Below are 125,773 nucleotides of genomic sequence, written 5' to 3' on the forward strand. Positions count from 1 at the left end.
CTCAGGGTTTTGAGTACAGCCTATTTAAAAATAGAATAAGGGTGCTTGGGTGGCTCAGAGGGTTCAGCCTCTGCCTTCGGCTCAGGTCATGATGAAGCTTGGAGGGGAGCCTGCTTCCTCCTCTCTCCCCCTGCCTGCCTCTCTGCCTACTGTGATCTCTGTGGAAAAAAAAAAAAAATTAAAAATAAAATAAATCCTGGACAGCAACTATGTTGCTTACAAGGATTAACCCCAACATATCCATCACGGAGTACAAGGCTTTGAAACTGAAAACAGTTAACAGCCAGGAAAAAGGGGAACCAAAGTTAACATGTAAAAACAACTGAGTATGACTTCCCTATGAATTACCAACTGAGCCAAGCAGTTAAATGGCTCCCACCACACACCCACTTAACCAACTGAGCCCCGGGGGTAACCCAGCCCATGAAAATTTCTAATGAAATTGATTTGAGAAGGTACAGCTAACCTGAAAAATTTGAACTGTGGGGACTCCAGGATGAAAAAAACCATGGTGACATTCCCCCAGAAATACCGAAATACATTTAAAAATCTTATTTAATAGGGCACCTGGGTGGCTCAGTGGGTTAAGCCTCTGCCTTTGGCTCAGGTCATGACCTCAGGGTCCTGGGATTAAGCCCCACATCGAGCTCTCTGCTCAGAAGGGAGCCTGCTTCCCTTCCTCTCTCTGCCTACTTGTGATCTCTGTCAAATAAATAGATAAAATCTTTAAAAAAAAAAAACTTACTTAATACAACCACACTTCTCATTTATCAGAAAAACATGCCTAACAAAACACACTGGCCAGACTTATGAACTCATTTTAAAAATAAAGGTGTAATGGGTTAGGGCACCTGGGTGGCTCAGTCGTTAAGCATCTGCCTTCAGATCAGGCCAGGATCCCAGGGTTCTGGGATTGAGCCCTACATCATGCTCCCTGCTTGGCAGGAAGCCCACTTCTCCCTCTCCCATTCACTGTTTTTGTTACCCCCCCTCTATCAGTCAAATAAAATCTTTTTAAAAATTAAAAAAATAAAGGTGTAACAGGCACTTGGGTGGCTCAGCTGGTTGTCTCTTGGTTTTGGCTAAGGTCATGATCTCATGGGTCATGGTATCCAGTCCCATGTCAGGTTCTGCACTCAGTGAGAGTCTGCTTGAAGGATTCTCTTCCTCTGTCCCTCCCCCAAAATAAATTTAAAAGTAAATAAATAAATAAAGGTGTAAGTTTTACCATTAAGTACAGTTCCCCAATTTCTCTAGGAAAAGGTGAATCATGATTTCGTAGTAATAAAAGCAAATGATTTTTAAGTTCTATAGTCCCCTTCCTTCACCAGATTTATGCCCTATTTAACAAAGTAGTTTTCTAGTATTTTAGTACTTTGTGCTACTGAAGACTTCAAAGGGATAATGAGCAAAGGGCATACCAAGAACTTGTAATAAGGCACTTTATTAAAATAAAAGTGCTTACATCCCTTTAATGTATTAATCTATTTCCTGAATAACATATGGAATATTGAACAAATACTGTACACCATTCTGTTCCTTACAGTAGTAGGAAAACAGTATTATCGTAATAAGTTCGTCTACTCCTCCCAACTTCCTTTTACACTTCTGCTTACCATAGTATTGCCTAGAGCAGTTAATTGTTCTTTAAAAAAAAAAAAAAAAAAATTCTACCTAGTGTTCTCTAATAGCAATTGCAAAATGCTACAAAAAACTATGGAACAAATCCAAATAAGAATTCCAGGTAACTTAAATTAACACCAGTGTTGAGAAAACCATTTTTATTGTCATCACCACCCAGCCTATTTGTGCTGGATTATGTACCAAATGGCCAGATCTTCTAAAGAACATCTACATAACATTTCTTTCATGTTTCAAGAGATGAAAATAACTGTACAAGGTTAAGTACAAAAGTACACAAGACAGCGGACACGAAATATCCATGTATGAGATTTTATCCCACCTGCAGCTTTTACGTATTTGAAAAGTAGAATTCATGAACTAAAAAATATTGTCCTTCTATAGTCCTGTCAAGTTTAATGGAAGTGTGTTTAACCTGATTACAACACTAACACCAGTATCACTGATCTGATATTTACAAAAAATCGTATTTTTCAATAAATTAAAGTCAATGCAACACCCATGCAAGCTAGAATGCTAGCTGTTTGGTGAACAAGGACCTGACATCAGAACCAGAAGTCCATAAGTCCCAAACATTAAGTCTGATCTTTTTCAAACTGCATCCATTCCTCGCATTGATGATGTGAAACCCAATCCCATTCCTCTTTGTGTGTGGGTTTGTGATCTTGCCATTTCATACTGAGCATCTAGATTTCTAAATACTTCTTCCTGTTGCTTCAAAGTCTTGTAACTTTCTTCATCAACTGAGCTACATCCAGCTTCATCTTCACTCTAAATACCAGATAAAAGATATATTATTAAAATAAATAGAAATGAGAATAAGGTGTTCTCAATTGACAGTGCCAATAAATCACATTTTTAGAATAGGTATTTACCTTCCATTTATTCATTTAGTACCTAAGGAATGCAAGGCAGTTTTCTTTCTAGGTATGGGGATAATATCCAGGATATAACAAAAATCAACTTCATTTTAGTAGGTATGAGAAAAAAAATGTAGAACATACCACCATTTAATATCTAAGTAAGGTCTAGGAGAAAAGCAGAAAATGGGGATGGTATGCTTGCTATTTTTAAAAAGGCAAGTGAGAAAGGACTAAAAAGTTGACATCTGAGCAGAAACCAAAGGAAGGAATGATGCGGGAAGCTAAGGAAAGAATTAGAACAAGGAAAGCTAGCAGTAAATGCAAAGATTGTCTGGTATCATCCCAAAAAAGCCAATTCAGTGAAGCTTAGTTGTTTTTTGTTTTAGATTTTTTTTTTAAAGATTTTTTATTTATTTATTTGACAGAGAGAGAGATCACAAGTAGACAGAGAGGCAGGCAGAGAGAGAGGAGGAAGCAGGCTCCCTGTGGAGCAGAGAGCCCGATGCGGGGCTCGATCCCAAGACCCTGAGATCATGACCTGAGCCGAAGGCTGCGGCTTAATCCACTGAGCCACCCAGGTGCCCCTGTTTTAGATTTTATTTATTTATTTGACAGATATTACAAGTAGGCAGAGAGGCGGGGGTGGGGTGGGGGTGGGGAAGCAATCTCCCCGCTCAGCAGAGCCCACCTTATGGCACCCCAGTGAAGCTTAGTTTAAGCCAAATAGCCCTTCAATTAAAAACCAATTCCCTTAAAGTAATCATAACCAATACCTGAGCGTTTGTCAACTTTTTTCCAGGTTGTTACATGAAATCTGAGATCTGTATATTTCCACTTTATTCAAACAACAAAACAGAAAACACCAAGAAAAACAAAAAAACAAACAATGCCACCAGAAAACAAAACCAAAGAAAAAACAAACCCCCTACATCTTTAAAAAAGCTTTCTGGGGTGCCTGGGTGGCTCAGTGGGTTAAAGCCTCTCTCTGCCTTCGGCTCAGGTCACAATCTCAGGGTCCTGGGATTGAGCCCTGCATCGGGCTCTCTGCTCGGCGGGTAGCCTGCTTCCCCCTCTCTCTGCCTACTTGTGATCTCTGTCAAATAAGTAAGTAAATCTTAAAAATAAAACAGCTTTCTGGAAACTTAAAGGTCTGATTCCAAGTACAGTCAGTTTTTAAAAAGGATTTTAGGGGTGCCTGGGTGGCTCAGTGGGTTAGGCCTCTGCCTTCAGCTCGGGTCATGATCCCAGGGTCCTGGGATCGAGTCGCACGTCGGGCTCTCTGCTCAGTGGGGAGCCTGCTTCCTCCTTTCTCTCTCTCTGCCTACTTGGGATCTCTCTCTGTCAAATAAATTAAATCCTTAAAAAAAAAAAAAATTTTATCTGTAAGAGAAAGAGCACATACGTACAAGCACAGGGAGTGGCAGGCAGAGGGAGAAGCAGGTTCCTTGCTGAGCAAGGAGCCTGATGTGGGACTCCATCCCAGGACCCTGAGATCATGACCTGAGCGGAGGGCAGACACTTAACCAACTGAGCCACCCAAGTGTCCCTACAGTTCACTTTTTTTTTTTTTAAAGATTTTTTATTTATTTATTTGACAGAGAGATCACAAGTAGGCACAGAGGCAGACAGAGAGAGAGGAAAGGAAGCAGGCTCTCTGCTGGGCAGAGAGCCCGATGTGGGGCCCGATCCCAGGACCCTGGGATCATGACCCGAGCCGAAGGCAGAGGCTTTAACCCAGAGCCACCCAGGTGCCCCCTACAGTTCACTTTAAATGAGTATTTTCTAAAAGCAAATTCATTAATTCCCATTTACAATTTCATTTTTATTTACTAGAAAAAGGTTCATTTAAGGTATAAATAGGTTATAATCAACAACCATGTTAATTTAAATAGTCTGTATTGTCAACTAACAATGACAACGTAATTCTGTGAAATGAATCTGAAGTATGAAACAAAAAAACACTAGAAAGTACCCAGAGTTCACACATTACTGAAATTAACTTTTAGGGTAAGGACCAATGTTAATCTGAAAATGTTAATAGGAATTTTAATTCAAAGTGTATAACTCACCTTAATACCCATTAATTTCCTGAATTTGACATTTTGGTCCTTGTTTCCAAAATTCAATTTTTCCCATATTTCAGCAGACTGGGATTTGTCCTATAAAGAAAAACAGTGAACTTTTACAATTCATAAAATTTAGCTTTCTAAGTAATAAGGTTTAAAAGAAATGATAACATTTATAGTATTGAAACAGTGCAGTTATAATTATTTTGTTTATTTTAAAATTTCTATTACAAAATAATGAAGTGAAGAAATAGTACTTCATAATACACCCTTTATGAAAAAGCCTAAGCCAAGAAGCATCTTCCTCCATTACAAATGTATAGGAATACTGTATTTCTTTGAATCACTACTGGTTTTTTTTTTTTTTTTAAAGATTTTATTTATTTGACAGAGAGAGATCACAAGTAGGCAGAGAGGCAGGCAGAGAGAGTGAGAGGGAAGCAGGCTCCCGGCCGAGCAGAGAGCCCGATGTGGGACTCGATCCCAGGACCCTGAGATCATGACCTGAGCCGAAGGCAGCGGCCTAAACCACTGAGCCACCCAGGCGCCCTCTACTGGTTTTCTTGATCAACCTTTTTCCAACATTAAACTGTGGTAAATGAAACTATTACAATCAAGTTTGGAGAAGAAAAATAAACACAAACCCATCTTTTCCAATCCAAATTTATTTTTCTAAGCAACTGCTAATTAGGAATAAATGACAAAAGAGGAGAAGAATTAAAGAACTTACCCCTTCTTTCTTGCCTTGCCAAAGCATTTTCCTTTTTTTCTCTTGTTCAGCAAATTTCATTGGATTCACAGCTGCTGGGTTATAATAGCTAGGTACAGCTATTCCGGTCTCTGCCAAAGCCTTTGCCTGCAGGGCAGCCATCTGAGCTGCCATAGCTATCTGAGGAGTTACTTGCGTTCCTGATGCCAACAAGGCAGCAACATTGAGAACAGAACCTCCAGTGGCTGCAGCTGCTAAAGACATAAGCACAGATTTTAAGACTAAACAAAACCAACCTCCTGATTTACAATAGTGCATTTATAGGTAAGAACTAATCCAACAAAAAGGCAGAATACGTTTACCAAAGTAAGGAAATGCAGATTATTTTACTAAGCAATTAAAATTTCAGCAAAATTTACTGAATTTATTTCTAATAGACATTTCTGGATATGATCCCTTCTATATACTAATACTTTATGTATCTTAAAATAGTAAGAATTCCACAAATAAAAAAATTTGTGATTTCAATGAAAATGAATTATGGTACTTGTAGCTAAACTTGTAACAATAAATACAATTTGTATGGCTCTTTAAGCTTACAAAATGGTTACTTAGACGTTCTTCTGAAATTTGTAACAAACGTTTAAGATATTAAACAAGTATTATGCACATTTAGCGGACAGAAGCCCAAGTCCTATAGAAGTTAAATACCATACCTGGTATTCCCTTTTTTTTTTTTTTAAAGATTTTATTTATTTATTTGATAGAGAGATCACAAGTAGGCAGAGAGGCAGGCAAGCAGAGAGGGAAAAGCAGACTCCCCGCTGAGCAGAGAGCCCAATGCCGGGCTCGATCCCAGGACCTTGAGATCATGACCTGAGCCGAAGGCAGAGGCTCAACCCACTGAGTCACTCAGGCGCCCCGTATTCCCATTATTTTAAGTGATTCAGCCAGGAACTAAGTCAATTTTTTGTGAAACAAAGACCATTCAGATTATATGTTTTTCTGTCAGCCCAGAATATAAGCTTAAAAAGTTCTTTAATTCCTAATACAATGGGAATCCAGTTATGGAAGTTTTTCTTCAAGTATTAAAAGCAAAACGGCAGGGGTGCCTGGGTGGCTAACTCAGTTGAGCTTCCAACTCTTAATTTTGGCTTATGTCATGATCTCAGAATTGTGAGATTGAGCCCTGCACTGGGCTCCGAGGTGGATGTGAAATGTCTCTCTTCCTCTCCCTCCGCCTCACCCTCCACCCCCTTCATCTAAAATAAATAAAATGTATGAATACTTATTAAAGGCAATTTGTACAATTTTTCTTTTTTTTAAGATTTTATTTATTTGACAGAGATCACAAGTAGGCAGAGAGGAAGGCAGAGAAAAAGAGAGAGGGAAGCAGGCTCCCTGCTGAGCAGAGCCCAACTTGGGACTAGATCCCAGGACCCTGGGATCATGACCTAAGCTGAAGGCAGAGGCTTAAACTCACTGAGCCATCCAGGTGCCCCAATTTGTACAATTTCTTAAAAAAATTTTTTTAATTTTATTTTTAAGTAATCTACACCCAACACTGGGCTCCAACCCAGAACACTGAGATTCAGAGTCACATGCTCTACCAACTGAGCCAGCCAGGTACCCCAATTTGTACGATTTTAAATTATTTCTAGTACTACCAACTTACTAGGAATGTGAACAAACAAAAAACACCTTCCAGATTACATTCCATGTAATTCAGTAAGTCTCTCTGATCACCTTCAATCATCCACAGGCAATGTTTGTATTATGTCTAATAACCTGATTTCTTACCCAAGATCTGTTGTCATCTTCAATAAACTGCATTTTTCTAAAAACCATGAGTAAAAAAATATGCTGTGATGGCTACAGTGTTATATGAACAAGAACAGTGACTGTTTACTTGTCAAAATCAGGTGCATCAACCAAGTAAATACGTATGCATGAAGAATTTATGAGGAATCAAAGTTAACATTAAAAATGTTCACATTTCAGTAATAACAGTTTTACAGTACACTGATGGGTAGTAAGGATCATAGGTGATTTTCTTCCTATTATTTTTCTGAACTTTCCAGATTTTCTACCCAAAAAATGCCACACTTCTATAGTAAAGAAAATGAATTACCTGCAGCTATTTCTTGTTGTTTTTGTTTTTCAACCATTTCCTTTTCTCTCTGTTCTTGTAATTTCTTTGCTCTTTCCAACCTGTCAAAGATAATTTCAGTAAGTTTATAATAACGCTCAATATAAAACCAGTATTTATCTTTGTATTTCTCCACATGTATAGAAACAAAACACTTAACAGAATTTTAAATTAAGTTTAACACAAATTGGTATCTGTATGTGGGGGGGAAAAAGCATTCAATCTTAGGATAGTCACAGTTAAAGAATATTTCAATACTGGTTTTAAACATTTTTAAATTCATGGAATTGCCAAAAAACTGGAATAGCTTTTACACACACTTCCCATAGAGACTAGTTTTAAAAAATAAAAATTATTCAACCTTTATCATTGCTGGTTTTAACAGTATGGATAAAATTACATCTTGCAAATGACATACTGAGAACTGAGTAAATCTTAAGGTATGTTAAATAGTAGTAAACAATGTTTACCAAACTACCTACATGCTTCTTGGTAGGGAGGCTGATACAGGATAAGGCCAATTAAAACATGCCAATTATGACTTTTCTACTTAAACACACTTTATCATATAACCTTAAATCAGTATTAAAAATAGCCAAAAATAAAAAAGGGGCCAATAAATCCTATTGGGGAACTAACTTTTAGCAGCTTAAGAAATGTATTATTAGCAATGGAACTAGAAACCTGAAACACAAATTCATCCTCTGACAAAACAAAACAGAGACTGTAGTTCACTCACACTAAATTTACTAATACATATACTAAATGTGTTGTCAAGTCAGTATCTACTTCTTATACAACAAATCTTAAGTAATAGCATCTTCATGAGTTCCTGAAAGAGAAACCTTTTTCAAGACTCCTTGATTTCCCAATCATTAAGTCAAAAGTCACCCTTTCTCCTTTAATGTGGTATAAAGGGGCAAAGATTAAGGAAAAGGTTTTTTGTTTTGGTGTACTATGGGTAGGAAAACTGCACTGGCTTTAACAACTGCTGTATTTACATAAAATGAACGTAACAATGTAATTTTATTCCCTCTTACTGAGCACACATTCAAGACAGACACAGTACAGACTTGATTTTGTCCTTGGGAATAAAAGTTCCTGATTAGGGGTAACATTAAAATGTTGGTACACAGATATTAAAACTGTTTTCAAAGTAGTTTAAAAATAGTCCATATTTAAAAACAAAAAAGGAACAACAAAAGTCCTATATACTGTAGTATCTTATTAACAAAAGATCTCCCTCTGAATTTCATAGTAGTCAAGGACCAATCTGATACTTAAAAGAGTTATTTCAGGGGTGCCTGGGTGGCTCAGTGGGTTAAAGCCTCTGCCTTTGGCTCAGGTCATGATACCAGGGTCCCAGGATCGAGTCCCGCATCAGACTCTCTGCTCCGCGGGGAGCCTACCTCCCCCTCTCTCTGCCTGCCTCTCTGCCTACTTGTGATCTATCACACAAATAAATAAAATCTTAAAAAAAAATAGGTTTAAAAAGAGTTATTTCATGTAAACTTGTCATCTGAAAATTACTAAGATTATTTTTTTAAGCTGAAGTTTTAGATGCTACTAACAGCTTCAACTTTAATAAACGCCAAAAATTAAAGCACAACCAACTTATAGTAAGAATAAACTTTAGGGCTTAAAAAAATACTGGTCAGACTTAACAGATCATTCTTTGTAAGTTACTTCTGATATTATAATAAATTACTCCTTAATTCTGTGGATTTTAGTTTCAGAAAGAAAGTATGAGTCACTACTATTGATGCATATTTAAAATGGCCATTGCAGGTTGGAATTAACACCATTCACTACAGTGAATGGAATGAAGAAGGGGCGAGCTCACACCTTTGCTGCTGCTGCTGTTCAGCTGGAGTTTCTGCCAGGCTGGGTTCACAGGGCAGCAGCCCATCAGGTTACATTGTGATAACTGTATTTTTGTAATGAAAAAAAAATACAAACTCAATTTCATAAGGAAAAAAACCCCAAAATCAAGAGTATAGTTTTCAGAATATGGGAAAACCTGCAAACAAGCACTTGGATTCTATTTTACTTCTTGCCACTCTATATGAGGCAGTTCTTTGAACGGTTTTGCACATATCGGCCAGACAGCCCCGCTGTGTGTAGTCCCACAATTACCAGAACATCTTTGGAATGCTTACAGAATTAAAACATGAAACGGTCTCCCTATGCTATCAGCAGTAAGATTTTCAAGATCAAACAAATCACCATGTAATGTTTATTATTTGCCTTATTACGTTTAAAATAAGAAACCCATTGACAGAACTGTTTCAGACTGTTTTCTTGAGGAAGAAAAACAAAAGGACAATGCAGTTTCAGAGGCAAAATTTAAGAGTTCTTGAATCAGATTCAGATTCAGATTTCTAAAAATGTTTTTATTGCAAACCAAAAATATTTAGGAGCCTGAATTTGAGAAAAATGAATCAGTTAATCATGAAAGAAAACAGAGAACTGTTGCAGACATTATAATCTTTCCAGTTGCACAAATAGGTAAATGTTTAAAATGAGAATTAACCAATTACTTAGTTCTAGATCAAAACTGGCACAATATGGATCATGGCTATATTTAATTATCGAACTTAAACTCGGAAAGCATTCACTTTGTCCACACAATTGAGTATCAACTTCAAGATGAAAAGGAAAAATTCATCAAAGAGAAAATATGCCCACCTCCTAGCTAAAGCTTCTTGTGCATCCATTGCTGTGTTTCTTCCTCTGAAGGGAGGCGGACTAGGAGTTCGGCTTAAACTTCTGCTAAATCTTCTAGGTTTTTCAATTCTCTTCTTCCTATCTCTGTAATAAATCGTATTGCAAAGCGGTGATAATTAGTTCATTTTATCAAAATCCATTGTATTTGCAGAGGTTCAACAAAAATGCAAACAGCAGACAAACTATTTAGAATCCTTTCCATCTCTGTCCTACAGCTTCCACAAGGTATGGAAGTTCCCTGAATACGCTGCTAGTCTTCTGTAAGTTCATTTAACGTTGCCTGCTACAGACATACTATTGAGGATGTTTTCCAATCCTTTGCTATTACACCCAACACTGCAAAGACTAGATTTGCACATCAGTCATTTTATATTCACGTAAGTGAGTATGCAGGATAAATCCCTAGTAATGAGATCCATAGTTTAAATGTTCCTAGTATTTTAATCTACAATGAATTTGTAAATGTTAAGGAAAAAAAAAATCCCAAGCACAAAAATCAGTAAAACAAAATAATTAGGAATGGAAGATAAAAAAAATAGGCACTGAGCAAAATAAAATAAGAGTAGCAGTGGTCAAAACTAGAAATGCCATAATACAAAAGACTAGAAATACCGCAAATAATGGCTTGTCTGCCCACATGGAGAATAAAATACTAATGATAATGATGAAATTATTATTTACCTAAACTCACTAAAACTTGTAACTGGTAAAAAAATTAGTAAACTACTAAAAACTGAACTATTGATTAAAAACTGATCACCAGCAACCCACAGGTCCTGTCTGTGTGCTTTAATAAAACCACCACTGGGCGCCTGGGTGACTCAGTGGGTTAAGCCTCTGCCTTCGGCTCAAGTCATTATCTCAGGGTCCTGGGATCGAAGTCATTATCTCAGGATCCTGGGATCGAGTCCCGCATCGGGCTCTCTGCTCAGCAGGGAGCCTACTTCCTCCTCTCTCTCTCTGCCTACTTGTGACCTCTCTCTGTCAAATAAATAAAATCTTAAAAAAATAATAAAATAAAATAAAAAATTAAACAAACAAAAACGACCACTTCGCTGGGCACTTGGGGGGCTCAGGTCATGATCCCAGGGACCTGGGATAGAGCCGCTTGCTGCTCAGCAATGAGTCTGCTTCTCCCTCTGCTACTGTCCCACTCTAATCTCCTGCACGCTCACTGCTCTCGCTCAAATAATGAAAATCTAGGGGCGCCTGGGTGGTTCAGTGGGTTGGGCCTCTGCCTTAGGCTCGGGTCATGATCTCACGGTCTCAGGATCGAGTCCCACATTGGGCTCTCTGCTCCGCAGGGAGCCTGCTTCCTCCTCTCTCTCTGCCTGCCTCTCTGCCTACTTGTGATTTCTCTGTCAAATAAATAAAAATCTTAAAAATAAAATAATGAAAATATAAAACACCCACCATTTGCATCCCAACCCCCCCAAAACCCTTGATAAACAAGAGATAAGCCAAGTAACTATAATAAACACAGTCTACTTTTATCTGTATTTCAGTCTCTATAGACTAACTTAACAATTAACAAAAAACCTTTCCCCTTATTCAGTAACGGTATCTGTGCATATGTATTATTAGTAATTGTCTGATGTAAAGTACAGACTAAATATATTCCCTGATTATTTAAAAATTTTTTCTTGTGCTCTTCATTGTACTTTCTGTCTCAACAAATTAAGGCCTCCTCTCAATCAAGATAGGTCTGAATTAAGCTCATCTTTTTAAATACCTGAGATAGCATATACAGTATGGTGGGTCAAACACATATACTGACTTTGCATTCAGACATACTTGGGACTTGGTCCTGACAGTACCATTTAACAACTATGATTCGGGGCTTCCTAGGCAAGTTACTCAAGCTCTCTAAGCCCGATGGTCTTAACTCACAAAACAGTTGTTTTGAGAATTAGATGAGGTAGCACATGAAAGAGCTGATATTAATACACAGCACATGGCAGGGATGCAACAAATGTAAGCTACTCTGATTATACAATTAACACAATTCAACATCCAAAACAACTGAAGTAATTTTAATAGGACTATTTCTACCTGCACTTCACAGAAGATCTGATTAAATGAGTATCTGTAAGAATGCTATGCCAAGTGTTTAAATTGTTCTTTATTAGTCAGAATGTTGTTAAAATATTTTGTAACTCAAATAAAATTCTGCCCCACAATTTTTATATTCTCAGATTGAGGGAAGATAAACAGACCCCGTGAGGGAGCTATCTGATTTTATTCAAGATGATGACTACTTACCGACTTCTACTCCTTGTTCTACTTCTGCTTCTACTCCTATGCCTGTGTCTTGATCTTGAGCGGGAACGAGATCGAATCCGGCGTTTTCTTTCCCTGCTTCTGGATCGTGACTTCTTCCTCTCCCTGCTTCTGGATCTTGACTTCTTCCGCTCCCTACTCCTTGATCGAGACTTCTTCCGCTCTCTGCTCCTACTACGATGACGCCTGAAATTAAAACACATAAATGTGTAGCTATTTAGAGCTGTGTCTTCTCAAATTACAGACATTATGAATTAATTATCTGCAGTGTGTGCTGTCAAGCCAGGCAATAAACTACTCTGTATTGTGTAGAGAAAGGCTAATTGTGGCATCTACTGGAAGAAACTGTAACAACAAATGAGCCTTTATTCTTGTTTGATGATGCCTCAGAGGGCATACAATAAAGCTACATGTTAAAAATACAATGCATCCTAACCCAACTTAAGATCCTGTTTAATAGTTTAAAGTCAATCATTGCCTTTAGTGAAGTACTTGCGCAACTTAAAGATGACAAGTGAATCTACTATCAAAAAATTCAGACCTAATTTGATATATACCACATATATATATTTCCACAGAAAACTCCAAACATACATTAAATACTGGCTTCTTTTAACAAAAGTCCCACAATTTTTCTGCCATGATCCAGTTTTAAATACAAAAGAAAGTCTAAATTAGTTTAGCAGCAAATAAATCCTACATTGACAATGTAAAAGTAATATTACATTGGCTTAAACATAGGTCAGCTATATAAATTTTTTCACTGCAAGTGACAGATAAATCATGAAATTAAAAAATACTGGCTAGCTGAATGTGAATCATACACAATCATCTTTTAATCCCCAAGTCTTTAACACTTTTCTTTACCTTTATCAGAAAACAATGCCCCAAAGACTTCAGCTACTAGCAGACATTAGACAGCAAAGGAATAGATCCTAGCAAAAAACACCGATTTTCTAATTAAGATTGTTTGGGTATTGCTGGGTTCATGAGAAGCTTTACATAATATAGCTCTTTACATGGCACTAACTTATAAATACCAAAACGACTTACCTTTCACGAGACCTAGATCTTGAGTGACTTCTGCCTCTTGACGACTTTCTTTCTTTGCGTTTATGTCTGTCCTCACCGTTTTCAGATGAATTTAGTCGCTCTCTTCCTTTATCAGAAGAATGTTCTTTGTCATTATGTTCCTCAGACTTGTGTTTCTTAGATGATTTATCTTTGGATTCATGTCTTCTTGCCTGTTTTAAGAAGAAGTTGGTTCTTTCAGGAAAATAGTGCAACAAAGAGAGTTAGTATGGGTATCAGTAGACAAAAATGTTGTGATGCAACATTAGTAACCTTAGGAGTGTGTGGCAAATAAAAAAATGATCTAGTTTCACATCACCCAAATGTTGCAGATGAATATTACTAATCTTATTGTCTTTATATATCCCCCAAATTGCAGTTTCCTCCCCAAAATAACATTATTAAAACAATGATTTTCAATGTTGAAATAATACTGAAAAACCATTATTATCAGAAAAAAGAGGAATCCCTGGTGTTTCTTTTATCTAAAGGAATAAGGAAGTACACATATATCAAGACTTTCAAAATTTTCCAACAAACCTTTTAGAGAAACAGACCATGTATACACGTATACATCAATTTCTGTAACCAGAATACATATTATTTTAGGTTTAAAAACTTAATAGTGAAGATCAGGACACAAAGAAATGCACAGAAAATGCATTTCAGTTAGGTAGCTCAATAAGTTTAATCTTACTAATTATTAGTATTTTCTGCAATTTTAAGTTACTTTACGCAGAGATGAAGTGTCCTTTTTATAGCTATACTGCCACATTCTCTCTAAAAGACGGCTCTTGATTTTTCTCCCAATGTCTAAACTGTGAAGAAATCACTTTTCATCTTGCAATATCCCAACGGGCTTGAAGTTCTATTACATTTCATGAACCTAGGGTAGAAAATGGCAACCGTATCTGTTTTAATTTTTATGAAATCAAACTAAGCATAACATAATTAATCCCAATACATACTTCCCCCATACTCTGAGAGATAAAAACCAAGACTTTTGCTTTCACAACATACACATTCAGAGACTGAGCTAAAATTAATTGCATGATCAAGTCTCCATCCTACTCTCACATGCCAAATTGCCAAATTAGGAAGTGATAAACATTAGATCTCCTCACATTAAGTTGTCAAATCTATCTTTCAGCTAAAGCTTAAAAACCTGGACATCTCAGAAACACAATTTTAAAGCTGGAAGGAAACTCAGATCCTCTAAACTTCCCTTAAGTATGACTAAATGAAGATCTAAAGTCACAAAACTACATGGTAGCAGCTGAATCCAGACCCCATGTTGCTCTTATGCCCAGGCCACGCTTTTCTATAACAGGACACTTAACTCAGGTTCCCAAAACATAGCATTTTTTCTTTACACTCAAGATTAACTTTGCTTAAAACCAAAAACCTGGCCAAACATTTTGGAACATGCATGATATATCTGAAAAGAATCATAGTATGTTATTAATATTTTGCAGAAAAATAGAGAGACCTGGAGACACAGCTAAATTTTAATTTCATTGCCAGTTCTCTGTATTATAAGCTTATAAAAGTATTTCCTTGATTTTGCCATATAATGGCAAACTGGAAAAGCTTTAAGTGGTTCAACTTCCAAAGGTTTTAGAGTTTATTTCAAACCAGTTTTCCAAACATAACATTACTATTATTAAAAAAAAAAAAAAAGACATTAAAACCCTTAACTGATTTAAGATATACTTAAGGGAAATAGGAGTTTGAATGACTAATAGTTACCTTATCATGAAGTAGGCTTATTATTTTGCTATCTGAGTCTGCAGCGTCTTCAGTTCAGTCTCTTCGCGCATTAGCACGCTGAGTATGATTTATTATAGAAATGTTATCATGTGAGCTAAACAAAATAGTCATTTTCACAAAAACTCTCCTAAATTAAAAATTTAACAGAGCTTCCATTAGGGGAAGAGGTGAAGTCCCTGCCCACGTTTTTTTTTCGGAGTCCCTTGCCCAGCCCCCACAAGACTCTTCTCCTCCCTTTTTGGCTCCTACTTCTGTTCTTCCTTGTTGGCTCATTCCTTGTCTTCTCAGGTGGGCGAGCAAGTTAACTCCTGCTTCTCTTTCATACAGCTGCTGTCTTTCTTTTTCCTCAAGTTTTGCTGTCACTGCCACCTTTCCAGCTGTCCCTCAGACACTTTATTTCAAAATTCGGTACTATTCTCAGGGAAACTGAGCTGGTTTGCTAATGCAAAGAGGACTCGTTATCTTCCATAAAGAAAAAGCCCACAGTTATCTAGGATATCGGTACGTAAAGATGACTGCTATATGAAAATCCTGAGCAGCTGTCAGGTATAAGGAGACTCGGGACCTCAGATTAATGGAAGCTCTGTGTGACAGGCCTAAAAAAACCAATTATAATCTTCATATGAAATTTTTATTGTGAATATTTTCACAACATAATAAAATTAATAGTTTTTGAATGAACTTTTCATATAAACAACTATCTTCTTGAAAAATGATGATCCATATCATGCTTATTTTATACCCAATTAACCTTTTAAATTTCAAGTTTTGGTACTTACCTTGATAGTATCATATATTCACACAAACATTTCTACCAGATACTTTACAAGAATTTTAAAGTGCCTATTCACTACAAAGTGTTAATTACCTCTTTGCTTCTGCTCCGGCTCCTGTGTTTTCTTCCTTCATTATCTGTAAATACATACAAAAATTCACCATAAACTAGACACAGAAACAATTCAAATACAAATTCCAATACTCAAAAGGACGATTCCCAATCCACTTTCCTAAATTAAAATTCTACTTACTATCTTCTAAAGACTATTTTTTATGGAAGGGTGAGATTATTCTACTTAACACCACTGTATATATTTGAAATGAATCAAGCAATCTGAATAAACAAAAATATAACTGAGAGCAAGCAAAACAAAAAACCCCCCAATATCCTTCATGACAAATCAAAAACATATATATTGTCTTAATTCACAAACCACTGTGACTAGCCCATTTTGCTTTACAGTGCATAGAAAATTTATAAAGCAGCTTAGTAGAAACAAACAAGAATGCAAGAGAATACAGTATGAACTCTATCTGGCATAAGTAGTCAAAAGGATGCTACAGTTTTAAAATTTCTATTCAAAGCTGATGTTATACAGTACAGTTATAAATATACACATAAAATTACATTTTAACTACTTACAGATGACTATCTGTGGGCATAAAGCATAAATAAATGGAGCCCAGATCTTAAAACTCTTAATTCATTAGTATTCTACTTCTCACTTAACCTCTTCATGAAGTAGCAATACTAATTTTAAAAACATACAGCAAAACATCGTACTTTCTATACCACATCAGTCTAATTCTTTTTCAAGTAAATGAGTAAGAAACACCTCAGAATGCCAAAACCTCTCAGTTCAGAAATAGTCTAACATTAAATTAAATGAAAAACGTTAAAAATTTTCCATAACTTACATCAAAAAGCACATTAAATAAGCTCAGAAAAATATACCACTGCCCAGACACACCTTTCGAAATATTTTACCAATGCTGAAAGGCTGAAATTTAAACATCTCAGGGTTAAAAAATAATTACTGTGACAAAAATTTAAACATATATATATTTTTTGCCTTTGGACAAGTCATGAAATGTCTGCATGAGGACATTTAGGTTTCTCATAACTGAAAAATTGTCCAGAAAATTACCACTGTACTTTCCTTATTGATTTCTCAACTGAAAAGAACACCTATTAATTATATAAAAAACTAAATCTATGGCTTATATACACATTTACATGGATAGAGGTAATTATAGTTTTCCAACAATTCATACCTGACTTTCGTTTTCTTTCTCTTGACCTTGATCGTGATCTTGAATAATGATGTTTTGAGGCTCTAGGAGAAATAGATACATCTGACTGCTCTTTTTTCTTATCTCTATCTGGGGATGTCTTTTCTGGGGCTAGTCCATCTCGTTCTGTATCACTAGCCTAAAAGTTTAAAGAGAAATGATTATTAAGTTCTTAATTACATTTAAAATGTTTCTAATTTCTTAAAAGGAGGAGGGAGGAGAATCATTCTTGAGTTTTACAAAATTAAAAAAAAAATCAATAAACAAGAATGGCCAATTTCTAAGTAGCTAAGTATTATTTGTACCTGATAAACAAGCCTGAATAAACTGAAATGACTAACTCAATAACAGACATATGTAATTAGGCTGATGTCTTTAACGTTTAAAAATTATTTAAAAAAAAATCATTTTCATAACTTTCAAAACAATGGGGAAATGAGAAGAATAAGGGCTCCAAGTATTTCCAATAAAACAAGCAGAGAAAATACAGTCCATTTTAGATTTGTGAAGTCATTTGCCTGACTTTACCAATACTTCTACCTTATATTAGCATACATTAAAAAGGCATTTAAAATGAAATAGAAAAATTTAAACAGACTTAAGTGTGTAAAATCTAAGAACAGCAGAGAATACTTCTAGATTATAAAAGAGTAAACAAAATTAACTTACCTATCCGAGAACCCACTCTTAATTTCATTAACCCTCTTTAATGAAAAGAGCCCCTTGGCACAGTGCTGCTGCAAAATATGGTCTGCCTCTCCTCACATATGCTCTGTGCTATGGAAACATTAAGTCGTTTCTGCTTCAAAGCATTTTATAAATTTTCACAATGGAAATTTTGTACAAGTTAAAAAAATAATCAAGTATTACACTTTCCCAAGAGTCCCGATTTACTCAAAAGGACATTCCTTCATCTAAATATCGGTTCCCTGTTTTCCAACTTACTTGCTCATAACTGAATACTGAACAAAGCAATCCATCAACAAATGAGGAAATGAATTCTTGTTACTAGTTTTCAATTAAAAAAGAAGTATTTCTGTGGCTCTGTGGAACCGTATGGTCCAAATTACAAATAACAAGAGTATCACACAAAGACACTGATTTAAATGAGTCATAGAAAAAAGCTTTGTGAAGCTAAAACCTGAATGTTCCCAAGTCAGATTTTGATTAAAAGGTAGAGGAACAGTTTCAGCAGTATGTAGAAGGTGGATTACTTGACCTTTGCCCTAAGAAAGGTTTTCACATTTTGGAAGGATTATTAAGCAAGGAATAGGACAGAGACTATATGTGGTCCACAATGCCTAAAATATTTATTACCATGCTGTTTACAAAAGAAACTGGACTGGATAAGTACGGATTTTCAGCAGGAAGAATAATCACATGACGACAAACTCCTTCCCTTAAGAAAATCAATCTAGAAAACAAATGCCAAGGAAACTAAATGGGGAGTAATTTAACAAATGAAGTGTGAGAGACTGCACTATTTCAACAACTATTTACTGAGAGTCACAAATGTGCCAAACTCAACGCCAGACTCAAAGAATAAAATGATAAACACTTAGCTAGGATGAAAGAAATAAATGTGTTAACCTCTAACAATGTAAAAAACAAAACAAAACAAAAACCACAACCAAACCAAACCAAGCACAAAGAAAGCAACTAATTGCTGGAGAGACTCTCATGTGACCACAAATGCTTTCTCCAGTTTTCCATGTACGGGTGACTTCTGGAATCATAACGCTTTTGTAAGGAAAGCTTTCATCACAGAATCGAGTTCAACTTTCTGATCTTACAAAGGAGATCCAGCAACATTACCTGCCTCTCCTAAAATGATACTCTAGCTCTTTGCTGTCTGCTATTAAATAACTGATGCTGTATCCACAGGTAAGGATACTTAAGATTTCCCAATACTGGTCATTTTCTTTTAATTCTCGTTCTCATCATTATCATTACAAACTATTTCTTGTCTCTGATGCTGTGAAGTGCCGGTAGGGCTTACATTTGGTAAAATAAAATTGCAAAAACTCAAGCACTGTTCCCTTCTCTTAATGCATGCGACTTGTCTACCAAAACCAACATTCCTGAACCATTGGAACGTCTCCTTCACTTTTACAGAGATCATGACGAGAACGGAAAAGGCAGCATCTAGACCAGGCAGTACAAGCTTTCAGTCAATGGTTTATTTACATGCTTAACATGGGAGAAGCCTGGCACCAGGGAAGTCAAATGTCCTTTGCTTAGAAAGGTACCCTGTAATACAAGATAATAACTTACACCAAAGAGCCACTTTCACCTGTAAAATACACTATAGAAACAAACAAAACAATGATTCTATCACTAAACAGACTACAAATGATAGGTGGCCACTTCTCCCACACAAAACTTTTATTTCCACGAGGTTATTTTATAGTGGACTAATGAAAAGTATCCAAAAAATGAACTGAATAAAAATTCTCTGAAAATTTCTAAGCTTTATTTCAATTTATCAGGGTGTACATACTAAATCTTAAATGCTAACTGCAAAACTGTCCTCTACTCCAGCACCTGCTTTTTTAGAAGGCTACCACTGTTATCTTAACATTTAATCTCGTTTAAAACACTAATAATGCTCAAGACTGTACACAAATCTTTCTCCAGTGCGAAGAAGGTACACTGAATTTAATACTAGGCCACTTCTCCAGGGAACTGTGTTTCTTTATTGAAGGAGGCACTGCAGCACCAAATGTTTGAACAGACTTCATTTTTTTAATATATTTGAGCCCAAGTAAAACACCACTATTCTTTAAAGTACCTTTAAAGGCCCAAAACACTATTTAAACAAAGGAAAACACAACATCAATTAATTGCACAAACACCAAACAGCCTTCCAACTGTTTGAAACCTTATAAAAAATAGGTTCTTAATTCAATTAGGTATTGGGGGAGGGGAGTGCAGAAACCATCCTAATTTCAGATACCCCAATTTTTAGCAAGGGCAAACTAGGAATCTTCCGGTATGTTTATAGTCCTACTTATTTTTGAAGATGAGTACACAGAACTTTCTAGTTAGTCGAAAAGAACACAAGATGCTTGCATTTTTCTTTGAACAGGGTTAAGAAAATCGAAGTAATCACAATAATGTGATCCACCAGAATTGAGCATCCCATACCCGAAACAGGCTTTTTAAAAGAACTAGTGTTCTTATTTAAAATTAAATGGGTCAATGAAGGGTTTTTAATTTTAAGAAACAACGCCAATGATAAGGCTTTATTATAATCCTTCTCAAGGACCTCAAAATGATTACATCACCAGCCGCTTCGGAAACGAACGACAATCGGAATTCGTAGTTCAAAGCCTTCCCGGAATTAAGTCGATTTTTTTTTTTACTCCCTTTGAGCAACAGCTTCCTCAGCTCCGTACTAAGGAATAAACTAAGGTTTTCACAGACAAACACTAATTAAAATTATGCAACTAGAATTTTACTGAGCGTAAGCAAAAAATCACCCCCCAAAACGTTACAAGACGATTCTCTTCTCCCATTCTACTCCTTACAGACAACGCCTTTCTGACCCCATACTTTTCAAAAACCCCCCCATCCCTTTTCTCTCTTCCCCAGCCCTTCCCCAACGCGAACAGAAATTCCCAAGCCCTAATGAAACTCAATAAAAACGACTAACAAGAATGAGTTAGCTAAACTGGAAGCCGGTCTACGAGTGGAACGCAATACAGGGCTAGGAAAGGGATGAGGAAAGTTCTGGAAAAAAAAAAAAAAAAGACACTCCCTGCGGCTCCCCACCCCCACCAACATCGCCTCATTTCCCCCTCCCTACAGCAGGCAGCCATGATGGCGGGCGCAGAAGAAGGCCGCGGCGCCATTTTGTCCACACACGCGCGCACAAGAGCTCTGAGAGCCGTTCACCCGCTCTTTGGAGAGTAGCAGAAAAATATCCCAGGTTTTATACCCAGCGTCGGCACCTACCGCCATAGTCCAGAGTCCTGGCCGCTAGGGCGGCGCCTCCACTTGCCGCTCTCAACTGTACCGGCCGCCCCGACGCTTCGCCACAGACTAAATCGCTCGCGCGAGAGACCCGGATGGCACAAAGGGGATGAGGCCCGGCGCGTCGCACAGCTTGCTGGGAAAAAAAAAAAAGGGTGGTGATAAGAGTCTCTATAGCAACGCGATTCGAGAAAGTGATTGGTTGTTCTTCTGAAGGGGGCGTGTAAGGCCAGGGAGGGGGCGGAGCCAAGAATATACCCTAGAATGCGCAGCCGGGAAATCGGAATGGGTGGAATTTAACGTGGAGCGACTTCCTAATTCGATTTTAAAGCAATTTTGGCCTCCTCCGGCTGCCGTAAAAGGGGTTGGGCTTGGTGTTCTCCCGCCAATTTAAGCCCATGGGCTAGAACCTGAAGCGATTAGGGACAGTTTTGGGTGGCGGGAAGAGGGGCGATAAATTTGAGTGTTCGTCTTTAGTTTCTTCAGTTGCAGGTGAGGAGGTGGAAATGCGCTGCTGTAGAGACCTGGGGGTGGGTTCAGTTCGTAGTAACAGCGGCCTCAGCTCAGTTCGGGTGTTTTCTCATCAGGAAGCTGGCGGGAGAGAGTTTTTTTTTTTTTCCTTAAATTTATTTGGCAGAGAGAGATCAGATGTAGGCAGAGAGGCTGGCAGAGAGAGGAGGAAGCAGGCTCCCTGCTGAGCAGAGAGCCCGATGCGGGACTTGATCCCAGGACCCTGAGATAATGACCTGAGCCGAAGGCAGAGGCTTAACCCACTGAGCCACCCAGGTGCCGCGGGAGAGAGAGTTTGAAGTCGGTTCTTGCTGGTCGGTTGTCCGGCTGGGAGCGTTTGTGCATGGGGGCCTGACTGACACTTTCATTTCACCTAATTCGCTAATCAGTTCTCCACCCAGCCTCTCGACTGATCAAAAATCGTTTATCAAATCAGGTCGCTCGTCTCCTCAGTGTCTTTCCCTTGTAGTACTGAGCATAAAAACCCAATCTTGAAGTTGAGGATTCGTTTAGCTTTTGAACTGTTCGATTTTTGCTGTGGCCCAGCAGCCGCCCCAAACTCCTTCCAGCCTCCGAGCCTTTGCACTGGCCTGCATCTCTTTTCTCTCCCAGCTTTGCAGAGTTGGCTTCTTGCCTTTGGTATCTCAGCTCCCATATCCTCTCTTTCCTTTACTCAACAGGTTCTTATGAGACCCCTTGCCCCCCACCTGAGCATCGTTTAGTTCAGAACTTTAGCACTGTTCATAATTGTGCACTTACTTATTTTTGTAGGAGGGTAGCACAACAGTTAATAGGTGTGAATTTTAATCTTGTCTAACTATATCATTTACTCAGTTTAGGTGACTTGGCCATTTATTTAATCCCTGGCTCGTGTCTCTGCTGTAAAATAGGTTGTTGTGCAGATTAAATGTGTAAAGCATTCAAAACTACTGTGGGTACTCAATATACATGTTAACTGTTTTGCTTGTCCTTCTTAGACGAATATAAACTTTGTAATGATGACAGGGCTTTTCTGCCTTCTGGGCTGTATTCCTGCTCTAGAGCACTCCCTGATACAAAGTAGGCATCAATAAACACTTGTTGAATGAGTGACTTGACAGCTCTGGAAGGTTGATAATATTTCTCTATTTTTTTCATATGTGGGGCACAGAGACCCATCAAAGTATTCACCCTAGCCTGTCCCTCCTGTCTTAATCTCCTTCCACCTCCCACCCCAACACACGAGCCACTAGAACTATTGTTTGTTCTAACAAGCTTTGTTTTGTACCTTTGCTCACACTCTTGGTAACAGCTCCTTTCCTATATTTAAAAACCTCCTATGAACATAGCCTAAATGTTACCTGTTTTCACCAATGAAAATGATAAATTACCTAGCGCTTAATATGAACCAAGCACTGTTGCGTTAGTATTTAAAACTCATTACCTTTGCAGGTACAACTATTCCTATTACAGGTAACTGAGGAACAGAAGAAGGATTATGTTGCTTTCTCGAAGACAACTGGTTATAAATGAAAAAGCATGTTCGCTGTGCTGTATGTTCCATAAAATTTAAAACCTACTTTTGCTAGCACTTACCAAAACAGTTGTAATTATTTGGTTGCTATTCTCCACCAGTGACTGATGAGGGATTATTTTTCATCTTAGTATTCTATTCCAACTCACAGCACACAAAATGAGTTACGTAAGTCTTGGCTGATGAGATGTTCAAGTGACTCTCCTAGGGTTACAGGTATAATCTTTGATTCAGTCAGAAACCTAATCCAATTTTTCCCCTTTCCCCTTACCATTTTCATTTACTGTTATAATACTGGAAACATTAATGGACTTTTTTAAAAGTTCATTTGGAACCTTAACCATCCTCAGATATCTTCTCAGTCTGACTTTAGAGCTTCTGCTCTTTATTGCTATACCACTAAAAGGTTTATTTCAAATGAAAATTTGTTAGAAGTTTAAGTTATAAGTTTAAGCTAGGCACACAAAATACTAGAAGCTCTAGAATACATTGGTGAGATCAGATCTGTCTGTTCCTAGATGGATATGTTTATATGTATTTTTTTAAGATTTTATTTATTTATTTGACGGAGATTACAAGTAGTAAGAGAGGCAGGCAGAGAGAAAGAGGGGGAAGCAGGCTCCCTGCTGAGCAGAGAGCCTGATGCGGGGCTTGATCCCAGGACCCTGAGATCACGACCTGAGCCGAAGGCAGAGGCTTTAACCCACTGAACCACCCAGGCACCCCTAGATGGATATATTGTTCTCTGGTGATAATCATAGCTCTAGTTCCATCTATCTTACTGGTCTGAAGTATCTAGTGACTACAGAAATAACACAGAAAAGTCTTCATTGATTGGTGTGTGTGTGTGTGTGTGTATTTACTTATTTGTTCTCTAATTTTACAAGTTGTCACAGGGAAAGCAAGAGTTCCTGACTCAGGAAGATAATCTCAGAAACATGTGGAATGATATTGAACTGTTGACAAGTGATGATACTGGAAGCGGGTACCTAAGTGTTGGTTCAGGAAAAGAACACGGAACTGCTTTATATCAAGTTGATTTGCTAGCAAAGATCTCCTCTGAAAAGGTACTGATTATGATGCTGACTGTTTTCGTTTATAATACTTTTGCTGAGTGCTTAGTAAGCCCAGTAGTCACATGGTAAATGTTCTGTAAATGGATATAGCATTTCTCAGGGAATCAAGGTTCAGTCTCAGATTACTGGAAATTTCCATCTGAATTCTCCCTTTATTGTCTTAGATCACTATTTCCAAAACTGAACACTTCATAGCTCTTCTTGACATTGGGACAAATAGAATGTAAATAAAGAGAAACAAAGAATACCTACCACCAGCTCGGGAAATAAAACATTACCAATAGATTTGAAGCCCCTGGGGTCCCTTCCCAATCCTATGCTCCCCCATACTCCATCCTGAGTTAAGCATTCTGCTGAGGTTGACATTTATCCTTTCCATGCATTTCTTTACACATAATAATTTTCTTCTTTTTTTTAAAAGATTTTATTTATTTATTTGACAGACAGAGATCACAAGTGGGCAGAGAGGCAGGCAGAGAAAGAGGAGGATTCAGGTTCCCTCCTGAGCAGAGAACCTGATGCGGGGCTTGATCCCAGTACCCTGGGATCATGACCTGAGCCAAAGGCAGAGGCTTTAACCCACTGGGCCACTCAGACACCCCTAATTTTCTTCTTTTAACAATAATTCTACTATTCTTAGTCCAGGCTTGAAACCTTATTTTTGGCATCCTATAGAAGATATTACACTTAGTTTTTTATCTTATGTTTTCTTTTTCAGTAATTTGCATCTGATAAAAGATTTTTGTAAACAAAGGGGTTTTTTTGTAAAGAAAGTACATCTGACTTGTATTCACAGTATTATAGCCCACGATCCCTTCACTTCTCTTAGTAAGTCAATATAATATTTAATCTTCTAAGAAAAAAAGATTTAAATGAAAAGAAGAAAAACCTATTGAAGACAAGATTATATCTTCTCGGGCTTGAAAGGAAGGGCCTCTTTTGGGGACCTTATTCATAAAGGACCTCAAATGTAGGCTTTTTAGCTTTTGTTTCAAGTGAGGTTCTATATGTATTCAGAGAAACTGGCTGATAGGATTTTAAAAAAATAGACGATGCTTTACACAGCTTGCATACTATTGTTGAACTATACTGCCTTTAGTAGACTGTGAATCACAGAATTTGTAAATGTTCATTATGAGTAAAACAAATACATTATTTTCTTTGGTATTAAATTGTTATTTGTTAAAAGCAAAAATTTTAACTTAAAGTATACTAGAAGTTCTGTAATAAGAAAGTGGCTATTTTTAGTATTATCAGGAGCCTCCAAATATGGAGTAGCCCATGCCTCCCTTGAGCCCTGAGGACTCTTGTTGAAAAATAATAATGTGTGTACTGAGTTTCAAATACAGCTAGGAACTAAAATTCTATCTGTTATTGGCTTGAAGTATCACTCGTCACTCATAGCAAATGCTATGTTCAAAACCATATACTAAGCTCTTAGAATATAAGGTAACCTATTATCCCATATTTTTAAGATCTTTAAAGTAAAGCAGACAGGACACCAGCAATAAAAACTACTTAGTTATGCAAGCCAGTATATGCTAAATATCAAATGAATGGTACAGACAGTGACTGCAATAGGAACTCAGGAGAAGGAAGGGTGCCTGGGTGGCTCAGTGGCTTAAGCCTCTGCCTTCAGCTTGCATCATGATCTCGGGGTCCTGGGATCGATCCCCACATCGGGCTTTTGGCTCAGTGGGGAGCCTGCTTCCCCCTCTCTATCTATGCCTGCCTCTCTGCCTACTTGTGATCTCTGTCTGTCAAATAAATAAATAAAATCTTAAAAGGAATTCAGGAGGAGAGTTTGTTGTGGGTGGGGACAATTTAAGGAGCATTTCATAAAAAAATTAGCACCTAACTTGGTCCTTAAGAAAAAGGGAAAATGGAAAAGTTATCAAAGTTATCAAAATTTGTGAAGTGCAGCAAAAGCAGTGCTTCCTGGAAAATTTATAACATTGAATGTATGAGTTAGAAAAGAAGAAAGATGTAAAATCAATAATGTAAGTTTTTTGCTTAGGAAACCAGAAAAGTAAGGGCAAATGAAATCCACAGTAAATAGAAAAAAGAGTAAGAGAACAGAAAGGAATGAAATTGAAAACAGGAAATTAGTAGAGAAAAATCAATGAAACCAAGAGTTTCTTTGAAAAGATCAATAACATCTGTAAATCTCTAGCCAGGCTAAGTAAGAAAAAAAGAGAGAGAACACAAATTAGTAATATCAGAAATGAAAGAGGGGACATCACTACAGACTCTATGGACATTAAAAGGATGGATAATCAAGAAATACTAAGAACAGGGACACCTGGGTGGCTCAGTTAGTTGGGCGGCTGCCTTCGGCTCAGGTCGTGATCTCAGCATCCTGGGATCGAGTCCCACATCAGGCTCCTTGCTCGGCAGGGAGCCTGCTTCTCCCTCTGCCTCTGCCTGCCACTCTGTCTGCCTGTGCTCACTCTTTCTGACAAATAAATAAATAAAATCTTAAGAAAAAAAAGAAAAAAGAAATACTAAGAACAGCTCTATGCCCACAAATTTGGTAACCTAATGAAATGGACCACGTCCTTGAAAGACATAATCTTCCAAAGCTCACACGAGAAGAAATAGGCAATCTGAATAGGCCTCTATCTATCAAAGAAATTGATTGTATCAGTAATTAATAACCTTCCAAAACAGAAAGAACCAGTCTCAGATGGGTTCACTGGTGAATTCTACCAAACATTTAGGGAAGAAATTATACCAATTTTCTACAATCTCTTTCAGAAGATAGAAGCAGAGGGAATACTTCCTAACTCATTCTATAAGCCCAGCATTATCGTCATACCCAAACTTTATAAGAAAACTACAGGCCAAGATTTTTCATGAACAGAAATGCAAAAATCCTCAACAAAATAATTATTAAATTGAATCCAATATATAAAAAGAGTTTATGTTACAGCCAAGTAGGATTTATCCCAGGTATGCAAGATTGCTTAAACATTTGAAAATCAGTTAATGTTGGGGCGCCTGGGTGGCTCAGCGGGTTAAAGCCTCTGCCTTCAGCTCAGGTCATGATCCCAGGGTCCTGGGATCGAGCCCCGCATCGGGCTCTTTGCTTAGCGGGGAGCCTGCTTCCTCCTCTCTCTCTCTCTCTGCCTGCCTCTCTGCCTACTTGTAATCTTTATCTGTCAAATAAATAAATCTTAAAAAAAAAAAAAAAGAAAAGAAAATCAGTTAATGTTTAGGTGAGGAATGTATTAACTAACCTTATTGTGATAATCATTTCACAATATATATGTATATTAAATTACCACATTTTACACCTTAAACTTACACAATATTATTTGCAAATTATATCTCAATAAAGCTGGAAAAAGATCAATGTATTTCTTTATATCAAGAGATTAAAGAAAATCACATAATCCTATCAATAGATGCAAGAAAAGCATTTGAGGGGCACCTGGGTGGCTCAGTGGGTTAAAGCCTCTGCCTTCGGCTCAGGTCATGATCCCAGGGTCCTGGGATCGAGTCCCTCATTGGGCTCTCTGCTCTGCCTGCTTCCTCCTCTCTCTCTGCTTGCCTCTCTGCCTAGTTGTGATTTCTCTCTGTCAAATAAATAAAATATTAAAAAAAAAAAAAAGAAAAGCATTTGAAAAAATCTAACAATCGTGATAAAAACTCTCAGTAAACTAGGAATAGAAGGAAGCTTACTCCATTTGATAAAGAAAAACCTATAGCTAACATTATACTTACTGGAAAGAAACTAGAAACTTTCCCAATAAAATCAGAACAAGGCAAAGATATACCTCTTACTACTTCTTTTCAACATCATGCTGGAAGTCCCAGCTAATTCAATAAGACAAGAAAAGGAAATCGATGCATACAGATTGAGAAGAAAGAAAGAAAACTTTGTTTGCACACGACTTGATTGTCTATGTAGAAAATCTGAATTAGTTGACAAAAACCACCTGAAACTGAAATACTTAGAGCAGTGTTGCAGGATATAAGGTTAATATGCAAAAGCCAGCTGCTTTCCTGTATGCCAGCAACAAACAAACGGAATTTGAAATTAAAAACATAATCCAAACTAATCTTTGTGACCTTGAATCAGGCAAGGCCTTTTTTTTTTTTTTTTAAGATTTTATTTATTTGACAGACAAGTAGACAGAGAGGCAGGCAGAGAAAGAGGGGGAAGCAGGCTCCCTACTAAGCAGAGAGAGTGATGCGGGGGCTCGATCCCAGGACCGTGGGACCTGAGCCAAAGGCAGAGGCTTAACCCACTGAGCCACCTGGTCACCCCCAGGCAAAGCCTTCTTACATGTGATGCCAAAAGCACAAGTGACAAGAGAAAAAAAATAGGTAAATTAGACTTCCTCAGAATTAAAAGCTCTGTTTCCAAGGGTGCAGTCCAAAAAGTGAAAATACAACTCACAGGATGGGAGGACATATTTGTAGTTATCTGACAAGGAACATGTATCCAAACACTACAAAGAACTTCCAACTTAATTATAAAAAGACAAATAACTTGGTTAAAAAAGGGCCAAAGACCCTAGCATAGGAAAAGATGCTTTGCATCTTTTTTTTTTTTTTTTAAGATTTAATTTATTTATTTGACAGAGAGAAAGAGAGAGATCACAAGTAGGCAGAGAGGCAGGCAGGGAGAAAAGGGGAAGCCGGCTCCCCGCTGAGCAGAGAGCCCAATGCAGGGCTCGATCCCAGGACCCTGAGATCACAACCTGAGGGGAAGGCAGAGGCTTAACCCACTAAGCCACCCAGGTGCCCCAGATGCTTCACATTTTGTCATCAAGGAAGTTCTATTTAAAACATCAGAATGTGGGGGCACCTGGGTGGCTCAGTGGGTTAAAGCCTCTGCCTTCGGCTCAGGTCATGATCCCAGGGTCCTGGGATTGAGCCCCCATTGGGCTCTCTGCTCCACGGGAAGCCGCTTTCTCCTCTCTCTTTCTGCCTGCCTCTCTGCTTGCTTGTGATCTCTGCCTGTCAAATAAATAAATAAAATCTTAAAAAAAAAAATCAGAATGTGGTGGCATTTTCAAGAACTTCCCCTGGAGAAGGTGACTATTGAAACAAGCACAAAATGAAGTGATTGGATTAAAACTTAGTGGGGGAAGAATAAGAATAGTTAACATTTATTGAGCATATATTATATGCAGGGGTATCTTCTAAGCCTTTACATGAATTCATAATTATTATTCCTGTTTTTCAGGAGAGTCTGTTGAGGCACTTGCCCAGCATTACTCAGCATTGTCAAACACTGAAGTGTCCAACTGCTTCAGGATACATTTCTGGGGCTCCTGCGTGGCTTAGTCAGTTAAGTGGCTGCCTTTAGCTCAGGTCATGATCCCAGGGTCCTGGGATTGAGCCCGTTGTCAGGCTCCCTGCTCAGCGGGAGACTGCTTCTCCCTCTCCTTCTGCCTGCTGCTCCCCCTGCTTGTCCTCTCTCCTTCTGTCAAATGAATAAATAAAATTTAAAAAAAAAAAAAAAGGACACATTTGCATGCAAAGCTGTAATAACTGGAAGCTGAAAATTAGAGACTCATGATTGGCTTGCATAATTTTTTTTAAAGATTTTATTTATTTATTTGACAGAGATCACAAGTAGACAGAGAGGCAGGCAGAGAGAGAGGAAGGGAAGCAGGCTCCCTGTTGAGCAGAGAGCCCGATGCAGGGCTTGATCCCAGGACCCCAGAATCATGACCTGAACCTAAGACAGAGGCTTTAACCCACTGAGCCACCCAGGCACCCCTTGCATAATTTATTTTTAAAACGTTGACTTAGCTGCCAATATTTAAAACTCAGAACATTTCACATAAAGATCCAGTTTTCTAGGTAAATTGGTTGTGGCCATGCCGGGGTTGCATTTCCATCCACTTTTAATCTGTTTCTGTTCTCTTTACTGTAGTGGGGGTGTGAGCCCTCCAGTTCACAGCACACCCTCCCCGCCCAGCCCAGGCCCGGGTCATATCTCAGACACTGAGACTCTGTGCCAGTCTTGGCTCATTCATTCAATTTGAGGCCTGCCTGCTCCTACAGGCGTAAGATCCATCCCAGGAAACAAAGACTTGCCCATTAGAATTGCTTGCCCTTTCCTAGCAATCTTGGAATGTTTCCCCGTTTGGGACTCTGAATGGATTCATGATATACCATAGAAAGAAAAACTTGACTAATTAGAAATAAATAGACTGAAGAAAACAGTTAACTTTTAATGCGGGTACTTGGGACTATGATGATATTCTTGGTAAGTATTGTTAAACGTGCATAAGAACATTTTATTTTAGTCCTGCTTTTCCCTCCCACAGGCCTCGTTAAATCCAAAGATACAAGCATACAGCTTAAGTAGCGGGTTTATTATTGTGGTGGACCAGTCGGTATTCCTGCTTGACTATGTTTGCAGACTGCTTCAGCTGCATCTGGAATTTGGTAAGTCCAATGCAATACAGCAAATAAATTGAAAACCAAGTATACCTTGCTACCGATTTATACCGCATTGCCTTTTCTTTACTCCGTTATTTCTAAGACTTGAAATTGAACTAATTTCAAAAAATTAATCTAAAGTGCCTTTAAAAAAAAAATTTAAGGATTTTATTTATTTATTTGACAGAGAGATAGAGAGTACAAGTAGGCAGAGCAGCAGGCAGAGGGAGAAGGAGAAGCAGACTCCCCACCGAGTAGGGAGCCTGACGTGGGGCTCCGACGTGGGGCTTGATCCCAGGACCCTGGGATCACAACCCGAGCTGAACGCAGCTGCCCAACTGACTGAACCACCCAGGCACCCCTAAAGTGCCTTTTTTGTGCTGAGTACTAGATGCAAGGGATCCCTTCTCTCAGTAAATCTAAGGAGTACGTGTATATGTAAATACATGTAAAGCAATAATGAAGTTTACTTGCATGATTTTTTATTTTTTTTTTAAGATTTTATTTATTTATTTAACACAGATCACAAGCAGGCAGAGAGAGAGGAAGGGAAGCAGGCTCCCTGCTGAGCAGAGAGCCCAATGCAGGGCTCGATCCCAGGGCCCCGGGATCACGACCTAAGCCAAAGGCAGAGGCTTTAACCCACTGAGCCACCCAGGTGCTCCTTGCATGATTTTTTTCTAAAAGATTTTATTTATTTATTTGACAGAGAGAGATCACAAGTAGCAGAGAGGCAGGCAGAGAGAGAGAGAGGGAAGCAGGCTCCCTGCTGAGCAGAGAGCCTGATGTGGAACTCCATCCCAGGACCCTGAGAGCATGACCTGAGCCGAAGGCAGCGGCTTAACCCACTGAGCCACCCAGGTGCCCCTGATTTTTTAAATTAGAATACCATGGAAACCAGGGTGCCTGGGTGGCTCAGTGGGTTAAGCCTCTGCCTTCGGCTCGGGTCATGATCTCAGGGTTCTGGGATCGAGCCCCGCATCAGGCTCTCTGCTCAGCGGGGAGCCTGCTTCCTCCTCTCTCTCTGCCTGTTTCTCTGACTACTTGTGATCTCTCTGTCAAATAAATAAATAAAATCTTCAAAAAAAAAAGAATAAAAAAGAATACTGTGGAAACCAGTTAAGCCCAGTTTTGTTAAAGTTCCCGAATCTTGTACATAATTTAATATTGAACAGATATTTGAATACTTTTAGAATATATATAGCCCTGTAAGGGCGCCTGGGTGGCTAAGTCAGTGAAGCATCTGACTTCAACTGAGGTCATGATCCCAGGATTCTGGGATCAAGCCTCGCATTGGCCTCCCTGCTTGGGGGTGGGAGGGTGCTGCTTCTCTCTCTGCCCTTCCCCCACTGCTTGTGCTCTCCCTCTTTCTCTCAAAAAAAATAAAATCTTTAGAGTGTATATATAACTCTACAAAAAGCTTTTTATTTTTATTAATGAGAAAGGAAGAAAACGTGAGTGGGAAGAGGGACAAAGGGAGAGAGAGAATTTTAAACAGACTCCGTGCTCAGCACGAAGTTCCCCATAGGGCTCAATCCCAGGACCCTGAGATCACCACCTGAGGCAAAATCAAAGTCTGATGCTTACCCAACTAAGCCACCCAGGTGCCCCTATAAAAAGCTTTTTAAATGCTAATGAAATAAGTCATTGAATTAAAAGGCTTTAATTATACAAATATGGATGTAAGACTACATTAAGGGACAAGTCAGTGATTGGACTGGAAAATAGGCGAAAACATTGTGAGTAGTTTTTCTGAAATTTGAAAGATTGGTTTTTGAAGTGCTTAAAAACTTAGCAGAAAAGGGGGCGCCTGGGTGGCTCAGTGGGTTAAGCCTCTGCCTTCGGCTCAGGTCATGATCCCGGGGTCCTGGGATTGAGCCCTGCATCGGGCTCTCTGCTCAGCGGGGAGCCTGCTTCCCCCTCTCTCTCTATCTGCCAGCCTCTCTGCCTACCTGTGATCTCTGTCTGTCAAATAAATAAATAAAATCTTTAAAAAAAAAAAAAAAGAACTTAGAAAAGGAGTCAGGAGGTATGCATGGGAGAAGGCAATCTTGATTGCGGTATGGAGGCAAGGAACTCCTATTTTGTAGAATCTCATATCTACCCTGAATGGTCTACAAGAGTCACAATTTCACCATGAAATAGTGGGCTGTGTTAATGTGTAATGCGTTTGTGCAAAGTCTTTGTTTATATCTTATGCAGGAGGGCTCTCCTGAGCGCTCCAGTGAGCCCTGTACCATATGTGGCTCTTCCACGCTATCTTCCCCTGCTTTACGTTTTCTTTTTTCCAGAGAATTTACCACCTTCTTACATGAAATATAATTTATTACGCCCTAATTGTTTATCATCTATTTCTGCCTTGGACTTTGAGCTCCATGAAGGTGGGACTCTTTTGTTACTGTTCTCAGATATATGCAAAAGGCCTCAAATATTACTTAGCTTGTAGTAAGTGCTCAGTAAATATTTGTTGACTAAATAAAAGTATCATTCTTTTTTATTTTAATCACCACTTTTTGGACATACTTAAGGTTGGATAGTTGACTTTTTTTTTTTTAAGATTTTATTTTATTTATTTGACAGAGGGAGAGAGATACAAGCAGGCAGAGAAGCAGGCAGATGGAGAGGGGACACAGGCTCCCTGCTGAGCAGAGAGCCTGATGCAGGGCTTGATCCTAGGACCCTGAGATCATGACCTGAGCTGAAGGAAGAGGCTTAACCCACTGAGCCACCCAGGAGCCCCGAATAATTGACTTTTAACAATAAAACTTGCACTTTTTTATATTGAAAAGAAGTATTTTCGATGGAAGCTAGTAACTTTGATTTGAAATTTTTCAGATACTGAAGTGGATGTCGTTGGCCTCTGTCAAGAAGGAAAGTTTCTTTTGGTTGGGGAGAGAAGTGGCAACTTACATCTTATTCATGTAACATCAAAGCAAACATTACTCACTAATGTAAGACCTTGTTATGTTTTTCATTTTTGTCACTTAAATTTAAAATTACTTCTTAGACAACTAAAACTGTCACAAACCATTACTTAATGTATTTTTAATTAAGAGAATAATATCCTTACATTAAATTTAAGAATCATACTTAGAAATATATGAAGTAAATGCAATATTGAAAAATTAAGCTTTGAATATATTCCTAGTATGCTTGTCCAAAATAGTTTACTGTTTTAAAACCTAATTGTTTGGATTATAGGCAGAATTATTGATAATACTAGGCTTTAAAGAATATAATTCTTGATTGGATTTTTCTGGGTTTAATCTTATCATTTGAAATGAATTTGCAATTAGGCTTTTGTTCGGAAAGCTACTGATGAAAATCAGTGTACTTACCGGAATCTTGTTATTGAGAAAGATGGTTCAAGTGAAGGTAAGTTTTAAAAATTTTTTTCAATATCCTCTGACTAATACCCAATAAAAAAATCAGATTAACTACAAATCTAATCATTTATTAACTATAAATCTAATAATTTATTAACTACAGTTCACTTTTATACCATCTATTCAATGTTAAGTTTTCTAGGGGCTCAAATAACATTATGATAAGAAATAAGTTTCTTTTTTTTTTTTTTTTTTTAAAGATTTATTTATTTATTTATTTGTCAGAGAGAGAGTGAGTGAGCACAGGCAGACAGAGTGGCAGGCAGAGGCAGAAGCAGGCTCCCTGCCGAGCACGGAGCCCGATGTGGGACTCGATCCCAGGACGCTGGGATCATGACCCGAGCCAAAGGCAGCCGCTTAACCAACTGAGCCACCCAGGCGTCCCAAGAAATAAGTTTCTATACTTTAGCTCTTTTCAGGGGTTTTGATGTACTTTCCCTGAATATAATATTCTAAATTCAATTTCATAGTTTTGAGAGTTCTATAGATTACCAAAGAGATGTTATATTCCTTTAAGATGTTTTTGTAGGTTTCAGCATATTTATCATATTTTTATTTCAACAAATGTTAACTGGACCTTAACTTATTTCATTATATCTGTGATTTTTTTTTCCTGGCAAGTGAAGTTTGATTTATAAAAGTTTCAAAGAAGTTAGCATTATTTTTGCAAATAACTTACCAGTTCTTTCTAAATAAGCCTTATCTGTATCATTCCCATATTATTTGATGATTAAAATTTAATAATGAGAAAATTGACACATTTTTAAGATAGGTCCAAACTCTTAAATTTTATTTATTCATTTATTTGAGAGAGGGTACTCACAGGAGTGGGGGCAGGTGGAGGCAGAGAGGGAGAGAGAGTCTCAAGCAGACTCCATACTGAGCAGGGAGCCCAACGCAGGGCTCGATCTCATGACCTTGGGATCATGATCTGAACTGAAACCAAAAGTCACGTACTTAACTGGTCACTTAACTGACTGCACCACCTAGGTGCCCCCAGACACTTCAATTTTTTTTATGTACCTGTTAGACAAACTGGCTTGATTTTATTTCAATAGGTACCTATTATATGCTACTGCTTACAAACAGTGGATTTTTTTATATCACAAATCTTCAACTTGCAAAAATTCAGCAAGGTAAGTAATGGATTTTTTATTATTATTATTTATTTGTCGCAATATTTCTTACTAGTTTTTTGGGTAAATTTTTAAATATTCTCTGTTAGAATATTATTTTAGTTTAATTAGATTCTATAAAACCGGATATACTTTTAAGTATTCATATATTACTTATTCTTCACTATTAGGGCTGCAATAGAATCTGAAGAAATGTATATTGTTTACAGCCTTCAAGGAGTTTATAGCTTATTCGGGGAGACAAGACACACACTAGCATAGTGATACATGCCTTTTGATGGAATGAACGAACTTGGAAGCTGAAATGACTGTATAAACACGTTAACAATACAGGCAGTAATCCACACTATGTGCTAAGTGGGATGGACCATACATGCCTCTGAGCTGGGAAAGTTTGGGGAATCGGTTCAGGCATGTGTTCAACAAATATTTTTTCGTAGTCTTTGTGCCAAGATTGTACAAAGTCCTGGGGATGCCACAAGACCTAGTTCTTCATAGTTTAATGAAGGAAACAGACAAATAAAAGCACTCTTCCAAAATGGTGTGCAAAGTGTTGAAGACTTTACAGGTAGGACTTCAGAGCTTGGATAGGAGAGCTGGAGCAGAGAGAAGACCACCCTAGGAGGGAGAAACATGGTAAGGGAAAGTATGCAGAGGCACGCTGGGGACTTAGAGGCAGCCTGGTGGGTACCCTATGACATGTTGTCACAGTTGATATCTGTGGTCAAGGGCAAAACTGAAAAGTCATCAGTGCTTCTCATTAGAAGAATAGTGTATTTAATCTCACCTTGACACACAAGGGTGACTTGCATATATTTTATAGGTTAATACTATAACTTTGGTCTGTTCTCTCCTTTCATGCAGCAATTGAGAATGTAGACTTCAATACAGCAAAAAAGGTAAGAAAAGAAAACCACATTGTCCTCTTGAAACTGACATTTAATTTTAGTTTAGGAGAGTGTTTCTGGATATTAAGGTTGATATTTTGGGTATTAGGGTGATATAACATTTTAATAACATTGCCATTTAAAAAAAAAACAACATTGGGGCGCCTGGGTGGCTCAGTGGGTTAAAGCCTCTGCCTCGGCTCAGGTCATGATCCCAGGGTCCTGGGATCGAGCCCCACATCGGGCTCTCTGCTCCATAGGGAGCCGGCTTCCTCCTCTCTTTTCTCTGCCTGCCTCTCTGCCTAGTTGTGATTTCCCTCTGTCAAATAAATAAAATATTAAAAAAAAAAACCAACATTGCCATTAAAACTGCATTTATAAACCTGGTGATTCACAGACCTGTACCCCTGGGGCCAATAATACATTATATGTTAATAAAAAATAAATTAAAAATGAATAAATAAAAATGCATTTATAAGAGCTGACTCCTTGGGGCGCCTGGGTGGCTCAGTGGATTAAGCTGCTGCCTTCGGCTCAGGTCATGATCTCGGGATCCTGGGATCGAGCCCCGCATCGGGCTCTCTGCTCCGCAGGGAGCCTGCTTCCTCCTCTCTCTCTGCCTGCCTCTATGCTTACTTGTGATCTTCTCTCTGTCAAATAAATAAAAAAAAAAAAAAAAAAAAAAAAGAGCTGACTCCTTCATTGGAACATGTGACTCAATCTCAGGGTTGTGAGTTTGAGCCCCATATAGGGTGTAGAGATTATTTAAAAATAAAATCATTAGGGGCGCCTGGGTGGCTCAGTGGGTTAAAGCCTCTGCCTTCGGCTCAGGTCATGATCCCGGGGTCCTGGGATCGAGCCCCACATCGGGCTCTCTGCTTGGCGGGTAGCCTGCTTCCTCCTCTCTCTCTCTCTCTGCCTGCATCTCTGCCTACTTGTGATCTCTTTCTGTCAAATAAATAAATAAAATCTTTAAAAAAATAAATAAATAAAAAATAAAATCATTAAAAGAAAAAAGGTGTATTTAAAAGTAAAAATAAAACTGCGTTTATAACGGATTGATTTTAACTCATTTTTGTCAATCTTTCTAAGGAACTTGGACTGTGGAATATATGACATTCTTATTTTTTTTAATTTTGCAGTTACAAGGACAAATCAAGTCTGGTTTTATTTCTACGGAAAATTATCATACTCTTGGTTGTCTCAACCTTGTGGCTGGAGAATTAGCAAGTGAAATTACTGTGATAATTGGGGTAATTCTTTTAATAAAATTTAATTTTTTTGCTTCAGAAGTGTTTCTTCATTAGCATATAGTTTGGGTTCAATTACAAGTTAATTCGTAATGTGTAACAGAAACAGAGAAATTGTAAAATTAAGGTTGTAAAATTAACTCAATAAGAACACCTAAGTTTCTATATTTGAAAACATAGTGCATCTTTATTTTCACTAATTTCTATCTGAAATTTAGCATTTCTTTCAATTATGAATCTAGGCCAAAACAAAAAAGTCTAATTATATTCAAGGAGTATACTCTAATTATATTCAAGGAATAAGTAAAAATTCAATAGAATTATGGCATTTGTAACACTTTTACCTGCCAGGTTTATATTTTATATTAAGAAGCAGTCACATTGGGGAACCTGGGTGGCTCAGTGGGTTAAGCCTCTGCCTTCAGCTCTGGTCATGATCTCAAGGTCCTGGGATGGAGCCCTGCATTGGGCTCTCTGCTCAGCAGGGAGCCTGCTTCCCCCTCTTTGCCTACTTGTGATCGCTTTCTGTCAAATAAGTAAAATCTTAAAAAAAAGAAGCAGTCACATTTCTCTATCCAGTTCAGTATTTCATTAGGGTTTCAAATGATTTAAAATGAATATTTTTGAATTTTTTATCAAAAATCTGTGGTTACTTTAATGAAACTACTTAACCAAAAACTATATCTCATCCTGCTGGAGAAGGTCTTAGAGTTGACCTCATGTCTTTGGAGTGATTTGCGTGAATGTGCCCACTCCTTATTAAAAATTCATGTGATAACAAACAGCCAAGTTGGCTGTTCTTTCTATTCTGTTTTGTTGAAAGCAGACTAAGAGAGGAACTGGAAGATAAAAGCTAGTTGGACTTGAATACATAAGTATATTTTGAAATTAGTAAGGTGTACAACTTGGGTGTTTCTATTTCGAGGAGACTTCGGATCTAAGAACCAAATTTGCAGTTGATGTGTTTCATCTCTGTAGGGAACCGGTAATTGTGCATTCTCAATATGGGAACCAGACTCTTCAAAAGAAGGAATGACAGTTAAGAATGTTATTGATTCAGAGATTATCAGAGGTAAAATAAGTTAATGTATCTAGTTGGGATCATTCTGAATGAGTTTTAATTTTCACGTCCATGTGCTAAGTCTGGCGAATGGGCCATTTTACCTTACTGCTCTGAAATAAGCCAGATTAGTGTGATAATTGTCCACACACATGATTGTTCTTGACCTGTTGCAGTGTTTACTCTTCATTTTGGGAGGTTTTCCATTTTAGTGGTCATCTAAAAATACACAGAGGCGGGAATATGAGAATGGGAGCTTCTCATTTGAGGGTAGTCGTTCTGCCTTTCCGTAAATAATGGTAGTTTATTATTTAAACGTGACTATCTATAACACAAAAATGTAATCTCTACACACCTTGCTTTCTCTTTTGTAGGTGCAAAGAAGTTCCAGTTGATAGACAATCTACTTTTTGTTCTTGATACTGATGTATGTTTCTGATATTTCTCCTTCAATTTTTTTCATTTGGTATTATGTTGAGTAACACAAATTTGTCGAACTTAAGACAAGGACTTGAGCTGGGGTGGATTACTATCTGGTGTGCTGTGCTTTATTTCAGTACACGTATCAAAAGAGAGATCCTGCAATGTAAGACCTTGAAATGTCATTAAGACGATATATGCCCTTGAAATGTCTCTTTTTGCAGAATGTGCTGAGCGTCTGGGACATTTACACGCTGACTCCCGTATGGAACTGGCCCTCTCTTCACATCGAAGACTTTCTTCTTACCACCGAAGCAGATTCTCCCTCATCAGTCACGTGGTACATTATGACACTAGTAATGATTTCCCTTCTGTTATAACCAAGTTTCTTAATCATTCATGATATATTACATTCTACCTAACCCTCTGGACAGACTGACAGGGTAAGGACCATTCCATTGTTAGCTCAATGCATTGAGAACATACAGGCATCACAAACCTGCAAGTGGTTGTGTTAGACAGGGTGTCAGTCTGGACCATAAGCACGAAGAAACCAGGTTCAGTGTCCTCTCAGGAATCAGTTTTAACCGTTTCGAATATTCCTTTGACTTAGCCTATATCTAGCAATTGGCAGAGCTTATTTGGTTCGCTTAAACCTTCTTTTCTCTTTCAGGCAAGGGATTACAAATCTCAAATTAGTAGCTCTGACAACTACTACTGATAAGAAGGTATTAGAAAATTCTATTTCACATTTGTCCACATTATGTGTTAGAAATTGCATTAACTAATATAGAAGTGGTTAAGTAGGGCCCATAGCATTTTAAGTCTTTGTTGGCACACACTTGACAAATCAGAAATAATCCTGCAGAGTTCATTTTTTTTCTTTTTAAGATTTTATTTATTTGACAAAGAGAGAGAGAGAACACAAGTAGGCCCAGAGGCAGGCAGAGAGGGAGGGGGAGGCAGGCTCCCTGCTGAGCAGAGAGCCCAATGCGGGGCTCGATCCCAGGACCTGAGATCATGACGTGAGCTGAAGGCAGAGGCTTAACTCACTGAGCCACGCAGGTGCCCAAATTTATTTAAAAAATTTAAATTATTTAAATTTAAATAAATTTTAATTTTAATTTTAAATTTTAAATAAATCTTATTTAAAAAAAAAAATGGAGGGTTATCTTTGTGGCTCAGTCAGTTAAGCATCCAACTCTTGATTTCAGCTCTGGTCATGATCTCAGGGTTGTGAGATTGAGCCCTGCACTCAGCACAGAATCTGCTTGTCCCTGTCCCTCTGCTCCTCCCCAGCTCACGTGCACAAGCTCTCTCTCCCCCACCCCCAAATAAATAAATAAATAAATAAATAAATAAATAAAATCTTTTTTTAAAAAATAACTCTAAGTCTCCACTTCCCATTTAAGTGGAGCATTGCAGAATTAAAAATGTTCATTAGAGTGACAAGAAAATGTTCATTAGAGTGACTCATTGTTAGGAATTACATTCACCTTAAATACAAATCGTAGAATGAACTTCAAGCATATTGTTTTTCATCCAGCAGACTTGGAAGTTGGAATAGAGCATAATTTTATATGTAACATTTAAATAATTCACTAAAGGACTTAGTTATAAAATTGTTTTTTGTATTTAGCCTTGCACCAAATATTTTAATCTAGGCTCATGATTATGAAGTAGTATCTTGTTCTTATAAATTTATATGATCTACAAAACGAATTGCTGTTCTGTTTTTCCTAGATGAAAAATCTCATGGTTTATTCATTACCTACGATGGAAATACTGTATTCTTTGGAAGTATCTAGCGTTCCCTCTCTGGTCCAATCTGGAATTAGCACAGTATGTTGATGTGTATTTTGTACTTTATAATAAAAACCATTAAGTAAGCTAGGGGGCACCTGGCTGACTCGGAAGAACATGGGATTCTTGATCTCAGGGTCCTGAGTTTGAGCCCCACGCTGGGTGTAAAGATTACTTAAATAATTTTTTTTTTCTTTAAAGTTAAGTAAACTAAGCATGAGTGTAATACCTGGATAGATCTCAGGTTTACAAGTGTATTTCATGTTACCAGATGTTTTCAAATACATTTGCCAAATACTAGTCATATAAGGAAAAGAAAGGCATATTATTTAAATAAAACCTGAATCATCTACTTACTCAGTTTTCTTGTGTTTCTGCAGGAAGTATGATAAGTAATTTGGGGGGAGGGTCATTGCTTTTATGTACTTACCTTTTAATTATGACTTTGTTAAAAAACGTATTACATTTGTTTCGTATATTCACACACACACACAGTTTTTCCAAACCATTTGTATTTACTTGCAGACCTCATGGCCTGTTGCCCCTAAAGTCTTCAGCAGGTCTCTCCTAAGAATAAGGGCATTCATCTGTAGCACCATTATCACTCGGGAAATTTAACATTAATACAATACTATTATGAAACATACCATCCAAATCCAGATTTTACCTATGGTGCCAATTACTTTAAAACTCTTTTTTTTCCCTTGATCCAGCATCCAGTCAAGCGTCATGCATGGAATTTTGTTGTCATGGTCACAGGGTGGTCTGCTTTAATAGTTCCCTAGTCTTTTTGTTTCTGTAAGACCTTGACATTTTCTGAATCCTCTCCTGTTGTGTTATAGAACATCCCTCTGTTTGGATTTATCATAATTAGGTGCATGCTGAGCTTTCTTTTTTTTTTTTTTTTTAAAGATTTTATTTATTTATTCGACAGAGAGAGATCACAAGTAGACAGAGAGGCAGGCAGAGAGAGAGACAGAGGGAAGCAGGCTCGCTGCTGAGCAGAGAGCCCGACGCGGGACTCGATCCCAGGACCCTGAGATCATGACCTGAGCCGAAGGCAGCGGCTTAACCCACTGAGCCACCCAGGCGCCCCCATGCTGAGCTTTCTTAGCAAGGGTACCACAGAGGCAATACTGTATTGAACTGTGTCACAGTAAGGGGCTCATGTCCATTTGTCCTATTACTAGTGATGACAAGTATATGATTACTTGGTTAGGGCAATTCTGTCAGATTTCTCCACTCTAAGGTACTTTTTGCCGTTTGTAATTGCTGAGTAAATTCTGTGGTATTATCCTGAGACTCCAAGAATATCCTTTTTCCCAGTGGTTTTTGGACAGTGAATTTAGAATCCATTGATGGATAATTCTCACCCAAACCAGTTGTTACTTTAATAACTTGAAAATGAATTATTTCTGTATTTCAATTTTAAACATTTTTTTTAATTGTTGTAGGATACAATATATCTTCTGGAGGGAATTTGCAAAAACAATTCAACGTAGGTCATGTTTTGTTTTATCAAATAAGTTGTTAAATAGCAGCTAACTTACATTTTGCTTATTAATATTAATGACAAATACACTTACAGTAAAAACTTTTTTCAGCTTTTCTGAAGATTCAGTCTCTGTTGTGGTACTCAGATGTCTTACAGAAGCTTTACCAGAAAACAGGTAACTTCTCATTTTCTTTTAAGCTTTACCACTTAACGATAAACTTAAATTTCCTGATTAATAAAAACTTTACTAAAATTTCTTTTTCAACTTGTCAGATTGAGTCGGTTACTTCACAAACACAGATTTGCTGAAGCCGAGAGCTTTGCAATTCAGTTTGGACTAGATGTTGAGGTAAATCATTCATGAATTCATTTGTTCATCAAACAAGCTTATTTTCATGCAACGGGGACTAGGGAGACAGACATGTAAAGCATAATTGGAATTTAATGATCAAGCCTATAATTAAGATATGACCAAAGTACACTAGGGATTCAAAGGAGAGATTGACGCTTACTGGGGCGGAAAGCCTTCACGGAGGAGGTAATTTTTGTGGCAGATCTTGAAGATGTTCCAGATGGTCCGGGAAGAGGAAGGGAATTCTAGGTGCAAGGACAGCATGAGTAAAATGAGGGAGGCTTTTAAAAAAATATTTATTTATTCATTTGACAGAGAGAGAGAGAGAGAGACGCGGAGAGAGGGAACACAAGCAGGGGGAGTGGGAGAGGGAGAAGCAGGCTTCCTGCAGAGTAGGGAGCTCGATGCAGGGCTCGATCCCAGGACCCCGGGATCATGACCTGAGCTGAAGGCAGAGGCTTGACCCAGTGAGCCACCCAGGCACCCCCAAAATTTATTTTTATTTTTATTTTTATTTCTTTTATTATTTTTTTTAAGATTTTATTTATTTATTTGACAGACAGAGATCACAAGCAGGCAGAGAGAGAGGAGGAAACAGGCTCCCTGCCAAGCAGAGAGCCCGATGTAGGGCTCGATCCCAGAATCCTGGGATCATGACCTGAGCCGAAGGCAGAGGCTTTAACCCACTGAGCCACCCTGAAAATTTTTTTTTAATTAAAAATGATAATAGTGGATGCCTGGGTGGCTCAGTGGGTTAAAGCCTCTGCTTTCGGCTCAGGTCATGATCCCTGGGTCCTGGGATCAAGCCCCACATCGGGCTCTCTGCTCAGCAGGGAGCCTGCTTCACCCTCTCTCTCTGCCTGCCTCTCTGCCTGCTTGTGATCTCTGTCTGTCAGATAAATACAGAAATAAAAATCTTTAAAAAAAAAAGTCCTGGAGAGTAAGGAAGGAAAAAGCCTGATTGTAGTAAAGAGTTAAAACTTCTTTAAGTGGGTGGTGGACACTCCTGTGTTTTTTGTTTTAAAAAGTGTAACATTTTAGGGTGCCTGGGTGGCCCAGTCAGTTAAGCATCTACCTTCAGTTCAGGTCATGATCCCAGGATACTGGGATCAAGTCCTACATTGGGCTGCCTGCTCAGCAGGGAGTCTGTTTTTCCCTTTGCTCCCCCTGCCACCACGTGCACTCACTTTACATCTCTGTCTCTCTCAAAAATAAATAAATAAAATCTTCAAAAATAAATAAAAGTGTAACATTTTTTTTTTTAAGATTTTATTTATTTATTTGACAGAGAGAAATCACAACTAGGCAGAGAGGCAGGCAGAGAGAGAGAGAGAGAGGGAAGCAGGCTCCCCGCCAAGCAGAGAGCCCGATGCGGGACTCGATCTGAGGACCCTGAGATCATGACCCGAGCCGAAGGCAGCAGCCCAACCCACTGAGCCACACAGGCGCCCCAAAAGTGTAACATTTTAAAACATACAAAGCAATTTTGTGTGTTGTTTAGAAAGGTCTATGAATAAAGGGATAGAGATTAATGGGATATTAAACACCAAAATCAGAGTAATGGATACTTCTGGTTGGGACAAGGAGAATGATGTATTTGGGAAGAAGAGGAAGGGGTTCTTAAGCTATATTGGTAATATTTATTTTTAAATAGGGTGATGAGTACATGAGTGTTATATTATCTTTATGAACATCTGAAAGTTTTGTAATAACTAATTTTTTTTTTTTTTTAGATTTTATTTATTTGACAGAGAGAGAGAGAGATCACAAGTAGGCAGAGAGGCAGGCAGAGAGAGAGGGGGAAGCAGGCTCCCTGCTGAGCAGAGAGCCCGATGCGGGGCTTGATCCCAGGACCCTGAGATCATGACCTGAGCCGAAGGCAGAGGCTTAACCCACTGAGCCACCCAGGAGCCCCTGTAGTAACTAATTTTTTAAAGATTTTATTTATTTATTTAACAGAGAGAGATCACAAGTAGGCAGCAGGCGGAGGGGGTGGGGAAGCAGGCTCCCTATTAACAGAGAGCCTGATGCAGGGCTCCATCCCAGGACCCTGAGATCATGACCTGAGACCAAGGCGAAGGCTTAACCCGCTGAGCCACCCAGATGACCCTGTAATAACTAATTTTCTTAAAAACCTAATGGGGGCTCCTGGCTGGCTCAGTCAGTAGAGCCTGTGACTCTTGGTCATGAGTTTGAGCCCCACATTGAGCATACAGATTACTTTAAAAATATAAGTAAAATTAAAATTGGAAAGTAAATGGAGTGAAAAATCAGAATCTATGAAAGCAGTTTTCAGGGAGTGGAGAAACATGAGTAGAGAAACTAGCTTTCTTATCATTTTTACCTTTCAGAATTAAGACAGTCCTTGTTGAAGTTGGCATTTTGGTTGTAAGAAAGGAACCTAAAGTTTTGGGTATTTCTTTTTCCTTCTTTCTCTTTCTTCCTTTCTTTCTTAGAGAGTGTGTGCAAGCTGGGAGAAGGGCACGAGGAGAGGGAAAGAGAATCTTATGCAGGTTCCATGGAGCCTGACAAGGGGCTTAATCTCATAACCCTGAGATCATGATCTGAGCCCACACCAAGAGTTGGATGCTTAACCGACTGAGCCACTCAGGCGCCCCGTGTGGTCACATTTTAAAAAGCAGCTCCATCGCTTTGGAACTGCTTAGTTTCAAGTACATTACTTACCCTTCCTGGAGTCTTGGTTTTCTTGATGGTATAACGGGAATGTTAGTATTCATCCCATTATACGATGAGGTATAAATGTTTGCTCAGGTTTTTATGAGAATTAAATGAGATAGTTCATGTAAGGCTCTTAGTACCCTGCTTGACACGTGTAGTTCAGGACTCAAATGGTCTCCGTAACTCTTCGCAATCTAGATTACCTTTGGGTTATCTGAGCATTACCTGCTTTACTGTTTAGTCTTGGGCTGCATGAAGCTTCCCCTTTTTTTCGTAACAGCCTGTTGCCTGCAGCCTAAGAAGTCGTGCACAGACAGTATTTTGCTTCAAGTTGCTTAATGAAGCATGTTTGTATTACAGCTTGTTTACAAGGTGAAATCCAATGATGTATTGGAGAGATTAGCCTTGAGTTCTGCAGACACCAGCAAGCAGACCGAATGGCAAAAACTCATAGATGAAGCTAAGAACAGTCTACATAAAATCCAGGTGTGTTTCCCCCGTCGTGTATGACAGCATTCAGATAGACGGTCTGATCGACATTAGGTCACCTGACTGTGTCTGGCATTTCTGAAACAGGACGATGAATTTGTGGTGAATTACTGCTTGGAGGCTCAGTGGCTAACCTATGAAACAACCCAGGAAATGCTAAATTATGCCAAAACTCGGGTAGGTTTTATAACGTTTGTGCCTGTTAGTTTGTCTCATGCAAAAGAAACCATCTCAGAAAAAATGAATCTTGTGTCCATCGCACACATGTCCTAAAGTGCATTTTCTGCCGTAGGTTCCCATCAGTGAGCTCTGAATACCGTTGCTTTATATTCCTTAAAATCAAGGTGTAACGGACGGGCAAAATATTGTGAGCTGTTTTCATAAGATGCATTATTTTTTGAAGATATGTCATATTTTAATCATTCACTGTTCATCTCAGAGTTCAATGGGACCTGATAATTCGTGTCCTTTCACAGAAAATCCATCTTCCTTCATGAAAAAAACTAATATAGCAGATATATTAACTTTGTTTCTCATTGTTCATCTTAGCTTTTGAAAAAAGAGAATAAAACTGTTCCTGTCTATTCTGATGCTTTAAAAGAGGTAATTACACTGTACTTAATTTGAGGGTAAATGTACCTTTACAGTATGTCTTTCAATTCAAGATAGACCTGTATTTTTTTCAAGAGCAACTGATTTTAATTCTTGTTTCCTTACTGAAAAGTAGGAATAATAGTAGTACTTATAGGATTATTTTGAAGTCAGATGAAATAATTTATATAAACCATTTTGCATTGTGTCTGTCATTGGTTAACCACACGAATAAATATTAACCGTGATGGTAACTATCATGGTTTAAACTCTTATTAAAGCAAAGTAAATTTTTGGTATAATCCAACTGCATTTTAACATAAGGGCATTTATATAAATCACTGGGAAAACGAGTTAATTTTGAAGGCACCTACAATTATTGTGTAAATGCCTTCTCTTTTGCAGTTTTATTGCACTGAATGTGATTGGAAATGTTTCCATTATTCCAAGGTTTTTTGGGTTATATTTATGAGAATTGATCTCTAATATGAGGTGAAATATGTAAGACTTCTGAAATAGAAGGCCTAATTTCTGGGGATTTTTTAACTTAATTTTCTTGCATTGACATTCAAATTATCACTTTTTTTTTTTTTTTTAGGTACTAAGGGCTCATGCAAAATTGACTACTTTTTATGGAGCATTTGGACCAGAAAAATTCAGGTGTGTACATTCTTCGTTTTTTATTTTTAGATTATAAATTAGACTAAATGTGTTTCTGGGAATCGGGTAATAGAAAATATTATTTTCCTGCTAGGTTGTAGATACTCTTCTCCACCATCTATGGAACTAATAAATTTGAAAGGCCAATTTAAATGCATGTATCTTTGCCTTAGCAATTTCACTTCTGGCAGTTGATTCCATTAGATATACTAACATGTGCACCAAGAATATCATTATTTACACATATGAGAGATAGTTATCTTAAAGATAATAGAAATTATTTGCCAAATTAACAATGAAGGGGGAAGCTTTATATTTTCCCTTGTGGCTAGTCAATCCCCCTTTCCCTGATGTATTTGTCTATCTCTGGACTTTATATTCAGTGGATTTTATATTTTCATTCACCAGTATCATAGTTTTTTTGGGTTTTTTTAAGATTTTATTTATTTGAGAGATAGAAAGAGAGAGCCTGAGTCGGGGGAAAGGGCAGAGGGAGAAGGAGAAGCAGACTCCCCACTGAGCAAGGAGGCTGATGTGGGACTTGTTCCCAGGACTCTGAGATCATGACCTGAGCCAAAGGCAGAGGCTTTTTTTTTTTTGTTTAAATATTTTATTTATTTGACAGAGAGAAATCACAGCTAGGCAGAGAGAGAGGAGGAAGCAGGCAGGCTCCCTGTGGAGCAGAGAGCCCGATGTGGGGCTCGATCCCAGGACCCTGAGATCATGACCTGAGCCAAAGGCAGACACTTAACTGATTGAATCACTCCTTGAATCACTCAAGTGTGCCTAAAAATGTATTTTTGTTCATAGTAGCCAAACACTACATTGTTTACATCCACCAACAGAAGAATAGGTGTATAACTGTGGTGTGTTCATATGACGGAATACTGCTTAGCAATAGAAAGAACAAACTGCTGGCACACACACAGCCCCACGGACACATCTTAGATCTTGTAAGGGTCTTGCAGTTGGCAGCATAACAACCCCTCAAAGATGTCCAGGTCCAAATCCCCATTAATCACGTGGCAAAATGTGATGAAGGTTGAGGACCTTGAGATGGGAGATAACTTCGGATCACTGGCGTCCTTAAGAGCAGAGAAGCCTTCCTGGCTGTGGTCAGAGGAGATGTGACAAAGGATGAATGGTCAGAGACACAACGTTGCTGACTTTGAAGATGGAAGAAGGGACAACAAGCCAGGGAATATGGGTGGTCTCTAGAGGCTGAAAAAGGCAAAGAAAGAGACTCTTCTCTAGAGACTCCACAAAAGAGTCTGCTAACACCTTGACTTTGACCCACTGAGAACACTTATTGGGCTTCTAACACAAAAACCTATAAGATAATAAATTTCTGTGGTCTTAAGCTGTTAAGTTTGTGGTAATCTGTTACAGCAGCAACTAGAAACCATCTTCACTGGTTTTCTTCTTTTGAGATTTGATTCAAGCATACATTTTAATTCCTTCAAACCAGTATTATCCAAGTTTTTTTGTTTGTTTCTATGTTTGTGTTTTTACTCCTTATTTTTCTTTTTTTAAATTTAAATTCTGTTACTTAACATATAATGTATTATGTTTTAAGGGTACAGGTCTGTGATTCATCAGTCTTACCTAACACCCAGCACGCGTCACAACTCATACCCTCCCCAGTTATCCATCACCTAGCCACCCTGTCCCCCGGCCCCTCTCCCCTCCAGCAACACTCAGTTCGTTTCCTAAGATTAAGAGTCTCTTACGGTTTGTCTCCCTTTCTCGTTCCATCTTGTTTCATTTTTTCCTCTCTTCCCCTATGATCCTCTATCTTGTTTCTTAAATTCCACCTATCAGTGAGATCATATAATTGTTTTTCTTTGATTGACTTACTTCGCTTAGCATGATACCCTCTAGTTCCATCCATGTTGTTGCAAACGGCAAGATTTCATTTCTTTTTTTTTTTAAGATTTTATTTATTTGACAGAGATCACAAGTAGGCAGAGAGGCAGGCAGAGAGAGAGGGGAGGAAGCAGGCTCCCTGCTGAGCAGAGAGCCGGACGCGGGGCTCAATCCCAGGACCAGAGCCAAAGGCAGAGGCTTTAACCCACTGAGCTACCCAGGTGCCCCAAGATTTCATTTCTTTGATACCTAATTAATATTCCATTATAAACATACCACATCATCTTTATCCATTCATCTGTTGAGGGACATCTGAGCTCTTTCCATAGTTTGGCTATTGTGGACACTGCTGCTATAAACTGGGGTGCACATGCCTCTTTGGATCACTGTATTTTATCTTTGGGGTAGTACCTTCCCAGTTTAAAGAAATCTTATTTTGGGGACACCTGAGTGGCTCAATCAGTCAAGTGTATGACTTGATCTCAGCTTGGGTTGTGATCTCAGGATCATGAGCTCGGGCCCTGTGTCACACTTCTCGCTCACTGCCCAATCTGCTTGAGATTCTCTTTCTCCCTCTCCCTCTGCCCCTCCCCCTGCTCATATGCATACGTACTCTCTCCAATAAATAAATAAAACCTTTTTAAAATATCCTATTTGGGGGCGCCTGGGTGGCTCAGTCATTAAGCGTCTGCCTTCAGCTCAGGTCATGATCCCAGGGTCCTGGGATCGAGCCCCACATCGGGTTCCGTGCTCAGCAGAAAGCTGCTTCTCCCTTTCCCACTTCCCATGCTTGTGTTCTCTCTCTCACTGTCTCTCTCTCTCTCTCTGTCAAGTAAATAAATATTTTTTTAAAAATCCTCTTATTAGGATTTTAAATTTTTATTTATTTTTATTTTCTTATTGGGAGTATGCTGAATGGAAGATCAATTTGGGGAGAACCAGCATCTTTACATTATTGAATCTTCCTTTTTAGGGACGTTATGTCCTACTCATTCTGTCCTTTTTTTCATGTTCCTGAGCAGTATCTACTCAGTTGTCTTTATATAGCTCTTAAATATTTTTCCTACTCCTATAAATGGGGCATATCTCCATCCTATTTTCTTTTTAAGATTTTTTATTTATTTGACAGACAGAGATCACAAGTAGGCAGAGAGAGAGGAGGAAGCAGGCTCCCTGCTGAGCAGAGAGCCAGATGCAGGACTTGATCCCAGGACCCTGGGATTATGACCTGAGCGGAAAGCAGAGGCTTTAACCCACTGAGCCACCCAGGCACCCTCCATCATATTTTTTTTTTTTTAAAGATTTTATTTATTTATTTGACAGAGAGATCACAAGTAGGCAGAGAGGCAGGCAGAGAGAGAGGAGGAAGCAGGCTCCCTGCAGAGCAGAGAGCCTGATGCGGGGCTCGATCCCAGGACCCTGAGATGACCTGAGCCGAAGGCAGCGGCTTAATCCACCGAGCCACCCAGGCGCCCCCCTCCATCATATTTTTGAATGGTTATGAAAAACTATTGATTTTTTTTTAAAGATTTTATTTATTTACTTGACAGAGATCACAAGGAGGCAGAGAGGCAGGCAGAGAGAGCGAAAGGAGGAAGCAGGCTCCCTGCTAAGCAGAGAGCCCGATGTGGGGCTCGATCCCAGGATCTTGGGATCATGACCCGAACCAAAGGCAGAGATTTTAACCCACTGAGCCACCCAGGCATCCCAAAACTATTGATTTTTTAAAATTACTTTTTAATCAACTACTTTATTGAATTCCTTTTTTTTTTTTTAAGATTTTATTTATATATTTTAGAGAGAGAGCATGCACAAGTAGAGGGGAAAGGCTGAGGGAGAGGGTGAAGCAGACTCACCACTGAGCGGGGAGCCCAGCGTGGGATCCCAACCCTGGGATCATGACCTGAGCCAAAGGCAGACACTTAACCAACTGAGCCACCCAGGTGCCTTTGCATTCCTTTATTATTCTTAATAATGTTTCAGTTGCTGGGCGCCTGGGTGGTTCAGTGGGTTAAGCCTCTGCCTTCAGCTCAGGTCATGATTTTAGGGTCCTGGGATCGAGCCCAGCATTGGGCTCCTTACTGAGCAGGGAGCCTGCTTCTTGCTCTGCCTCTCTGCCTACTTGTGATCTCTCTCTTTCTCTGTCAAATAAATAAATAAAAATCTTTAGAAAAATAATGTCTCAGCTGATCTTATTTTTTCTAAGTATGTGATTATATATTCAAATAATGATAATTTTGCCTCATTTTTTCCCCCTTATCTCATCTCATTGACTGGTACTTACAGAACAGAATATATATTTTAAAGATTTTATTTTATTTATTTTAGAGAGAGGGAGGGAGAGTGACAAGCAGACTCCCTGCTGAGTGCAGAGCCTGCCACAGGGCTCAATCCCAGGACCGCGAGATCATGACCTGAGCCAAAAGCAAGAGTCAGACAGTTAACCGACTGGGCCATCCAGGAGCCTCGCATTCATTTTAAAAACTTATTAGGAGCACCTGGGTGGCTCAGTTGGTTAAATATCTGATTTCAGCTTAGGTCATGATCTCAGGGTCCTGGGATTGAGCCCCACATCAGGCTTCCTGCTCACTGGGGAGTCTGCTTCTCCTTCCCCCTTTGCCCTTTCCTGGGCTCTTGCTCTTGCTTGCTTGCTCTCTCTCTCTCTCTCAAATAAATAAAATAAAAACTTAAAATAATTGCTTGTATATGTGTGATTATCCCAGGAAGAACCTTTAAGGAGAGATGACTTTCAGAGAGGATGACAGGAGCTCTACAAGTCTGGGATAGGAAGGAAACCACTTTTTAACTGCATCATCTTTGGAACTTTTTTAACTTTGCGGTGGGAGGAGAAACTAAACAGCTAGTTAAAATGTCCAACAGTATCCACTTGTAACATTATGACCTTAATTTTTTAACTACCAACTTTTTCCGTCTCTTACTTTGCAGTGGTAGTTCTTGGATTGAATTTCTGAATAATGAAGATGACCTTAAGGATATCTTTTTACAGCTACGAGAAGGAAACCTTGTTTGTGCACAGTACCTTTGGCTTCGACATAGGGTAATCTGTTTTGGATTTTGTTGTTAATGGCTTTATGGCTCCTGGGATAGGTGATTGAATCTGTTGGCTTCATGTGAATAAAGGGTGTCAGGTGTGAGTGGGCAATGGAATGTTTGATAAAATTATCCTGATGATATTAAATTAGAGGTGAAGTTACTTTAGAAGCCTGTTTTATCTCATTCAGAGTCCAATTAACTTCTAAACTTAGCTCAAAAGGCAACATTTTGGGGCACCTGGCTGGCTCAGTTCGTGGAGCATGTGACTTTGATCTCGGGATTGTGAGTTCGAGCCCCACATTGGGCACAGGGATTTCTTTAAAATCTTAAAAAAAAGAAAGGGGCATCTAGGTGGCTCAGTGGGTAAGCCTCTGCCTTCGGCTCAGGTCATGATCTCAGGGTCCTGGGATCAAACCCCATATCGGGCTCCCCGTGCAGCGGGGAGCCTGCTTTCCCTCACCCCGCCTGCCTGCCTCTCTGTCTACTTGTGATCTCTGTCAAATAAATAATAAAACAGAATCTTTTTTTTTTAAGATTTTATTTATTTATTTGACAGAGATCACAAGTAGGTGGAGAGGCAGGCAGAGAGAGAGAGGAGGAAGCAGGCTCCCCGCTGAGTAGAGAGCCCAATGTGGGGCTCGATCCCAGGACCCTGGGATGATGACCTGAGCCGAAGGCAGAGGCTTTAACCCACTGAGCCACCCAGGCGCCCCTAAAACAGAATCTTTAAAATCTTAAGAAAAAAGAAAGCAACGTGTTATTGAATGATTTATTGGTGGGCTTTCTTAAGTACTGCTGGTGAAGTTGTTCCTGTTACAGCTCAGACTGTGTAAAGGATTGTGCATTAGCAGCTCTGCTCTGATTCCCTCCATGCTGGCCGATATCGTGAGGTCCAAAAAGTGGCATCTTGGTGTGATGTCACTCGTGGCCACATGGCTTGTTTGGGTTTGCACTATCACCTCCTATTAAGTTTTCCTTCCAATGCCAGTTCCACTGCCCCCTAATTTATTAGTTGGTCCTTGCTGTCATGAGAGTTCGTGGGATTCGTGGCTGCCAACGACTCATCAGTATGGAGTAAATCACCCTTCATGCTCGTAATTAAGACAGTAAAATATTTCCTAAAATGACTTCCTAACAAGTCTTTCCATTTTGGGAGGCTGTTATTTTAAATCCGTCCAATAGATCCTAATTTCTCACTCTGTATAATTTAGGCAAATTTTGAAAGCAGATTTGATGTGAAAATGCTTGAGAACTTGCTCAACTCAATTTCTACACCAGTGTCTTTGCAAAAGCTTTGCCCGTGGCTTAAAAATGATGTGATCCCATTCGTGAGAAGGGCTGTACCTGAAGGGCAGGTGAGTTGCCTTCAGTATTTCCACTCTGGGTCATTCAGGTCTAGCCTTTGCCTTATATCACTGCAGAGTAAAGGGAGGTAACGCCAGGTGGTTCATTGTCTCTGTTGAAAGATTATCATGGGAGTTTTAAATTATTTCCTTGATTATCTGCTATTTTATTTTTAAATGATATGTCTGTTTCAGAAAATTCTTGCAAGATGGTTGGAACAAGCAGCCAGGAACCTTGAATTAACCGATAAGGTAATACCAGTATAATTAGCACTGAAAAGACATTTCAAACACTCGCAGTGGCATGCAACATCACTTTTAATGGTCTGTGTTCCTCTTTAAAGGCAAACTGGCCAGAAAATGGACTTCAACTGGCAGAGGTATTTTTTACAGCAGAAAAACCGGATGAGTTGGCATTGGTGTCCTGTTGGCATTGGAGTTCCTTGGTATGATATAGAAAATGAATTCTCAGTAATAAAGCATTCAGTTTATGTTAAAGGATTTGGTACGTGTACTAAGAGATACATGTACTTCTTACATTTTCTGTTTGTGTGTTCTTTTATTGTGTACATCTACAATTCACCATCCAAACAGGAAACCATATATAAACATACTCCTCAGTAGTATAATTAGAATTTTCTGCCTTGGCAGCAATTCACAGTCCTTTAAAGGAATGAAATTTAATAATGCTTTAGGATTAGTTTTCAAGATCTTATTTAAACCAGCAAACCACTCCCAGTTCTAATTGCAGTTCTTAGGCATTCCAATAGCCATTATGGCTTAAGTACTAGTGAAATTTTTAAAAGATCAAATTTAAAAAAAAAAAAATGCTGGGACTTTTTTGACTGAAAAAAATAGCAGTGCTGGAAAGGTTACTAAGCTCAAGAACACTGCTGTTATATTTGATGTTAATTTGAGGTTCATGAACTGAATTTAGTATTAGACTTCTCAATTTCTTAAATTTATTTCTTTTTCCCTTTAAGTTTCTAAAAACTAGAAAGCATTCATTATATTGAAAAAAAAGGGAAAGTATATTTTTGTATTTTAAAAAAGTCCATTGGGGGTGCCATAAATTAGTTTATAAATTAATATGTGAGACATCCTGGTATGATCTCAACTCCAAAGTATTAAGGACTTAAGTAATACTTAAGTATTAAGGTAAACCTTAAGGTAAGGTAAGAAGGTAAACCTTATATATGATAATATACATTATAAAATTGCACCTATTCCTTAAATTTCTGGAGCCTAAAAATAAATAATAAATTTCCTCCTGCTTTCTGATACAGCAGATTCTTTTTTTTTTTTTTTAAGATTTTATTTAATCATTTGACAGACAGCGAGAGAGGGAACAGAAGCAGGGGGAGTGGGAGAGGGAGAAGCAGGCTTCCTGTCAAGCAGGGAGCCCAATGTGGGGCTCGATCCCAGGATCCTGGGATCATGACCTGAGCTGAAAGGAGATAGACGCCTAATGACTGAGCCACCCAGGCACCCCAGATATAGCAGATTCTTGCTAATAATTGTACTTACTGGTTATATACTATTAAAAATTAAATAGGAATTTTTCGGTGTATGTTTCAACCAGTATATTGATATGTATAATCAAAATATATTGATCATTATAATACATTATTCCATAGAAGAGCTTTTCTTCTTGTTATAAAACACTGCCCTGTCCTAGGAAGCTTGGGTCACTTAGTTGGTTAAGCATCTGCCTTCAGCTTCGGTTGTGATCCTAGAGTCCTGGGATCGAGCACCATGTCCGGCTCCTTGCTTGGCAGGAGCCCTGGTTCTCCCTCTGCCTCTGCTCCCCCTGCTTGTGCTCTCTGTCAAACAAATAAAATCTTCAAAAAAATAAAAAATAAAAAAACACTATGTCTTTTCCCTGTTAATTGTCTTTATCAATATTGAAAATTGTTTCTTGCATATAAGTTTATGAAATGTTACAGCTTTATATCTGATCTTTATTTCTTAATCTATACAGATGGGACATTGAGGGCCATCTAAATGATGTTTATGTACATAAGCATAAAATATTACACTAACGTTCAGGGGTACCTGGATAACTCGGTGGAGAGTGAGACTCTTGATCTCATGTGTAAATTCAACCCCTGCATTAAGTGTAAAGATTACTTTAAAAATAAAATCTTAGGGCAGCCTGTGTGGCTCAGTCGGTTGGATGTCCAACTCTCGATTTGGGCTCACGGTGTGATCTCGGGGTCGCAAGACTGAGTCCTGCGTCGGGCCCCACACCGGGTGTGTGGAGATTGATTGATTGATTTTAGAGAGCACAAATAGGGGGAGAGGGAGAGAATCCTCTCCCCCAACTAGGGCTTGATCCCCCCAGGACTCTGAGATCATGACCTGAGCTGAAATCAAGCGTCAGATGCTTAACTGACTAAGCCATCCAGGCACCCCTAACATTGAAGTTTTTCTGTTTGTTTGTTTATTTGTTGAGAAAGAAAATTGCCTTTAGAATTCTGTTGGATTCTAATCTGTACCTTTGCACTAGTTCGTGAGTTAAAATTCCACAAAACGTACAGGCATTAGGTGCAGATTTCCTCTTATGTACATAATCATGGTCATTTTTTATTTTATCTGAAATAATTCTGATTTTTCGGTGCATTTCCCCTCTCACACTTCTGTTTTTAGAAGGATTATCAGAACACGGAGGAAGTATGTCAGCTAAGGACTCTGGTAAATAACTTGCAGGAGTTGATCACATTGCATAGGAAATACAACTGCAAACTGGCCCTCTCTGATTTCGAGAAGGTAAAAACCTAGGATTTATTGGAAATGTTATTTTTTAATGACAGCCACTATGACTAGAACTTGCATCTCTGCCGCCTTTCTCTTGGCACCCAGGAGACTACAACCACCATTGTGTTCCGCATGTTTGATAAAGTGTTAGCCCCAGAGCTGATTCCTTCTGTTTTAGAGAAGTTTATAAGAGTTTACATGCGGGAACATGGCTTACAAGAGGAGGAACTTCTCCTGCTCTATATAGAGGTAACTTCTTTATCTCTAGTCTTTTCTCCTTGTGTCTGTGTGTGTCACTGTTTAAACATCTAACCCTATAAGCCTCTGCCTTTGGCTCAGGTCATGATCTCAGCGTCCTGGGATCGAGCCCCGCATCGGGCTCTCTGCTCAGTGGGGAGTCTGCTCCCCCCCCCAACCTGCCTCTGCCTCCTTGTGATCTCTGTCAAATAAATAAATAAAATCTTTAAAAAATAAAATAAAATAAACATCTAACCCTATAGGGAGTGTCATGCTTTACCATCGGGATTTATGCAGCAGATTGTATTGGTTAATGCGGTATACTGATTGACTGGTAAACTTGGGCAGAATGGGATAATATTAGGACTTTCTCCAAATGCTTATTGTGAAATAAGAGGAGCAGGAGCTCAATCATGTGAGCAAGTGTTTTCACACATTAATAAGCTGCAGTCATCTGATTTGTAGATTCTTCAAGAATATTTCCTTCTTAAGTTCCCTTGTCCATATAAAACGAAAGGCCAGGGCCTTGGCAATTTTGTTTTTTGAGCATTGTTTCACATTCATGGCTAAGTTGTTTCTGTTTTTGTTTTTGTTTTCAATCTATAAAAGCTGTTTTTCTATATCTGTATGTGTTTTTACTTTTTTTTTTTTTTTTTTTTTAGTGAGAGTTTCAAATTTAAAAAATATATGTTTATCACCTTTTAGGATTTATTGAAGAGATGTAGCTCGAAGTCCACATCACTCTTTGAAACTGCATGGGAAGCAAAAGCCATGGCAGTCATAGGCTGTTTATCAGACACAGATGTAAGTAGATAGTGACCATGTAGATTTTCCTTTGAGCATTGCATCTTTTCTGAAAACTTTCTCTCTGATCACAAAGGCAATAGCATATTTGTTGAGAATTTGTGAAGTTTGGAAAAAGAATAAAAATAAATAAATAAAAACCACCCATAATTCCATTTTCTTTCATTATAGAAAATAAGAAGTAAAAATTTTCCCATTCCCATCCCCAGAAGAACCACCATGGTTGATTGGGTGCATACATTTCTAGGCTTTTCTATGATTATACAAACACGGACACATTTTTTAAATCTGTTATAACACCCTTATATTATGACTTCCCACTATTACCATTATAAACTGTGAAAAAGGCATGAAAAATAGTTTTAAACACAGAGACTAGAGACTGTTGAAAGGAATAGAGCTATATGACTTCACTTTCAGCAGAGAAAATATTTTTCTGAATTTTTCTAAATAATGAAATTGCTCTTGATGTGTGAGAATCAGATTTGCAGTCAGAGGAGATACTTTGAGCATCCACACCGTAGATGTAAGACCTCTGCTGCTATAGATGAGGCAGTGTTATTAATTTCCATGAAACGTGAATCCAAGGGCTCTTCTGCACGGTCAGCGTCTGTGTGTCTTCATAGCTCATATTCGACGCTGTGCTTAAGATAATGTACGCCGCAGTGGTTCCCTGGAGCGCAGCGGTGGAGCAGCTGGTGAGACAGCACCTAGAAATGGACCATCCCAAGTAAGACGGCAGTCTCCCCGATCCTGGTGTGGGTGTTGGATAAGCCTCCCATTTCCCCTTGACATTCATTTAGGTTTTATGCCCTTTACTGTGTCCCTTAGTATTTCATTAAAAAAAAAAAAGAAAAAAAGACAATCCATGTTAATATCAACAAATTTCATGGGCGCCTGGGTAGCTCAGTCAGTTGAGCGTCTGACTGTTAATTTCAGCTCAGGTCGTGATCTCAGGGTCCCGGGATCGAGCCCCATGTTGGGCTCTGAGGTCAGTGCATAGTCTGCTTGTCCCTCTCCCTCTGCCCTTCCCAGCCCCCCTTGTGCTAGCTTGCCTCACTCTCTCCCTCTCTCAAAGAAATGAGTAAGTAAAATCTTTTTAAAAATCATTTAAAAATAGGAGCAAATTTCGTTTCAGAGTCAAGTTATTACAGGAAAGTTACAAACTAATGGAGATGAAAAAACTTCTACGTGGCTATGGAATAAGGGAGGTGAACCTCTTAAACAAGGAAATCATGGTGAGTACAGTAGTTGAAGGGTCTTGAACCCCGCTGTTCCATTCTGAGGGCAGCTTGGGAAATGTAATAAGGACTTCATATTCTTAAAGGCTAACAGAGCTAAGTTCTCCACTACATTCCTTTTGTAGGATAGAGTGTGAATAGGACGTTCAGGGGTGCCTGGCTAGCTCAGTAGGTGCAGTGTTCGACTCTTGACCATGGGATCATGAGTTCAAGCCCCACACTCACTGGGTGCAGAGATTACTTAATTAAATAAATAAAACTTAAAAAAATAATAAAAATTTTTTTTAAAAATTGGGTATTCACTTGTTTATTAGGATAGTAAAGATAAAAAATAAGGACATTAAGAAGCCAAAGGAGTATATCAAATCATCACATTGTACACCTAAATATACGCAGGGTTTATTTGTCACTTATATACCCCAAAAAAACCAGGGTGGGGGAAGGTAGACAGGACTATCATAAAATTCAGAATATAAATCGTGTTTTAATTTTTCACACAGCTTAGTTTTTTTTGCTGCTTGATTTTAATTGGATGAGTACTTTGCATTTATGAACAAAGGACTTCTGGGTTCTCTGAGATTTCATAACGAAGAAATGTATATATTGTCTCTGCTTCAGAGGGTGGTCAGATACATTCTCAAGCAAGATGTCCCATCTTCCTTAGAAGATGCTTTGAAGGTGGCTCGAGCATATATGTTGCCGGACAATGAAATTTACAGTCTAAGGATTATTGACCTGATTGATAGAGATCAGGTATGAAAGTTCTGTATTGTCCTTTCTTGGGTTTCTTTGTTAAGTAAATCTGTAAAAGCTCAAATCACTCAAATTACCTGAATAGATTATCACAAAAGAAAGTTATACCAAGGGGCACCTGGATGGCTCAGTCAGTTAAGCATCACCTTTGGCTCAGGTCATGATCCCGGGGCCCTGGGATCGAGCCCCGCATCGGGCTCTCTGCTCAGCAGGGAGCCTGCTTCCTCCTCTCTCTCTGGCTGCCTCTCTGTCTACTTGTGATCTCTGTCAAATAAATAAATAAAAATCTTTTAAAATTAAAAAAAAAAGTATTTTATGACTAGCTATTGGGCTTTCATACTCTTTGATGTTTATGAAACATAGACTCATGTTTTTTATACACTGTAGGACCCTTTGATTCCAGAATAGTGCATGCATTTTCTTTTTATATTTTAAATGTCTTTATTTTGATATAATTCTATAACCATGAGCATAGTTAAGAATTATCAAATACAGAGGGGTGTATTTGAATTTAATTTTTTTTGTTTGCTGTCATCAAAACCAGAGTTATCAGCTTTTTTAAAATATTAGACCATATTCTATTTTTTTAAATACCATCTTTTCACCTTTAAATAGAAAAAAGCAAGAGGTAAGTCTAAATTTTCCTTTACAAGTACCAGCTGTTTTTTCTTCCTTTCAAACACTGTTTATAGGGTGAAGACTGTGTCCTTCTGTTGAAGTCTTTGCCTCCTGCTGAAGCTGAGAAAACTGCAGAACGGGTAATCATATGGGCCCGGTTGGCATTACAAGAAGAACCAGATGATTCTAAAGAGGTGAGATTTTTCACTACATACAGATAAATCCAGTATTTATGGATAGTAATCAACAGGATAGAAAAGACAGATAAGCAGATAGGAACATCTCCTCTTCTCACCACTAGAACATCCTAATGTAAAACTCCTTGTGTAAATTTGCTGCATAGAAAAGAACCACATATGGCTGTTTTGGAGCAACGGCTTGAGCCCTCACTGATAATCTGGGATGTACAAACCAGAAGGATTAATTGAAGTAGACATTGTACACGAAGGGTTTTCCATAAGCCTTTGCAATATAAACATGTTTCGTGTTATATAGGACATAGTCATTACTGTCAAATAATGACGTCAGCCACACCCAGTCGATTAAGCATCCAGCTCTTGGTTTTGGCTCAGGTCATAATCTCATGGATCATGAGATTGAGCCCCACATCAGGCTCCAAGCTCAGCGGGGAGTCTGCTTGAAGATTCTCTACCTCTGCCCCACCCCCCACTCACTCTTGCTTCTCTCTCTCAAGTAAATAAGTTTAAAAAAGTCATGTCAGGGGTGCCTGGGTGGCTCAGTGGGTTAAAGCCTCTAGAGGCCTTCAGCTCGGGTCATGATCCCAGGGTTCTGGGATCGAGCCCCACATCAGGCTCTCTGCTCAGCAGGGAGCCTACTTCCTCCTCTCTCTCTCTCTCTCTGCCTGCCTCTCTGCCTAATTGTGATCTCTGTCTGTCAAATAAATAAATAAAATCTTTAAAAAAAAAAAAAGTCATGTCAGCCACAGAATGCATGGAAATCTAAGTAATCTTAAACATTGAAACCTGGGGGCGCCTGGGTGGCTCAGTGGGTTAAGCCGCTGCCTTCGGCTCAGGTCATGATCTTGGGGTCCTGGGATCGAGCCCCGCATCGGGCTCTCTGCTCGGCAGGGAGCCTGCTTCCTCCTCTCTCTCTGCCTGCCTCTCTGCCTACTTGTGATCTCTCTCTCTGTCAAATAAATAAATAAAATCTTTAAAAAAAAACAAAACAAAACATTGAAACCTGGGAAGTTTCAAGAGTGCCAGTTCTCTTCTTTAGAGAGGTGAGGAAACAATACCTAATTTTTTCAGGATAGTTGGCATTTTTTCTCTTTTTATCCTTTAGAGATAGTTATCCCCCAACCTCTCTCAGCAGTCCATCTCAGTAATTTTTTACCTTTAGGGAAATCAGTTTGGTTATTTTGGCATCTAATATTTATTACGCTCTTCCAGTACCGGAGGCCTTAGATTAAATACTTAAAATAAATTGTCTACAAAGTTGTGAGATCATTCCTGTTCTCAGCTCTTTATAGATTAAGTGCAGAAACTAACATTTTAAGGGCACCTGGGTGGCTCACTCAGTTGAGCGTCTGCCTTCGGCTCAGGTCATGATCCCAGGGTCCTGGGATTGAGCCCCACATTGGGCTCCCCGCTCAGTAGGGAGTCCACTTTTCCCTTTGCCCCTTCCTCCCTGCTTGTGCTATCACTCTCTCTCTCTCTTTCAGATTACTAAATCTAAAAAAAAAAAAAAAATTGAAATAAGTGACTTTTGCAAGTTTACTAGAAAATGGCAGAACCTCAGCTCAAACTGTGATACCAGAGTCCATATACTTAACCACCAGCTTGGACTGTACCCCGTAGTGGAAATGTGTGCTCCTAGCACTTTCTAAGCGTTTCATGTACACCACACCTTTAAAGCTTTCCTTCTTTGATTTTTCTTGTCTTTTTGTTGGTTTTAATCTTGTTAGTCTTCAAAATAAGGATTATTTCTTAGACTTTCATTCTCTGAGCTTAAACTTCAGTTCTTTTTGACTTTTCTAGAGAACTTTGCCAAATGTTTTGTCAAATAATAAAAACTATTAAAAAAGTGAAATTGGAGTGACGGTTAATTATAGTGTAGCCAAAAGGTGATTTGTGGGATTTGTGTATTCTTGGTATTTCTAAACCATATATCCAAGCGCTCATACTGGTGTTTTTCATGTTTACCTTCTGTGTGATTCAGTTATGATCCATTTCTCAGCTGCCTGACATCCTCTAACATGGATCTCCCAATTTTTCCGCATTTTTTTACTGTTTTTTTCTGATTTTGTGGCACTTATATATTTGTCTGTATGTATACTAAGTGGCGAATAAAGGAAGCAGATTTCATTTTCTGTTTTTCTTTTCAGGACAAGGCCTGGAGAATGTCCGTAGCGAAGACATCTGTAGACATTCTTAAAATACTGTGTGGCATCCAGAAAGGTAGATTGCACCTCTCTGCCCTCATCTCGGTTTTGTTCTGAAGCTTGCCCTTTTCAGAAAGTAGCATCAGTGACAGGCCTGGTCCTTACCTCTGGTTTTTCTGGCTTTATTTATCTCCATTGATCCCACTCATTTTTCCTCATGAAAAGTCTTCCTTGCTTTATTCTCTTGATTGTCAGTGTTGAAACAGAAGCATCTAAAAATCAGCTTATCAACTTACATGCTCAGTAAGCTGTTGAAGGCTAGACAAGATTTCTTCAATGCCTTGTCCTTATTGCTTGTGTTTTTCACTTATCATTTGGTCATGATCAGGCAAAAGCCTATTTAAACTTGAACTTAAGTAAAACATTAACAAAGAAACGCTCTTGGAGAAAAAAGCTACAATTTATGTCAGAAAAATTGTCATTTCTCTGTATTCCCCATAAATTTCTCTTTTCTACCTTCAGATAGAATAATTAGATTTCTTTTTGTACTTAAATTCTCTTACCTCCGCTTCTGAAAAGACTTGAGATAAGAAAACCATAGCCAACTAAAATTTTAGCTTTTAAAAATTCTGACAGTATGGGAATTTGGATGTCTGCTATAACTTTAAAAAATTTAATTACAGACAATCTACAGAAGAAGGATGAATGTGAAGAAATCCTGAAACTATTTAAAGTTGCTGCTAGCTTGCAGGTAAAGCTGTTGGTATATTGAACATTATTACTTTACTAATTACATTACTAATCAGTGAATTTGACAAATGATTAGTCTGTCCTTAAAATTTTCTGTACTAGACTTCAGGAATATTAAGTACAGCGTAATGGTTTCCCTTTTCTCTTTCTCTGTCATTTAAAAAACAACCTTATGGAGATACAATTCATATACCACACTATTCATCCATTTTAAGTGTATAATTCAGGGCACCTGGGTGGCTCAGTCGGTTAAGTGTCTGCCTTTGGCTCAGGTCATGATCCCCATTGGGCTCCCTGCTCAGTGGGGAGCCTGCTTCTCCCTCTCCCTCTCCCGAGCTCGTGCTTTCACTCTGTTCTCGCTATCAAAAAAAAAAAAAAAAAAACCACTTCCATGAAACAAATAAAGTGTATAATTCACTGGTTTGGGTATATTATTAACTTTTCATAATTGTGGTAACAATGTAAAGTTTGCCATTTTAGCCATTTTTCAATATATAGTTCAGTGACATTAATTACATTCACAGTGTAATATGACCTTCAACTCTATCTGCTTTTCATCACCTCCAGCAGAAACTCTGCTTTTTATTCATTTTATCCATTTTTACCCATTTTTTTAAATTTATTTAACACAGAGAGAGAAATCACAAGTAGGCAGAAAGGCAGGCAGAGAAAGAGGGGGAAACAGGCCCCCTGCTGAGCAGAGAGCCCTATGCGGGGCTCGATCCCAGGACCCTAAGATCAAGACCTGAGCTGAAGGCAGGGGCTTAACCCACTGAGCCACCCAGGCGCCCCCATTTTTACCCATTAAGCAGCAGCTCCCCACTCCCTTTTCCTTCCAGCCCCTGGTAACCTCTGATCTACTTTCTGTCTCTGAATTTGCCTATTTTGTATATTTCCGGTATAAGTGGAAGCATACAATATTTATCCTTTCGTGTCTGGCCTCTTTCAGGCAGCACGATGTTTTCAGGGTTCATCCCCAGTGTAGCAGGTTTCAGGGCATCGTTCCTTTTTATGGCTACACGTTCCACTGTAAGGATGGACCACGTTTATTTACTCCTCTGTTGATGGACCCTTGGGTTGTTTCTCCTTTTTGGTTGTTGTGAGTGGTGCTGCCGTGAGCATGATGAGCGAGACACCTGAACCACTACTCAAACCCCACCTGTCTGACCCCAATACCCTTGCTTATTCTATTTGGCACTGTCTCAGGAACACTAAACAGTTAAAATGAGATTACTGAAAATAAAAAAAAATGTATTAAATATATCCTTTAAAAATCATGCAATATATTGACTCTGCACAAAAGCTGCATTCCTTTGGGAAAAGATGAACATTGAAAAAAAAAAAAAACAGGTGACTGGGTGGCTTAGTCAGTTAAACGACTGTCTTCACCTCAGGTCATGATCCCGGGGTCCTGGGATCAAGTCCCACATCAGCCTCCCCCTGCTTTGCAGGGAGCCTGCTTCTCCTTCTCCCTCTGCCTGTTGCTCCCCTACCCTACGTTATGCTCTCTCTCTCTCTCTTTGTTTGTCAAATAAATAAATAAAATCTTCTACCAAAAAAAAAAAAAAAAAAAGGAAAGAAAAAAAGAAACTTCTTGGTTTAATCACTTCTATGTTTATCTTTGACTAGATTATTCATGGATGATACATAATTTAAAAGGTTTTAAAAATGGTTAAAATGGTACGTTTTATGTATATTTTACCACAATAAAAAATAAACTTATTAAAATTCTGTGCTGCATGCTGTAAACAATAAGAAATTAATTCTTTGATCAAAAAAAAAGTTTAAAAAAATAGGGCACCTGGGTGGCTCAGTGGGTTAAAAGCCTCTGCGTTCAGCTCAGGTCATGATCCCAGAGTCCTCTCTGCTCAGCCTACTTGTGATCTCTCTCTGTCAAATAAATAAATAAAATCTTTAAAAAAAGAATATATAGTGCAAAACAAGTCTTCCTCTGTCTTAACACTCCCAGCTCTTCAGTTTCCCACATTAAATGCCACCACCAGCACCGGTTTGTTGTGTATTTTTCCAGAGATAGTCTATGGTTACATAAGCAGAAACATTTCTGTGGTTCCTAGTAAGGCAAGAGCTGCAACATATAAGTAAGGCAGGAACTACGACATGTAACAAATCTTATCTGTAGTAAATATAGGAAATACTATATTTATTTCTATGAATAAGTATTTATTTCTGTGAGTATATCTACATGATGCATCCCCTTTGGGAAAGATCACTAATATTTTAGGGAAAACGTCAATTTCAAAATTTTTACATTTTATAAATATTGCTGCACCCATAGATCAAGTTACACAACCATCAAAAATAGTGTTTGTGGTGAGGGGCCTGGGTAGCTCAGTCAGTTAAGCAACCGACTCTTGCTTTTGGCTCAGGTCATGATCTCAGGGTGGTGGGATAGAGCCGGACTGCTTCCCTCCCTCTGCCTCCACTCTCCTGGTTCACACATCCTCTCTCTCGCTCACTCGCTCAAATAAATTTTTAACTGACTGAGCCACCCAGGCTCTCTCTTAAGTAAATCTTTAAAAAAAATAATATTATTTGTGGAATCTATGTAGTGATGAAGAAAGGGGAAATGCCATAGTGTTAACTGCAGAAGGTAATACATGAAATTACCCACACAGCCACAAAATGCTGGTGAAAGGACACTCAGGAAATACCAAATGGTCACTGTTTATTAGGTTAACCATTTCTCAACTCAGGTGTGTTTGTGCCCAGGGGACAGTATCTGAAAATATTTTTGATTGTCACAAGTAGTGCAAGGAGAGTGCTGGTGGCATCCAGTGGCTAGCGGCCAGGGACGCTGCTACGATGTGCAAGCAGCCCCCCAACAAAGAATGATCTGGCAAGACCGAGAAACCTTGCTCTAAAGTGTGGCATCAAAACAGAAGGTCTAGGGGTTTTGGTTCATCAGAAGAGCATGTGACTCTGGATTTCAGGGTGGTGAGTTTGAGCCACACATGGGGCATAGAGATTACTTAAAAAAAAAAAAAATCTGACTTACTGTGGCTACTTCTTGGTATCCTTCCGAGGGCCTCTGGGATTTTTTTATTGGGTCAGTAAAATAAATTCTAGGTCTGGAATTAGCGGCCAACCAGGAGTTATTACAGAGAAGAACAAAGCTGAGTTCTTCGAGCCACCGGCATGGAATCACCCAAATCTAATACTTACTCTGTCCCTCCTGCTAGTCTGGGCTCCGCCACGACAGAGAATGATCTGACGCTGAGAAATGGTGTCAATAGCGCTGACACGGAAAGAATCCTGAGTTAAGATGGCTTTTCCTATTTTCCAAACTTTTTCTCATACTGTGACTTTCATAATTTGAAATATGAAGTCTCAAATCTTTAATTTACAAGGGAATAGTCTTTGAGGAGGAAATAAGGTGAGGTTTGAGCCTTGCTAGTGGTTTTTAACAGCATGAAGTAAACAGATGTGCGCTGTCCTGCTTGCCTTGCTAGGAGAACTTCGAGGTCTTCCTGTCCTTTGGAGATTACAGCAACAGTGCCCTGGTTGCAGAGCTCCAGGAACAGTACATCAGAGCCCACGAAGTCACGCAGACCCAGCACAAATCCCGCGGCACCGCGGAACCTGCAGCCCGTGAGGGCAGGAGCCTCAGCACTGAGTCCAAGCTGCACAGACAGGCGCTGGCGCTGCAGGTGTCTGTGCAGGAGCGGGAGGCGGAGCTGACCTGGAGAGCCTTAAACCACGGGAATGTGGAAGCAGCGCTGGCCAGGTGCAGGTGAGCCCCAACGTGCGCGAGCATGCACGTGCACGAGTCCCAGTGTGCGCGAGCACGGCTTGGCTGAAAGGAACACTTGCTTCCGTGACTTCTGTGGTGGTGGGATCAGGTCAGTGACATTTTCATTTTCATGGAAGTCATTCTTGGTTTCTCACTCTCAGAGCCTAGTTTGGACTTCGGGGTCAACGTGGTAGCATAGGGGCGCCGGGGTGGCTCAGTCAATTAAGCGTCCCGACTCTTGATTTTGTCTCAGGTCGAGATCTCAGGGTTGTGAGATCGAGCCCTGCATCAGGCTCCACGCACCTGTGGAGATTCTCTCTCTACCCCTCTACTCCCCCCATTTTCTCTCTCCCCTTAAAAAAAAAGTCGTAGCACAGAAGGCAAGTAACTAACACGGAGTCGTTGGGTAAGCTAACTATTGAATTTAGTTTGCCTTTGCACTCTGGTTGGTGGCGTCCCAAGTAAGTTTGAAGACGAAGCACATTAGATACCATGAATACAGCATAAAGACATTTTAAATGGTGGTGGTGGTCGTATATTAATCCAAGAAAGGCAAATACATTTGCTTTTGCTCTGCGTGCTCTAGCTCCCAACACACCCTTTCTTCCAGAGACTTATTTAGGTATCACTGCAACGCGGACACCGGGAAGTTGCTGTTTGTGACGTGTCAGAAGCTTTGTCACATGTTGGCTAACGACGCTCCGATGGCAACACCTGTCGGCCTCAATCTTCCTTCCGAAATACATTCTCTAGCTTGCCAAGCTGCCACCATCTGCAGCCCAGGTGACAAGATTTGTAATATACATAGTTTTGTTTCATACTGGGCTCCCACATGCTAGCTCCGTACCATTAGACGTTGCCATAAGGACAGAAGGTCGTTGTCCCCATTTTATAAAGAGGCAGTTGTAATCAATCCTCTACGGGGATTACTGTTTGAAAATATTTACAGGTATTGGGGCGCCTGGGTGGCTCAGTGGGTTAAGCCGCTGCCTTCGGCTCAGGTCATGATCTCAGGGTCCTGGGATCGAGTCCCGCATCAGGCTCTCTGCTCAGCAGCAAGCCTGCTTCCCTCTCTCTCTCTGCCTGCCTCTCTGTCTACTTGTGATCTCTCTCTGTCAAATAAATAAATAAAATATTTTAAAAAAAGAAAAAAGAAAATATTTACAGGTATTAACGATGTCATTTCCGACTATTGATACTCACTTTAATGGCATTGTGAAATTCCTTACCTCTCCCTCTATAATCTTACTTCTCATCTGAGCTTAAGGAAAACTTGAACTGCATTATTTACGGTAGTCAGAGGTTTGTAGAAACTTTTCTCTCTACCTTGTGGCCTTCCTCAGAATTTTGAATGATAGTTACTGGAAGATTGTTTTCTTTTTTTTTTCTTTTTTTTTTTTTTGGAAGATTGTTTTCATTATCCCAAGCACATGAAATATTTGTATAATGATTTTTCCCCATTTTCTTTCAGATTTTTTGCTAGATGCTTTAGAACTATGTAAACATACCTTAACGGCAGTAGAGCTTTCCAGACAGTGCCAAATGGATGACTGTGGAATTCTAATGAAGGTAATTGCTTTTGAATTTCTTTTTTTTTTTTAAGATATTATTTATTTATTTGACAGACAGAGATCACAAGTAGGAGAGAGACAGGCAGAGAGAGAAAGGGAAGCGGGCTCCCCGCCGAGCAGAGAGCCCCATATGGGGCTCAATCCCAGGACCCTGGGATCATGACCTGAGCTGAAGGCAGAGGCTTTAAGCCACTGAGCCACCCAGGCACCCCACTGAATTTCTTTTCCTTAAATAAAACCCCCACCCCTCCTTTATGCACCACTTTTAAATCACTTGCGTACTTTACAAAAATAATGAACCTACCTCTTGTGTTTTCTTATTTGAGCCTGGAAAACTCAAGGGCATGAGACCTCTTTTCCAATCACATTTATGGGCTAATTTAAGTTGCACTATGTTTTGAAATGTTGGGACTCAATCCCGGCATCTCTGGACATTGTCCTTCTCTTAGAGTAGCAATTTAATTCAAAATGGTGTTATTATAAGCCACAGACCTGAAAAAACAGACTCCATGGTCAGACTCCATGATCCTCAAAACTGCGTTTGGCTCTAATACATCTGCTCCTGGGTTCTGCCTGACGGAGGTGGCGGTTGTGTTCTGGAGTGTATTTACTTGTGTCGTCTCCGTGTGGTTTGGTGTTCAGACTTCCTTTGGAACTCACAAAGATCCCTATGAAGAGTGGTCTTACAGTGACTTCTTCAGTGAAGATGGGATAGTCCTTGAGTCCCAGATGGTGCTCCCGGTTATTTATGAATTGATTGCATCGCTTGTGCCTCTTGCTGGTAAATGTCACTTGTGTTGTTGTTTTCCATGTATTTCTGCCTTATGCAAGTTTTTTTTTTTTTAAGATTTTTTTAATTTATTTGACAGAGATCACAAGTAGGCAGAGAGGCAGGCAGAGAGAGAGGAAGGGAAACAAGCTCCCTGCTGAGCAGAGAGCGCGATGCGGGGCTCGATCCCAGGACCCTGGGATCATGCCCTGAGCCGAAGGCAGAGGTTTTAACCCACTGAGCCACCCAGGTGCCCCTGCCTTATGCAAGTTTAAACTGCAGAGATTTGAAACTAGAACTCCATACGGTAATATGGTGAGTCTCGCAGACATGATGCTGAGCAAAAGAAGCCAGACACAAAAGAAGGCATACGGTCTGATTCCATTTACATAAAGTGCAAGGACAGGTGACGAGGAAGCCGTGCTGTTGGATATCAGGGGAGTGGCTGGTTAGGTTACCCTTGGGGATGGGTAGTGACTGGATTCCATTTACATAAGTGCAAGGACAGGTGACGAGGAAGCCGTGCTGTTGGCTATCAGGGGAGTGGCTGGTTAGGTTACCCTTGGGGATGGGTAGTGACTGGAATGGAGGCCAGCAGGGGATTCGAGTGCTGGTGAGGTTTGTTTCTTAGTTTGGGTGCTGTTATGTGGATGTATGCACTTTTTCAGGTTGTACACTCATCTGTGTATTTTTCCGTATACACTTAAAAATTTTATTTAAAGTGGCAGTTTGCTTTAGGACATTAGCACAATATTTAAATATCTCTTGGAATATGAGTGAATTGTTTTATTCAGTGTTATGTACTTTACTCTCTTTTGTAGAAAGCAAGAGACATCCCTTGGATTCGACAAGCTTACCATACTGCTCTATTAATGAAGGTATTTGACATCAGAAATGTCCATATTGTGTTATGATTTTATAAATACACCAATATGGAAATTCCTTGAAATTGTGACTATGAGTCTGCCTTAATGTTCTTGAGGTGGTTACTTAGTTATTACTGTTACAATGTTATTCTTCTGGAAGATCAGGAAAGTGTGTCATTTGGCTTATAACAGTAACTTTTATGTATCTATTCATAAATTTTGCTCTTTCCAATAGGGAAGTGGGTTTTTCTCAGCTAAAGACTTAAGCATCTCAAAAAAAAACAAATTACAATGAAACTTAGCTATTTTCTGGTTTAAATCAAGCCCATGTTAATTCTCTCATTTATTCACTTTGAGAACCAAAATATATGACCATCATCTGCATTAAAGATGTAGCTTGTCCCTGGAAACACTTTTTAGTAATATGATCTTTCTTTCTTTGAAAAAAATTTAAATGGATTACAGTACTGCTACTGAAATAAAATACTTTTATCATTTCACAGGAGACAACCTTATTTTACCTATTATAAACTCCATCTCTGCCCTGCTCCAGAACCTTCAAGAATCTAGCCAGTGGGAGCTGGCCCTAAGATTTGTCATTGGTTCATTTGGTACCTGTCTTCAGCACTCCTCATCTAGCTTCATGAATGCCAGTCTGAGCGGAAAGGTATAGTTTGGAGAACAAATGCTTTCACTCCAGGTGAATACAGATACAAAAGCACTGCCAAACAAAGGAATTTGGAGTCCACGTTTTCTCATTTGGCTCTGGAGCAAGGACATTGATAATTTGTCAGATGTAAGAAACATTTGTCGAGCAGCTGCTAAGATTCGGGTGCGGTTCAGGGTTCTTGTGCCCTTTTCATACTCGATCTTGACAACAACCCTCAGAGTCTCCATTTTGCAAATGAGGAAGCAGACTGCGAGAAGTGAGATCAGTCGCCCGAGCTTTTTATGTTGCAGTGGTGTGTCATCTTAATCCAAACCCAGTGACCCCATTAGGTCGAAACTTTATCTGCCCCATGCCAGTCAATTCCACCACCCAGCGCCACCCTCCCCCTGCCCCGCCCACTGTGGTCAGTCATCGTAAATTAAATGCCAACACATTTTTCATATGATGATGAATTTTCAAAGTTCCTTAATATTTGAGGAAAGTTTCAGAATGATGCATAGCTAGAAATGGACCTAAATATTCTTTTATTCTTTTCTAAATCAAAGCACGTTGTTATGGAATTGAAAGAGAAAGCTGTTACATTTATCAGGGGAAATGCTACAAAATTACTGCACAAAGTGAGTATCTGTTCTTGGTAAGCTGTCTCTCTCTCTTTTTTCTTTTTTTCCCTCTTCTGGTTGCTTCTGATTTCTCAGTGAGGATAAGAGTGAGGCAGGGGAGGGGGTGTTGGGGGTTTGAGGAGAAGTGATGGAATTGTCATGCCATATAGAACTTGCTAGAGTTGTTTCCTTAAATTTATGATAATGATAAAGGATATTAAAATGAAGCAAACAAGTTAGAACTGAGTTACTTTAAATAACTTTTCATGAAACACTTATTATTTCCTAGGGTCTGTAATTAGATTCAGTAACAAGCCTTCAGAGACCAAATTCCATTTTGATTGTAAAGAATGTTCTCCAATGCTTTCTTCTGATAGGTATTTAATTGTCGCGTGGTGGATCTTGACTTGGCCTTGGGTTACTGCACTCTCTTACCCCAAAAAGAAGTGGTTGAAAATCTCTGGAAGCTCATAGATAAAGCATGGCATAATTACGACAAAGTTTTGGTATGGCCTAAGGAAACACAGCCTCAGTTCTTGAAGTATTAAAACATTTAGGGGAAGAAATGAAATGGCTTTGCCCTCAGATCTTAAAGATTTAAACAAAAGAAACATTGAGCTCACTCACTTTCTACCAGCTTTTCCTTGACTACTGGCTCACCGGTGAATGTGTATGCAGGTTATAAGCATTGCTCAACTGGAAGGATTGTATTTTTTATTTCTTAAATCTGTATGGAGCCATAGAACTTGACTTCTTAAAATTACCCGAGTGTATTTGAAATCTTAGACCCACGAGCCAGTTCTTTCTGAAGGACAAGTTTAACCGATGCAAAACTTGTCTTCAATGTTGTTTGCTTTAAAATTTGCTTTTTATGGGGGTTTTGTTTGCAGGATAACCAAACTTTGGCCTTTCCTTTGAAGAAAAGCCAGACTAAATTTGTGGCATCATACTAAAAGTTGAATGACCTAACTATCCTATGAATAATGACTGTATCAAGCAATATATAACATTCCACCCTGTTATCCCAAAGAGAGGTTGTGAGTTTTGTTATTGGGTTTCATCTAAATGGTGTTAGAATGTATTCTATTTGCAACTGAATTTTATATTTTAATTCTTTAGGCAATATCTCTGGTGGGCTCCCAGCTGGCCAGCCTCTATCAGGAAATAGAAACGGAGCTTAAGTTCCGTGAGCTCAGTACTGATGCCCGGTGGGGTGTTCGTCTTGGCAAACTTGGTGTGAGTATTCTTTGGAGTGCCATGAAGTTTTGTCCATTCTGATGATTTTCTAAAGATTTTTTTTTTTTTTTTTTTTGACAGAGAGAGAGAGAGATCACAAGTAGGCAGAGAGGCAGGCAGAGAGGGAGAGGGCGGAAAGCATGCTCTCTGCTGAGCACAGAGCCTGATGCGGAGCTTGATCCCAGGACTCTGAGATCATGACCTGAGCCAAAGGCAGGCTTAACCCACTGAGCCACCCAGGTGCTACAATTCTGATGATTTTCCCCAGGAAAACTTAAAACAAAGATCTCATTGTCTGTTTCTTTAGAGAAAAGGTGTATATTGTGGACGCGTAGATTTTAGTTATATTAAGTATACCCATTGGTGTTTTCAAAGAAATAAGGACCATTGGCTTCATTTCCTTTTTTCTATATTTTTAAGGAAATTAGAAGGGGCTTGACATTTGTATCTGCTTAGCTTTCTCATTTATAGAAATATTTATCTAGTATTAGGATCTAAAGTATTTCAGACCTAGCCTTTAGTCTTATATTTCTGTGCTGCTGTTTGGTTAAAGATAACATCAGTGTAAACACAGGTATACCAAGGTTTAAGAACTCCTGCTAGGGAAACATCATTTTTCACTTTGTAAAAACAAACGAAACCCTATTTTCTTTACACTGTGCATGAGAAACCTTTTACCTTATTCGCAAACAGTAGGCTTATCAGGAATGTAATCACTGCAGAAATGGTATGTGTTTTGAAGCCTAATTCGTATGTAGTAGTAATGGGACTGATAACCAACCACTTGACTGATGAAGGGCCCCAGGTTAGAGTGACTAAGAGAGATATTGGATCCACAGTCAAATACACCTGAAATCTCAGAATGATGCTCAAGTTGAGTAGGGTGATTAAAAAAAAAAAGTTGGAGGAGTCTAGAAAAATGTTTCTCTATAAAAAGGCAAATCACTATGGTGTCCTTATTGTAGTAAGTTTTACTTTATTGGTTTTTTTTTTGTTTTTTTGTGTTTTTTTTGCTCTTTTTGTTTCTAGATTTCTTTCCAGCCTGTTTTCAGGCAACATTTTCTCACCAAGAAAGACCTCATTAAAGCACTCGTGGAGAATATAGATATGGACACAAGCCTCGTTCTGGAATATTGCTGGTAATTCTTTAAACCTTAGTGGTATTTTTTGCTGTTAGCTTAACAAACTGGAAGTCCTTACTGCAAAAACGTGATAATACAGAGGATTATTCCTCATGGTCCATGGACCTCTGGTGTTTACTTTTGTTCATCCCTAAATTGAGTAAACCCCAGAACCAGATTAAATTCTTTTAAGTTATCACCCTTTCAATTCACTGTTAAGCAGGCTCCCCACTGTTAAATTCACTGTTTCCCAGACTTGCCTCTTGATGACCAGGACCTGAGGCACCTGATCTAAAATACAGATTCCTGGGCCCCTCCCTGGTGGTTCTGACTCAGCAGATCTGGGCCAAAGCCCAGGAATCTAATCCTTAATTTCCAGGTGATCTCCATGTTCAGGAAAATTTGGGAATACTGTTAATGAGCAATTGAACTTATAAATCAGATTAACTCAGGGGCAGCGTTGTCTTGTTAAGACATAATGAAAAGTATGATTTAGGGAGAATTTTAAAAAATAATTTAGATAGTCAATAGAGAAAACTAAGGCTGAATATTTTGTTTATAGATATAGATGGTTCACTGTGATGAGTAGGAATAAATACTATCTCAGGCGTTTATTTAATAAATAGGAGGACCAGTTTGCTGTCACATTACCAGTTTCAAAGTGCTTTCACACACACCACCATTTAACTTTTTACAGTTTTTTAAAGTTTTTTTTTTAAGATTTTATTTATTTATTTAACAGAGATCACAAGTAGGCAGAGAGAGAGAGAAGCAGGCTCCCCGATGAGCAGAACGCTCAATGCGGGACTCAATCCCGGGACCCAGAGATCATGACCCAAGCTGAAGGAAGAGGCTTAACCTTTTTACAGGCACCCCTTTTTACAATTTTTATTGCATACTGTCATCAATTTATGTATGAGGAAACAAACCCATACTAGGTGACCTGCTCAAGGTCAAATAATAAGCAACTGCTTTTAAAATACTAACAGTGCTATAACCCTCATCCAATTGGTGGCAGATTAGTAAAGTCCGAGTTACTGTTATGAGCACACTTCCTCACCAGGCAGGTACCCAGCTCTTCCATGGACGAAGGAGAGGGTAGCGGACCCTGGCTGCCACCATCCCGAACCCGCAAGTCAAAAGCTACAGGGCGCTCGTACCTCTTAGCAGCTTTGACTAACTGTACTTTGAAATAACAGAACCATGCCATTCTTCAGTTTGGACTGCTGCAAATCCAGAATGGGGTGCGCACACTGTCTCGTTTATTAATTTGAACTCCCAGCAGATTTTTGCATGTGGTTTTGTTGTACCGAGCCCTTTTCTGCAATGTAAATAGCTAGAATAATGTCAAGTTCATTTCACATTCTTGTTGCTCTTGTGGCATTGAGGATTAGTCTTTGTGTGATAGCGACAGTTTTACCCCGAGGAGTCCAGCTGAATAAATTTAGATGGCTTTTAGAATTTCAGGGAAAGACTTTAAAATGGTCCAACTTAAAGCTTTTCTTGACATTTCTGTTATTCTGTGCAGCAGATTAAACTACCATTTTATTGGGCCGTCTGGGTGGCTCAGTGGGTTAAACTACCATCTTATTAATAGGGCTTAAGACATTGGAATTGTCTGTCTTTATTAACCTCATTCTTAATCTTTTTTTTAAAGATTATTTGATTATTTATTGGACAGAGAGAGAGCATGATCAGCAGAGCAGCAGGCAGAGAGAGAGAGGGAAGCAGGCTCCCCGCTGAGCAAGAAACCCAATGTGGGGCTCCATCCCAGGACCCTGAGATCATGACTTGAGCCAAAGGCAGAGGCTTAACCCACTGAGCTACCCAGGCGCCCCAACCGCATTCTTAATTTTTAAGTCTTTATTATTTTTCTAATTCAGATGGAACATACTCAAATCAAAGCTCCACATAGTCTCACCCTTCAGGAATAATTACTGTTAAAAGAGTTTGGCCTCTATTGTTCTTTTATTTCCCCTATGCAAATGCTGACATGCATTCTTTACATTCCTCAAAAACAGAATCCTACTTTACAAACCATTTTGTAGTATGCGTCATTCACTTAGCAGGATGTCTTACAGGACTGGTACATAGAGCCCTTCCTCAGCTCTTGAACACTGGTATGCCTTTTTATGAACAGATTATTCAACTAGCCCCTCATTGATGGATAATTGAGTGGTTCTCAGTTTTTAAATATTACAAACAGTTGTTGCAGTGGACACCCTTATATAGTATATATATATAAGAATATATATTCTTATATATATTATATATATTTTATATATATATATATTATATATATATACTACTTCTTGGCTTATATTATATAGCCAAGAAGTAGTATCTTGGCTACTTCTGTGAAATGTATGAAAGTGGAATTGCCCCATTAAAGGAATTAAATATTTTCAATTTTATTACAAATTTATTTCCAGTATTGTGCCGTGTCAAAAAAGCCGCCAAGAATAAGATCTGATCTTTTTTAAGGGCAGTAATTAACTCTGATGACAGGGCTATGGTCTGACCCTGAGGCTGGGCTACGAGAGGGTTGTTGGAGTCTGGAGATGGGAACGGGTCGGGGAGAAATCGTATGGAAACACATGCACATGGCGAAGTGAATGTAATGGAAAACTTCTCTTAGCACATTTCAGTTGGACTGTGATGCCGCTCTTCAGCTCTTCATCGAAACACTGCTACACAACACCAGTGCCCACCAGAGCCAGGAAGACGCGAGCACGCAGCCCATCAAGCAGCAGCACCCCAAACTCCTGGCCAAAGCCCTGGAAATGGTTCCTCTCCTGACAAGCACGAAAGATTTGGTCCTCAGTCTTAGTGGAATACTCCATAAGGTAGATGAACAGGAGGCGAATGTATCGGGTCACATCAAACATGCCTCCTACCTTTAGTTCATTTAGAGACGTGGAGCACCAAGCTGGAAATGCAAGTCATTTTTTTTTTTAAACTTTTAGTTTTAATTATTTTACACTTCTATCTTCTTAAAAGTTTAATACAGCAACTTTCTGGTCTTTTTTTCCTGAAAATAGAGGAAGCCTTTTTTTTTTTTTTTTTTTTTTTTTTTTAAAGATTTTATTTATTTGTCGGAGAGAGAGCACAAGCAGGAGGAGCAGCAGGGAGAGGGAGAAGTCGGCTCCCCGCTGAGCAGGGAGCCTGATGTAGTCGGGACCTGATCCCAGGAGCCCAGGATCATGACCTGAGCTGAAGACACTTAACTGACTGAGACACCCAGGCATCCCCAGAAATAGCCTTTTTTTTTTTCCTTCAGATTTTTGAAAACACGTTATTTGTGTTCTAGTATACATTCTTTGAAAAGATCAAACTAGAGAGAAGTATAAATCAAAAAGTGAGACATCTATATAACCCCATTCCCATAGATAAAAATGTCAGTAGTTTGGTGACTATCTTAGGCTAATTATCCTATCCTGTTACTCTCTTTTTTTCACTTAAAATATTGTCGTTCCATGACAGTACACATACATCTGTCTCATTTTTGACAGATAGGAATTATTCCACTGTGTGGACGAAACACAGTGTATTTATCCAGGCCTTTATGAATGGACATTTAAATCGTTTGTACATTTCACTATTCTAAGTTACAGTGAGTATCGTAGTATATATACCTATTTGCCCTCTGGTCTATTTTCTTAGGAGATCTTTATGAGAATTGAAATTTTTAGGTTGAAGGGTAGTTTCTTTTTCTTTTTTCCTTTTTTAAGGATTTATTTATTTATTTATTTGACAGACAGAGATCACAAGCAGGCAGAGAGGCAGGCAGAAAGAAAGAGAGGAGGAAGCAGGCTCCCTGCTGAGCAGAGAGCCAGATACGGGGCTGGATCCCAGGGTCTGGGATCATGACCTGAGCCGAAGGCAGAGGCTTTAACCCACTGAGCCACCCAGGCGCCCCATGAAGGGTAGTTTCTTGAGGGAGTAAAAGTGGATGGAAGGGTGAAGAGGATTGTAAGACTGCAAGAAATACTTCGGTTTTATATTTGGCCTGAAAGTCAGCCAAAAATAATGCAGACTTGCTCAAAAGTTCTAGGTCCTACAGAAATCCTATTCCCACTTAGTTCAGTGTTGTTATTCTTGTGACTTTATTTGGCATTTAAGAAATGGGAGTAAAAAGTAATGGTGTGTGGGCAAAACGAAGAACAAAGAGAATACTTCTTTTCTTTTTATGAGCATACATAGATGCCACCCAATTAATTTTTGCATTTCAGTATATGCTTAGAGCCAGAATGCAGTCCTTTGAGAAACTTTTGCTTGGAGGCCCACTCTTTCAGTTACATCATAACCAAGAAAAGGTTCATTTCCTCCTAGTGTACTTTTCCCGTCTTAAATGGAAGACATAGAATTCTATTTTTTTTTTAAAGACTTTATTTATTTATTTGACAGACAGAGAACACAAGTAGGCAGAGAGGCAGGCAGAGAGAGAGGAGGAAGCAAGCTCCCTGCTGAGCAGAGAGCCCAATGCAGGGCTCAATCCCAGGACCCTGGGATCATGACCTGAGCTGAAGGCAGAGACTTTAACCCACTGAGCCACCCAGACGCTGAAGACATAGAATTCTAATTTTAAAATCTTACAAGGATGCCCCTTGGTGACTCAGTTGGTTAAGTGTCTGCCTTTGACTCAGGTCATGATCCCAGGGTCCTGGGATCGAGTCCTGCATCAGACGCCTTGTTTAGTGGGGAGCCTGCTTCTCCCTCTGCCTGCTGTTCTCCCTGCTTGTATGCTCTCTCTCTCTGACAAAACAAAAATAAAATAAAATCTTTTTTAAAAAATTTTTAAAGTATGAAATTTTATAATTTATGAAATTTATTCTTTCTAGATTTTTAGTACCCTAGGAATAGCTTTGTTTTTAAGGTCACTTTGGAAACATTTTAAAGAACGTTTATTTATCCTGATAGAACTTATAAAGAACTAATTTTGAGATAAGAACATTTCAGGGTTTTTTTGGCTTGTTTTTGAGAGAGCATGTAAGCAGGGATGGGGGAAGGGCAGAGGGTGAGAGAGAGAGAGAGAAAATCTTAAGCAGATTCCATGCCCAGTGTGGAGCCAGACATGGGGGTTGGGGCTTGGGACAATCTCATGACCCTGAGGATCATGACCACCACTGAAATCAAGAGTTGGACACTTAACCAACTAAGCCCCCCAGGTGCCCCCGTTTCAGTTCATTTTTATTTATTTATTTACTTATTAAAGATTTTATTTGGCTGAGAGAGACACAGTGAGAGAGGGAACACAAGCAGGGAGAGTGGGAGAGGGAGAAGCAGGCTCCCCGCCGAGCAGGGGACCTGATGCAGGGCTTGGTCCCAGGACCCTGGGACCATGACCAGAGCCAAAGAGAGACACTAATGACTGAGCCACCCAGACATCCCTCAGTTCATTTTTAAAAGAATAATCTCACACTATAGTGCAGTGAGATTTTGTATTTGTAATCTATATTGAGGACCATAATTGAATAAAACCATGTCCTGGCCTGACCGTCTTCTAAAGTTTTGATATATTTTTACTTTTTAATTTTTTTAATTTTTTTATAAACATAATGTATTTTTTATCCCCAGGGGTACAGGTCTGTGAATCGCCAGGTTTACACACTTCACAGCACTCACCATAGCCCATACCCTCCCCAATGTCCAGAACCCCACCCCCCTCTCCCAACCCGCCTCCCCCCAGCAACCCTCATTTTGTTTTGTGAGATTAAGAGTCACTTATGGTTTGTCTCCCTCCCAATCCCATCTTGTTTCATTTATTCTTCTCCTACCCCCCTTAACCCCCTCATGTTGCATCTCCATTTCCTCATATCAGGGAGATCATATGATAGTTGTCTTTCTCCGATTGACTTATTTCGCTAAGCATGATACCCTCTAGTTCCATCCACGTCGTTGCAAATGGCAAGATTTCATTTCTTTTGATGGCTGCATAGTATTCCATTGTGTTGATATATTTTTACTTTTATACAGTTGGATCCCTATGACTATGAAATGATTGAAGTCGTCCTAAAAGTTATAGAAAGAGCCGATGAAAAGATAACCAACATTAATATTAATCAGGTATGACTAATATATTAAACATTTAAAAATTACCTTTATGCTTCTTTTGGATCATTTACAAAATTGCAGTCAGATATCTTTCTGGACTATCCTTTGTGCTTCCTATTTTATTCCTGTCTTCTTCACTGAAAGGAATATAGAAATAAAAAGACTTCTCATGCTCTCTATAATTTATCATTTATCTTAATCCTATTTTGGCTTTTCTAAAGTACTTTAAGTTTGTCCAAGAGCATGACGTCACTAAAGTACTGATTTGGAAGAATTAAAGCAAAATTTTTGTGATTCAGAAGGGAAAAAAAAGTATGTGGGACCTATAGTTAGATTCTACTTTCTATATTAGTAGGTAGGACTGACTCAATCCTAGTGCTTTCAGTAACTTCGTAGTCTTCTCTGAATTTTGGTCACAGTAGCTTTTTTTTTTTTAAGTTTTATTTATTAATTTGACAGACGGAGATCACAAGTAGACAGAGAGGAAGGCAGAGTGAGAGGGGGAAGCAGGCTTCCCACTGAGCGGAGAGCCTGATGTGGGGCTTGATCCCAGAACCCTGGGTTCATGACCTGAATCGAAGGCAGAGGCTTTAACCCACCAGGCGCCCCAGCTGTTTTCTCTTTTTAAATTAGATTTTAAAGATTAAAAGACAGTGGGTTGATTCAAACGGTTTTACAAGCCTCCCAAAATATAAGCTAAAGAGACGTAAGGGATATAGAGGATTAATTTTAGATCGACTGCCTATGTCTTTAAAATGAAATCAAGCATTTTTGAGATCTGTCAGACTGTTCGAAGAGGACATGGAGAACTGTCAGACTCATCAACATCCCACCCACAACAGGGTTCCTTTAGTTTCTCCGCACATAATTTCTTTAACCACCGTGTAAATTAAGGTTTTGGTTTAGAAGAATAACCTTAGAGGTAAAACTACAAAAGTTTTGTTTATCTTTATGGAAACAAGGCCACCTCAGGAATGGAAATCTGTGATGCTATCAAGTTAGACAATTCGGAAAAAGGACTGGTGTAATCTCACAGGAAATTACATTTGTATTTTAATCTAGGCATTGAGTCTTCTGAAACATTTGAAATCATACAGAAGAATATCTCCTCCAGTGGACCTAGAATATCAGTATATGTTGGAGCATGTGATAAGTTTGCCACCAGCTGCCCAAACTAGACTGCCTTTTCACCTAATATTCTTTGGCACAGCACAGAACTTCTGGAAAATTCTCTGTATGTTCCTTAACTTATGAATATTACTGAATAGTCAAATTGTTTTCTTCTTAAGCAAATCATGTATTCTTCTTGTTTCCTTTTTAGCAACAGAACTCAGTGAGGAATCATTCCCAACGCTGCTCTTAATTTCCAAATTAATGAAGGTAACGGGTTGAGACTTTGTAAGATGTATCTTTATACCCTCTAGTTAACTTAGACCCTGTGTAGGAGAATTTGGGGTTGCTTTCAGGTAAACCTTTAAAGGAGTGCCTATAAATCAGCCTTAACTTTTCTTTTCCTCTTTTTGAAGTTCTCTTTGGACACTCTGTATGTGTCTACAGCCAAGCATGTTTTTGAGAAAAAACTGAAGCCAAAGCTCCTGAAGTTAACACAAGCTAAGTCCTCAACACTGATTAACAAGGACATAACTAAGATCACTCAGACCATCGAATCCTACTTACTGTCTATAGTTAATCCAGAGTGGGCTGTGGCTATTGGCATCAGTCTTACCCAGGATATCCCAGAAGGTATTGGAGTCTTCCTTTAAATGGGCTCAGTATGGTTGGCTTGTTGTTTTGAACTTGCAGGAAAGAAAAGAAAAAAAAAATGGACTTCTCTATGTTTAAGGAGAGGCATTTAAAACCATTGATGGTGGTTAAAAATGTTATGTGTGCCCTCAGTCTTCACTTGGTGCATTACTGACATTGTTAAAATCTGCTGAATGCTGAAAAGGCTCCAGTGAGGTCAGCAAAGTTCACTCCAGCATATCAGGGTGCAGGGATGTGGCACTCTCCACCTTGTCAGTAGGGATAGAAATTGATGCTTTCTAGTACCCACTCACACTTCTAGTAATGAATCCTCACATGTTCTTGCGTAACCAAACAAGCATGCAGACTCGGGCACGCACTGCTATGTTTTTAGTTGTATCAATAATTGAAAATAACTATTTTTTTACATGCTCTTTTGTCAGGAACTTGTTTAAAAAACAGAGCCTAGGGCACCTGGGTGGCTCAGTGGGTTAAGCCTCTGCCTTCGGCTCAGGTCATGATCTCAGGGTCCTGGGATCAAGCCCCGCATTGGGCTCTCTACTCAGAGGGGAGCTTGTTTCCCCCTCTCTCTCTGCCTGCCTCTCTGCCTACTTGTAATCTCTCTGTGTCAAATAAATCAATAAAATCTTAAAAAAAAAAAAATGAGCCTATTGATAGAATGGAATACTATGTAGTTAACTTGGAAAGATATCCAACGAACCTGTAGAGGGAGAACAAGGGAACCGTATGTACTACATGTATAATCTTATCTCATTGGGTTAAAATGTGTTTATCCTTCTGTCCTGTTTAAATTATTTCTTTACTCTGACTATGCATTCTCATTTTAAAAATATAGTCTTTTTTTTTTTTAAAGAAAAACATAGTCTTTTTAATTTGACTCAAATACATTTGTCTAGATTAAAATTTGCTTATAAATCTCTTTTGTCTTTTCAGGATCCTTCAAGATGTCCAGCTTGAAATTCTGCTTGTATCTAGCCGAGAGATGGCTCCAGAATATCCCATCTCAGGTATGTCTGAACTGCATGGTGGAAGGCTCCTTCCTCTCTCTTTTCACTTAACTCATGCCGGATGTCCCTTCTCATCCTGCCCCGGGGATGGGTGTCTTTGGAGTGTTGGATGCCTATAAGGGAGAAAGAAGATTAGGGTGTATGTAGCTATATAAGGGTGTTAAGTAAGGCAGGAAGGGACGTTGGTTGACAAAGATGGATTCTTCATCTCACCTGAGGTTTAGAGCATGAGAGTTTCTTTTTGCTTGTGATTTTTTTTTTTTTAAAGGATGAGGCACGCGAAAAAGCAGAGGCTTTGTTGAAGAAACTTCATGTTCAGTGTCGGCGGTCAGGCACTGAAGCTGTGCTCAGAGCCCACAGACTGGACTCGGTGGAGTGTCTGAGAGTCATAGGGAAACCCGCACATCTTCTCGTCAGTCTGTACGAACACCCGAGCATCAGTCAACGGATTCAGAACCCGTCAGGCAAAGATTATCCTGGTGAGGACAAGACGCTACTCATCTTTCTGCTCTAGGAGAATTATCATTTTGATTCCCAGTTATCTTGTATTGAAAACTTTTTTTTTTTAATTCTTTATCTTGAATATCTCAGATATTCACACAGCCGCCAAGGAAATTGCCGAAGTTAATGAAATTAATTTGGAGAAGGTCTGGGACATGTTGTTGGAGAAGTGGCTGTGCCCAGCCACAAAGCCTGGGGAGGTGAGTCTGTTCTCCTGGAGGGTCTGTTGTTCTGTCTGTTGTCCCGCACTGACAGAACCTTCTAATGAGGAACTCAGTGTCTCAGAACCAGGAATGACAGCATCTTTTTGATACCTTCTCTTATCTGATGAGTTCTTTTTTTAAGATTTTATTTATTATTATTATTTTTTAAGATTTTATTTGACAGAGAGAGATCACAAGTAGGCAGACAGGCAGGCAGAGAGGGAAGGGGAAGCAGGCTCCCTGCTGAGCAGAGAGCCAGATGCGGGGCTTGATCCCAGGACCCTGAGATCATGACCTAAGCCAAAGGCAGAAGCTTAACCCACTGAGCCACCCAGGCGCCCCTATCTGATGAATTCTAATGAGGTTGTTTTCTTTTTCATTTAAATACTGTTTTGTAATTATTTTACCTTTTAAATGGTGATTCTAGATGAACTCGTATATAAAAGAGGTGGCCTGTTCTTAGAGTCATGTGATTTAACTTATTATTTGAAATCATTTTATATATATAGAAAAGTTGCAATAGTTGAAAAGAATTCCTATAGACTGGTTACCCAGCTGCATCAGTGTTTAACATTCTGCCATATTTGTTTCACCCTATAATATATATATATATATATATATATTCACGGGGCGCCTGGGTGGCTCAGTTGGTTAAATGACTGCCTTCAGCTCAGGTCATGATCCTGGAGTCCCGGGATCGAGTCCCACATCAGGCTCCCTGCTCAGTGGGGAGTCTGCTTCTCCCTCTGACCCTCTCCCCTCTCATGCTCTCTCTCTCTCACTCTCTCTCTCAAGTAAATAAATAAAATCTTTAAAAAAGAAATATATATATATATTCACAATATTTTTCTGTACCGTCTGAGGATGAATTGCCTATGGCCTACCCCTTTACCCCTTAACAAGTCTGTATTTCCTGAGAACAAGGCTTTTCTCTTACATTTGACCTTAGCCAACAGGCCAAAAAATGATAACAAGGCTTTTCTCTTACTTAACCACAGTATCATTTTCAAAGTTAGATAATTGAAAATTGATACACTATTTACGTACCACAAACATAGGCTCAAATCTATGATTCATGTTCGATATAATGAATTGACCCAATAATGCTCTTCAATAGCCATCTCCCCTCTCCTCTCCTTCGCTGGGACCAGGATCTAATCTAGGACCATGCATCACATACATTTCTCGTGTCTTTAGTCTCTTTTAATCTAAAACAATTCCATGGCTTTTCCTTGTCTTTTATGACACATTTTTGAAGAGTACAGACCAGTTATTCTATAAGCTGCCCCTCAGTTTGTGTTCCTCTGGTCCTTCCTCTTGATAAGATTCAAATGATGCAATTTGGGCTAGAATCCTGCCTGAGTGATGTCGTGTCCTTCTCATGGTATGACATATGGAGGCACATGATATCTATTTGCCTTAATAGGTGATGGGAATTTAAATAACTTGGTTACAATGTTGTTAGTGTCCCTGTTAACATAGTTCTCCTGTATTTCCTTTTGTAACTATTAGGGGAGGTGTTTGGAGACAGTTTAATAACTTGCTTCTCTTGGGGGTCCAGGGTGGTGGCTCAGTGGGTTAAGCCTCTGCCTTCGGTTCAGGTCATGGTCTCAGGGTCCTGGGATCGAGCTCCACATCGGGCTCTCTGCTCAGCAGGGATCCTGCTTCCCCCTCTCTCTCTGCCTGCTTCTCTGCCTCCTTGTGATCTCTGTCTGTCAAATAAATAAATAAGATCTTTAAAAATAATAATAATAACTTGCTTCTCTTGAAACTCCTTTCCCTGCGACACATATAACCTGATTTAGCATCTATTGATGATGCTTATTCCAGTCTGTTTTGACTGTAGTGGGATATTGATGTTTCTAAAGGGCACTGGACAGTTGGTTTGCAAAATGTCTCAGTCTCACGATGTTTCTCATGATTAGATTCAGGTTGTGTGTTTTTGGCACGAACATCTTTTAGGTCATGTGTTCTTTCTAGTGTATCACATCGGGAGGCACATAGTGTCAGTTTTTTAGGGATAGTGTCATTAACATCTGATTTTATGCTGGGATTCAGCAGTCTAAATGCAGAATTTTCTCTACTGCTACTATGTTTGCAGGCAGAACTCAACAAGAGAGACTTCCTCTATCCACCTAGGCAGATACACTTGGAAAAAAAATCTACTTGAAAACAAATATTATAACCGAAATTACATTAAGTTTTTAATTAGTTTTTATATCCCTTGGTGTTCAGTGTAACAAGTATTACTTTATTTATTTAGTGTTTATGAAGAGCAAGGATTATGTCTTTTTGGGCACGGTTAAAAGCAGAGCTAGACCACGTAGAATCTGGTTGACTCAGAAACCAGCATGTTTTAACTTTTATGTAAATTTGGAAAACTGAACGAAAGCACCTTGAGGCCAGGAACTGTGTCTGTACCTAGCATTTTGCACATGGCTTTGTATAAATTTATACTGAATTACTGAATGACTCATTTAAAATTCATGGAGTCCTTTCCTTTTAAAAAATTATCCAATGATTCTAAACACCATGAGGACAGGAACATTTCTTTTGTTCACTCAGGCCACCCTTGTGCCTGGAATTGTGTCTGGCACATAGTAAGTGCTCAGTAAATATTTACTGAGTGAATAAATGTGAGGAAACCCACCACTTTTTTTAAAGGATTTTATTTTTTTACTTGAGACAGAGATACAGAGAGAGAAAGACATGAGCAGGGGGAGAGGCAGAGGGAAAGGGAGAAGCAGATTCCCCGCTGAGCCAGGAGTCCAATGTGGGGCTCGATCCCAGGACGCTGGGAGCATGACCTGAGCTAAAGGCAGACGCTGAACCATCTGAGCCACCCAGGCACCCCCAGGAAACCCCTTTTTAAAGGAAAAATCTTTTCATAATAGAGTAGAATTTCATAATTCTACTCTAACTTCTTCTATGTAAACATAGATTCTGTATATTGGGTTTTTCATTTGATTGAGTTAGCTTATATAGTCAACAAACTTTCTGTAGTTTTTTTACTTTTTTTTTTTTCACTTTTTCAAAGAAACCATCAGAATTATTTGAACTTCAAGAAGACGAAGCACTACGAAGGTACTCTCTTTACTTATATGCGCCTTTATCTTATTAGCCCAGTGGAAATCTTACAATAAATCTGTCAGAAGTTGGTTTTGAAAAGACTTTCTTCATGTAACTTGGGTCAGAGTCTTTGAGAAGAATCACTCCGTTGATATATGGCCATGAGTATGTACAACTGTTTCCAGTGGAATAAATAAGAAACAACCAAGATCCAGAATTTCTGAACCCTCAGTGAGTCCCTACTAATGTTGAGGGTTCCTAGAATGACTTTAGCAGAGAAAGCACCTCGAGCAAAGGAGACCTCTCTTATTTGCTAGGACTCTGGCCCCAGACCCACTATGTATTCTCTCACCCTGGTAAGCTGGGCCGGTTCCCATATAGGCCACCAGGATTCCTTTCCCCTTCTAACCTTAGACTGAGACCAAGGAAGGCACTTTCGTTTCGTCTAATGCACTAAATCTGATTGGTCATGGCTTCCTGGCTGTATCTGGGCCCAGGTCATAAAGGCTGTGGTAATCCACTACTGATGCTTGGCCCAGGCACAGGAGAGGGAGTGGTGACATGCATGCCAGCTTTTGCCATTCCTGCTCCAGACCAAAAGTAGGTCAGGTCGCTTGTGAAGCCCTGCATCAGCCTTGGAGATCTGAGAGTGAGAGAGGATGGGGAAGGGCGAACCCAAGAGAAGAATTTCTCCGGCCTTGGGCAGAGCTTGCTTACCACCCCCTCCATTCCCTCCTTTCCTGTGGACCCCACCTTGTCCTTGCTTAGTCTTTCAAGCACAAGGGCACCTTTGTCTAAGCAAGAGGTAGATTCATCTTGCAAAGTCTAACTGAATCAGTCATAATGGAAAGTCTTGAGGGAAACAATTCAAAGAGCAGAAAAAATGAAAATCCCACGGAGATCTCAAAGGCCAATTTTGTAACTTCCTGCCTTTCCCACTGAAAGTTCCACCCTCTCCCTCCCTTGTACCCCACCCACCATATCCATCTTACTCTCCTTGGAAGGGAGCCATTCGGCCCAAGTCTAGAGGCTGAACATTAAACAGGTCCTATGAATTAAAACAGAATTTTCCATGTGTAGTATCCAATGTTCTTTGTAGCTATCATTTGTATTAATTTCTTTTTTTTTAAGCATTTTATTTATTTATTTGACAGAGAGAGAGAGATCACAAGTAGGCAGAGAGGCAGGCAGAGAGAGAGGGGGAAGCAGGCTCCCCGCCGAGCAGAGAGCCCGATGTGGGGCTCGATCCCAGAACCCTGTGATCATGACCTGAGCCGAAGGCAGAGGCTTAACCCACTGAGCCACCCAAGCGCCCCACATTTGTATTAATTTTTTAAACAGAATTTTAATTGTTAGAGATTGACTAGCTGATAGATGAGAAGACTGAGGCCTAGCATTTATTATTTTTATTGTCTTTAGATATGATTAGAACTCAAGTAAAGATTAAGCATCCATTAAAGGGAAAAGCAAAAATGCCTTTGACCCTTCAGGCCCATGTTTAAGATGCCTAGTGACTTTTTCTAAGGACTATAAAATAGGTCTGTTGTTTGGGTAAACTATCCCTAAATCAAAATCAAAATGTCATTTAAAATATTTTTTCCAGAGTTCTGTATCTCCTTCAGTCTCGTCCGATTGATTACAGTTCAAGAATGCTGTTCGTGTTTGCAACATCAGCTACAACCGTAAGCCCGAGACACAGAGTCAAAACTAATCTTTGCATCTCAGCTTGGCTTTTTTTTTTTTTCCTGCATTTTCACCATGCTTGGTACTATGAATTTATTTATGATTTAGATAATGCTCACTGACACACTTATTCAGAGCACTGCATAGCTTACTTCGTAATCAGGATTGCAGCATCTGCAAGCCCCATTTAGTGCCAGCTTCTGTGACCTACTGTTGGCAAACTGAACCTATGGACAGTTCCCACGGTTGTCTGCATTCGAAGTTACTAACTCCTTGGTTAGGCGACTTTCCTACTGCCAGGGGCCCTGCAGGACAAGCTGCACCTTCCAGTCCTGCCTCCCTCCCTCCCCACTAATCTTCAGCTACACGAAACTTTCCCTTTTTCCTAAAGGCAACACCACCTCTTCCACGTTCAGGCTTTTGCCTGTGGGACTGTTCTGAGGCATTTGGAACCGTGGGAGAGAAAGGGTGTAGAGCCGGAAGACAAATGGGTCTTGGACAGAGGAAGAAAAGAGGGGAGATCTGAGATGCTGATTATTTGTCCTTAGCAGCAATGGTGGGGGTGGGGGGACAGATAGACATCCCTTTCATCTTTCCTTGCTTATTAGTTTTTCTGATACCCGTGGCTTCAGATAAAAATGGTGCTGTGCGAGAAGTGCCCCCTTCATTCAGCTCATAGCTCAGTCACACACGTGCTTTTCCCTGAAAAACCATCCGTCTGTGCTATGCTCCACGTGTGCTTTCCCTTCCGGCGCCCGGAACTCGAATGAATATTCTAGTTAATGAATATGTACTCAAGTGCGAACTCGTTAATGTATTCGGGAGTTGAGGTTAATCAGAAAATTAATTAGAAAAACGAATCAGCAAATTAATTTTTACTGCCCCACCAAGAACCTTGGTGAGTGGAATCCAACCCCCTTTGCTCAGCGGTGGGGAGCACTAGGGCTGCGCCGGCGGGTGGCTCTCTCTCCCCTGACCGGCTCCAGCCGGTTCCAGCCGTTTTACCCCCCAGCGCAAGGGTCGATGCAGTGTCGAGACAAATAACGTCTTAGCATCACTGTGAACGTAGTTTTGACCCTTTCCCACTTGAAAGAGTCTGAGAGAGGCCCGCCAGGGCTCCACGGACCACACTCTGAGAACCACTGGCTCCCTAACGGCAGAGACTGACCTTAAGGGTTTTTTGTTAAGTGAGGTTTATGCTGCCTGAGCTGAAACTCATGCACGCAGCCCCAGCGCATGCGCGTGCGCGCCTCTGCTCACCTGCTTTGGATTACAGAGCTTGGGCGTGCGCCAGCTGACGTTTGCCCACAGAGCACGAGCTCTCCAGTGTCTTCTGTACTTGGCCGACAAGGAAACTATAGAATCTCTCTTCAAAAAGCCCATGGAAGAAGTGAAGTAAGTGGTATTTTGTAAATTGTGTTAAGAAATAGGAAACATTAAACAAATAAAATCTTAAAAAAAAAAAAAAAGGGCACCTGGGTGGCTGGGTTGAGCCGCTGCCTTCGGCTCAGGTCATGATCTCAGGGTCCTGGGATCGAGTCCCGCATCGGGCTCTCTGCTGAGCGGGGAGCCTGCTTCCCTCTCTCTCTCTCTCTCTGCCTGCCTCTGCCTACTTGTGATCTCTCTCTGTCAAATAAACAAATAAAATCTTTAAAAAAAAAAAAAGAAAAGAAAAGAAATAGGAAACATGTGGTGCCTGGCTGGCTCAGTCGGTAGAGAACGCAACTTTTTTTTTTTTAATGTTTTTTAATTAACATATAATGTATTATTAGCCCCAGGTGTACAGGTCTGCGAATCGCCAGGTTTACACACTTCACAGCACTCACCAAATCACATACCCTCCCCAATGTCCATAACCCAACCACCCTCTCCCAACCCCCCACCCTTCTGCAACCCTCTGTTTTGTGAGATTAAGAGTCTCTTATGGTTTGTCTCCCTCCGGATCCCATCTTGTTTCATTTTTTCCTTCCCTACCCCTCAAACCCCCCGCCCTGCCTCTCAAATTCCTCATATCAGGGAAATCATATGATAGTTGTCTTTCTCCGATTAACGTATTTCACTCAGTGTTAATACCCTCTAGTTCCATCCACATCGTTGCAAATGGCAAGATTTCATTTCTTTTGATGGCTGCATAGTATTCCATTGTATATATATACCACATCTTTATCCATTCATCTGCTGATGGACATCTAGGTTCTTTCCACAGTTTGGCTATTGTGGACATTGCTGCCATAAACACTGGGGTGCATGTGCCCTTTCGGATCACTACATTTGTATCTCTGGAGTAAATACCTAGTAGTGAGCACAGAACTCTTGATCTGGGGTCATGAGTTGAGCCCCAAGTTGGGTGTAGGGCTTACTTTAAAAAAAAAAAAAGAAAGAAGAAGAAGAAATAGGAAACAGATTGATTCCTTGGAAGTGTACATTTAAGCCCCTCAGTTTGTAAGAGTGCATGGGAGGAGCTGTGTAAACCTAGTTCTGGTGCCTCCAATGTCCTTGCCATTTTGACAAAGGAGACATAGACCTCTGAGAACATCTTGTTTCCCTAGTTTTTTGAGGCATTTAGGAACAGAATGTTTTCTTGATCTTGGTCATATTGATTTCTTTCTACTATTATATTCAGTGAATATATTTAGAAGCCTAAAAAATAGACATTTAAAAATAAAGAGGCCTAATATTGCCCTACGGTGGCTTTTATCTTGAATGTAAATGTGGTCTGTAAGAATGATTCCCATCAATGCCTCTGTTTTCCAGATCTTACTTGAAATGTATAACTTTTCTGGCGTCATTTGAGACTTTGAATATCCCCATCACATATGAATTATTTTGCAATAGTCCTAAAGAAGGAATGATTAAAGGTCTATGGAAAAACCACAGCCATGAATCCACGGTATGTACTTGGAGTTGTCTGAGGGTGGGTGCCTCATCTTCTCTGATGTGCTCGTACTCACCCAAACTCCTGAAGCCAGAGAAGCTCTTCATTCCTGAACAAGCCTACTGCTCAGAGACCGTTTCTCCTTTCCTATCCTGATAGGTGACATGCAGCTTGGAGGGTCCCCTTCACCTCTGCCCTTGAAAGCGTAGGGCTTGATCCCCACCACCACCAAGAGAACACTTTTGTAGTCCCTTCCCAGGCCCTGCGTGTCCTCATCCAGATGGGGGAAAGAGACTGTCCCCGTGCCAGGAGGGGTGTTCCTCCTCTTTCTCTCCATTGCCTGTGGGAATTCAGTCTCTGAGGCAGTTGGAGCCCAGGGTGAGAAGGTTACGGGGCCAACAGGCAAACGGCTCTTGGGTAGAAAGAAGGCAGTGGGAAAAGTCTTAGATGCTGTTTGAATCCATGACAGCAAGAAAGAAAAAGAATAATCTTAGTCTCTTTTTTTTCTTTCATTAGAGAGACTGGGGGCCTTCACTGAAATCAAGCAGTAGGCACACCTAGATTATAAGCATATTTTGTGTGTAGCCGCCCTACCTCTTCCACAGGTGGTTTGATTTCCTGGTATCTTGAAGCAGTATGATTTTTTTTTTTTTTTTTTTAATTTCTTTTCTGCTTCAGGCAGTCAAATTGGTGACTGAGCTTTGTTTGGAGTACAAAATCTACGACCTGCAGCTTTGGAATGGACTCTTACAAAAGCTCCTTGGCTTCAATATGGTAAGACTCTGCGCCCTGGACTGCAGTCTGTGTGAAAGGTTTTGCATAGCAAGTCTGAAGCATTGTGCACGGATGCTGGTGATCGTACAGATGTATGCTGCAAACATTCACTCCCCTTGGGTTCATGCCAAACTTAACTTGGTCTTGGGCCAGAGGAAGTGCTGCCTCAAAAATGACCTAATTTCGCTGGAAATAAATGAAAGCTTCCCTGACCTTTTTTGATATTTGTCATTTAGTGAGTGAACTTCCCTGGTGGTTCTCATGGTAGATACATTCTACTGATCCTTTTTTGAAAATTTAAGGATCTGATATTTCATGTTGAAGTTTTCCATTTTGGTCATTGTCTAAACTGTATTTTTTTTTCCCCCAGATTCCTTATCTAAGGAAAGTTTTAACCGCCATCTCTAGTATCCATTCTTTATGGCAGGTATGTGGTTTCCTAAAGTAAATTTTATAGAATTTAATCCTTAGGGGCACCCGGATAGCTCAGTTAAGCATTGACTCTTGATTTCGGCTCAGATCTTGATCTCAGGGTCCTGGGATCGAGGCTCGTGGCACACTCTGCGCTCAGTGGGGAATCTGCTTGAGATTCTCTCCCTCTCTGCCCCTCCCCCTGCTCGTGCACACTTGTACCCGCTCTCTCTCTCAAATAAATCTTTAGCAACAACAACAAAAAGAATTTAATATTTATACTTGACGGCCTTGTGGCTGCCAGTTGCATTGGGTAAAGTAACCAGCTCCTCAGTAAAGAACAGAACTGATATCCCATTAAAATGGGGCCGGGACCCAGAGCACATTGCTCAGAGGTCACCTCTCAGAGGACCTCACCAGCCCCAGCCCTCCAGGCTTCCTGAGCCACACCTTCATGCACACGCTCCAAACCCTGGCTCTGTGGTAACACCTGTCACAGGGTAATTTATTTTGCTACACATTCGACTACCCCTCCTGGACTTGGAGGATCTTTAAATCAGACACCATGTCTTATTTCCCTTTTCTACATTTCACAGATTGTGCGCCATATAATCATTATGTAATGTGGAAATATATCACTTATTCTTAGCTTAATATATTAGAACAATATAGAAACATTCTGAATAAAACATGAAAATTCTCCTTTACCATTTCCCATCAAAATTATCTCCCCAGAAGTAACTACTGTTTGTACTATGTTTTCTTCTAGAACTTTCCTGTTATCATATAAGCATATAATTTGTGCATCTGTTTGTGTGTGGGTGTGTATACATTTTTGTACATATAAATGCAATGACATTCTAATAAATTTTTTTTTCCCACATAACATTGGTGCCTTGGAGACTGTTCTATAGAGCACATAGAGACCTATTTTCTTTAATTGAGATTATAATTCCCATTATGTACCCCTTTAAAGCATACAGTTAAGGGGTACCTGGCAGGCTCCGTGCATGGAGATTGTGACTCTTGATTTTGGAGTCTAGAGTTCAAGCCCCACGTTGGGGGTAAAGATTACTAAAATAAAATTCAGAAATAAATCAATAAAATGTATAATTAATTGGGTTTTTTTTTAAGGTTGATTGATTTGTCAAACAGATCACAAGTAAGCAGGGAGACAGATAGAGTGGGGGGGAAGCAGGTTCCCCGCTGAGCAGAGATCCCGATGCGGGACTCGATCCCAGGACCCTGAGATCATGACCTGAGCCAAAGGCAGAAGCTTAACCCACTGAGCCACCCAGGCACCCCGATTAGGTGGTTTTTAATATATTCACCGCATTGTGCAACCATCACCACTTTCTAAGTCTTGCACATTTTCTTCACCCCAAAAATATGCCCCATATCCATTACCAGTCACTCCCTATTCCTCTTCCAGCCCCTGGAAGTGTCTTTGCTGGACATGTCATATCAGTGGAATCATGCAGTACAGGGCCATTCAGGCTCCCTTCACTTGGCATCATGTGTTAAAGGTTCATCTCTGGGTAGCAGATGTTAGGACTTGATACCGTTTTACTGCCAACTGATGTTCACTGCATAGACACACCAGCGTCTTAGTTATCCATTCATCAGTTGATGGATTTGGGGGTTATTAAGAATGACAATGCCCCATGAACATTTGTGTACAAGTTTTTATGTGGATGTATGTGACTTTTTTTCTTGTGAGTATATACTTAGGTATGGGATTGTTAGCTCTTATGAGACCTCTACATATAATTGTTTTTGCATCTCATTACTTTTAACTCTTAATTATTCTCATTATATAATAAGGAGTAAAATGTTGCTTAAGTCACTTCACCCTTCCCCTATGAGTGGAAATTTATGTTGCCTTATTCATTTTTCGAAATCCTTTCTCTTGTCTGCTTGGCCCTTTCCTGTGGCTCTTACGTAATATCTGGCACACAACAGTTCATGATCTTGGGTCATGATCTCAGGGTCCTGGGATCGAGCCCCGCATCAGGCTCTCTGCTCAGCGGGGAGCCTGCTTCCCCCTCTCTCTCTGCCTGCCTCTTTGCCTATTTGTGATCTCTGTCAAATAAATAAAATATTTTTTGAAAAAATAAATAAAAAATAAAAAGAAAAGGGAGGGGGAGAGAGAAAGGAAGAGTAGGAAAGAGAAAGAAAGAGAGAAATTGTCCTAAAATCTAACCATCTCAAACAGGAAGATGCCAGTGTACGATTTTGGTCTTAGCATCCAGAACATAAGCTCTAAGCGTATAGTTCTGTGACTAGAAAACCAGAGAGTTCCTGAAACCCCAGGCATGAATCCCAAAATGTGCTTGTCTCCCCAGGTTCCCTACTTCAGCAAAGCTTGGCAGCGTGTGGTTCAGATACCCCTGCTTTCAGGTATTTCTCTCTCCCCTGAAACACTGACAGTAGCATTTTATAGCTCTGTATGTGTGTGTGCATTGTTGCTGTTTATTTTCAGCGTCTTGTCCTCTGAGCCCGAGTCAGTTATCAGACTGTTGTGAGAGTCTCGTCGCTGTTCTAGAGTAAGTAAAATACTTGTCTTCCTACCCCAAAAAGTCATATCTGTTGCTTATAAAATTCCTTTCTAATCGACCTGTCTTTTGAGTCATTCCTTCTTTTGGGGATGTTAAGCACAGCACTTGTTTCTAGGGTAAACTGTCTCTCATATTCTTACAGTGTCCACTCTGCACAAGCAGCTCGTAAACTGAGAGTCAGTAAGCTTTCTCTAAAATTAGTCTTAATTAATGTACAGAGTACTTTTCCTACTACCCTCCATCACACGGTGTTTTCACAGAGGTTTTGAGTCTTCAGAGAACGTGTCTTTAGGCACGTGTGGGCTCTCAGACATAATCACAGCAGCAAGAAGCACTCTGTGCTCACATAGGTTGTTTTATTCCACGAAGAATACCGTGAAAGACTCGAGCTCCTCATTCCTAAGTGTATGTTACGCCGCAGCACTTTAATGCTTAAAATCATTGAAAGCACCATCGGGTAATTAACTCATGAATTAATGTAAGTAATACTAACAAACTCATGTGCTCTCTCGAAGATGTCCCGTTTCAGATGATCTCGACATGGTTGGAATAGCCAGGCAGTATGTCCAGTTAGAGCTCCCGGCTTTTGCACTGGCCTGTCTAATGCTCATGCCCCACTCGGAGAAAAGACACCAGCAAATTAAGGTATCTTGGCAAATTATTCCTCTGGGGCTGCCCAAGAAACAGAAGGTCTCATACTGCACATCCCCAGCAAAAGGCTTGCATTTTCCTTTTTACCAGACCTGAAAGGCATGAGTGCATCCGTTTGAGTGGGGCGGGAGGTTTGTATGCAGGTTTAGCAGGAGGTAAGCCTGAAAGATAGATCAAGGTCCATCTGAGGGATGCCTTAAGAGGGGTTTGGACCAGGGCACTCAGGTGGCTCAGTGGGTTAAGCATCTGCCTTGGGCTCAGGTCATGATTTCTCAGGGTCTTGGGATCTAGGCCCATAGCAGGCTCCTTGCTCAGCAGGGAGTCTCATTCTCCCTCTGATCCTCTGCTTATGCTCTCTCTCTGTCAAAAATTTTTTTTAAAAATTAAAAAAAGAAAGATTTTTATCTATTTATTTATTTGACAGAGAGAGACACAGCGAGAGAGGGAACACAAGCATGGGGAGTGGGAGAGGGAGAAGCAGGCTCCCTGCTGAGCAGATAGCGCGATGTGGGGCTGGATCCCAGGACCCTGAGATCAGGACCTGAGTCATCCTTTGGGTCAGATCATAAGCCAGCCAGGCTCTCTAATAACAACTGAGCCACCAGGCGCCCCAATAAATAAAATCTTAAAAAAAAAAAAAGCGGGGGTGCCTGGGTGGCTCAGTGGGTTAAAACCTCTGCTTTCAGCTCAGGTTGTGATCCCAGGGTCCTGGGGTCGAGCCCCACATAGGGCTCTCTGCTCGGCGGGGAGCCTGCTTCCCCCTCTCTCTCTGCCTGCCTCTCTGCCTACTTGTGATCTCTGTCTGTCGCAAAAGAAAAAAAAAAAAGCAAGAGAGATTTGGACCTTGTTCTCTATCGGGCGGGGGTCGGGGGGACAATCAGTTTTCCTAAAGAATAAGATGAAGTGCTCAGACACTGCTTTAGAAGGAACAATCCAGGGGCTTGATGGGAGGAGAGAGGCGGCAAGGAGGGAAGAGTGGGAAGTGGAAAGCTGTTGACTGGACGTGTATCTTACTTGATCCACACACAGCAGCCTGTGGACGGCCTGGGAAGGCTTGAGGGGGTCTGTCCCCAAGGTGGGGTGGTGGCATCGAGGATGAACCGGATGGAGTAGCTTGACTTAGTGATTGGATGCGGGAGATGAGAGAGGGTTTTGTGTGTGGGTGTCTGACAAAGGGAGCCATGAGTACTTTGAGGACAGAACTTTTAAAAATAACTCATTCCCTTTACAGTACAGAACAAATAGAACAAAGCACTTGGTAATGTTCTTCGGTATTTCCCCAAAGGTAGATAAGCCAGTAGATCGAGACCTCCGTAAATGAACATGCCTATTTTTTTCATCTGTCATTTGGTCTGTTCATTGCGTGTTTTCACAGCCATCTGTGCTTGTCTTTGACTTTGGGTTATTTTATTTTACTTTTTTTTACTATTCATAAACTCATCCGTTGATGCTTTTCAAAATTTTAGTATCTAAATAGATTCCTTTTGGCACTTAGAATGGCAAAATGCTTGTTAAACGGCTCTTGCTGTTACAATAGGTATTTTGTAAAATGTCTTCTTCCTTATTTCCATAATTTTTTGTTACATGATAGAGGTGGGTTTTTTCCCTATAATACAAATTCTTAAAGATATTCCAAATTTAAAAATGAAAACCTTTCAGATTTAACAGAAATTAGTAGGAATAGCACTTTTCCATTAACTGTGTTTTGATTTTTTTTTTTCCTCTAGAATTTTCTGGGCTCGTGCAATCCTCAGATCATTTTACAGCAATTAGAAGAGCATATGAATACTGGCCAGTTGGCAGGATTTTCATGTCAAGTAAGCGGCAATTTCATTTCATTTTTGCTATAAAAAATTTGATATTAGAAGGTAATAATTTTCACCAAGTGAAAATTAAGCTGAAAACTACTATATCTTTTTGGCAATATATAGAATTATTTTGCTTTTATTAAAACCTTTGTAAATTTTTAAAAAGGCAGAGACCCCTCTCTCTTATTTGGGCTGTGCTCAGTGGAAAATCTGTAGCCTTAAATGCTTGTTGTTGTAAGTAGATCTTATTCGGAAAAAGTCCCAAAGTGCTTAACAGCAATTACTTCTTGCTGATTTAATCTGTTACTAGGGCCAAAACCTCTCCCTTTTCCCACTCCATTAGAAAAAAGGCTTAGTTACAACAAAATGCTCATTTAACTTCTGATTGTAAGAAACTTCTGGGTATTGAATAAGGCCTTGGAATTTCACACATTTTTAATATAATGATACCCGTAACTCTATAGATTAGAAATCTGATTCTGAATAATATCATAAGTAAGAAGGAGTTTGGGATTTTGGCAAAGACAAAATACTTTCAAGCGTTGAAATTGCACATGATGAATACCGGCAACATCACTGACTTCGTAAACTATCTGGCAAGTGAGTTAAGGTAAGTTAATTAACAAACAAACAAAAACACCTTACTGTAGAATTTCCTTAAAATTTACCTTTATTTTGGAGGGAAAGATCAAACAGTTGCACAACTCTCTGGTCGTAACAAAGGGCTCTGCGTATTAAGCTAGAGCTTTACTACACACACCCACAGGCTGGTCGTCCTGTAACTCAGTCCCTTCGAAAGTGAACTTGGAGTCAGACAATCAAATAAGCTTTCTGAACCCCCAATAGGTGTCTCACAGTCCTGCTTCAAAACTGAGTTACAGCTTTCTTCCTTAGACACTTGTTCAGAGAATTGGGGGCTTTTATGTAATATAATTTTTGCTAAGCTTGATTGTCTAACTTTCCCACACCCACAAGTTTAGAAACCAGCTTCTTGGGTTGGGAATGGATTTGGAAGTGAAAAGGAGAAGGGAGAAATGGCTGGCACTTAGGAATGGCAGCCCGATCAGGACGGAAGTCTTTCCTGGGCCATGCACACATTTCTTCTGACTGCGTTGGCCACTCAGGATGCGTCCCTTTCTCATTACCATGCCATGCATTTCCTTCTGCTTTTCCATGCATTTCCTTTCCCACTTGTGATCCAGCCAGTGCTGCATGTTGTCATTTATAAACATTACTTTTTAAGATACAATCTATCTATATGTACGCACACACATGCACATATAGGCACATATTTCAAGTATGCAGTTTGATTGATTTTGACATATATACCCCTGCAAAGCCATCACCGCAATCAAGATAGCAAACATTTATGAACCACCCCCTCCGAGAATTTCCTCATGACACTCTTTTGCTTTCCAATTCCATAGTTTAGATGAAGCGTCAGTCTTTATAACTGACTATTCAAAGCACTATGGGAAACCTGTACCGCCAGACACTGCTCCCTGTGAAATCCTGAAGGTAAGGCTGGCCCGCTGATCTGACACCATTTTTATTTTTAGGGTCTTGACATTGAACCAACTTGTTCTGGTGTTCTGGAGATAAATGTATTTTTATGTGTAGCTGTGTATATTTTTGTATTTTGCTTTTTGTGTAAGTGGGTCCTAGACCAGAAATCAAGAGGCCATGATTCTACTCTGTGGACAGTGTGGCCTCGGGCCAGTCGCTGAGCCTGTGCGGGATTTAGTTTTTGGATCTGGACCACATGGTCTCTTGGATGCTTTCCAGCATTACAATTCCTCATAAAGTCTTATTTTTCATATTGAAGCAAGTGAAAAATTTCAGGAGCATTGATTAATATTGTGCTTGGGCATTAATTCCTTTTAATTCTTTCCCTTTTTAATTACCAAAAACATGTTCACTATAGGAAAAAAAATTGAGGGGCGCCTGGTTGCTCAGTCGATTAAGCATCTGTCTTCAGCTCAGCTCAGGTCATGATCCCAGGATCCCGGGATGGATGCCCCACATCGGGCTCCCTGCTTGGTGGGGAGCCTGCTTCTCCCTCTGCCTACCATTCTCCCTGCTTGTGTGCTCGCTTTCTCTCTCTCTTTCTGACAAATAAATAAATTCTTTAAAAAAAAAGAAAAAAAATTTGCAAGAGCCAAAAACAAACAAACAAACCAACCCCAGTCTCTTGAAATCTCGCTACCACAAATAGGATCACTGTTAACATTTTAGTATACATCCTTCCAAATGTTTTCATGTGTGAAATATGCATATAAGTTATTCTTACTCCTATCCTTAACTTAAATATAGGGTAAAATTTTTTACTCTTATTTATTTTTTTTAAGATTCTGGTTTTTTGGAGGGTGGCCTGGTGGCTCAGGTCATGATCCCAGGGTCCTGGGATTGAGCCCGGTATCAGGCTCTCTGCTTGCAGGAAGCCTGCTTCTCCCCCTTCCTTCGCTATTCGCCCTGCTTGTACTCTCTTGCTCTCCCTGACAAATAAATGAAATCTTTTTTTTTTAAAGGTTTTATTTTATTTTTTAAATTTTTATTTATTTATTTGCTAGACACAGAGAGAGAGAGCATGAGGAAGGGGAGCCACAGGCAGAGGCAGAGGGAAAAGCAGGCTTCCTGCTGAGCAAGGAGCCCTGTGCCCTGTGCAGGGCTCAATCCCAGGACTCTGAGATCATGACCTGAGCCAAAGGTAGACATTCAACAACTGAGCCACCCAGGCACCCCAAGATTTTATTTTTTTTAACTAATCACTTCACTCAATGTGGAGCTCGAACTCACAACCCAAAACCAAGAATTGTATGCTCCACTGACTGAGCCAGCCAGGCACGCCTAAAATTTTTTATTTTGATCATGTTTTGGTAGTTTTAGTAAACCTTATTAAATTATTATGTCTTTTCTTCCCTCCTTGGGTCCAGATCAGGCATAAAACAAGCCTACATTTTGTTAATTTTTTTTTTTTTAAGATTTTGTTTATTTATTTGACAGAGAGAGCTCACAAGTAGACAGAGAGGCAGGCAGAGAGAGAGAGAGGAGGGAAGCAGACTCCCTGCTGAGCAGAGAGCCTGATTTGGGGCTCATCCCAGGAACCTGGGATCATGACCTGAGCCGAAAGCAGAGGCTTTAACCCACTGAGCCACCCAGGTGCCCCTTGTTAACTTTCATTAATAGCTTCCCTTGTATACTTCCAGTCTGTGTGTTCAATGGCAGAAGATTACTCTTTTTTAAAAAAAGGGAGATGATGGGGGCGCCTGGGTGGCTCAGCTATTAAGCGTCTACCTTCGGCTCAGGTCATGATCCCCGGGTCCTGGGATCAAGCCCTGCATCTGGCTCCCTGCTCAGTGGGAAACCTGCTTCTCTCTCTCTCACTCCCCCTGCTTTTGTTCCCTCTCTTGCTATCTCTCTCTGTCAAATAAATAAAATCTTTAAAAATAAAAAAGTGAAAGGGAGATTATTGATTCAGGAGACAAATTTGTGGCCCTTAAAATGTATCTGTTTTTCTCTAGTCCTATCTATCTAAATGCCAAATAACTTAATATAGAGATTTTTAGCAATACAGTTAAGTCTTCAATTTTATAGTTTTCAATTTTATAGTTTATCAGACTGTTTTCTATTGAAAAAAACTAAATGACACTAATAAAAATGCTTCTGTGCTTCTTCCCATTTAGATGTTTCTTAGTGGATCATAGTGGATCATCCAACCTTTTTTAAGAAGAACAAAGGGAAGTTTGGAGTCTGCTATTAACTAATCATATTTATTACAGTTTTAAAATTGTGCAATTGATACAACTTGTCAAATGTTAACCAGCAAATAACAACTAAGGAGCTTCACAGCAGTATGATTATGCCTTAAAGAACTCACGTCTTGAATTAATAAACCTTTTCTTTATGAGTCACTTTGATAAACTTGTGGACACTATCTTTTCTGCACCCCATATGAAGGAAACTAAGTGCAAAAATACTTTGCTCCCTCCACAAGATAAACGACTACTTATATCCTGTATCTTCAGATACAAATAAGAACAGTGTCAGTATTTCTAATGTTATTGGAGTAAATATGTCCTAAGTTTTGTTGCAGAGGTACCAGTGGCCCAGCTGAAAAACAGAAACCACTCTCTAGCTATTTTAGGCAGAGGGATTGGATGCCTGGAATTGGTTACAAAGGTGTTAGAAGGACTGAAAAACAACAGGGAAATTGAGGGGGGGAGGGCCGGGGGGCAGCTAGAGAGGCAGAAGGGGAAGGGGATGTTAGCCAAGATCAGAGCCTGCTGAGGCCCCTGGGTTAGGCGCCCCCACTTTGCAACACTGAGTTGGGGGAGCCCACAGCTGCTCTTGGACACCCCCCTGCGATGGCTGCCGCTGCCAGGCCACCACCAGAAGAGAAAAGAAGCAAGTCTTTTGCTTTTTCCAACCTTCTAATTTTCGTGCCAATGCCAAGAATGGCAGAACCAAACCAGAACCGTTCTGGCAGGGGGCTCCCCGAGACTCAGTCAGCAGGCCGTCAGCCGCAGCAGTACGCAGGCTGGCCTGGTGGGGGCAGTGTGGCACTGAAGGCCCGCAGCCACCCCCAGCACACCTCGGACTCTGCCTCTGCAGTCTTTTTGTAGAGGCGTGTATAACTTGAATAAACTGAATTTTATAAATAAGAATTAGCTTCCCTTTGTTTTTCCAGTTGAGAAAAACATTATTTCTATACAGAAAACTCAGTGTAGCATTGTGATTAAAAACTTGGGCTTGGGGGGCGCCTGGGTGGCTCAGTGGGTTAAAGCCTCTGCCTTTGGCTCAGGTCATGATCCCAGGGTCCTGGGATGGAGTCCCACATGGGGCTCTCTGCTCAGCGGGGAGCCTGCTTCCCTTCCTCTCTCTCTGCCTGCCTCTCTGCCTACTTGTGATCTCTGTCAAATAAATAAATAAAATCTTAAAAAAAAAAACAAACAAACTTGGGCTTGGGGGGTAAAACTAGTCTGGATTTGCATCCCAGCTCTGTCCCATACTAGCTGCATGATCCTGGACAAGTTATGTAACTTCTCAAAGCCTTAGTTCCCTTATTTGTAAAATCCAAGGAGGTTTAAATGCTCCTCCGCTTGCTCTGTTCTGGACATTCAGACTACACCAATACTTTTCACAAAGCTTTTTCCGTATTTGGGATTATTTCCTTTAGATGGATTCCCAGGAACAGACTGAACAGATCAAAGGGAATGAAGAACATCTTAAAAGCTCTTGATGCACATTGCCAAACTCCGTGTGTTCTCAAAGATCTTCACAAACGCCCATTCCCACCAGCAAGAGGCAGGTCTTCTTTACTTCTTCTCCTTAGCATGGACCAGTCTGACTTTTAAAAACTTCCTGCTGGTGTTATAGGTGAAAATGGCATCTCACTATCTACGTCGGTATTTCTTTGATACTTATGTGATGGAACCTTAAGAAAACTATCTGACTGCTTTTGGAAGCAGAACCTGGAATTGTATTCTTGGGCATAAATGTGCAAGGCACAGATGGGGTCAAATGGTGGCACCAAAAGGTAACAAATGGGGAATGACTCTGTGTGCCTCCGGACTCAAGCTAAGCTGAATGATTCCCCATCTTAACACTGGCTTCATTGTTCCCAGGAAAGTTCTGACTGGCAAAGGGTTAGCTTCCGGCATGCCACAGAAGTAACTTTTTCAAACATAAATTTATTTTCAGTTTGTCTGAACTTCAAATATGCAGTTAGCCAGAATCCTATTTTAATTAGCCTTGATTATTTTCCACTCTTGTCTCCATACAGCCATTCTCCATACCGTTTATCCTTTAAACAAGCCAGATCTTGCCTGTATCTGCCTCACACTTTTCACTGGCTCCTCATTTCACTTAGCACAAGACCCAAGCTGCCAACTGAGGCACACAGGCATCTTTGTTCAAATTAGAAACAGAATCCATTTTAGGAAGATGAGTTACAAAAAGGCTCCCCTCGAGTTAGTTAAGCGTCTGACTCTTGATATCAGCTCAGGTCTTGATCTCAGGGCCCTGAATTCAAGCCCTGCGTTGGGCTCCATGCTGGGTGCGGAGCCTACATTTAAAATTTTTAAAAAAGGAAAAAGCCTCTCCCCTTGATAGATCTACTGCAGAAAGGCACTCCCTGGAAATGGTCACATTTGTAAAAAAGCGCTGGATTTCATGGGCACTTGGGTGGCTCAGTAAAGCATCTGACTTCAGCTGCTCAGGTCATGATCTCAGGGTCCTGGTACTGAGCCGGGCATGGGCCTCCCCACTCAGTGGGGAGTCTACTTGTCCCTCTCCCTCAGCCCCTCTTCCCACTGGAGTGTGCAAGCACTCTTTCTCAAATAAATAAAATCTTAAAAGACAGCTGGACTTAAGTCGCAGCTCATTGCTACCTTCCATTCATGTAGTGGCTTAGGAAGGTCCTGCATGATTTAGCCCCACCTTCCTTTCCAGCCTGGATGTCTACCATTTTCTCCTTTGACCAGCCTTTCCAACCAGCCCAACCAAAGTTGCCTCCCCCTCACCAGTCACCTGCTATGGCATTTACATTCTTAGTTCCTTTTTTTTTTTTTTAAGATCTTATTTATTTATTTGTCAGAGAAAGAGAGGGAGGACACAGCAGGCAGAGAGCAGGTAGAGGCAGAGAGAGAAGCAGGCTCCCTGCCGAGCAAGGAGCCCGATGTGGGACTCGATTCCAGGACCCGGGATCATGACATGAGCCAATGGCAGCGGCTTAACCAACTGAGCCACCCAGGTGTCCCTCTTTGTGCCTTCTTCAAGCAATCCAAAGTCATCATGGCTGACGGGTTTATTGTCTCACTACTCATCATGTTGTCCCCAAACCGCAGAACACAGTCTCATATAATAGGCTTAATAAATATGTATGAAATAAATTAACTACCTATTTCTGGGGTAAAATTCCTTCTTTGAATGTGTCACGATCATGTGAACACATGACAGCACCTGGTTACATGGAAAGGGGGAAGTTGGCAACAACCAAGTAAAGGCACTACTATATTTAATTCTCATGACTCATGCTCAAACTTTCATCTCTTGCTCTGAATGAGGTGACAGATTGCCATTGCTTTAACTACTTGAGGTAGAGAATTTTATTAGCAGGGTGCTCTCCCTCTGCTCCCTTCTGGGTGGAAATCCTGGCCTGGCAAAACATTGGATATTCAGTCTTCTTTCTCCTGTGTCTTCTGGGGCCCAGAGATTTGGAACTTGTTTGCAGTGTTTATGTAACACATTGGATCCCTCGAAATGAGTCTAAATGTTAACTCACAAGAGCTAAGTCTTACCATAAACTCTACAAAACATTAGAGAAAGACAAAGTGGTGGCCATGTTTTCTGGCATTCTTTACATATTTGAAAACAACCAGAAAACAAGAGCATGTGCTTCTAGACTCAACCAAAGCTGAATATTTTCTAAAGGAAAAAAAAATTTCTAGAGCAATCCTCTTTTTGAACTTTCCATCCAGTTCATAGAACTCAAGAATGTGACCTATAAACTGACTTTCCCTTGATAACTACTTGTAGCTTTTTTTTTAATTTTTTGTTTATTTATTTGACAGAGAGAGATCACAAGTAGGCAGAGAGGAAGGGAAGCAGGCTCCCCGCTGAGCAGAGAGCCCGATGCGGGGGGGGGGGGGGGGGGGGGGGGGGAGGGGGGGCGGGGGGGGGAGGGGGGGCGGGGGGGGGCTCGACCCCAGGACCCTGAGATCATGACCCGAGCCGAAGGCAGAGGCTTTAACCCGCTGAGCCACCCAGGCAACCCCTCTGCCTGTACTATAACTACTTATAGCTTTAAAAAAAAAATTATTTATTTGACAGAGACAGTAAGAGCAGGAACATAAGTAGGGGGAGTGGAAGAAGGAGAAGTAGGCTCCCCACGGAGCAGGGAGCCTGAAGCGGGGCTCGATCCCAAGACTCTGGGATCATGACATGAGCTGAAGGCAGATGCCTAACAATTGAGCCATCTAGGCACCCCCTTACAGCTTTTTAAAAAAAAAATCTTTATTGAGGTATAGTTCAGATACCACACAGTTCACCCATTTAAAAGGTACAACTCGATGCTCCACAGATATAACCATCATTGCAGTCAATTTGAGAATATTTACCTTGCCTCTAAAAGAAACTCTGTGTCCTTTAGGGGCTAGCCCCCTCCAACACTTGCCTTCTCCAAAGCAACCACCATTGCTATGGGTTTACCTATTCTATGTTATGCCCGAGGTTTCCCGTCTGAGAGACAACCAAGGAGCCAACACCGATGCAATCATGCGAGGGTTTGACAAGCTTAAGCTTGGGCCCAAGTGTACCCGATGCAGCGAAGTAGGGACTTGGACCCCGAACCAGATTATAGTCAGAGTTTTTAAAGGTAGAGTAGGGGTGGACTCGGTGGTGGGTGAGGACAAAGGGAATCTTCAGAAGGGCTATCAGGGTAAAGAAGACTGTACGGATATTGGAGGCCTGGTTACTATCAAGCCAAGGCCGTTTTTCCCTCTAATGAGGCACTAACATGAAGACAGTTGGGAGTTTCCTGGTAGAATGTCACATTCCTCCTATCAAGCGTCCTTGTTAGTGAGATTTAGCACTGAGACATTTGTAAACCGAGGGAGACTCCTGTCTTGCAGGATTGTGATTTCTGCAAGTTAACTATTTGTTCACACATACTACCGAGGAGAGGGTAGCGGTGGAGAGGGGGTGCAAGGTGCCAGCTTTGGCTTTGTCAAGATGGCTGTACTTATGTCAGGGCTAGACTTGAGACGGGTACAGCCTTGTTTTTCTTGGCCTTCACATTCTGGACCTTTCCTATAAATAGAGTCATACGATCTGTGTCCTTTTGTGCCTGACTTTTCACTTCACATGCTGTTTCCAAAGTTCATCACGGAGCATGTATCACAGCTGCATTTGTTTTCACAGTGGAATGAAATCCCATATTATGGAAGGACTATGCTTTGTTTATCTATTCATCCACTGATGGACATTCGGGTTGTTTCTACCTTCTGGTTATTATGAAAAACATCATTATACCCAATAGCTTTTGAACCACTTTGATACTTTCAGATTTTTTTCAACATTTTTTCAGTATGTATACCCAGACTCATCCAAGATACCAGATGAGACTGAATGATTGTGGGCACCTGAAGTGGCTCAGTTGTTTAAGCGTCTGCTTTCTGCTCAAGTTATGATTCCAGAGTCCCAGGATCCAGTCCCACGTGGAGCTCCCGACTCAACACGGAGTCTGCTTCTCCCTCTGACCCCTCCCCCATCTTCTGCTTTCTCTCATGCTCTCAAATAAAAAAAATCTTTAAAAAAAAGAGAGAGAGATTTTGAAGGGGTGGGGGGTGGGAGGTTGGGGAACCAGGTGGTGGGTAATAGGGAGGGCACATATTGCATGGAGCACTTGGTGTGGTGCAAAAACAATGAATACTGTTACGCTGAAAATAAATAAATTAATTAATTAAAAAAAGAGAGAGAGGGGCGCCTGGGTGGCTCAGTGGGTTAAAGCCTCTGCCTTCGGCTCAGGTCATGATCCCAGGGTCCTGGGATCGAGCCCCGCATCAAGCCCCGCATCGGGCTCTCTGCTCGGCAGGGAGCCTGCTTCCTCCTCTCTCTCTGCCTGCCTCTCTGCCTACTTGTAATTTCTGTCTTTCAAATAAATAAATAAAATCTTTAAAAAAAAAAGAGAGAGAGAGAACATCTTATTTATGTCAATATGCATATGTATGCATATAAAGCATGGGACATTCCTTGTTATCAAAGAGATAAGAGATCAACCAGAAGAATGATATCTCAAAACCAAGATTATATTTTAATATTTTTTAAAAGATTTCTTTATTTTAGAGGAAGAAAGAGAATCTTAAGCAGACTCCATACCCAGCACAGAGCCCAATGTGGAGCTCGATCTTACGACCCTGAGATCATGACCTGAGCCGAAATCAAGAGTCGGATGCTCAACCAACTGAACCACCCAGGAACCACCCTCCCAAGATTTTTTTTAAAGGTACGTGTGTATGTATGTATGTATTTAAGATGTTATTTATTTGAGGGGTGCCTGGGTGGCTCAGTGGGTTAAGCCTCTGCCTTTGGCTCAGGTCATGATCCCAGGGTCCTGGGATGGAGCCCCACATCAAGCTCTGTGCTCATCGGGGAGCCTGCTTCCCTGCTTTCTCTGCCTGCCTCTCTGCCTACTTGTGATCTCTCTCTCTGTGTCAAATAAATAAATAAAATCTTTAAAAAAAAAAAAAGATTTTATTTATTTGAGAAAGAGCACAAGTAGCAGAGAGGCAGACAGAGGGACGAGAAGCAGGCTCCCCGCTGAGCAGAGAGCCCGATGTGGTGCTCAATCCCAGGACCCTGGGATCATGCCCTGAGCCAAAGGCAGACACTTAAGCGACTGAGCCACCCAGGTACCCCAAGCTTTTATTTATTTTTAGAGAGAGAAAGAGAGCATGAGCGGGAAAAGGGGTAGAGGACAAGGGAAGAGAGAATTTCAAGCCAGCTCAAGCTCAGCTCAAACCAGACACAGGCTCCATTTCACAACCCTGAGATCATGACCTGAGCTGAAATCAAGAGTTGGATGCTTAACCAACTGAGCCAGTCTGGCGCCCCTCAACACATTGGTTATTGCCAAGTCATTTTTTTCCCAATGTTCTTTTTATAGACTTGATTTTTTTTTTCAAGCCTTAAGAAGATATATTACTCATAATCCATAGGTCTGAGAGCAAATGGCCAAAAAAGAAGTCTTGAGAAATTTCCATGCCAAAAGGTGATTTTATTAAAGCATAGGGACAGGAATGCCTGTGTGGTTCAGTCGGTTGGATGCCTGCCTGCAGCTCGGGTCATGGTGTCCTGGGGTCCTGGGATCAAGGTCCGCCTTGGTATCCCTGGTCAAGCTGGGAGTCTGCTTCTCCCTCTGCCTCTCCCCTCCGCTTATGATTTCTCTCTCTCTCTCAAATAAATAAATAAACTAAAAAAAAAACAAAAAACAAAAAAAAAACATGGGACAGGACCCGTGGGGAGAAAAATCTGCATTGTAAGTGTGGAGTGATTGATTATATAGGGCTTTTTATCCTACGCAGAGGGAAGATGACATTAGGGCTCCAGGAAATTGAGTCTAAAGGTTTCCAAAGACCTAACTATTCTCAAGATTGGGCTTTTCTTGTAAATCATTAAGACAGTTACAAACTGATGGAGTCTTGTGTCCTTCATGACTGTGATCTTTATCAGTTGGCCATTTGCTTTCTCCTTCCTTTGCTCTTGGGCAGTCATGAGTACCTATGAAATGTCACATAGATCCCACTTTCACCTTGGGGCAGGGGAGTATGTGGAGTGTCAGGTCGCCTTTTGCCCTCACCTTGCCTTTTGTTACGTCATCAAAAAGAAGAAGTAGTAATTTACAAAATTTCCTCCCCTCCTTCCCACTCCATGACGTCACATGTCCTGTAGTTGCTGTTTTTGATCATAGAAACCGGAATGTGTAGGCAAACGTTTGTCATCAAATGATATGAGTGCATATGTTCGTGCTTGTCTGGCTCTCTTTTACTTTTTGTTTTAAAGATTTGGGGGCAGACAAGCAGACTTCATGCTGAGTGTGTGATCTCACGTCCTTGGGATCACCACCTGAGCCAAAACCAAGAGTTGGTTGTTGGTTGTTTTTTTTTTAATTAAAGATTTTATTTATTTATTTGACAGGCAGAGATCACAAGTAGGCAGAGAGGCAGGCAGAGAGAGAGGAGGAAGCAGGCTCCCCGCTGAGCGGAGAGCCCGATGCAGGGCTCAATCCCAGGACCCCGAGATCACGACCTGAGCCAAAGGCAGACACTTAACCAACTGGCCACCCAGGTACCCCTCTCACTCTCCTTTTAAAAAAGACTCTTGGGTGCCTGGCTGGCTCAGTCAGAAGGGCCTGCAGCTGTTGATCTCAGGGTCATGAGTTTGAGCCCCACATTGGGTATAGAGGTTGCTTAAATTAAAATAAATAAATAAAAATTTTAAAAAATAAAAATCAAGGGGTGCCTGGGTGGCTCAGTTAGTTAAGCATCCGACTCTTGGTGTCATCTCAGATGGTGATCTTGAGGTTGTGAGGTGGAGCCCCACATCTGGCTCTGGGCTCAGCAGGGAGTCTGCTTGGGATTCTTTCTCCCTCTGCTCCTCCCCTTGCTCCCCTGCTCTCTCCCCATGCCCCCACTCCTGGGTGGGACATGTGTGCTCTTCTTCTAAGAGGCTCCCAACTATCTTAATATTAATGTCTTGCTGGAAGGAAAAACAACTTTAACTTGACAATGGAAAGGCCTCCAGTATCCTGTGTCTTTAACACATGAAAATGCTGTTGAAACCTCCCTTCTCCTTACCTCCCCCAGCTCCCAAGTATATAACCAGTCACCCCTCACAACCCCGGGGAAACAGCTCTTTCTGCCCACAGGTCCTGTCCTCATGCTTTAATAAAACCACCTTCTTGCACCAAAGATGGTTGGCCCCGGACCTCACCCCACCAAATCTCCCCTATATTCCGAAACCACATCATTTGGATGGAGTATAGTCTCCTTTAAATGACCGTGAGCTCTCTGCCTAGCTATTAATCAGAAACAATCATAATTATTAATTTTACCAGAGTAAAGTAACACACAGAAAAGTACAGAAATCATAATGGATTTTCACAAAGTGAACATGCCCATGTAATGAGCACCTAAATCAAGACACAGAACATTCCCAGTATAGATTGGGAGCCATATTCTTTCTTTTTTCTTTTTTTTTTTAATTACATTTAAAGAGAATTTCTAATTGTGGCAAATGCACATAACAAAATTTACCATTTCAACCGTTTTTAAATATACAGTTTATTGGTAGTAAGTACATTGACATGGTTGGGTAACCATTGATCGGAAGAACAGGGGCAAAAGAAATGCAGATAACCTTAAATCTCTCTTAAATCTTACAACCTCCTGTAAGTCTTCTTTAACATATTAAAAAAAATCCCTTTGAAAACTTCTTTATCTCTGCCTCTGGAAGATCTTGTTGGCTATCAACCTCCAATCAAAGGGCCCACTGATAGACATCTGAATGGTCTCACCAGTAAGGCTTTACTAGACAGGAGGAAAAGACCTTATCTAACAGCAGCCAGACCCTCCAGGCCCTGGCGATCTCGCTTCCAAATTCCTTAGAGACTTCCTTTCTCTCCTAACCCCCACCAACTAAAAGGTCTATAAATCAGTCACTCCTCACAACCCCAGTGCAGCTATTGCTGCTCACAGATCCTGTCCCTACGCTTTAACAAAACACCTTTTTGCACCAAAAGCGTCTCAAGAATTCTCTCTTGCCCCAGAGCGTATCAACCATCACCGTGATCCATCTCCGGAATTTTGCCTTGCAAAACTGAGATTCCGTCCGCATTAAACACTAAGATGCCCTCTCGCCATTTCCCCAGCCTCTGGGCCCTGATATGAGGAACAAAGCAAAAGAAATAGAGGATAAAATTAAGCTTCCTCATGATAACTGAGCGGAAGGCTAGCTGGAGACAAAGCCGGAGCCCACACCCTGCCCCCATCCTGGGTGGGACACAGTGACATTCTTCCAGGAAGCTCCAAAATCTTTTTTTTTTTTTAAGATTTTATTTATTTACTTGACAGACAGAGATCAGAAGTAGGCAGAGAGGCAGGCAGAGAAAGAGGAACGGAAGCAGGCTCCCTGCCAAGCAGAAAGCCCGATGCGGGGCTCGATCCCAGGACCCTGGGATCATGACCTGAGCCGAAGGCAGAGGCTTTAACCCACTGAGCCACCCAGGCGCCCTGGAAGCTCCAAAATCTTAATGCCTTGCTAGAGGGGAAAACAGCCTTAGCTTGACAATGGAGATACCTACGGTATCCTGTAAGTCCTCTTTAGCATATGAAAGTTCTTTTGAAAACCTTCCTCTTCCTGACCTCAGTTCAACTCCCAAGTACAGATTCAGCCACACCTCACAACCCCAGTGTGCCAGCTCTTTCTGTCCGTGGGTCCTATCCTGGGGCTTGAAGAAAACCATCTTTTCACACAAAAGACGTCTCAAGAATTTTTTCTTGGCTGTCGGCTCTGGACGCCCCCCACCCCACCCCGCCCAGCAAACCTCACCTGGATTCCAAAACCACATCACTTATAACTTACGGCCCATCGACAGGTACTTGGACAGACAGAGCGACCATCCTCTAGGAGTTCAGCTGCCTCGAAGTTAATACTTCGTTAAGGGCAAAAAGCAACCTCGGTTGGGCATTAGCTTCACTTCCAGGATCCTGTAAATCTTCTTTAACATACAAAAATCCGTCTGGAAACTCCCATTATCCCAACCTCCCAAGATATATGTTGGCAATCATCCCCAAAGCGTATGGCCACCGATATAGATCTGAAGGGTCTCCTGACCAAGGTTGGTTTCACTAGGCAATAAATGACCCCTCGAGGTCCTGGAAACCTTGCTTCCAAATTCCTTAGAGACTTAAACTTAAAAAGAGACTTAAACATCAGTCACCCTCTTACACCCCCGGTGCAATCTTCCTGCCCAGGGTCTTGTCCCCAGGCTGCTTTAATGAAACCACCATTTTTGCACGGGAAGACATCTCAGGAATTCTTTCTTGACCATTCACTCCCGAACCCCAACATTTCACATCAGGAACTATCATTCTACTTTCTCTCTCAATGAATCGACTCCACGAGGGACTTGTGTGTGAAATCAGGCCGTAGGCGTCCTTTTGTGACCGGCTGACTTCCCTCAGCACAACGTCTTCCATGTTGTAGCCAGGGTCAGAGTCTCCTTCCTCTTGGGGCTGAACAATACAGGAACTGATGTGAAATGCTGCGGCCCAGAGCCAACGGCCAAGAAAGAATCCTTGAGATGTTTTTTATGAAAGCCAGGGAACAGGACCCGCGGGCAAAAAGAGCTGCACTGGTGCTTGTGAGGAGCAACTGTCCCTATACTTTGGAGTAGGTGGAGGTCAAGACCAAGGGAAGTTTCCAGAAGGACTTTCATATGTTAAAGAAGACTCACAGGATCCCGGAAGCCCAGCTATGGTCAAGCTAAGATTCTTTTTCCCTAGAACAAGGCATCGAGATAGTTGGGAATTCCCGGAGGAATGTCCTCCTCTGCCTGCCTCAAGTATTTGTCAATGGGCTGCGGGTTTTTGCCTTTGTTCCTCACGTCAGGAACCATATTCTTTTTTAAAAAAGACTTACTTATTATTTGAGAGAGAAAGAGAGAGTGTGTGCGCTCAAACACGAGAGCACACACATGGGGGGAGGGATAGAGGGAGAGGAAGAGAAGCAGACTCCCCACTGAGCAGGGAGACCAATGTGGGGCTCAATCCCAGGACCCTGAGGTCATGACCTGAGCCGAAGGCAGACACTTAACCCACTGAGCCACCCGGGAGCCTCAGGAGCCATATTCTTTTGAAAGGTGATCATATCCTCCTTTCTTTGGATTTTTATGACTGTAGCTTTACTTATTTACATCCTTGATTCTAATTAATAAACCATGCATATATCTTCAGCATTTTTCTCCTTGATGATTACGGATTTCAGTGTTTCAGGTTTTTTAAGCAGAACCTACCCTCTGCACTGGGTCCCATCATTTTGGCCCTGTGAACTACTGTCATGTGCATTTTTTTTTAAAGATTTTATTTATTTATTTGACAGACAGAGATCACAAGTAGGCAGAGAGGCAGGCTGGGGGGTGGGGAGCAGGATCCCTACTGAGCAGAGACCCCAGTGCCTGGTGGTGGGCGTGGGGGACGACTGAGATCATGACCTGAGCTGAAGGCAGACACTTAAGCCACCCAGGCAGGCGCCCCTGTCATGTGCATTTTAATTACCCGACTACTCAATCCATGGGAAAGCTAAGGAATCAACAGGTTTCAAAAATGGGTAAGGGGAACCAGAAGGACAATTCTCAGAGAACACTCTTATTTCTCTACCCCCTTTCCTTTCTCTGAAGCTGGCTCCCAGGCCCCCCCAGGACATCACAGTGGTTTAGATCTTACTCCAGGAACTTAGTGACCTCCTATAGGCAGCCCTCTGAAGGTCAGCAAGACTTTGTGTTTGGTTTCCTTTTATTTTAGCACACTTACCCATTGTTTTGTAAATACCTCACATTCCAGGCGATTCCAGACTTCTTGAATCAACAACTCACCTCTTTATAGACAAGATCCATTGACGATCTGAATTCCTAGCTGAATTAAAAAAAAAAAAATCATGGTGTGAAAACAGGGAGGAAGGTAATGCCACATCCCTGTGGAATATTCTCCGAGGGATTAAACTTAATTCATTTTTCATCATGGCTATTTCCCTGCCACCTTTATAGACAAATGGTGCCCCTCAATCAGCCCAGGCAAAGGACCTATTTCCTTTAATCCATTAGCTGTGAAACAGGTTTTTTATGATAGGCAACTTAAGGCATTTATTTTCATTGTTTACACATTACACAATGACTTAGGACTAGGTGCCAAGAACTATAGAGGAGAGAGATCAAATCCAACAACATTGCAAGAGCTGATCCCTAATATTAGCCCTTAAATGCCCTTATAAAATCCTACCCAGATGCATTATCCGTTTCCTGAAAGCTTTCTACGTGTGGAGCCCCGCAGGAGCCTTCTAGGATGGCAATGCTGGGAGTTTCTAGAACCATGGGAGAGTGAGGGAGAGTCAGGGGAGAGAGGACTACTGATCTCCCTCTGCTTTTCTGGGTTCCAGCCTACTGACGCCGAAAACAACCTGTCTTTGAGAAGGGAAGGGTTCACCTTCGCCACATAGATTGGAAGGAGACAGCCCGAGTTTTCCATAATGCTCAGTCACGTGTCAGACTTAGATGCTAAGCTCTCAAATCCCAAGAGAAGCCACACAAACCCACTGGCGTGGCCAGTGATTCCAACTTGCCTGTAGTGCTCAGAGCTGACAACTCTGTAATTATTTCAAGATTGCACCTAAAGCTGGTCCATCCTGTTTTTGAAATACTAAGACTGGCTAGAGACAACAGGGAGGATGAGAGCTGGGTTCATCCTGAGGAACAGGGCGCACACGCACTCACACGCACTCCTTGTCTAACCCTGAGGATTAACAGCTCTCAAGAACTTGTCATCATTTGCTATTTACTACAAGCTGAAGAGGTGTGTTTCTTTCACATTGGCCGTATCGATGCGTTATGTCATCTTCTCCCTCCCATGAGAGACACATAAAGGGTGTGAAGGTGGCCACTGTCAGTCACTGTGATTCTTGCTCCCGTTTGGATAAAATGAATGCCTTTGCCTTGCTTTTTCTGAATCTTGAAGTCTACACTGACTTTGGCTGCAAATCATAGACAACCCAACTAGATGGGGCTGGAGGCAAAGAGGGTATTTATATCTTGCATAATCAGAAGTCTAGAGACCGGGGCGCCTGGGTGGCTCAGTGGGTTAAAGCCTCTGCCTTAGGCTCAGGTCATGATCCCAGGGTCCTGGGATCGAGCCCCACATCAGGCTCTCTGCTCCGCAGGGAACCTGCTTCTTCCTCTCTCTGCCTGCGTCTCTGCCTAGTTGTGATTTCTCTCTGTCAAATAAATAAAAAATATTAAAAAAAAAAAAGAAGAAGAAGTCTAGAGACCAAGTTCCCCCAACTTGCCAATGATGTAATCAAGGGCCCAGACCCTTTCCTTTTTTTCACTTGGCCATCTTCTACTGTGCTGACTTGTCCTTAGTTTGTCTCCTCACAATGCGTAAGGGCTCAGCTGTTCCAAGCATTACATCCCTATGCGAGAATTTTCAAAAACCTTTTTTTTAAATTGACATCAAATTCACACGACATAAAATTAACCTTCTTCAAGGTGAACGATTCGGTGGCGTTTGGTACATTCACAATGCTGTGCGACCGCCACCTCCCTCAAGTTCCAAAATATATTCATCTCCCCAAAAAGAGATCCCCATTCCCACTAAACTGTCACTCCCCACTCCTCTCTCCCTGATTCCAGGGCAACCACTAATCTACTTCCTGTCTCCAAGGATGTGCTTATTCTAGATATTTTGTGAAGCTGGAATCCTACAACATGAGACCTTCTGTGTGGCTTTTTCACTTGGTCTAATGTTCCTGTGGTTCGTCCACAGCGTGGCTTATAACAGCACGTCCTTCCTTTTGATGACGTTCTTTCGTATGGAACCACCGCCCTTTGTTTATCCATCCAACTGTTGAGGGACCATTGGGCTGTTTCCACCTTTGGGCTATCGTGAATAATGTCGTGAACATGCTTGTACATGTATTTGTTTGAGTAACTGATTTTCAGTTCTTTGGGGCATATATCTAGCAATGGCTGGAAAATTTTCTGAGAAGTGTCCCTAGAAGACACCCTCCGCCCGCAACGTCGTGGTACTAGTTAGTACTAGTCAGAACCGTGTCACAGTTCCAGGCCATGGCCATGTCTTGGCAAGGAGAGTAAGACCACCATGATTGGCTTAACCTCGCAAGAGTCACACCCGGTAGTTGGATTTGAACCCAGTCACCTTTGAAGGACACGGAAACTGGGAAGAGGTCCATTTGCAGAAGGTGGTGACGGTGTGGACGAACACCGTAACACAGGTAAGCAAGGTCTCTGTCCACCACCCCTCTCAATATTATTAGAGCAGTCTGTATCCTGTTCAAGGGTGTGAACTTCTCTGTTCTAGCTGCCAAACAACCTTTCCTTTAGGGATTGTCTATTCTGTAAACAGCTGTCTGAATGCAGAAGTGTGGGAACTAGAGTCATAACAAACAGCATTCCAGAGGATTAAGGCCATGCAAAGCGGAAGCCCTTAAAAAATCCTAGAGGAAGGACCCTGGCGGATCTAGAGTGTGCCTTGCCTATCGCCCCCTTGCAGAGAGAGACCCTGGTCTGTGCTTCAAATGGGCATGTGTCTCGGTGATTTACTTGTCTCCCAGATTTGCCTTGCCTCCACCACTGTCCTGTGGGAGTCTCTTACTCATCTCTTCCACAGATGTGTATTGTGTGCCTGCTGTGTGTCAGGCACTGTGCAAGGCGCAGTGGAAATGATAGCAAGCCAGAGAGCGTAGCTCCTGCCCTCATGGAGGTCACGGTGTGGTGGACAAGACTGAAGCTAAACAAGTAGTTGTGCAGATCATTATGACAAATACTATAAAGAAGAAAATGTCCAGGATCCCATAAAAGTGCAGAAGAGAGGACAGATTCTGATCAGACCCTCTCTAACAATAGGGAGAAAGGCTGCAAGCGCCCCCCTAATACGGTGTCTCCGGGAAAGTGGTTACAGCAAGGAAAGGTCAAGGAAGTCCCTTAATAGACCAGCAAGGCCAAGGGCAGGCTCCAGGGACACGATGTGGAGCACAATGGGCGTCTATTTATTTTCAGCTTAACGTTCATGAGAAAAGTCAAACTAAGTTTGAAGATGAAAGATTGTTTTATACCCATAAATCCCAGAGCAAGGAAATTTTAAAAACCGAATTGGAATGCCTCGTGCCGCTCTGTCTGTGCTATGCTGGAAGAGAAGTCTGTGGCTCAAACACCATGTCCTGTCACCATTCTGGCTTTGGCTAACTACAACAGCTATCGGTACACATGCCCCGGGACCATCCCAAGGCTGACCAGCAGCCCCTGAGGTGGCCTGCTACGCTAAGTTTTGCTCTAAAAGGCACTCTATTCTGGCCTCTTTGCTCCCTAGGGCTGCTGTTACAAATTGTTACACACTGGGTGGCTTAAAACAAGGGAAATTTATTCGCTCAGCGCTTTGGAAGCCAGAAATTTCCAGAAATTCTAAGGAAAAATCCTTCTGCGCCTCTTCCAGCTTCCTGTGGCTCCACGCATTCCCTGGCTGTGGTCGCCCCACTCCGCTCCGTGCCTCAGTCTTCACGTGAACTTCTCCTCTGTGTATCCCCTATAAAGACACCGTGATCGGATTTGGGACCCATCCAGGTAGTCCAGGATGATTCGTGTTGGTGACCTAATCATATCTGCAAAGACCCCTTTCCCAAATAGGTCACATTCACAAATAAGGTGTCTGGAATTAGGCTGGGGAACATATCATTTTGGGGATCACCATTCAACCTACCACTATTGGATTAGTGACTATTATACCCAATGATACCCCCTGCTAGAGCCTTCAGACAAGCTCTCAATGTCCACTTGCAGGAAAGCATAAGGTAGTCAAGCTTCCCAGACTCCAGAAACATCCAAAGGAGGCACTGCATGTGGTAGTCTGCCTTTCCTTAAAGAAAATAAAAAATTAAAATAAATAAATAAGCATAAATAAAGTATTTGCTTTAAGGATAGCATTTTTTAATTTATTTTTAATTTTTTTAGATTTTATTTATTTATTTGACAGACAGAGATCACAAGTAGGCAGAGAGGCAGGCAGAGAGAAAGGAGGAAGCAGGCTCCCTGTTGAGCAGAGAGCCCGAAGCGGGGCTCGATCCCAGGACACTGGGATCATGACCTGAGCCGAAGGTAGAGGCTTTAACCCACTGAGCCACCCAGGTGCCCCATAAATTTTAGCCACTTTTTTTTCTTTCCTTTTTTTAAAATTTATTTATTTGTTAGAGAGAGAGAGGGAGCACAGGCAGACAGAGGGGCAGGCAGAGGCAGAGGGAGAAGCAGGCTCCCTGCCAAGCAAGGAGCCTGATGCGGGACTCAATCCCAGGACACTGGGATCATGACCTGAGCCGAAGGTAGCCGCTTAACCAACTGAGCCACCCAGGCGTCCCAAATTTTAGCCACTTTAAAGTGGCATTAAGTACATTCACCATGTTGTACAGCCACTTCACTCTGTCTAGTTCCAAAACATTTTCGTCACCCCCAACAGAAACTCCATACCCACTGAACAGTCACCCCCCATACCCTCCCCCAGCCCTTAGCGACCCCTAATCGGCTTTCTGTCTTTTTGGGTTTTTAAAAAAAAAAAAAAATATATATATATATATTTATTTATTTATTTATTTATTTGACAGACAGATCACAAGTAGGCAGAGAGGCAGGCAGAGAAAGAGAGGAGGAAGCAGGCTCCCCGCTGAGCAGAGAGGCCCCACGTGGGGCTGGATCCCAGGACCCTGAGACCATGACCCGAGCCGAAGACAGAGGCTTTAACCCACTGAGCCACCCAGGTGCCCCAGCTTTCTGTCTTTATGGTTTACCTGTTCTGGAGATTTCCTGTAAATGGACCCATACAATATGGGACCTTCTGTTGTCTGGCCTCTTCCATTCAGCATCACGTCTTCAAGGTGCAGCCACATGGTGCCAGGCATCAGTGCTTCACTCCTTTATATGGCTGAATTGTATTCCGCTGTACAGATGGACCATATCTGTTGATCCGTTTATCCTCGATGGGTATTTGGGTTACTTTCACCGTTTGGCTGTTGTGAACAGTGTTGGCGTGAATGTTGTGTTCTAGTTTTTGTTTGAATGCTTGTTTTCAGTTCTTTTGGATATGTTCTCAGGAGTGGCGCTGCTGGGTCATATGGTACCTCTACGTTTCACCTATTGAGGATTTCCCAGACTGTTTTCCACAGTGGCTGTACCATTGTACATCCCACCAGCAACATAGCAGAGTTCTGATACCTCTATCTCCTTGCCAACCTCCCCCAACCACCACAAAATGCTAATACCCCATATACGCCTTGAATTTGCTTATGTACCACGGCCCTACAGAGGGCAGACTCTGTGTCTAATGGAAATATGTGCAGGGGGTCACAGACTCAGAAGCCTGCAGAAATTTATAAAAAAACATTGCTGGCTCACAAAAAGTGCATTCGCCAGCCCTTTGGGCCAGTGGGCTGCCATGTTGCAGACGCTGGTTGATTTTATTTTATTATTATTTTTTTAACATTGAATTGTACACTTTATTTTTAAAAAGAATTTACTTATTATGTGAGAGGGAGAGATTGAGTGAGCAAGAGAGAGCACAAGCCAGGGGAAGAGGCAGAGGGAGAAGCAGATTTCCACTGAGCAAGTATCCCGAAGCAGGACTCGATTCCAGGACTCTGGAATCATGACCTGAGCCCAAGGCAGATGCCTAACCAACTGAGACGCCCGGGCACCCTGATGGGTTTTATTTTATTGCAATATGTATAGAGTAGCTGTAACATAAATCATGCAGTAGACCCCCTTTTCTTTTCTTTTTTTTTTTTTTTAAAGATTTTATTTATTTATTTGACAGAGAGAGAGATCACAAGTAGGCAGAGAGGCAGGCAGAGAGAGAGGAGGAAGCAGGCTCCCTGCGGAGCAGAGAGCCCGATGCGGGCCTCGATCCCAGGACCCTGAGATCATGACCTGAGCCGAAGGCAGCGGCTTAATCCACTGAGCCACCCAGGCGCCCTAGACCCCCTTTTCTTAACGGGGACTCACTTTGTGACAGGTTCTGCCACAAAAACCAATGCTCCGATAAACATCCTTGTCCTTAAGCATTAGTGTTTTTATTTCCTTGGGCCAGATTCCCAGGAGTGGGATTAATGGGTGAAAGGGTACGTTAGTTTTAATTTTAACAGACGCTGCCAGATAGCGTTCCCAGATGGCCGCGAGCGCCGCATGTGGGAGAGCGCCCTTTCCTCCACATTCTTGCCGGCGCTTAACGAGTTGTCTTCTCCACGTGTGTCAGTCTGATGTCTCATTGCTCCTTTAATTTGCATCTTCCTGGCCACTGTTGAAATTGAGGGTGTTTTTATATGTTTGCGAGCCATTTCATTTCACTCCTCTGTAAACAGTCTATTTATAATTTAAGCCCGTTCCTGTAGTGGTTGTTTGTCTTGTTTGGGTCAATTTGTAAAGCTCTTTATATAGCAGCCATGTGGCCATTGTTTCCTGGGTAGGGCTGCCAAGGGTCGCATCAGAATTCAGGCCCTGACAGGCCATGTGACTCTTGGCAAGTTGTTTAACCTTATGAGGCCTCAGTTTACCCATCAATAAAGTAGTGATCTTCAGGGTGTCTGGGTGGCTCCAGCTGGTTGATCATCAGACTCTTGATTTCTGCTTAAGTCATGATCTCAGGGTCCTGAGATCGAGCCCTGTGCGTTGGCTCTATGCTGGGCGTGGAGCCTGCTTGGGAGTCCCTCTCTCCCTCTCCCTCTGTCCCTGCCCCTCCCCAAAGGGGGAAAAAAAAAGGTAGTGATCATCACCATCATCATCATTCCTGCCTCGTAGCCTGGCTCTAGACACAGATGAGTTAATACACGTAGAGTCAACAGAATGGTGCCGGGCACGTAATAAGTCAATTCCAATTGCTGGCAGTTATTTCTATTACAGATATTTTTCCAGTTCCATCACTTGAACTTGCTGTATTTATGGTATCCTTTGTCACACAAAACATTTTAATGTTTATATAGTCAAATATATCCATCTTTTCTTGCCCAGCTTCTGAGATCCCTGGCTTGGTTAAGATCCCCGTATCTCTTCCACGATGAATTTCCCTGCTCCCATGATCAGAGGCACATAACTGAGCATTTCCTTGATCTGTTTCCTCCCCTTGTCCCTCACCCAGTAGGGTGAGACCTTTAGAGCGCTTTCATTCACTTCCTCGTCTTTCTGTCCCTGTGTTTCCTGCTGAGACTCATGGCGCTTTCTAAGCCCCACTTGCTCTCTGAGGTTTGGCCGAGATAATCTACTGTTTGTTAGAAGTCCCTTGGAGGATCTCCGCTTGGTTTCAAGAGGCCTTCCCTGTTCCACAAATCCTAGTCTATCCTCCTCCATTTAGATTTAAAATGCAATTTGTGTACATTTTTAAAAAACGCTTTATTTATTTGACAGAGAGAGAGCACAAGCAGGGGGAGCAGCGGGCAGAGGGAGAAGAAGCAGGCTCCCTGCCAAGCAAGGAGCCCAGTTTGGGGCTCCATCCCAGGACCCTGAAATCATGACCTGAGCCAAAGGCAGACGCCCAACCCACAGAACCACCCAGGCGCCCTGCATGTGTACATTCTTCACACTGTTTTCTTTCTCTTTCTTCTTCCTCCTTCTTCAGTTTTCTTTGCAGGTTTGCTTGTGGTTTGGCTAGGCTTTTCTCAGGTTGTTTCCTCAGACAGAGTCCTGGGGATTATGTTCTCTAAATTCTTGGGTCTCCTCGACTGTCTTCCTTTCACCTCAATAGATGCAAATATTTTGACAACTGGATAGTCTTGGGTTGCACTCCTTTCTCTCTTCCCTGTAGATACTGTTCCCCTGTCATAGTTCACTACCATCAATAAAAAAACCCTGATCCCAGTCTGATATTCTTTTTCTTTGTGAATATTTTCTGCTTTTCACTTGACACTTGAAAGATTGTTACAGAATATGCTTCAGGCTTTCATATGAATCTCTCATCAGAACCCTGCCCAGAACTCAGGGACCTCTTCAATCTGTAATCTTTGGTCTTTATTAATTACTAGAAGGGAACTTTTCTTCTAGTATTTGTTTATCTGGCACATCTTCTCATTTTGGAAACTCCTACTCCTACATCTTGAAACTCCTATTGTGTTTATCTGGCTGGTCTTCTCATTGTGGAAACTCCCATTCGGAAACTCCTACTGTGTATTCACTCTTCAAGAGCCCTCCTCCAACTCTTTCTCCAGAAACTTCTGTCTCTTTCTTTCTTTCTTTCTTTCTTTTTCTCAAAGATTTTACTTATTTATTTGACAGAGAGAGTGAGAGAGCACAGCAGAGGGAGTGGGAGAGGGAGCAGCAGACTTCCCACTGAGTAGGAACTCAATGTGGGGCTCCATCCCAGGACCCCAGGATCATGACCTGAGCTGAAGGCAGACATTTGACTGACTGAGCCACCCAGGCGCCCAATTGAATTTTCAAAAAATAATGTATCATACAGATATATTTATACATACATTATACCCAGGCCACTTCAGGAGAAATTGTTCCGTAAAGACAATAATTTCTCAGACTCAGACCACCAGATCGCTCTCCGGTGTCATTGAAAGAGTTTGCTTACACCGAAACACCTAAATAACGAAGCCTATGAAAAAACGATACAAACACTGGGTAAGTCTGAGATGCTGTCGGCTCAGAATCTAGCGGGAAGTATCAGCCAGAGCAGTTCCACGTGGCCTCTCCTTCTTCCCAATATGGTACGGCACACCGAGAGAGAGGAAAAGAGGGAGACAGAAGCTTTTAATACCTAGCTGTGGAAGTCACATAGCATTGCTTTTACCACATTCAACTTTTAAAAGAAAGTCACTGAGTCGGTCTAACGTTGAAGCAGAGGAAAGTTACAGACTCCACCTTTTGAAGGGACCGGTGTCAAAACATTTGTGGACGTATTTTAACCATCACACCAGTCTTCATATCTAGGCTAAGCGCCATTTTCTGGTCTCCTGGCCAGCACATGGATAGGAGAGAAAGCCCCTCCTGAGTTCCCTCATGGATACCCCAGCAGAGCCCAAGCAAGGCCTCATTTATGCCTGTTGGACCCAACCCCAGAACAAGCATGTAAACCAAGATTTGATTTGGGGGTGAAAGACTTGATTAAGACATTTTCCCCTCTAACTCCTCCTCCCGGGGTGCCTGGGTGGCTCAATGGGTTAAAGCCTCTGCCTTCGGCTCAGGTCATGATCTCAGGGTCCTGGGATCGAGCCCCGCTTCGGGCTCTCTGCTCAGCAGGGAGCCTGCTTCCCGGCCCCTCTCTCTCCACCTGCCTCTCTGCCTATCAAATAAATAAATAAAATCTTAAAATAAATAAATCCTCCTCCCCCAATTTTTCTTACCCTGTTATGGCACTTTTCCATTATTTTTAAGTAAGCTCTACACTCAATGTGGGGCTCAAACAACCCCAAGATCAAAGAGTTGCACACTCCGCGCACTGAGCCAATTAAGTGTCCTGACATTTCTTCATTTTTTAAAAAAAGATTTTATTGGGGCACCTGGGTGGCTCAGTGGGTTAAGGCCTCTGCCTTCGGCTCAGGTCATGATCCCAGAGTCCTGGGATCGAGCCCCACATCGGGCTCTCTGCTCCGCGGGGAGCCTGCTTCCTCCTCTCTCTCTGCCTGCCTCTCTGCCTAGTTGTGATTTCTCTCTGTCAAATAAATAAAATACTTTAAAAAAAAAAAGATTTTATTTATTTATTTACTTATCTATCTATCTATCTATTTATTTACTTATTTAAGAGAGAGCAAGAGAGAGGGGAGACGGGCAGAGGATGAAGGAGAAAATCCCAAGCAGACTCCACAATGAGTGTGGAGCCCGACATGGGGCTCGAACTTATGACACCAAGACCATGACCTGAACCAAAATCAAGAATCAGATGCCCAACTGACTGAGCTACCCAGCAGGTGCCCCACATTTCCTCATTTATTTTTTATTTATTTTTTTAAAAGATTTTATTAATTAATTTATTTATTTGACACAGAAAGAGGGAGAGGGCTCACAGAAGCAGGGGTGTAGCAAGGAGAGGGAGAAGCAGGCCTCCCACAGAGCAGGGAGCCTGACACGGGACTCAGTATCAGGGCCCTGGGATCATACCCTGAGCTGAAGGCAGACACTTAACCAACTGAGCCACCCAGGTGCTTCTTCATTTTTAAAAATCTATCCTGACCATAATGACATGGTAGATTGGTGTTTGTTAAGGGCTTCGGGAACTCTAGCAGACTGTTAACGGATATAGGGTTTCTTTTGGGACTTGAAGAAGTTCTGGAATCAGATAGAGGAGATGACTGCCCAGCACGGTGAATATACTAAAAACCACTTAACGAGGGTGGATTTATCATTTCCCGGCCTTTTGGCTAAGATCAAGTGTAAGTACGGTTTGGGTAGGTGTCCTGGGCTGGGTCAAGGTTGAGAGCTTGATGCCGGGGTCATTGGGAGTTGCATGGCATGCTGGTTTCTTGAAAAAGGGCTCGGGTGCTTGGGAATCCAGGCGGTGCATCTGGAAGCCAGCCCTGACCAAGGACATCTGGTCCCCCACGGGGCACTTGCCTGCGGCAGCCAGAACCACAAAACCATCCCTCTTAGAGGTTTCTCTGTGAGTTGGTAGGTTCTCCTCAATCCAGTCTTCATTTCACTGTATCAGTAATGAAGGACCGACCACTGGGCAGTCGAGAAGCACAGAAGGGTGCTGGCTGAGCTCTCAGCGGGAAAGACACAAAGGACACTGATGCCACTCCGATTCGTGTGCCCCACCTTTCCGGACCCTCTCAGCACTTCTGGGCACGTGTCGGAATGTCCGAAAGTGTCCTGCACAAGATACTCAATCAAATAAGTAGCCTTAAAAAAAAAGTGAGTTTTATAGTATGTGAACTCTATCTCAGTAAGAAAATAAATCAGGAGCTGCGAAAGCTGGAAAGGTCCTAGACCTCTTTCACTCTCTTCGTCCCGGGCACCTGACCAGTGGGTGGTAAAGCTGGAAATTCATCCCGGGACCGTCCGATTCCGAAGGCCACTCTCCTCTATTTCTGCCGTACCGCCCCACTGTGCTGGTACCACGCAGCCCGGCAGGGGAAGGCCAAGCTGAGTCTGAATTTTATTCTATTGATAACTGAACGTTTCTGAAGTAGGAAGAGATACAATTCAATTTTTGTTTTAGGAAAATAATCACTAGGAGCTTTATGAGAATATTCTTTGTTAGAAATAACAGTGGATAAGAATATTGAGGAAGGTTGGGGCGCCTGGGTGGCTCAGTGGGTTAAAGCCTCTGCCTTCAGCACAAGTCATGATCTCAGGGTCCTGGGATGGAGCCTGGCATTGGGCTCCCTGCTCAGCAGGGAAGCCTGCTTCCCTTCCTCTCTCTCTGTCTGCCTCTCTGCCAGCTTGTGATCTCTGTCTGTCAAACAAATAAATAAAAATGTTTTTAAAAAATTAAAAATAAAAGAAAATTGAGGAAGGCTTTTTTTTTTGGATTGGCTATAATAGTAATAATTTTAGTACGTTCGTTAATTTATATTTTTTATATATTTAACAAATGCATATATTTATACATTTTTACATGTATAGACAAATGTAAGCTCTGCACCCAACATGGCACCCAACTCACTACCCCGAGATCGAGTCCCATGTCTACATCCGACATGGCACTTGAACTCATGACCCCGAGATCGAGTCCCATGCTCTACCGACTGAGCCACCCAGGCACCCCCCAAGATATGTATTTTTTTTTAAGATTTTATTTATTCATTTGACAGAGAAAGATCACAAGTAGACAGAGTGGCAGATAGAGAGAGAGGAGGAAGCAGGCTCCCTGCTGAGCCGAGAGCCCCATGAGGGGCTCTATTCCAGGACCCTGGGATCATGACCCAAGCCGAAGGCGGAGGCTTTAACCCACTAAGCCACCAGGCACCCCCAAGATAACGTATTTTTAAAATCATGACTGAACTCTCAGCCTCCACAGGAACTCTAGAGAGCCCTGTGACTCTTTTCTCTCATGCCATTTTTCGAAATATGTATTTCAATAAATCCTGAGATTGGTTTCCATCATCAAACAGAAGGTGGAGGAAGAGAGGGAAGCAGTTGGGCAATGTTTGCCTATGAAAAGTCAACCTGTCCTTAGTGTTGGTCTCCTTTTTCCGAAGTTGAATTTCTCTGCTGTGTAGCACAGCCGACCTTATGTCCAATTCTCTTCAGATTTATAGATGATAAGGGGTTTTAAATAAACACATAGGGCGTTCCAGCTGAGCTCTGGAACCACTGGCTGACTGAGCCATGTAAGAAGGGTGATCAGACCCCGTGAGTCCGCGAGGGCCACCACGACAAACACCCCCCAGACTGGGAGCTTAAACAAGAATTTAGTTCTCACAGTCCTGGAGGCCACAAGTCCAAGGTCAACACGTTGGGGGTATTGTTTCCTCAGAGACCTCTCTCCTTGGTTTGTAGTTGGCTGTCTTCTCTCTGCGTCCTCACATGGACTTCCTCTGTGTGTGTGTCCTAATCTCCTTTTCTTATACAGACACCAGCCCTGTAGGATGCAGACCATCCAAATGACCTCATTTTAACTTTATTACCCCTTTAAAGAACCTATCTCCATTTTTTAAAAGATTTTTATGAATTTGTTTATTTATTTGACACACACAGAGAGACAGAGAGAGCACAAGCAGAGGGAGCAGCAGGCAGAGGGAGAGGGAGAAGCAGGCTCCCCGAGGAGCAGGG

The 125,773-nt window shown here is 40.8% G+C and overlaps 2 protein-coding genes across 6 annotated transcripts; one reads left to right on the forward strand and one right to left on the reverse strand.

Annotated features, from left to right (window-relative positions):
• Window positions 1–1,766: 1,766 nt before the first annotated feature.
• Window positions 1,767–21,435, reverse strand: RSRC2 (arginine and serine rich coiled-coil 2). Of its 4 annotated transcripts, none has more exons than XM_046025167.1 (10): window positions 21,304–21,435; window positions 17,329–17,485; window positions 16,145–16,188; window positions 13,489–13,679; window positions 12,418–12,621; window positions 10,117–10,239; window positions 7,411–7,490; window positions 5,301–5,530; window positions 4,574–4,663; window positions 1,767–2,412 (listed from the first exon to the last, which is right to left on the reverse strand). In XM_046025167.1, exons 1-10 carry the CDS (start codon window positions 21,307–21,309, stop codon window positions 2,233–2,235), a joined length of 1,305 nt encoding a protein of 434 aa, XP_045881123.1. In that variant the 5' UTR covers window positions 21,310–21,435; the 3' UTR covers window positions 1,767–2,232. The 4 variants fall into 4 exon arrangements, with proteins under 4 accessions (XP_045881123.1, XP_045881122.1, XP_045881125.1 ...); XM_046025166.1 differs by having other exon boundaries at window positions 5,301–5,533; XM_046025169.1 differs by lacking the exon at window positions 21,304–21,435 and adding an exon at window positions 15,256–15,333 and having other exon boundaries at window positions 13,489–13,701; window positions 17,329–17,426.
• A 262-nt stretch (window positions 21,436–21,697) lies between these two features.
• Window positions 21,698–100,467, forward strand: KNTC1 (kinetochore associated 1). 2 transcript variants are annotated; one of them, XM_046025946.1, is made up of 64 exons: window positions 21,698–21,813; window positions 24,232–24,411; window positions 30,711–30,831; window positions 33,661–33,776; window positions 34,122–34,200; window positions 35,270–35,347; window positions 36,212–36,246; window positions 37,377–37,487; window positions 38,463–38,556; window positions 38,919–38,971; window positions 39,189–39,304; window positions 39,638–39,692; window positions 40,708–40,806; window positions 42,222–42,265; window positions 42,372–42,437; window positions 42,536–42,611; window positions 45,654–45,779; window positions 45,870–45,959; window positions 46,332–46,385; window positions 46,972–47,033; window positions 51,846–51,957; window positions 53,165–53,308; window positions 53,492–53,548; window positions 53,641–53,742; window positions 55,946–56,065; window positions 56,159–56,302; window positions 56,996–57,094; window positions 57,721–57,824; window positions 58,233–58,332; window positions 58,954–59,088; window positions 59,781–59,900; window positions 62,051–62,123; window positions 62,731–62,798; window positions 66,268–66,548; window positions 67,159–67,331; window positions 68,020–68,117; window positions 68,762–68,900; window positions 69,710–69,766; window positions 70,258–70,421; window positions 70,970–71,041; window positions 71,401–71,529; window positions 72,143–72,259; window positions 73,289–73,398; window positions 76,019–76,226; window positions 79,357–79,446; window positions 80,497–80,668; window positions 80,756–80,814; window positions 80,961–81,177; window positions 82,132–82,205; window positions 82,474–82,684; window positions 82,797–82,906; window positions 85,947–85,993; window positions 87,582–87,660; window positions 88,938–89,056; window positions 90,416–90,551; window positions 91,215–91,310; window positions 91,681–91,737; window positions 94,067–94,121; window positions 94,204–94,267; window positions 94,795–94,924; window positions 96,658–96,747; window positions 97,203–97,348; window positions 98,166–98,256; window positions 100,422–100,467. In XM_046025946.1, the coding sequence occupies exons 2-64, from the start codon at window positions 24,283–24,285 to the stop codon at window positions 100,440–100,442; spliced, it is 6,594 nt and encodes a 2,197-aa protein (XP_045881902.1). In that variant the 5' UTR covers window positions 21,698–21,813; window positions 24,232–24,282; the 3' UTR covers window positions 100,443–100,467. The 2 variants fall into 2 exon arrangements, with proteins under 2 accessions (XP_045881902.1, XP_045881903.1); XM_046025947.1 differs by lacking the exon at window positions 46,332–46,385.
• Window positions 100,468–125,773: the final 25,306 nt, after the last annotated feature.

The sequence above is a fragment of the Meles meles genome, chromosome 12 (genome assembly GCF_922984935.1).
Source record: "Meles meles chromosome 12, mMelMel3.1 paternal haplotype, whole genome shotgun sequence".
Lineage (NCBI taxonomy): Eukaryota > Metazoa > Chordata > Mammalia > Carnivora > Mustelidae > Meles > Meles meles.

Bases quoted from the DNA above. Each gene is read 5' to 3' on its own strand.
- RSRC2 (XM_046025166.1), bottom strand. The intron at 10,240-12,417 runs GTAAGTAGTCAT...GATTTATTACAG, and splicing joins AGAACAAGGAGTAGAAGTCG to AGATAGGAAGAAGAGAATTG. The intron at 4,664-5,300 runs GTAAGTTCTTTA...TTTTCTTTATAG, and splicing joins GGCAAGGCAAGAAAGAAGGG to GACAAATCCCAGTCTGCTGA.
- KNTC1 (XM_046025946.1), top strand. From the start codon at position 24,283: ATGTGGAATGATATTGAACTGTTGACAAGTGATGATACTGGAAGCGGG. The intron at 56,066-56,158 runs GTAAAAACCTAG...CTTGGCACCCAG, and splicing joins CCCTCTCTGATTTCGAGAAG to GAGACTACAACCACCATTGT. The intron at 91,738-94,066 runs GTATGTGGTTTC...TTGTCTCCCCAG, and splicing joins GTATCCATTCTTTATGGCAG to GTTCCCTACTTCAGCAAAGC.